General features: G+C 42.7%; 6 protein-coding genes, 1 long non-coding RNA gene and 6 other non-coding genes across 19 annotated transcripts; 12 read left to right on the top strand and 1 right to left on the bottom strand.

The window, feature by feature from the left end:
• The first annotated feature begins 1,216 nt into the window (after positions 1–1,216).
• On the top strand, positions 1,217–3,364 carry apoeb (apolipoprotein Eb). The gene is made up of 5 exons (XM_030394354.1): positions 1,217–1,282; positions 1,490–1,561; positions 1,669–1,822; positions 1,972–2,259; positions 2,352–3,364. The coding sequence occupies exons 2-5, from the start codon at positions 1,519–1,521 to the stop codon at positions 2,695–2,697; spliced, it is 831 nt and encodes a 276-aa protein (XP_030250214.1). The 5' UTR covers positions 1,217–1,282; positions 1,490–1,518; the 3' UTR covers positions 2,698–3,364.
• A 6,427-nt stretch (positions 3,365–9,791) lies between these two features.
• apoc1 (apolipoprotein C-I) lies at positions 9,792–11,175 on the top strand. Its single transcript, XM_030394355.1, has 4 exons — positions 9,792–9,948; positions 10,417–10,484; positions 10,606–10,741; positions 10,819–11,175. Exons 2-4 carry the CDS (start codon positions 10,430–10,432, stop codon positions 10,877–10,879), a joined length of 252 nt encoding a protein of 83 aa, XP_030250215.1. The 5' UTR covers positions 9,792–9,948; positions 10,417–10,429; the 3' UTR covers positions 10,880–11,175.
• A 1,071-nt stretch (positions 11,176–12,246) lies between these two features.
• LOC115566675 (uncharacterized) lies at positions 12,247–13,650 on the top strand. Its single transcript, XR_003981066.1, has 4 exons — positions 12,247–12,335; positions 12,895–12,962; positions 13,065–13,200; positions 13,276–13,650. It is a non-coding gene; the product is annotated as an uncharacterized LOC115566675 (long non-coding RNA).
• Positions 13,651–20,090: 6,440 nt separating this feature from the next.
• Positions 20,091–21,809, top strand: apoa2 (apolipoprotein A-II). Of its 2 annotated transcripts, none has more exons than XM_030394660.1 (4): positions 20,091–20,195; positions 20,407–20,451; positions 20,934–21,165; positions 21,369–21,809. In XM_030394660.1, exons 2-4 carry the CDS (start codon positions 20,409–20,411, stop codon positions 21,523–21,525), a joined length of 432 nt encoding a protein of 143 aa, XP_030250520.1. In that variant the 5' UTR covers positions 20,091–20,195; positions 20,407–20,408; the 3' UTR covers positions 21,526–21,809. The 2 variants fall into 2 exon arrangements, with proteins under 2 accessions (XP_030250520.1, XP_030250519.1); XM_030394659.1 differs by lacking the exon at positions 20,091–20,195 and adding an exon at positions 20,223–20,244.
• Positions 21,810–24,798: 2,989 nt separating this feature from the next.
• apoc2 (apolipoprotein C-II) lies at positions 24,799–26,029 on the top strand. Its single transcript, XM_030394661.1, has 4 exons — positions 24,799–24,901; positions 25,111–25,173; positions 25,261–25,417; positions 25,509–26,029. Exons 2-4 carry the CDS (start codon positions 25,125–25,127, stop codon positions 25,594–25,596), a joined length of 294 nt encoding a protein of 97 aa, XP_030250521.1. The 5' UTR covers positions 24,799–24,901; positions 25,111–25,124; the 3' UTR covers positions 25,597–26,029.
• Positions 26,030–29,867: 3,838 nt separating this feature from the next.
• LOC115567805 (trypsinogen-like protein 3) lies at positions 29,868–34,699 on the top strand (the record flags this gene model as incomplete). The annotated part of the gene is made up of 5 exons (XM_030394647.1): positions 29,868–29,967; positions 30,063–30,204; positions 31,584–31,846; positions 34,237–34,376; positions 34,480–34,699. Coding segments are annotated over 5 exons (834 nt in total), but the record flags the coding sequence as incomplete, so codon positions are not given.
• Positions 34,700–52,130: 17,431 nt separating this feature from the next.
• On the bottom strand, positions 52,131–107,407 carry bcam (basal cell adhesion molecule (Lutheran blood group)). 6 transcript variants are annotated; one of them, XM_030393878.1, is made up of 17 exons: positions 107,114–107,407; positions 71,139–71,266; positions 70,711–70,927; positions 68,022–68,095; positions 67,808–67,904; positions 67,528–67,710; positions 66,508–66,629; positions 66,244–66,385; positions 65,607–65,722; positions 63,670–63,811; positions 62,582–62,706; positions 61,627–61,768; positions 60,122–60,154; positions 59,472–59,504; positions 57,690–57,831; positions 56,323–56,422; positions 52,131–54,266 (listed from the first exon to the last, which is right to left on the bottom strand). In XM_030393878.1, the coding sequence occupies exons 1-17, from the start codon at positions 107,175–107,177 to the stop codon at positions 54,264–54,266; spliced, it is 1,863 nt and encodes a 620-aa protein (XP_030249738.1). In that variant the 5' UTR covers positions 107,178–107,407; the 3' UTR covers positions 52,131–54,263. The 6 variants fall into 6 exon arrangements, 5 of the variants coding, with proteins under 5 accessions (XP_030249738.1, XP_030249741.1, XP_030249740.1 ...); XM_030393881.1 differs by lacking the exon at positions 107,114–107,407 and adding an exon at positions 102,440–102,464; XM_030393880.1 differs by lacking the exon at positions 59,472–59,504.
• A 9,596-nt stretch (positions 107,408–117,003) lies between these two features.
• Positions 117,004–117,075, top strand: trnaw-cca (transfer RNA tryptophan (anticodon CCA)). Its single transcript has one exon. It is a non-coding gene; the product is annotated as a tRNA-Trp (tRNA).
• Positions 117,076–117,469: 394 nt separating this feature from the next.
• Positions 117,470–117,541, top strand: trnaw-cca (transfer RNA tryptophan (anticodon CCA)). Its single transcript has one exon. It is a non-coding gene; the product is annotated as a tRNA-Trp (tRNA).
• A 234-nt stretch (positions 117,542–117,775) lies between these two features.
• On the top strand, positions 117,776–117,847 carry trnaw-cca (transfer RNA tryptophan (anticodon CCA)). Its single transcript has one exon. It is a non-coding gene; the product is annotated as a tRNA-Trp (tRNA).
• A 702-nt stretch (positions 117,848–118,549) lies between these two features.
• Positions 118,550–118,621, top strand: trnaw-cca (transfer RNA tryptophan (anticodon CCA)). Its single transcript has one exon. It is a non-coding gene; the product is annotated as a tRNA-Trp (tRNA).
• Positions 118,622–118,930: 309 nt separating this feature from the next.
• On the top strand, positions 118,931–119,002 carry trnaw-cca (transfer RNA tryptophan (anticodon CCA)). Its single transcript has one exon. It is a non-coding gene; the product is annotated as a tRNA-Trp (tRNA).
• Positions 119,003–119,768: 766 nt separating this feature from the next.
• trnaw-cca (transfer RNA tryptophan (anticodon CCA)) lies at positions 119,769–119,840 on the top strand. The gene has a single exon. It is a non-coding gene; the product is annotated as a tRNA-Trp (tRNA).
• The last annotated feature ends 2,269 nt before the right edge of the window (positions 119,841–122,109 follow it).

A 122,109-nucleotide genomic window follows, 5' to 3' on the forward strand; every position in this document is an offset into this window, starting at 1 on the left:
GATGCAGCTCAAAATACCAACTAACAGTTAAATTATATCATTGGTACACATGGCTGTGATTACTTTATATCTCTCTGTATATATAAGTTTATCAAGTTCTATACAAACTCTAAATCTGCCAAATAATTCAGCATTCAGATAAATGTGAAAAGTACAATATTTCACAACAAAGATGTAGCGGGGTAAGGGAAGTGGTGGACTGTACCTAAGTACAAATATTATTTTAATACTGTACTTACGTAGATACCAAAGGTTGTCATGGTTTAGGGGTTTTCCTCTTTATTCTACTTTAGAAATCTACTCAATTACATTCCAGAGGGAGCAAAAAGCAGCAATGAAATGTATCTAAGTACCTTCACTTAAGTACAATTTTGAGTAGCTTGGACAACATTTATTTGATAGTTAAGTTGTGGTGATGGTGACAGTTTGCCTGGAGAGAGAAATTATTTTACTTCAAAGATGTAGTGGAGTATAGGAAGATGTTGTTCTACATGTTTATTTGCCAACTCAGGTTACTTTGTAGATTACATGCTGCACCAGAGCCATTCTTTTGCCTGTTTTGGAGCAAATTTCAATTCAATGTAATCTAATCAATGTATAGGCCATCAGATGAAAAGAAAACACAGCGAGACCCACAGTAATCGCACATGTAAGAATGTGTATAATTTCCTTTTACTCACGTTTAAGCACGTTTATTATAAGAAAATTACTTTTGCTGCTTAATTACATTTAATATCAGACACTTAAAACCTTTTACTCAGGTCTAATTTGAATGAGTCTAAGTCATATTTGTACTTTTTTTACATATTGACTTTTGCTATAGTATGACATTTAAGTACTTGATTACTTATTTTTCAGCCATACTTACTTTTTACTTTACAGATTTTTGGAAACAAACCATGATCAGCTTGTAAAAATATGAAGCTTTGTTATAATCTAATGCTTTCCCGAGTGTATATTAAGAAGCTCTCAGAAGTCAACTGTGTACAATCTGTGTGAAATCTGTAAAAACAGGCATTCTGGATTTTCGGATGTTGAAACTTTCCCCTAGTTTTTATTCTCATCACAGAGAAATTGCTCAACCGACAGAACAAACCTGTGGGAACTTCGGACACAGAGAAACAATCATCATCACCACCACGTGGACCCACGGGTAATCACCCCCCCCTCCTCCTCCTCCTCCTCCTTCTCCTCCCTTCTCCTCCCTCCTCCCTCCTCATCCTGACTGTATAAAAGCCCTCAGTCACCGTGCAGGCAGTACGGAGGAAGCTCAACCTCTCAGGTGAGTAGAAGAGCCACGCACAGAGACCTCTTGTCTTGTAGAAACTACTTTCTACAAACAACTTGATCTGCTATTTATTTAGATTGTTTACAATGTTTTTACTCACCTCAACCAATTCCTGAGATAAACTGTAGTTTTCAGAAAAATCTTGTGGGAAAATTCTGTTGCATTACAATGTTTGCTCACCTTTTTCCCTCTTTCCTTCAGGTGTAATCTGTCTGTCCTGTCTATCAATCATGAAGGCTGTAGCTCTGATCCTTGCCCTGGCGGTCATCACTGGTAAGAAAATTGCTAGTCTAGGATTAAATATGCTACCATCTGCGTTGTTTTTAAAATGTTTAGTTCTTTGTTTACATATTCAATCTTCCCCTGTTTGCCTTCAACAGGCTGCAATGCCCGTGTTGTTCGCCAGGCTGATGCCACCCCAGACCCCTGGGTGGAATCCGTGGATCGTTTCTGGCAGTACATCGCCGACCTGAACCAGCAAGCCGATGGAGTTGTGGAGAACATCAAGTCCTCTCAGCTCAGCAGGGAGCTAGAGTAAGTGATTTTTCTTTTTAAAGGAGGCAATTACCAGTCCTTTCAAACCGTTCCAGTGCTCGCTCCCCTGTTTTCAAGATCTCCAGTGTCTCAGCTTCACACTCTCATGTCTGCGCTATGCTCACAATCCTTACATCTTCTCCTCGCAGCACTCTGATCAGCGACACCATGGCTGAGCTGGGGACATACAGAGAAAACATCCAGACCAAGCTCATGCCCTACACCGAGACCTCCACCGGCCAGCTTACACAGGACCTGCAGCTTCTGGCCAACAAGCTCCAGAAGGACATGCTTGATGCCAAGGAGCGCAGCACTGAGTACCTCAGTGAGCTCAAGACCATGATGGAGCAGAACGGTGAGGACGTCCGCGGCCGCATCAGCACCTACACCCACAAGCTGAAGAAGCGCCTGAACAAGGACACCGAGGAGATCCGCAAGTAAGTGGAGTACAGGCTTTCACACTTCCAATTCATCTTATTTAAAACGTCTTGGTGTGAAATCTAAATGTCTTTTTCTTCCCCACCCCAAGCACTGTGGCCACCTATGTCGGCGAGCTCCAGTCACGCACCTCCCAGAACTTTGAGGCCGCGAGAGAGCAGGTTGAGCCCTACGTCCAGCAGGCCAGTGAGACCGCCAACCAGAAGCTGAGCGACATCTCCACCCTGCTGAGGAGCCAGGCCGAGGGCTTGGGCCAGCAGCTGGAGACCCAGGCTGAGGGAATCAAGACCCAGCTGGAGGCCACCGCCCAGGAGCTTCGCACCTCCCTGGAGGGCAAGATTGACGAGCTGACCGAGCTGCTTACCCCCTACGCCACCCAGATCCGTGAGAAGGTCGAGGGCATCGTGGACAAGGTCAAGGAGGCCACCGTCGCCTAAAAAGAAAGACTGAGGGTTTTTGGAGGGTTTTAGATGTTTGTGTAAACCACTGATTTCTTGATACCCTGGCAGAAAGGGGAAAGTTAAAGGTTACGGATATCTTCATCTGGGTGCTCTGCTGTTCGGGGTAAGGGGGTTGATGAGATGAAGAGAACAGACTGTCTGTAGAGTCGTCCTTTCTTCTCTCATCAACTCGCTTCACTCGACACAAGTACAAGCGATAACAACCTTTCACACACAAGCAGGAGACAATTATTTGCAATATGCTTTGCTTTTATACGTTGAATTAACTGTGCTAGCTGCCTATCCCCCCCCCAAACAGGTTTTTGTCTCCAACTTTCATGCATTTTGTTTGGTTGTAATAATAACTGCAGAGTTTGGATTCCAGGCCAAAATACACCAAACACAAGTGTCTTCCATTTCAATATATGCACTGAATTTTTCTACTGAACCACTAAAAGTGCCCTTCTGTATTGTCTGCATATCTTGTTGTACACAGAAAAGTGGAATGTAAAAAATGCAATAACGACAATCAGTCTTCAGTCTGACTAAATGGTGTCCCTTGTGTTTCACGTGTCATACGCCCTCCATGCGGCCCGCTGTAAATGCACGTCCTGCGGCTACAGTGTGCTGAACAGTGCTGAGTGAATAAAGAACCTAGAAAAGATGTTCTGTTTCCGCTGTTTTCTTTCTCTGATCTATTAAAGAGGAATCTATTATTCAAAATAGGCTCCAGCAATTGCCAACAAGTGGCGACCTGGCAGGCTGTCATGTTTACAGCAGTTTGAAAATGTGTTTACAGACAAACCGTGATGTAAAATATAATGCATCTTAATCTGAATCTGCTGAAGAGAATATAAAGTTGCTCATAGCAGCTTGCTCTCCAAGAGCTTTTACTTATAATGTACTATTTTGACAATAGTGTGGGTCGCTTTATTTTGAATTATAATTCTTTCTACCAATGATGAAGCATTTAAAGTGGGCCGGCTGTGGCTCAGGGGTAGAGTGTGCATCTTGTTATCGGAAGGTCACTGGTTTGATTCCCCTGGTATCCATGTTGAAGGGTCATGGGCAAGGTACTGAACCCCAAACCTCTCCTAATGCACTGGTCGGCAGCCACCAGTGTAAGAATGTATGTATGAATTACTTTAAGTTGATTTGGACAAAAGCGTCTGCGAAATGCCCTAAAATATGTAGACGACCCCTCAGGTTTAAACTGCAACTCTCTCCGGCGACGTGTGCAACTGAAAGTGTGAAAAATATGAAAACAGGGGAACGCTGACACTCCCAGTAACAGCCACATTGCTCGATCAACAGAACGATCATCATCATCATCATCATCATCATGTGAAGGCAGTTGCTCACCAGCAGCATCATTGGACTGTTAAAAAAAACTCCTCAGTCACTGTTCAGGGAGCTCATCCTCTCAGGTGAGTGGAAGGCCCATTGCAAAATCCCTTTGTGTTTTCTGTCTGTCGATCATAAAGGCTGGGGCTCTGGTCTTTGCTTTGGCTGTCATCACTGGTAAGCACACCGCCTGTTCAGGATTTAACCTCACCATAATAACATTCATTTTTAATAGTGTTTGTGTGTTTATCCAAGATTTCCTCATGTGCCCTCAACAGGCTCTAGTACCAGAGCTGTGCCCCGAGTGGAAGCCACGAGGTCTGGGTGGCAGTCGTGGATCAGGCCCATGGGTACTTCTCTAAACTTGACCGAAAAGCTGATGGGCTTCTTCCTCAGTGTGTCCCTCAGATCAGCAGGGAGCTAGAGTGAGTTAGTCATACTTTACCTGTAATTACAGTGCCTGCTCCTACATCCCTTTGCTAAACATACACTTTCTAATAACGGTAATATTTTCTGCTTGCAGTGCTCTGATGACCGACACCATCCGGACCAAGCTGATGCCCTACAATGGGATTTCCACTGGCAACTTCACTCAGCTTGTGATCAAGAAATACATGCAAGGCCAGCAGCTGGATGCCAAGGCCAAGGAAATCAGGACCCAGCTGCAGGCCGCCAACCAGGAGCTGCTAGACCTGCTCTTCTCCTTAGCTGCCAAGATCCGTGAGGTCGAGGAGTCCTCTGCTACGGTTCATGAAGGGTTTAAGATGGTTGCAGGTCTGATGTTTGTAGCAGCGGGGAATGTGTAAACCCTTGATTTCGTAAAACCCTGGCAGAGAGGGGGAAGGGGGTTAAGAGTAACAGATGATATCTTAATTTGGGTGCCCAACTGTTCTGGGTAAGCAGGTTGATGAGATGAGGGAAGGGGGGTGAGGTGCGTCTTTAGCGGAACAATAAGCAGATGAACAATCAGCAGATAAACATCTGTTTAGGTTTGTCTGTCGCCCTTTCTTCTCTCATCAACTCACTTAACTCGGCAGATAAGCGCCTTACATACACAAACAGGAGACAATTATTTGCAGTGTGTTTTACTTTTCTATGTGGAAATAAATGATGCAAGCGCTTATCTCCCCCCCCCGAACAAGTTTTTTTCCTGAGTTTCCTGCATTTTGCTCGGGATTTCAGGTCTTTCATTTCAGTAAATGCACAGATTTTTTCTACTGAACCAATAAAGTGCCCTTCTGTACTGTCTGCATTACTTGTTGTCCGTTTAGCAGTTTAAATATGTTTTAGTCTTACAGGCTTTCACAAAACGTCACATAAAGCCCCCTACCGCCTCCACACTGAATATACACCCCCCCTTATGTTCTTGCATAAGGCTACAGGGGCCGATTACATAAGGGGAATTTACCCGGAGCCATCTGCCCCTCTGGACACTTTTTCAACCACCACCACTGACACATGAACAAAGTGTCCCACCTCTCCTTCTTTGCAGAATTGTGTTTTTTAAAGTACTGCTGAACCAGAGGTAATTAATCTCGTGTTTATTATTTGCTCTCCCTCCCTCTGCCTACCTCTACTCCACCCCAGTCCTCTCTCTTTCTCCATTTGCTCTCCTCACACAACCGCCATCCCTCACAGTCCCCGTGGCCAACCGTTTTCTTCTAGTCCGGACTTGTTAAGATGTGTTCCCAGATTCCTTTCTCCTGATCCCAGCGGGCTTTTGGGAACGTGCTGTGCCCCTGATTGAATTCTCTTTCGCTGTGACACTAACGTTTCTACCTTTATCTTGGCCCAGCTCCTGCATCAGCGCATCTGTAAATATGGATTTGCTCAGACATGCCAATGAGAAAACATTCATACGTGCAAAGATACTGTTTGCAGACGGTGTGCGCACATGCAAATAAAGAGGGGTTTTTTTTTGTTTGCGTTTCATCCGCAGGCTTCCTGTTTATCTCTTCACTGCAGGCTGTTAAACAAATGAAAAAATGCCCTCCAGAAATCTTCAGAAAACTTCCAGTATGTGTCTTTCTAAACTGACTTTTTCCTGACATGTCTTACAAACAGCAACCTCATTGTTGGGGATTCAGATGCAGAGGGTAAAAGTCCAAATTTAGGATTTTCAGCTCGCTCCACATCTGGGCCGGCCTGAGGGTAAAAAGATGGTTCCGATTGTCCTAAATTCAGATCACTCACTCTTCCAATAATAATAAAAAAAGAAGTTGAAATTGTTATGCTTATTAAACTCAGCAGGATTTCCCTTTGAAGTGCAGAGCAGAGGCCAGTAGAGGACACCATTTGTCCCTTGTTCATCTCCTCGCCTCTCCTCTGACCCCTCCACTTGAATCCACGCTTGCACGAAGATGCAGCTGTGTTTTCTTTTTTGGACGGATAAAGTAAACCACGTCCGGCTCATAAAGAAACACGAGGTCCGCGAGTTTAAAAGAACCGAAAGCACATTTCCAGGGATTCATTTTAATCAGGGAGGTGATCGCTGCTCCAGAGTCACTCGCGAGTAAAATAAATTGACAGCTCAAGAATTTGTGCAATGTGATTTTCTGGTCACCCTCAATGCTTATAGAAAGTCAGGTAAAGTTACATAGTCCACTAAGCATTTCTGGAGCTTTACGACTAAAACAGTGTTGCTGTGTTGTCCGAAACAACTGAAGTAGATGGGGACTTGTTTGAAAATGTTTTAAAAGTGTACTTCAGTTGTTGAGGAGAGTGCTGCGGCAACTCTGTTTTGCTGTGAAGCTCCGGAAGTGTTTTTTGGACCTGAAAACTTCTCGAACTTTCCGTAGGCTTGAGGGTGATAAGATGCATGATCACTCATTTTTCTGTGAATTTGTCCTTTAACAGTGACTTTGAATAGGGGTGCCATGGTCAACTCGGGGTGTTTGACGTGCACTTCACGCCCATAACACCCATGGTTTGAATCAGACCTTTGTTACAAGTCAGATCCCTCCCTTTGTGCCCACAATTCCTTGCTGTATCGGAAATAACAACAATGATCTAAAAAAACTGTTGTTTTGAGCTGCACATACACATATGTAGAGTAATATACAGATAACTGTACATCCATTTCTCTTCATAAGTTATTTTATGTTCATCAAAGCGTTTTCTTCTTTCTTCAAATCAACCTCCTTGTGTCAAAACAAAACATGTTTACTCGTTCTATCTGTGTAAAAGGGCATTGCATGTAAAGTGAAAGAGTGACTAACACCATTACTAGGTGTTTGTCCCCTATGATATCACTCACTGTCAGGAACCAGTGCTTATTTAGAAACCTCCCCCCTCTTAACAGACAAGTGAAACTCCTACGATAAACTGTTCATTAGGAAACAGTCATGGATGGCAAAAACAGGAAAACCACAAGCATCCTGCCACTTCAGCACTTCTGCTCCGTCTGCTCCTATAGGGCGTCTGCACTCTGAGCACTGCCCAGCAACAATAATAAAATAAAAAGAGTCCCTGCACACTAGCAGGTGCTAGCTAGAAAATGACTGCTAGTTACCCCGTCCAAAAACACCCCTGCGGAGATTTTACCTCCTAATGCAACCCCCCTCTCCTCTCTCCATCCTCTCAGAGCTGGCACACAACATCAGTCACTGCAGGAGCCCTTGGCCAAACACAAAAACAGCTTTTTTGTGAGCTTGTTATTGCAAATTGGGAGCACGCAAGGCATGCACTTTCACGCCCTATGCCTCCTGCAATCATTCAAGAGGAGCTTATATGCACGCAAGCACGAGCTCATACATAAACCCACTGGCCACTTCATGACAAAGGAGATGGAGATTTAGTCTTCCAGAGGTAATCTGTGAGTGTTGAGGCATGCAAAGGCTCATTTAACTCAATTGCAGGCTATTCATCACGGCGATAGCACCTTATAGGCCAAGTCGTCGGCAACAAATGGGCATTTGGCTCTCCGCAGCAGACCGTTCGGTGTGAAAACAGATATTCTAAGCAGCGATGAAGCCTTCAAACAGTCAGACACAGACTTCCTGGCTCTAACTCAGGTCACAGTCGTAATGAGGGGTTACTGCAGTTCAACCACTGTACTGTTTTTCTGTTGCATGCTAACTGTAAAGGCTCCGTCTGACTCACTTCCCTGTCAAGAAAAAAGGAAGGTCTGTATTACAGATGAGGCAATGACATGGAAAAATACACCAAAAAACAGAATAGGAAATTGCAGAATAGCAGTCTGCTCGAGAGTGCACTGCCATCAGTTACTTCTGCCCCCGTAAACCAAACACACAAGGCAACATTAAGATGATACTATTTAGTCAGCAAAAGAAAATGTATTAATACACTTTATGGAAATGTAACAAAGAGACTGGAAAGTACATGCACATTTAGTCACATTTAGTAAACTTTTAAGCGTCTTTTATTTTAGTATTTCAGGTTAGTGCTAATAGATATTTTGAAATATCTACATACAAAGACATACAGCCTGTTAATTCATCAATCATAGTGATAATATATATAAATACAATAACACATAACTTTTGTTTTCAAAGATTATGGATCAACCTTATTGTCTTAACTGACATCAGTGCACTGGGAGAGTAATTTTTTATTTTTTTTTGTGACAAAAAATTTGCACCATTAGCACCTTTTTCTATATTATGTACTCAGACCATATTATCGATACCTATCTGCAATAGGCCGATATCAGCCAATTATATACCAGATATATCAGTTGAGGTCTAATTTAGTTGTTTATGAAAACTTTAAATGCAGGATGTTATTTGTATTGAAAAGCTTTTACAGTTCGTCTTTGCTACTTTAACTCAAAGTAAGGAAGTAGATCATTTCTAACAACACTGCCAAGCATCCAATATACAATAATAATAATAAGTCAAAACACTCATGGACACTAATTTATAAATATCAGCATCGAATTGGAGAAAAAAAATATATATATCGTTTTTCAGGAGATTTTCTTGATGCTAAGAATCTGCATCACGCTCACAGACAGTGAACGGTCTGACGTGACCCTGTAGCAGTCCAGCTACTTGATCTTAAAATCTTGATAACTTATCACCAATAACTGTCAGGCTGTTGGACACGGAGTCAGCGCTCAGCCAACACTTTAGGTCCAAAGGAGCTTCCATGTAGCTCAGGTCTCTGCAGCTATCAGTGCTGAACTCTGTTCCTGTACATTACATCCCACCTTATCAGCTGACATCACTGTTGCTTAAGGATAAACTCCGAGCCTCTCAACGACTCCATATGACTGTAATACTAACATATATTATGTAATTACATCATTAGAACTCCTACACTTATATAACAGGAGTATGTTTTAGTATTTTGTTCAGGACTGCAACTAATGATTACTTTCAATACAGATTAATCTGCTGGTTAATTTTTTTTTTTTTTTTGGATACATGACATTTGTTTGCAAATGACAAGTGCCTTAAAAATAATCAGTTAATTGACAAAGTTCTTCAGCTGTATCTGTATATTCAGTGGAAAAAAATCCATTTTGAAACTAAGTAAAAAACAGTTTACTACAAGTTGTAATCGGAAACAAAATCTGCAAATTGAACAAATGAAAACTGTCTAAAAAAGACTGTCTTTATGTGCCCGATGATGACTTTTATCCACATTCACTTCATCAGCATGCAATCAGGCAGGTAACACTCAGCATTTCTTGTTGAGGGGAGGCTGCTTGTATCAGTGACTTCTTCATCACAATCAACATCTTTTGATGCAATCAGGTCGGTGCTGCTGCTGGTGAATAAAGGGGGCAGTGACACCAGCCAGGTCACCACGTGTGCATGTTGACTTAAAGCCTGGTGGTCTGCAACACACTCCAAGAGACCGAGCAGACTTATAAAGAGGAACAAGCACCGGAGCTCCAACACACTTGATTTTTTCTCTCTCCTGTCAGACGAAAAACAGGTACGTTTTACATTTCATTTGCAGTTTAAAAAAAATAAAAATGTTTTAACTGCGGCAGCATTGAGTGGCAAGGAATTACTTAAGGAATGTTTTTATGTTTCTAAAATTGACTTTTTCATGTGCGTGACATTTACTCATGAAAAAAACTTCACTTTGTTACATAAATGAGATGAATGAAGTTTTTGACACATGCCCCTCAGGGCTTCTGTAATTAACCTTGGTGCACTGACGATGTGAGCACGAGGTGACTTCTAATTTCATATTGGTATCTGCTCTTCAAAAGTAGTGAAGATGTTTAAAAAACATGCAAAATTGTTTGAAATTAAGTTTTTGAGCTGTCTGAGTGAGACCGGAGGTGAAGGGAGCTGTCCAGTCACGGTGGTGCTGATGTACACAGGGCGCCAAAAACATTTAATGCTCATTGAGCAATGACATGAAACTAAACACCTATCTTTATTTATTCTGCAGAGACAAAGCCAAGATGAGACTGTTTCTTGCAGTTGCCGTGCTGATGCTGGCCTTCATCGCATACACAGGTGGGTGTCGTGTGGGAGTGACGCCCTCAAAGCTACCTTTTTGTTTATCTTCTTCCCCTTCTCCTCCTCCTCGTTCCGTGTTGTGTAACTTCCGTGTTGTGTCCGTTGCTCTCACCTGCAGAGGCTCAGGAGGAAACCACTGAACAGACGTTCGCAAAGTTTGGCGAGCAAATGACTGAGATGGGCAAAGATCTGGCTGAGAAGGCCAAGACTACATTTGAGAACATTAACAACAGCGAGTTTGCAGTCACCTCAAGGTATATACAATTTATGGAGCAATCGCTGATGATCACGCGCACTGCTTGGATATATCTAACACACCTCTTCTCCTCAGGAACTGGTTTACGCAGCAGCTTGAGAAGCTAAAGAACAGGGTTCAGGAAATCTCCCAGTAGACATGCAAAACCTGCCCTCCACCACCTCCACCTCCACCTCCACCTCTGACCTCTGACCTCCTCATCCTCATTATAATTCACATGACACATCGCTCTGCTGTTTTTTATGTAATCTGTGCATTAAAGACATCAACAAATAAAAATGTTTTTATTTAAACGCTATGTTAGCATCAGTTTCTTTCAGTTTACATTTCTCAATGTAAAGGAAAGAACAACATCTTAGTGTACTGAATTGAAATGGAAGAGTCTGTTATAGATGTTTGATGTCAATAAATTAAAAGTTCTGTTCAATGACAGTATGGCATCCATATGTTACATAAAACACTGCAATTCATTTTCTTCCGAACTATTTCTAAATCTATAGTTTAGTTCAAAAATCATGTTTACATTGATAAAGAGCAAGAAAAAGAAACAACTGATGGGTTGAGATGATTTAAGGGTCAGATTTCTTCTGTTTTGTCAAATACATATACTTTCTGTTTTTAATTCCTCAGGTACGTAAACTTTTAGATAGATAGATAGATAGATAGATAGATAGATAGATAGATAGATAGATAGATAGATAGATAGTATTGCAAAATATACCCCATTTACCAAGCAAATATCTTATATATTATAACTTATATATTCATTTATTTGTCTTCTATAAACTTGTACTACTACCATCATTTATATCATTAATTAATGGATTCTCCAGCACCCACTGACCCCTCACTATACATATCTACGTATTCACATATGTTTAATTGGGTGTAATGAATCACACACCTAAGTCCTTTAATTCCTACATGTTGATTCAAGACGATAGAAACACTCTATATAATAGAATTCACTGGAACATTTACATGTAATTAAAACACTTAAAATTGCTGTTGAAGACAGAATCCTTTATAAGTGTAAATAAAAATAATATGTATCTCCCCGAAATGTTGTGAAGTACAAAGCTGCATGAAAATAAAGTAACATACAAGTATTTTACATTTCTACTTAGTTACATTCCACCACTGCTCATGACATCATCACCGGGCTCGGCACTGTTAAACATCTGGTCTTTGTTTAAAGACACATTGCTGATACGAAACTGAGCCGTTCACACTCTCCTCTCAGATACTTTTATCTAGACTCGCCTCATCAGCATGCTGCAGTATTATCACACACACTCCTGCAGCTTAATGCAATCAGGCATGTAACACACAGCATTTCTTGTTGAGGGGAGGCTGCTTGTATCAGTGGCTTCCTTTTCACAATCAATATCATTTAATGCAATCCGGTCGGTGCTTCTGCTGGTGAATAAAGGGGTCAGTGACACCAGCCAGGTCACCACGTGTGCATGTTGACTCAAAGCCTGGTGGTCTGCAACACCCTCCTTGAATCCGAGCAGGCTTATAAAGAGGAACAAGCACCGGAGCTCAAACAGACTTGATTTTTTTTTTCTCTTCTGTCAGACGGAAAACAGGTACGTTTAACATTTTATTAGCCGCTTTTTTTTATTAACTACAGAAGCCCTGAGGGGCAAGTGAGGGATACTTTTTTCTGGTGCTCCATTTTTTAAGTTCTAAAATTATTTTTTTCATTTGTATATGACATTTTTTTCTTGTGAAAACATTTATTTTTTCACTTTGTGACAAACATGAAAAAAACAAAACTAGAAGTTAGAAAACAGAGCACAAGAAAAAAATACAATTCTCTCGTGCCACTCGGGGCTTCCGCAATTAACTCTGGTTCACAGACGATGAAATTCAGAGCTAAATTACAGAAAAATGGCATCAAACTATCCTCAAGTGATGCACTTAGCCACAAATGTTGCAATAAGCTGAGGTGGCTTATTTTTTCATATTGGTATCTGCTCCTTAAAGTAGTGAACATGTTCAAAAAATATACAAAATAGTTGGAAAATCAGTTTTTCTATCCGTCTGAGTGGAATGGATGCAAAGGGAGCTGTCAAAAACAACATTTAATGCTCTTTGAACCATGTCACGAAACTAAACTACCACCTATATTTATGTATTCTGCAGAGACAAAGCCAAGATGAGACTGTTCCTTGCAGTTGCCGTGCTGATGCTGGCCTTCATTGCATACACAGGTAGGTGTCATGTGTGACTGACGCCCTCAAAGCTTCCTTTTTCTTCTTCTTCTTCTTCTTCTTCTTCTTCTAATGTCCTGTGTCTGTTGCTCTCACCTGCAGAGGCTCAGGAGGAAACCATGGAGCAGAAGTTCACACAGTTTGGTGAGCGAGTGACTCAGGTGGGCCAAGACCTGGCTGAGAAGGCCAAGACTGCCTTTGATAGCATCCACAACAGCGAGGCCATGACCAAGACAAGGTAAGCGCGCACAAAAGTGTATTGAGATGATCACGCGCACACCCTGAATGTTTCTAACACACCTCTTCTCCTCAGGGACTGGTTTGCTGAGCAGTTAGAGGCGCTCAAGGCCAAGGTTCAGGAAATTTCCCAGTAGACATGCACAACCTGCCTTCCACCTACTCCACCTCTTACCTTCACGTCCACCTCTGACCTCCTCATCCTCCTGATACTTCACATGGCACATCGCTATACCGACCAGACAAAATGGATCCATCACCTCGCTGTGGAGATGTTTTTATGTAATCTGTGCATTAAAGACGTCAAAAAATAAAAAAAAATTTATTTAAACACTATGTTAGCATCAGTATTTCTCAATGTGAAGGAAAAGAACAACGTGTGCTGAATTAAAATGGAAGAGTCTGTTGAAGATGTTTGATGTCAATAAATGAACAGTTCTGGTCAATGACATTATGGCCTCCATATGTTCTTTCAAACACTGCGATTCATTTCCTTCCAAACTGTTTCCAAATCTATAGTTGAGTCAAAAAAAAAAAACATGTTTAAATGAATTATAAGCCAGAAAAACAAAAAAACGGTTAAGTTGAGATTATTTCAGGGTCGGATTTCTTCTGTTTTGTCACAGTAAATATATATAATCATAATTTTAAAGGGAACTTTTAGATAGAAAGTGGGATAAACTCAGGCCTTTGACATTTTTTTTTGTTTTTTTGTTGCATTTTCTTATATTAAACACCTATTTACATGAATAACATATTTACAAGGCACCTTTCAAGCAATCAGGATCAGAATCAGGCTAATTGCCAAGCATGGTTGTCACGTACAAAGAATTTCCCTTGGTACTTTGGTGCATTGCGATCACAATCACAATAAGAGAATTGAAAAAGAAAGAAGTCCTGCAAGGCATAAATCTTAAAAACTTTGAAATAAATTCAGAGTTTAAACGTTTAAAAACCTGAGCCACCAGATGAGGTACAAAGATGATCAATAAACACAACCTCCAAGCATTGCGGTCTATTCAAGTCTCCTCATAAGTGTTATATTAAACCCAGGTGTTTCAATGTTTCGTCGCTCTAAAAACCTAATCATGAAATGACATTCGTGAGATTTTTCCTCTATTTAAAAAAGCAGAACTTCCGAGGAGAGTGAGCTATTCAATCTATTGTCTCGTAGACACTAACTAAATCTGTGAATGGATGCAAAATGTGAAGTTCTGCTGATTTTGGTATCATCTGGAAACACATTCAATCAAATAAAACATCACTATGAGTTATGCGACAACACAAGTTTGCAGTTCAGTTCAATCATCATCAGTTTAATCAGTTTATTCAATATCCAACTGCAACCAAACTATTTTAAAGTACTTTGACCAAATCATTAGCTTACACTCAGCTCGGTATCAATATCCTGCAGCAGCTGAAGGATTATTATCTGATTGTTTATTCGTGTTAATAGTTGGTACCAAAGGGCAAGTGCCAACATGGCTGATTTTCTGGTCTTTCACAACTCCCGGGCTAAAGTCACTGTTTATGCTGGGTTAATAATCTACCGGTTGTCCCAGTTCAGGGAGATCTGTTTCTGTGAAGAGACCACAGTGTCGAAGGTCAGCAGCTGGTTAACAGGGGTCACACAGTGCCGATCTTAAACTAATCACTTTCACTTCCATTTGTTTAAGATGTTGAGTCAACACCTTCTCCTTCATTAGTTATTGAGCACATCCTTTACCCCCTTTAAACGAATTTGAGAATGCATTCAGTTCACCCCAATATAAATAATTAAGTCATTATCTACTCGCCCCCATGTTGATGAAAAGTAGGGTGAAGTTGAAGGTGAAATCTTTGGTTTCATGGGGCTGAGTTCTTTTTATTTTGGCAGCATCAGGAAGTAGATTCTTCCTCCGAATCGAACACATTAAGTGTCGAAGACATTTCATGAAGGCAAAAGGAAATCTTCAAAAATGGTCCAGAAAACATTTCTGGAGCTTCACAGCAAAACGGTGATGCAGCGATTGCCTAAAAAAAAAAAATTCATATGTAGCTCATTTAACGTTATCCAAGTCGCCAGAAGCCCTGAGATCAATTTGATCTGAAAAGATGTAAGTTACAGATTTTTTAAGACAAAATCTCCACTGTAGCTGCTAAGCTAAAAGCGTTAGCGACACCCTGTCTGAAGTAGGTACAAATAACATCTTTTCAAAAAGTTTTGGATCTCACTGCTTTCAGACACTTTTATGTTATATTGTTCCTATAAGTTTTAAAACAAGCCCCTTATGTAATTCAGTGGTTAGACGAAAGCTACAACGCTGTTTTGCTGTGAAGCTCCAGAAATGCTTTGAGGACCACAAAACTTCACCCGACTCTCCATCAACATAAAGCTGACTGGATAATGTGAATCTTCATTTTTTTCATTTTTCCTTAAAGACACATCTGCGCTTAAACTGTTGGATTTGGAGGAAAATCTTGTTTTTGATGTTAAAGCAACATTATGTAGAGAATTGGCATTTGGTGTTATCTGGCGCCCCCCACAGTTTCTGAGTGCAGCAGCAACGTCCTACATACAGATCCCAGGTCTGTATTAGTGATGTATTGAAAACGTATATCAAGTAAACATGTATGTAAGGCTGTGATCCCGCCCTGTCACTAAAGTTACATAAACACCACACACCCTGTTACATGACGCTGTACCATCAACATGACTCTGAAGCTGTTTAAGGTAAAAGAGTCATATAATGTTGCGTTAAGTAAAAGTACCAATGCCACATTGTGAAAATACCCCACTAGAAGTATTCTCAACAAAATATACTTAAAAGTACTCGTTTACATGTCCCCCGTCAATCCTTTACTATCTTAATGGATGTTTGGATTAATATTTCTGCTCGTTAATGTGACTGTTTAATTTAACTGTGATGGATGTTTAAGGTTGGGCTTATTTTAACTACGTTATACACTGTTGTGTGGTTTAATCCACAGCCATGCATCATATTCCATAGGATCATCATACAGTAAGTTTGTAGTTGAACCACAAAACTCTTCATGACCAAAGAATTTCCCCAACGCTTAAATAATATCACATTTTACAATCATCAAACTCGGAGATGTTTGGTGTTCAGAAGATAGAAGGGGTGTGAAACTGTTGCATCTGAAACGTAACTAGTGACTAAATCTGTCCAACAAATGTAGTGGAGCACAAAGAACAATATTCACCTCTGAGAAGTAGTGAGTGGAGGTGTAAAGTAGCATACAATGGAAATGCTTAAGGAAAGTACAAGCCTCTTGAATTTGTACCGAAGTACTCTTCTTGAGTAAATGTACTTAGTTACGTACACAGTTACATTTCACCACCAAAATGAATTTGAATTAATTTAAAAAGTGGGTTTAAATATGCCTTTAAAATAAATGATATATTCCGCCTATCATAGATTCGTATTAATACAGTGTCAAATATATCCAGCTTTTTTTGATGCACTGTTGGAGGCTGCAGTCCTGTCAGACACGCACACACGCACACACATACACAACTTTAACTCTGCAGCACAGTACAGATGTTTAAAATCAGACACAGCATTGAGAAACGAGGACAGATCTTGATCCCGTCTGTTTAGACAGCTGTGAGATCAGGTTTGAAAGTGCGAAGTCGCCACAAGCTCTCATTTCAAAATTAGCGCTGAGCTGTTCCTGTTCAGAACAGGCAGCAGAGCCTGAGCACTGGAAACAGATTAAATTGATTTTGTGGTGGACTCTGCCCACAGAAAAGCTTTGCCGGACTGAAAAATGTTTATCTTTCTTGCAGCCGCCCCCGATCTTTACTGAATCCCATATCTCTGCTACCAGAACAGAGACTTTGACTAGCCTATATACATATCAGCCCCCGCTGAATGGGTTGAGATATCTGATCCAAAGGGCGCTTTGACAGTTACTGAACTCAGCTAATGTTGATCTTGAAAAGATATCAAGGGTTCAGGTTCTGCAGATCTGAAGCACAATGTATCTTAACTTGGTCACCAGCATTAAAATTGTAATCCAGCTGAAATTTACCGGGGGGGGGGGGGGGGGGGGGTGAAAAACTAGTCACACCAGTATCTGTGATAACCAGCAGCTCTCATGTGACGCAAAGAAAGATCAGAACATCGAGCCAGGAGTACGTCAGATGATAAGGGCCACTGTTACAACAATTTAGAATTATGACTATTTTTTTTAGAGTGGCCCTAATCCTCCTCCGCATTAGACAGTCCTGTCTTTCAGATCTTCAAAAAGTTAATGTATCTGTGCACTTACGTTGCGTGCACTACGTTTTTTCTTATTCGTGAGAGTGTCATAGCTTCCAGGCTGCAACTTTCTACTTACATTTCATTCAATCGATTCATCTGCTGAACATGTTCGCGGCGAATCAATTTATTTTCTTGTCTATTACTCTAGTAGATCTAAATAATACTGTGAAAAGTGCTCATCACAATTTCCCAGAAATCTTTAAGTTTCTTACTTTGGCCAAAAATAACAAAAGTCCAAAACCCAAATACTCAATACAATTCTTTACATTCAAAAAGCTGCTACCTGCTCTAACGCTGACTGAAATGGACGATGGAATAGTTTTTCTCCGATTGACAAGTCGGTTAATCGGCTCATCATTGCAGCGCCGCGAAACCGTAACAGATGCAGTCGCACAGAAAGCAGACCCTCACTTTGTTTGTTTGTCTTGTTGTTTTGCTATCTCTGACAGTTTTGTCAATAAAAGAAAAAAGAAAAAGAAAAAAAGAACACGTTGAATGATCACCCGATCTAGATCAATGTACACAGCTCCTGCGGTCACCCAATACAAATAAAATGGCTCAATAACACTTGTTTCATTCAACTTCTGTTGACTGGAGCCAGAGGAAAAAGGTAAAAAACACCCTCTGTCACTTCTTTGCCTCTTGTTTGTTGTGATGTTAATGAACTTGTGGTCAAATTTTGTTTTGAAATCGGTGATTTTATTTGATATGATGATTTTATAGCCAAAGGGGGACAGAGGTTGTGAGCAGAAAGGATTCTGTAGCATTACGTGCTGAGGATACCTTAAGTGGTAGTTTAATTTCATCCCCTGATCGTATTTAACATTACAAAAACAAACATTATGACACATAAGCTGCTGATGGTGTTTCTCTCCTCTGTGGTTGTGGCAGATGTACACGAAAGAGCTTGTTTTCAGTCTCATCCTACTGATGCAAGGTACGGCTTTATAAAAAGATTAGTTCTACATCTTAAATCTCAGTTCCTGGATTTCTGAGCCTGCTTCCAGTTCTGTTTTTGCTCTTCTTGTCTGACAAACATCCTCCTTTGCAGCATGTGGCCCACTTTTGGCCCAGACATCGGCACCGGCACTTTCTGAAGCTCCAGGAATACTGCAGAGGCTGACGGAGAAAGCCCGGTAGTTCCTGCTCACCATCATTCAGTTGTCTTGTAAATGATTGCCAGTTATCAGAATTGCTAAAATATTGTGTGTGCTTGTTGATGTGTGCATGTTTCATGTACCTTGGTACTTATTTGTGTACTTTTGCATCTCACAGGGAAGCCAAAGCTAAAGTCCAGGGTTTAGGGGATGCAGTACTGGGCTTCGTTGGTACTTACTATGAGGACCACATCCAACCTGTAACCAGCAGCTATGCAGACTGGGCCTCAGATGTCAAAAACTCCGTGTTCGAGAAGATCCAGGCGACCATCAGCAACTATATGCCATCGAACGCAAACTAGCCCGTCTGACGCGAAAGATGAAGTGCCAATAAATTCATATTTTTCCCACATGACATTTGAATAATTTCAATCACTTATCGCTGCACCGATCATGTCTTGAAGTTTCACAAGGCTTTGCTGGTTATGTCAAATCCAAAAAGAATCAAAGTTGAAAATAAAACTCATGTGGCTCCAATTTCCCTCTGTAGTGTGTTGCTGTATGGTCCCAGTCTGTGCTGCAAGAAGGGAGGTCAAGATCATAAGATGGAATATCTAAAAGCAGCAGTGAATACAATGATTTGATAACAAGTACAACCTGACTGATGCTTGTAATTATTGGGGGGGCAATGCCAAAACTTGTTATAAAAGATATGCAATGGAAGACGGATATTCTACAGTTTAACGATAACGTTTATCGTCATTTACATCTGTGCACTGAAACACTTCAAATTCACAGACACTCACAAACACATAATCTGTGATTTCCTTTTGCTCTAGATGTTTCCAGAAAAAGATACTGAACGAGCCACATTAAGTTCAGTTAAGTTCGATGAAAGCACAGGAACAATAAATAAATAAAAGAGGGAACAATTTAAACTCTTTCTGGAATGATTCCCCCCCGGCCTACTGTCTGTCTCATGGGCATCAGGGTGAAAGGTGAAGGCAGAAATCTCAGCATGCATCGGTCTGGCCTCAGCACAGTGCGTCTAGACAGGTCCAGGTTTATCGACCTGCTGACCATTTGACTCTGATCCAAGCAGACGTTGTGAAGTGTTTCTGACTCAAAGAAATTATGATTAACAAAGAGTTAATCTGTTAAACTGCATGTTAACAACACATGAGCTGCTTTAAACGTTTTTTTTCCCCTCCCACATGGGACAATTATGACACACGGTACATGCACTATGAATTTTGCCCACCACTTACGCAGTATCAGGAGGGCTCCGAGTGCATCGTCGTAGGACTGCAGATAAAACTTTACATTTGAGGAACATTGCACAACTACTCGGCCACATTTCAACATACAGTATTTAAGGTGAATATCATGCACGCTGGACTTTGTTAAGGTGAACATGTGTGTGTGTGCGTGCATGTGTGTGCGTGTGTGTGTGTGTGTGTGTGTGTGTGTGTGCGTGTGTGTGTGTGTAGGTGTGTGTATGCTCATCAGATGACGTTTGTTTGCAGTCCCCCCCTATATCATCCGGGCCAGATGTGAGCTCCGAGTTACAGACAACTCGCCCTCAGAGAAGACTGTCACTTCTTGGATCTGTACATCCAACTCATCAGCAGGTAATCCCTCTTCTGAAGCTTCTCCTGAGCAGATCTATTTTCATGAAAAGTTAAGCTATTTGATTTTTTTTGCATTCTGTGTCTGCAGCTTTATCGACTTCACAAACTCTGCTAATGTTAAAATGTCAGCTTTGGAAAATAATTAGAATTTACCGAACTGAGAGTTCAGTTTTACTTATTTTCTTCCTTTTTTTTTTCACCTTTGTTACAGAGATGCATGCGAAGTATGCCCTGGCACTGATCCTCGCTCTGCAGGGTAAGGCAGCACACCGGTGCAATCTGAGCGACTGCTGTGCATGGATTGGATTTTGAACTAGAACTTATCTGCAGACAGAGAGCTGTTCGAAGCAACTGACTTTAAATGCAATTTGCTTTTCATCTTCAAGACTATGCATTCAGTGTAGAAGAAGTTGATTCAATAATTCATTTGCATTCACATGTGCTGCTGTGATTTTTTAGACACCGTTGCATGGTTGTTTTTTTTTATTTTTACACTGCTTTATCTGTGGTTGACATGCAAGATAAAGACTAATCTTTAAATAACACTGTTGCGGTAGACAGTATTTTAGTGAACACTGGTCAAAGAAATCTGATTACGGAGACAATTACTGCATACAAGATATGCAAAGCATCTTTTTAAAAGTCCTTAAAGGCACATTCACACACAAACCCATCTGTTTTTTATTGTTATAACACCGGTTCTGACATAACAATCCTACCATTCTGATTTCATTCCAGTCTCCGTGAGCCTGTGTGAGATTCCTGATCCACCTCAGGAGCTTGTTGACAAATACAATGAGTACAAAGGTACCTTCTACAAGAGGCTGCTGAACCTTCTCAGCCAGGCGCAGACCGCCTCTGGTCCCATGGTGGAGCAGGCCAGCCAAGATGGCCGTGGACAGGCCGTCAGAGAATACGCCGAGACTCTGCAGGCCAAGCCCGAGTTCCAAGCCTTCGTCAAGGTTGCCACGTGAGTGAAGACCCCTTCAACTGGTTTACAGCCTAATGATGAGAAATGTGTCATCTGTGAATATGCTGTGAAATTGAACTGATATTTATCAATACATCACAGTTTTCTATTACAAATATCACAAACAGAAAAACATAGGTAGCTGATAAATCTTTTAACCACTGATACATCCTGAAATAATCTGTCTCCTCTGGTTTGTGCAGTGCCCTGGGTGAGGAGGCATCTCCCCTGGTTGACAAGGCCCGCTTAAAATTGCTGGGCGCATACCAAGCTTACCTCCGCCCCTACGTTGGCGAGTGGTTGGCTGACACCATCACCGAGGCCAAGGTATACCTGGACAAAGTCATGCCCGCCGAGTAAAGACGACCAACTGGAGCGAAACCACCTGTCAGCATCCTGTAATAGATGATAGCTCTTAGAAAGTACACCAGTTTAAAAGCAATGCACAATGCAAACACAATCCTTTTGCCTCTATTCACCTACATCCTCGCCGAATCGCGCAGAGTTAACAGCAGGGCAAACACGTCAACACCACCTATGCAAATTGTGCATGTACAGTATTTTTTGTTTGATACACTAACCAAAGTGTGACTGTGTATGTATATGAGTGAGTGCGTTCATTAATAAAAATGAACTGGAAACTATTTGAGGTATGCTTCTTCCTTCGGAGATGGGTGGGTTTACTGTCACAGCTGATATCATGAAGCTTACGTTTTCTGGCACAAGTCATCCTGTCACATTATTTTTATGAGCAGAACAAAAAAGCCGATCAAGACTCCACTAATCACTGAGTTATTTAATTATATTTAGAAATCTTAATTAAGTTAAAAACTGCTGGAACTCCCCGGGTAAAAACAGACACAAGGCATTCATTTGTGTCATATTTTTGGTAGTAGATAATAAATAAAGATTTCTATCATAAATAAATAATGTATCAGCACATTTTGTCATTTTAGCTTCAATCTCAGGCTCAGCTTGGTCCAACTTTGTTCCCTGATGGCACACGGTGGTGGCATTATCGTGTCATTATGACTTAAATGTTGATTGCACAATGTAATGGCTATGGACCGGCGACACCATCTGTGTTTGGATCGGTTTCCTATAAACTGCACTTTCACTGTGCAGTGCTGCTCTGTCTGCCACGAGGCACCAAATCTCAGGGGAAAACAAAGCCGACCGGTGATCCAGTCTGGCTGCTTCCTGCTTTCACGTCTCCATTGTAGACTGAATTAATCAAGTTGTCTGTTTCCACTTTAAGTCAAATGATGTGTGTATTAAAGGGACTTAATGTAACAATGTACTTATATCAATCACCGTCTTACTGGCCGTATGTGAGCAGATTGTAAAGTGACACACTTCCAGCAGAGAAGTTCCACACAGCCCCCTTTAATATCAACATTTAGTTCGAATAACAGAGAAAAAAAGAGTTGTTGTTGTTCAGAAAGCTGTCGCTGTCAATGTTTAACTCTTATATGTGATGTTTGTGTGTTTTGATTAATATTATGGGCACATTTTTGTGTACGGGATATTTTGGGAGAATTATCTCAACCTATAAAAAGACACTTTAAAACACATTCACGTTGAAAATCACCACATTTTGAATGAGACCTGATTTTCACTGGACAGGGAGGATATGAGACATTGTAATCTGAAGAGTAACTAAAGCAGAGATGATAAATACAAGCAAAGTAGAGGTATAAAGTCCCATAAAATGGAAATACTCAAGTAGAGAAAGGATCACTTTGATTTAGTGTTCACTGGGCCAAGAATTAGTTAATCTTAAATTATGGCATTTTGAAGTGATGGGTGTAGCTAAGTACTGCACTTCAGTAAAACTTTGAGGTGCTTGTACTTTACTTGAGTATTTTCATTTTCACCCTCTTTGTACTTTGTATGCATTTGGACACAAATATTACTAAAGTTACTTTGCAGATTACATGTTGCATCAGAGCCAAAGTAGTGGATTTTAAAATTTATTTATTTTTGACAATTGGGATTACATTTTTTTTATTTTTAAGTAAAAACGTATGATTATCAGATCCCATAATTGGTCAGGCCGATAACGCCAACACCAAGTCAACACCAAGTGTACAGTTTACACATACAGTACATGTAAATGCATGTTTATATACTTTTATTTATACTTTTGACATTTATTACCAGACTAATATCTGTATGGGCGACTCACACTTTCACCAAAGTAATATTCTAACGCAATAACTTCACGTTCACTCAAGTATTATTTGTGGGTACTTTTTGTGCAAAAGCAGGAAGATGTGCTGGTTCCTGCCTTATTCGAGACTTTTCAAACCTTTTAGCATTTTGATGAACTGTACACACATTATCTCCACTGTGTGATCACAGTGTTCCAGACGTGACACAAAGGCAACAGAGAAGGCGACTGATAGAATGTCATGTCATTGTTTAAGTGAGCAGCGACAGCTCAGTGCCATCTGTAGCGGAGACGAGTCGTCACAGCACCAAAATCAGCTGGATTCAATCAAACGTTTGAATCCTACTGCCGCCCGCAGCTGTCCTCAAACCGACCTGAGCTCTCGGGTCACCAGCGACATGACATGTGAAGGCTGGATCACATGATTGGCTGGGATGTTTGCTCAGGACTCGATCAACACGGAGCCGTTGCAGAGAAAATGGCTTCTAACAGTGAAAACGCATGAGATCAAAATGTCAGTGTCACTGTTTTTGAATACACACAATGAGGCACACAGTGGAGTTAATTGACTTCTTCTAATGAGGTTAAATGATAATGGTTTAGTGATTCTATCTCATTTTATTTTGCACTGCTCTTATGTAGATTTCAGTTTTTTTTTGTTGCTTTTCTCCTTTTTACTTGTATTTTTTAAATTTGTATTTAGGTGTATATCAATTTAATATATATGTGTGTGTGTGTGTGTGTGTGTGTGTGTGTGTGTGGCATATAAAGTGACAAAACACACAAAATAAACAAGTTAATAAAAAACTAAAGACTTTTAAATTCAGTCTGCACTTTTTATTTCTCCATTTGTGATTAAAACCCAGGACAGGAGCAGGGCGGAGGTTCTACTTCAACTCCAAAAAACAACCGAAAATAACCTCACATAAACTTCATAAGAAAGAGCTGGAAGTCTTGTTTACTGCGCCTCAATAAATCTAATCCTGCTGGACGAAAATATTTCATAACCCAAACCAGCCGGATGACGTGTTCAACTCTAGATAAGTCACTCCAGACTTATGACCAGACTTAGGACTATTGTAAGGTGACACGAACGCATCACCACCATTATGCAAGTCACCTCCTTACGGAGGTTGTCACCAGGGCAAGGTGTAAGAGTGCGCTGCACTAATGAACTGCAAACCTAATCAATTTGAAATAATTGATTTTGGTGTACTCAAAGTTAGCGTCACACGAATAGTGGAAAATATCAATGCGAGGCTGAAATCAAATCAGACTTAATCCCTCAGTGGCTGTTGATTACATTTAAAAGCCTCTTTTGATGCTTTATTCACATCCTCCTATTTACAGAGATAATGTGTTTTTTTTTTTTTATTATCAAAACACACTGTCACACATACTCACACAAACAGGCATCAGGCGACAGCACTGGTTTATCTACCACACAGTGCACTTTGGCTCTGGGAGCGACAAGTCAACACATCGCTCCTATATAAACAGGTCGGGCCAGTGGAGCCTCTTACTCTGATTTCTTCACCTCAGTCATTTCTGGAGAGGAATATAGTAAGTACTGACACTTTTTACTCCAAAGATTAAAAGATGTTGTGTTAGACGTGAGAACATTTGAAAGATTTTGAGACAAAAGCTTTGTGTTCAACAGAATAGGAGGCAAGTTTCAAGTGAGAATTTCATGCTTTAATAGTAGAAATGTGTGACAATGTCTCACCCTGGTGGATACAGCGATGAAAGACTTAAATTCTCTCTCCTGTCAGACAAGAGTGACACCATGAATAAGCTGCTGGTCATTACTGTGCTGGTTGGGCTCCTCGCTCTCAGTAAGTAAATGTTTTAGATCACTCGGCTTGATTCAGAAAATGACACATTTTTCGAGCATTTGAACCCTCTGACCTGTTTTCGTGCAGGCGCTGACAGCTTCCGCATGCCGAGGCAGGTTGAGGAGGAGGAGGGGACCATCTCCAAGATCACAGGTACCATCAGGTCCTACTACGACAGCGCCGTCAACACTGCTACTGAATACATAGAAAGCATCAAGGGCCTGAAGCTGGAGGAGAAGGCAAAGTAAGACATTTTAGATGATTTATTGAAGCAGTCAAAGAATAACTGTGTGGATTCATTTCTAAAATTGTCTCTCTGCGTGTGTCGTCCACAGGAATCTTTACGCTGATACCACCGAAGTAGCGAGCACCTACGCTGGCATTATGCAGGACCAGCTTTATCACATCTTTTCCTCCCAGTAATATAGAAAACAACTGATTTCCAATTAGCTCAAAATAAGAACTTTCACCCTGCACATCTGACATTCTGAACTTATCTCAGGTCAGTAAAGCCTCAAAACCTTAAACAGCACCAGAAATATCGGACCCTGGTGCTATATGTGGTAATTTTTTTACGGCCTGTGCAGTGGTGGTAAATGATAACCCCCCAATGGGAACTATAATCCTGTCAACACAGAGGAACTGGACAGAGCAAAGAAGGAAGCACACAGCACCTCATCATGTACCATCAAATGTGTCCATGGGTCTTGGAATTGCAAAAGCCATGAAAATTAACAATCTGTCGCCACCTACTGGTGTTTTCATCCCATCATAGCTGACTCCAACAGTCAGCCCACCTCTGAATAATTTTGAATGTTTGTGTCATATCTTGAAATAAAGTATTTATACAAAAAAAGAAGATGTCTGTGGTTCATAAATGAGGGTTTATTCTACTGTTTGATTAAGTTAATTGTGCACATTCCTTCCGTCTCTTTGTGCAAAGACCTGTGTTCCACTTTGATGCTGCTGATGCAAAGGATTGCACATCGGCGTCTGGCTGGATCTGCGATGAGGCACCAGACTCTTTATCAGCCGAGGCAGCGCCACAACAGAGGCTTCTGTTGCAATTAATAATGGATTAAAAGAAACAACATGTAAAAATGTGAGCGCAGACAGTGAGAGAGAGAGAGAGAGAGAGAGAGAGCGACAGAGATGAATAAACAGCAAAGGCTGTGATGTTTGTTTTGTGGTGTTCTGACAAGCAGTGATGCAAGGCTGTTGTGATATTTAATTAATGCATAAATCTACAACATGTGGCTGCTGCTGAGGCTACAAGCAACACACACAGACGAGATAAAATTTGCTTTCAAGTCTCATTTTGTTCAGTTGCTACAATAGATCCATCTCCAGCAGACAGACACAGGACAGACTTCACATTTGTATTTCCAGGATGATGATAATCTAAAACTTCTGCTGCTACGAGTGCTGAACAACCGTGGTGTAACTTATGCAGACGGATAATTTAGATAGAATGTCACATGCAGATCCTTGTGTTTGAAGTCAGTCAGTGTTTGTATCCAGACTCAGGTGAATTTGACCCTCAGCTGACAGCCGTGATCAGACCTTTGCTTTGACACCGATTATTTGTGGGGCATCCACAACCGATGCAAACTCTCTACATCACACCGCAGGGAGGAGGATGCTTCAGCAGTCACAACTTATTGTGGCTTTGATCGGCTTTGATTGGGGTGCATTCACATCTTTTCTTCAGAGCTGTCACATTTCCACACATACAGTAGAAGCGACGGCACTGTAAAGTTATGTTGCATTTATGTGCTCCTGTTAAGGTCCCGTTCCCAGTCGGGGAAGTTTTTCTTCCACCTTGTTCAGCTTGTGCAGTGTGGCATCAACACTGGAAACGATTACTTTGTGCTCCAGGCTCGTTACTGACACCAACACATTCTCCTAAAGCCACTAAAATATTACTTGACCCTACTTACCTGACTTGTTATCAGGTTTAATACTAATCACTAACTCTTCCATCTAATTTAGGTCATTCCACTCGAACAGTTACCTAATACCATATTACAAATTACAAGTGAGCAACAAATTCACACAAAAAAACACATCTCTTACAACCAACTAAACATTTAGTCATAGTTCTTTTCCACAAATGTGACGATTTCAAATGGATTTTCCAACTTGTTGTTCAGAAGTGAGAGGGCGTTCGCGTGATTTTACCAAGATGGGAACTTGTTTGAGTATGACTGCACACATTCAATGGTTCTGGTGAAGTGTGAGAAAGGCAATGAAACTTACTTGAGTCACATCAATTTGCCAAAAAATTGAGCAATCTAAATCTAGTTTGACTTCCTTTTGACGTGCCTTTGTCATGTTTTCTCGTTGATGGCATCATTATGAGTTACAAACGACGTTCAGTCAGTTCTGTTACAACTGTGACAAACGTTTGAAAGTCTGCCATCGCTCCCTGTGAATTTATTTCTCCTGAGAGAGACAATACTGATAGCAGACTGATTAAAATTGCTGCTCTGTCTGTCTTCCCATATTAAACAGATGTTTCATGAGTGGCATATTTTCATTTCAGGGGAAAAGAACCCAAAACAATTAAATCATAAGCAGCACAATGTTAACCTCAACTCAGGGAAACCAGAGATCTGTTAGTTTGCGAGCAAAAGAATCCTCAGCATCTGCAGATTCTACAGCACCTAGTGTAAATACGAACTTCCATTATACAAGTACCTGCGTTACGTACGTAACTTACACTACCCCACCAATGACTTCTTGTTCACACTGGACCTAAACAGCGGTCTCCCGAATGAAAGTCCTGTGCTTGTTTAACTTGACCGTCCTTTCCCCACCCCTACGTTTTTTTCTCTTCATGCTACTTTGCCTCACTTCCTCCTCTGTGGCCGTAATGATTACTACAGCTGCTAGAGGTTGCTGCATTACAACATACATAAAATATGAGTCTTTATAAGCTGCTCAGTTTTCACCGTCTATCGTTGTTTTTCGGATGAGGCTCCTCCTCATTTACATGCAATCAACGAAGTGTTGATATGTATCCACAGTTTGCAGAAATGTACAATGCCAACATTGTGTTGTGGTGACCGGGCCGGAACATCACTGGCTCCAGACTCCCAGCCGTTCAAGACCAAGGACAGTTTTTTACTACCTCTTAACTCGTTAACCTAAATATTCAACATTGCATATCTGCTTCCCTGCTCACTTATTGTACCAGGACTGATACCAATCTGCAATATTTCTGTTCAATTTTTACAACCAAATCCTGCATTTCATATATTCACATTGTGCTACATTTGTTTAGCTTGTATCTATTTACTTGATCTTCTTTTATTACTTCTTCTATTACTGTTATCACGACCGGTGCTCTCACTGAGCTCACCCGTATTCTCGTCCAACACATATGACTGACCCCGTGTTGACCTACATATGACTAATTACCTTGACGCAAACTCAACTGTCTACTCCTTTTTTTTCATTTTTTCTTTTAACAAACTCTTCTTATCGTCCATCTCTGCAGTTTACTACTCTAGCAGTCAAGGGTGATTCATTAATTAGTCTTAAGTGTCGTTAAGATGTTTTCCCGCCTGTTGTGAAAAAAAAGGACCTCGATTAACTTCAATTAGTCCAAAATAGAGACCTGATACTGTACAGATGTTCCTGATATGCAATAACAGTTTTTATATTTTATGTCGTCTTGTATTTGTGAATATCAATGATGTTTTTGCACTTGAATGTAGCTTTTTTGTTGTTTTCATTAGCTTTGCCTTTATTGTAATTATATTATATGTGGTAAGTTGAACCAAACCATTGATTATTATTGATAGTTTTGTGTCTTTATTGATTTGGTTGTTTGTTTGATCAAACTTTGTTTTTATACTTCTTCTACTTTTTGTAACTGCGTAAAATAACAAAAATAGACCAAATTAACCTTTCGGAGGAAAATGTCCACAAAACATGTGATCATGCGAGGGATGAATCCGTCCACCTGCCCGAGTAACATAATTTGTACTGCAATCAGCGAGTCTTGCCGCGAAAATTGGAGCTCAATTTTGTAAATGTAAAAGTCAGAATTCATTATTTCTAATCGTTTCCATGGAGACTCAAAGGGAAAGAGAGTATTATCATCAAACAGTTTGGTTTCCCAGAAGGGCACTCTGAGTTGTGCAATCCTTGATATTACAAGACAAGCCTTTTAAAATTGCATCACGGTAAAATATTAACTTTATAAACAGCAGTGGGTTTAATATCTCCACTCTTATCTCCTTTATTATTACTTCTCGCAGTGTTAGCAAAGCTTTGTTCATTTATCTATGTAGCCATTGTTCATTTTAGAGGGCACTTAGCACAAATCCACCATAAAAAAATGGTTTTAATATCGCCCACTGAGCCAAAAGAAACTGTGCACAGCAGATTTTTGCTCTATGAAAAAAACACATCAACTTTCCCGAAAACACAAAAAACTGCAGATTGAATGTATTATGTCTGAACAAATCTCTCTGTGCTGTAAATGAAGGACAACTTTGTCTCTGAGAGAGGACTCAGGTGTTGCTGTAAACAAGGTGTCTCTCTTAAACCGGATGTTCTGTTAATTGGCGATGTTGAAAATGTCTCTGATAAGGTTATTACAAAGGTTACTGCTCGACTGGAAATTATGCTGGGTAGTAATAAAGCACTTCCTCCCACGGGCCTCTTAAAAAGCCTGACTTATCACAACAGCCATCACACACCATCAAATCTGCAGAAGAACACAACAGAAACAGCGACACAACATGAATCTTCTCCTTCTGGTTATTGCTTTGGGGCTCGCAGGTAGATATTTACAATTACTGTTGTGTCTTGAATAAAATAAATGAATGCAGGAATAGACATTCAGATTCTCTGTGGTCGTGTTGGCGTTGCTGCAGGAGCATCACCCCTGGGGGACTACAAGGTGTGCCGGCCTCACTCCAGACCCTGGCAGGTGCTTCTGCATGGTGGAGGAGTGGCCTGCAGCGGAGCTCTCATTAACGAATGGTGGATAGTGACCTCCTTTGCATGTGCACCCAGGTAACCGCGTCCGACTGTGGCTGCTGATGTCGAATGAAAGGCATCAATCTTAATGTCTTGTTCCATGTCAGTCATTCAAAACAAGACATTTAAAGTAAAAATTATGCATTTGTTTTTGTTGTGCAGTATTTTCGATCCAATAGCAGCATGACCATTTATTTTACACCCAAATATGTCCCCAAATATCAGCAGTAAAATCGCATGTAAGCTTGGACAACCTGGCGGAGCTGCTTGATGTAGTTGACTTTGCCAGAACTTGACCATGCATTATTCAAGTCGAGCAACTTTCCATACTTTAATTCAAGGGCTGCAGCCTTTGCATGACCTTCAGTCTCCAGCTCCTCCAGTGTCTCGCACATTTTTTTCCTAACGTAATCAAAAAACTTGAAGGTTTTTTATTTTTTTGTTGCCCCCACAAAAGTGATTCATGAATAAGTCGAACATCTTTGTCAGCTGTTTTTTTTTAAATTTTTTTTTACATTTTGTAGAAATGCAAATGCCCCGATGTTATGTCTAATATCTTATCAATATGATTGGAAGAGTCAATCAAGGGGTGTAGAGGTTTGTCTTTAACTGCATAATAATGCTCCAGTTAGGTAAGAAAGTTTGCTGCAAGTTTGTCTTTTGTTTCTCCACAAACTTTGAACTGGACTCTGTAAAACGGCATGAAGTGGCATAGAGCTCTCTAGGGTGCCCTTTGTCATGTTCATGCCATTTATCAGGGTTTTGTCCACTGGAGGGGCATCCTAGAGACCACTTTATCTTGTTTTCTCCACTGGAAGGACAACCTGGAGGGCACTTTATCTCGCTTTCTCCAATGGAGAGGCACCCTAGGGGAGGCTTTATTATGCTTTCTCCACTGAAAGGGCACCTAGAGGGCGCTTTATCACATTTTCTTTAATGGAGGGCCATCCTGGAGGAGGTTTTATTATGTTTTCTCCACTGGAGGGGCACCCTAGAGGGCACTTTATCATGTTCTATCTTCCATAGGGGCATCCAAGAGGCCACTTTTGCCTCCGACATGGGCTAAACAAAAGTTTACTTTGTTTGACCATCATCATCTTTTGTCCATAGGGGCCGCTGGAATCAACAAAAAATAAAAGCTCTGTGTAGTCTCTTTTGTTAAACCACATTCATTAACTGTTGTTACTGTTATCACGACTGGTGCTCTCACCGAGCTGACCCGTTTTCTCGTCCAACATATATAACTGACCCCGTGTTGACCTACAAATGACTAATTTCCTTGACGAAAACTCAACTGTATACTTGCTGTTCGTGTCGGATTAGGGCTCACTGTTCCTCGGTCATAGGCATGCTTCTGCCTGAGGCCTGAAAGGTGCTCAATAAATCAGAGTCCTTCTTTCCCCTTCTCCTTGCAGACCCTACAGCACCATTGCATCTCTTGGGGAGCACGACATTACTGTGGAGGAGGGCACAGAGCAGCACATCGATGTTGCCGATGTAATCATTCACGGCCCGTACCACTCATCCCGCTCACCCATCCACAGCCTCACCATGGTCCGTCTGGCCTCACCCGCCCGCTTCAACCAGTTCGTCCAGCCCATCCCTCTGGCCAGTCGCTGTGCACAGCCTGGAGAGAGCTGCTCCGTCAGCGGCTGGGGATCCACCATCCCAAATCACTGTAAGTGGACTCAAAGGTGCAACTGTGGCTTTGACACCTTGTTAACTTGTGAGGACATCAGAAATTAGTTTAATCGCAGCAAAGTCAGTGTTCCATAATAAAAAATGTTCTTTGAGTAAAAGCACCAAAGTGTCACCATCAAAACATACAAAAACTGTAAGTACTGATAATGCAGGAAAAAAAACCCTTCAGAGTAAAATATATATATTATATTATCGAATTATAAATAGTGATGCATTATGCGTAAGGATCATTTTAATGTTGCAGCTGGCAAAGGTGGAGCTGATTCAAATTGTTATTAATGGGCAGCTTACAGCACTTTATGATAATACATCACAATTTCTTTGTTATCTATTTATATTTTCATTCATGATCTGAATCTGCAAGGTAATGCAATGCATAACATTTTCAAGTGAGAGTTACAACTACCTAAAAGCTGTACTCAGGCCTCGCTGTGGAGAGCTTCATACAAACCTTTTTCTTCAAGCGAAAATGTTCCTGTCAAAATTGGAGACAGTTAATTTTGTGGGTCATCTATTCAGTTCCATTGTATTAGGTACGGATTCTAAGGAGAGATGATTCATTTAAATCCTTTATTAAAATGTGCTCTGAGCAGCAAATTAAATTCCATTAATCTTAGGTAATTTGGGTGAAGTCACTCTTTTGCATAGCCTGGAGCGAGAGAGAGGCTGCAGTGTATATGAAGTGGGGAAAAGTGAGTGTCCGCGAAGTGTGAAGTCCCACAACACAACAGTGCCCTTAATAATTATCATACATCACGACATATACATATTAATAGATCATGCATGTCCTTACTCACATGCTAATAGAACACGTTAGAATGATGTAAATACCTGCACTGCTGCACTTGTTGTGGATAACAACAAACCAATGAGAGAAGCATCCTGGAGCTGCCAGCCAACCGTAAAAATTATAACCCTCACCCTTTCTCCCTGCAACGTGTGTAACCGCAGCAAGTTGTTGCACCAGACTAATATCCATTTTGTATTCTAGCCCTTGAGGCATAGTATTGTTGGCAGAAACTTAAAATCTCACTTCCAGTTCTTGCTGAGGACTAGAAAAGCCGCGTTGACCAGGTCTCCTCACTTATCCAGACTCGTTCGACCTTCAGCTTGAACCTTACTCTGAACCACTGCACTTCATTGGGTGCTCAAGAAAAAACCTGCCAAGGTGGAAGCAGATCAGATGAACAGTTCTCCAGATATGCGAATAACATACGGACAGACGGAGAGAGATTCCATGCTTTATATTAAGGTCATTTTGCAAGTCAAGAAAGTCAGTTTGCTGTAAAGATTAAGTAGCATTTATTTTTGACAGAAACCACAACAAAAATCACCGACATGGCCGTCAACTTGGCACAAAGGAAAGCACTACAGGAACTGCCATATTGACAGCTGCAGTTATGTGAAAGAAGATAGCTGGGGCCATTAAGTAGCTAGCGTGTGAGAACAGAGTCATGCTGCACCAAGCCTGGCTAATAAAAACAATTTAGTGACCCATAATTTTGGAATCCTTGTGAACGTTGCTCTATGGCACCAATAGTGGTAATAATAAACTACACAACTCACCTCTAGACTTAAGACTTCCAATTCATTTGTTCCTGTCGCAAAAAAAAAATACTACCATGAATAGACAGGATTATAAAAACTGGAAAACTCCTATCAGTCCAGTGTGTCAAATTACAAGAAAACCCCCATTTTATTGTTTTACAGCACAAACAAGTGCCACTTATTATCAAGAACTACACAATTAAGTGGAGCAAAAACCTTTGTTCACATTCAAGTGAAATAATGCAGTGCTATTGGCCTCTTTAAAACGAATGCTCATGGAGTGACAGCAGGGAACGCGAAGCACCACTCACTCTGCAGCGGGTACCAATTATCGAACATTCAGGCTTAATTAAGAGAAAGAAATCTAAACTGTACTAGTGTTACTTCTTCAGCGTTTCTCAGGGGGATGCTGGATTCCGGTCAGCAGGTGGGTATGTACTTGTGCTAAAAAGCTAATTAATATTCTGGTCATCGCAGCTGCAACAAGGCATGAAAGTTCTGTTTTAATAATGGCTATAAATGGCTTTCTTTAATCAGAGGAGGTTCTAATTGGCTGTCAAAATGCCCGGTCGGTGATCAACACTAATTAAAAAGATGTAGGCCTTGAAAACAGTACTTACCCAAGGTTTAGACTTTCACGCTCCAGTGCAAGGAGTGGTAATGGGAAGTAATCCATAGACCTGCTAAGGGAAAGAATGACAATGAGTGGCAGATTAATGAGTGATGGTACAGAATATGGCACAGCCACTAAACGGTAGTAACATCACAGATGTTTGACTGAATCAGAGTGATTACCCACCTCCTCCCTCTTCAAAACAGATGAGCCTGATCAGCACCTGAAGTGTATAACTGTGCCCATTGTGGATGACCAGACCTGCATGAACACATTCCCTATGTACCTGTTCTGGAGCCCGTACATGATCTGCGCTGGTCAAGCAAACAGCACAGATAACTGCCTGGTGAGCATGGACACAACACAAACGACCTGTGTATTGGACTGCTGTATGTCTCGCCCCTGACATCTAACCTCTCATCCGTCTCTCCTTCCTCATCCCTCTACAGCATGACCGTGGCAGCGTGATGGTGTGCGATGGACAGCTGCAGGGTGTGCAGTGGTTCGCGCATGGCTGCAGCGACCCAGCTGATCCCAGCGTGCACTCTAAGCTGTGCCTGTACAATAACTGGATCAAGAGTGTGATGGACACCTACAGACCCCCTCTTGATACAACTCCGACAGCGACGACAATGTGAGGCTGGGGATTTATGAATTTAACATTGTATTCATAATTATGTACTATGTTTTCATGAGTGTATAACTACCTGAAAATAAAAGTTGTTTTGTTTTGTTACCTGAGAATGAGCCATCTGTATGGGGGAATGGGTCCTCTTCCAGTGTGTCCGCCATGTTGTGGCGCCATGTTTCAGAACAGACAAACTGAACACTGACCCTAGAGAGGACCTTTTGTTTTTAGTGGCCAGAGTGGTTTCACTTAAATACCTTTATACTAAGATACAGCACATTCAGTTGTTTGAAATGCACAACCTCACCGCTAGATGCCACATGGGTCATTTAGAGAAGGCAAACTAAAAATATCAAGAAATTAAAATACTATATCTTCTATTTCCTTACTAAAGTGAAAAATACAATCATACACCTTCTGAATTAAAGTTTCTCTCTCTTACTGAAAGAAGTCAAGCTTGGGGTTATTTCCGCGACAGGGCTAACTTCTGCTAAAATGCACCTCATGCAAACTTCACATAAACTAAACAAAACTCACAGAGGCAGACTTGGAAATAAGACAGAGCCATGAGCTAATTAGCCAGTGACAGCTAGCGACAGCCAGGAAAGCTAGCAAAGAGAAGCAGATGTTGAAACTTTGGTGATATGCTGCCCCCTATGTTTTTGGAGTTACCCATGAATTCTGGCCATAATCTGCAAATTACACCTTTATGGAAGACGCAGCACTGTTGCAATTCTTCAAAGTGATAGCTACTCTAGGTGAGATTAATTGACTCGTGAACGTTACGCAGCAGTCTCAAACAGTAAGCTAAAAAAATTCAGCAAAAAAAAATAGTTATAAACAAATACAAAAATAAAATGTAATGTGTTTTGAGAGATCATGCTTTATTCATGACAGCCAGTCAGCAACCCATAACACTGTGATCGCACCTTTTTACTAATTTGCCTGAAACCATTAGACTAATAGCTGCTGCTAATTAGCTCATATGTTTTTCACAACACGTCGTACAATTCACAACGGCTGCCGTGCATGCGACAGTGATGATGAATTGGACATCGATAGAGAATGTATGTTATGTTGTAGACGCTCACTCCTTAAAGGCTTGCATTCATCAGGTGGCCAGAAACAATTTGATAAGGTAATTCTAGGGTCAGTGTTATGGTTGTGGCTTGTGCAGCTCTAAAGTTGCAAAAAAATCTAAAATTATGCAGGTTTGATGATTTGAAAACGATCAACATAGAAAATAACTGGAAAATGAAACACATTTTCATATTCTACAAGGGTAGATTACAATTTACAGATGTTGGAAATGACAATTCAAAAAGTAACACCTCATTTGAAATCAAATGGCTCTGGTGATGAGATGTACAACCTGACAAAGGGGTGAGCAGCATTAATGTGAAGCACCACTAGATGGGGGTAAAGCCCAATAATAAAGGAACACATTGTGCCATAGAGAGAGGAGAGAGAGAGAGAGAGACAAACATCATGACAGCGCGGACAGGTGGCGTGAATCTTAGATTCCTTGCAAGGCTTTGTGTGAACTCTGATCTGGCATCTGAGCGCTGCCGTGACACCGAAATTTTCGCAAAAATATGTTATAGCAATAAAAGCATGGATCTAATGTGACATTACCAAGACGCAGCGAGTACAAAGGAACCGGAGAACACATGGGACACACACAAACACACACATTGCATACATACACAAAATCAAATACACACATGTGCACACACACTAACATGAAAAGTGACTGACAGCTGTGTCCATAATCACCCAGGCAGCTGAACATAGGGGCCACTCCGCCATCTGTTCTCAGCATTTCTCTCCCGTTCCTCACCCCGTCTTCCCCCCCTCTTCTTCCACCTCAGCGGGAGACAGAAGGCAAACTGAGGGGCTGACTTTGGTAACCAGGATGTCACTTTAGAAAGCAGTGTGATATTAATTGGTGTGGTTTTAAGAGCTGCTACTTGTGTTTGTTTTCCTCTCCCAGTTTGGATAGTCATTGATTATAATTCTGGAGGATTTGACTGACACCAATTTAATCTTAAAGCAACCGTGTCAGTAATTTCTAGTGTTTGTCATAGACACAATGGATATTTCACTTGTTCTCTCAGGCAGGTTATAAAATAGAAGAAGTCAGAGATCCTGTGGGATTTCTCTCCAAATACCTTCTTGGTCTCTTTGTATACTGTATCCCAAAGAGTCTGTAGTTTGTCACGGCTAGTTATTTGGTCTAGCTTCCATCACAGAGGGCTTGGTTCCTCGTTTTGCAAGGCTGCTTTGGAGATCTAAAGCATCCCCCTAATAAATACCAACTAAACTCTCGGGGTAATTGAAATGGGTTATCTCATGTGCTTCTGCAAACAACACAGCCCATTTCTTTTCTGTAATTTCTAGTTGGAATCCAAACTCTCATTTCCCCTGCAAATATAGTGAGTCAAAGCCATTCAGTGAGGTTAAACAGTGATATGTAGTACAGTTGGAGGGAGGCGCCTGAGATATAACAGATAACAGGACTATAGGCTAGAGGCTCTGTGGGGATGTAGACACTGTGGTGTTTTGTGTGAAATGCTAATGTCAGCACGCTAACAAGCTCACAGTGACAACAATGTTTGGCAGGTTTAATGATTACCATCTTAGTTTAGCATGTTAGCATGAGTGCAAATTAAAGTATTACACTTTAATCAGATGATGGCACTAGAAGAAAAGTTAGGGGATCCTTGGAGTTATCAGGTCATCCTGAGAGGACAATGATTCCACAGCACCTTTTGCTGCAAAATGTAAGGAATATCTGTCTGCTACCAATTCTCGCCCAGCGAGGTTCAGATGATGGTTCGGAGCAAGTGCACATTGCTGGTCTAGAACAAAAAACTCCTTCATAAAGGGGCTGGAGGCAGGACCAAGGACCATCTAAAACTGTGTATGACTGCCATTTTGTAAAACCAGAGGTGAGGTAGCGTGTTCTGATTAATCCATGGGGCAAATAAACATATTTTCACTTACTGAAGCAACAATGGTCCGAGGACCGGTCATGTTCGGATCCCAATGTAGGCTTGCAAAGCCAAGAGCAACAGCTGTAAAGAGTCGACGTAGCCCGCTATAGTTGTTCCTAGCAATGCTGGTAAATTGGAGATGTATACAGTGACTGACGGATGTGACTTTACAGTGGCTCTCATGTCTGTGGAAAAGCAAATTAGCTCTTAAAATGCCCACAGATTAAACCAACTTCCAACCAGAAATAGCACAAGCTGAGAATGAGCACTTTGTTCTCTCTCTGGTTGAAAGGGGGATACTTCTGTCCTCAAGAACCACTCACCTGATCGACTTTGCGCTTGGTGGGTGTATTGCTGATGACCCAAGGAAGAACAGTGTCGAGTGTGAAGTGGGTTGGATGAGCGGTTTTTCAGAAAGCGGCAAGCAGCAAAATAGGAGGTCATGCAGTCAGCCTGTTTTGCATTGGCATGTTTTGAACGCGTGGATTCATCCTCTTAGATCCACAAATGTTTGCACCAAATGTAAGGTGCGATCCATTGCATAGTTGTGTACAGCCCAGTCCAAACCAGCTGTCTGTCTGGTAATGTTTTTTCTTTGAGTCTCTTTGTGTGGCCAGATGTGGATACTAACAAAGAAGTGATTTTGTTTGTCTTGTCTGTCAAAATCTGTGTCCTTCACAGACGCTAGCATTATAACACAGATCTCTACAAGTGTTCTGTTGAGATCAAAATGAAGGGTTTAGTTCGAAGATGGGTGTCAACCAAGCAAGAATGCCGAACTAGGGAAGCAGGAGGTTGGAAAGGGACCTTTGCAGAAACACCTCTTCTCAGCTCCCACTCAGAATGTAATGGACCGACACAATGAAAAGTTATAAAGATAAGATGCCCTTGGTGGTCGAAGGAATGTTTATGCCCTGGAATAAATTCTAGACAGAAGTCTGACTCCCACTGAGTTACTCTTCCTTCTCTCCATTTCTGTTGCTTCTACCCTTCAGACAAACATGCAGATAGACGTGTTGTGGAATCCGCTCTCTCAGCCCAGTTAGCTATAATACACTTACGTTTATTAATGGTTAACCATCGCTCCTTTGCCTGCCTAACCTACTCCCTGCTTCTAACGTACTGTAAATTATTTTCCAATTTCTAAACGTCCTCCCTTCCTCCTCCCCTCTCTTCTGGCTTTCATAACTCAGGCATGCATGCACGTCCCACATTGAAAACAAATATCATCCTAAATAGCCCCAACGATGTGGCATAAACTGATTAATGAGGGAATTAAAATGAACGATGATCCATAGGGAGAAATCTCTCTTCCTGGGGTGTTGCAGTGCTTATCAGCGGTTGGTACAAAATCTGTAGAGTAAACGCGAGGCATCTCCCTCCCTTCTCCCATCGCCCTCCACCGCACTGTTTCCCTGGCAAACTGTCGCCATCACTCATCGCCGACTTACATTCCTAGCATTCCCCCGTGGCACCTGGCTCATGAGAGAGGAAAAGTGACAAACGCACACTCAGAAAGCCCATCCACAAACAGAGAAAGTGCACACCACACTCCGCACACACTCATACTCACACGTTTCCCTCCGTATTTTTTTCGTCCTAACCACTGACAGGTCTTTTCACAAAGATGTAAATTAATATGGGAGGCTGACTTACATTAGAGCCAGGCTGTGTGTGTGTGTGTGCGTGTGTGTCTGTTTGGGAATATACTATATGTGTGCGTATGCCTCTGTTCACTAGGCTAATGGCTCATTGAGAATAGCACAGGCCAAGTCAATCATACCAGATCTCTCCCCGTCGTCCCATTGAGACCTGTGGCTCATCAGGGGAGATAATTAGCCTGAAGAGCTTTAATGATACTAGCTTAATAGCTACAAGAGCACACTGAGAGGCAGCAGTGTGCACATGTGTGTATGTGTGCATGTATGTGTGGGATGCGCTGTGTGCAGAGGTGTGGGATGCGACTCCGCGAGGCAGCGAGTGAGTGAATAAGAGATTAAAATCATGTTTCGTTAATACGTGTGTTTATGACAGTGTGTGTGCATGGTTGGTGATAATGTGGAAGCTGATGGGATAATGAATACTGTGGCTAACAGCCTCCAACCCACAGACGCACACGCACAATTACACACATACACAGATATGCACACGTACACACACCATCGCTATCTTAGTTTTGCCCTGCTTTTCTCCCACTCCCTCCATCATAGTTAGCAGTGCAGTGAGTTCCCTCACACTCGCCGAATAATCCAACCCTGACGCGCACAAACACACACACACCTCCGAGACTGTGTTTGTGTGTAGAGATCGAGGTGGGGGAGGCATTATGCATTCATATCGAAAATTGCCTTGCATTTAAATGAGAATATGCACTTTGGACGCAAGCTGTTTACTAAATGCAGTCCCAAAGTGCATCACAGTGCCGTGAGTGCATGCATAAAAGGGGGTGGACACAATAATGGGAACAATGAATGCTACACTCAATGAATCAGGACAAAAAAAGAGCTACACTGAGTCATCTTTATGAAATGTTGTGCTGCCGTCCTGCCCTGGTTGTTATATGGTGATGAGGACCATGTCTTCTCTTCAGATACCTCCTCAATCTTCCAAATCAAATGCGCCTTGCTGGAGATCGGAAAAAAAATCAGCTCTGCGGCCTGTTCAGCGGTGAAACGTGCACTCGTGGCTTCAGCTCAGACAGAACTGAGGGTTCTGTCACCTGCAGCACCTTTAGACACTCTGAATGTTAGTGTTAGTAAGCAGGGCCTTGATGGTTGTGTCTGAAACTGTCTGAACTTTGATCTTTGAAAGTTGTGTATGGGGTTGTGGAAAGGGGACGATGTGTGTGTGTCTGTGTGTGTGTGTGTGTGTGTGCATGGGTGTGTCGGTGTGTGTTTTTTGCAGTCTGTAACTGACTCTGTGACTACCCGAAGACAATCTTTGTACCCAAGTAGTGTACAGCTTCCATGGATATATGAATAAAGGCAATATTTCCCTTTTTCTAATGTTGGGGTCATGCTGGGGAAAAGTCATAAAAACAACATTTAACATTAACATTTTCTCTGCTGTTAAACACCATTTAGGGTAAGTTTTGACCCAAAGACAACAGGAGGGTTACATTTTCACTAGAAAGGAAGTAAGGAGGGATAAAAAAGCAAAAAAACAAAACAAAAAACAGTTTCTTCCAAACTGCAGTGTACCTGACCAGAACGATCTGATCATCATGTTGGTTTTGTATAACTAATCACACTCCTGGACAATCAATGTGCTAACCAATCACAATTTGGTCATGTCATAGCTTTGCAGCACTTTGGGAATATACGCACATGGAAGAAGTTCTTAATTCGTACACGTGGTTAACGTTGTGAGAGGCTCTATTTGAACTCAAACCATGATATTCAAGTAGTTGTGTTGCCTAAACCAAACGAAACTAAGACAGAAAATAAAATGGTGAATAGAAGTTCTACTGACATTAATTATGATGTTGCAGGAACAACACCAACACGGCGATATCAGATAAACCACCAACTCCTCATTACTAAAGGTGCTTCAAATTATTTGGAGTATAGTTTTGTTGCTGTTTTTAATCAAATATTATTGAACTGTATCGTAATATAATATATTGTTTTTGTTTGCTGCGTTAAAAGCGGTACTGTTAAGGCTCATTCATTGTTTCTGGTGGGCTCAGGTTGCTCTATTGCACTGCCAGATTGGGAAATAAGAAACATTTCTTTTATAGCTTTAGGTAGCAGTTTACTTTTTGTCAGTTCACGCCTTGATTTTAGGAACTGAAGCGGGAATAAAGGCATGAAAGTGTAGGTGCTTTTGTGCCACAAAGAGCCCCTCGCAGAGAGGGGATAGAGAGAACACATACTCTCAAAATCAAAACCAAGCCCCCCCCTTAGCCACACACATAAGAGCACAGACACACTCGTGTGCATTTCAGTAATGGTTTTCTGAAAAAAGGGGCCACAGCTACAAAGAGGTAAACCCCACAGGGAATCCATTTGCCTTTCCTTGCAATCATCATACACTTCTCTAAAAAACACCATGGACCAGTGCCGTTGCCATGGATACATGCCGCTCCATCTCTCTCTCGTTCGCTGTCATTTTTTCCTGTGTATCTTTCTTTCTCTGGAAGGGCCTGTGTTCCCCATGGATTTGCTTGCACTCCCCGCTACATACCTGAACATGTTTTTGCCTGCGTGTAAGTATGTCTTAAAGTGTTTGAAACAAATGTGTGTGTCTGTGTGTGAGGAATGCAAGTAAGTAGGTTTCACCCGGGGCCACACTTTACTTCAGGGAGAGGGGGAAAATTACACCCAGTGATCACACACAAATATACACAGTGAGAATGCTGTTTACAGCTGACTCGCTGCAGTGAACGGGCAATACGGAATGAGTCCTGTATGTTTTCTCAGCACACACTCACACACACACACACACACACAAGCAGAGAGAGATGTCCCATTGCTAACACCAGGTAAGCCTGATAAACCCCCCTAAGCTAAGCCGGGACTTATTGATAGGTCTGTCACACCGGGGAGAGAAGTCGACTCATGTATCAGCACAGACATAGAAACTCCCCGCCTGCAGGAAAATGTCATCCAGAAAAATGTGAAAATGCCACAGACAGTGTTACTTTACTGAGAGTTAACAAAAGGCATGTTGGCTGAACGGCTGGCTGACCAGAGTTTTTTTTTCATCCGAGTGGTCCTGCTGTAGCCGAGTTTTCCTGCTTCTTGCCGGAGAAGCATAAATAATACATCATTTGGCCAGATTCTCTCTCTGAACCTTTAGAAGTATAAAACTTTTTGGGGTTTTAAACTCACAGTTCCTAATTTTTGTAGTTTGAAGAAAACATCTTTGATGGAATATCTGTCTGTGATACTTCTTAAGATAAGTCATGGTTGTTTGTTTTTACCATAAAGAAAAAACATTTTAAACCAGGATAAGGGTTTGTATTGAATTCATTCTTTACCCCCTCACAATATCACAATTTGAGAAATAAGATGTGGGAGTGATTTTATTGCTTTACCAAAGCTCGTACAAAATAGATTCAATGGGAGCTCATAAAGTTGATGCAGTATAACACAGCGATATTGAGTTAAATTCTATATCCTCCATTGTGTAAATGTGGCAGTAGCTCTAATTCGTGTTAAAAAAAATGCTCTGATGGTGTAACATTTGATTGTACGCACAAGTTGTGTGTAAACTCAACACTGCCTTGTGATGATTAGTGTTAAAGTTAAATAATTGAGAGTGTTGCAAACAAACTTTTCCAACTTTTCCACTTTTTCTGATTAACAAACATGGAAGTCCTGAACAGAGCGATGGACATTTTTCTTCTTGTTGCTGTCTGAATATTCTGTCGCTGCTGAGACAAACAAATTTCCCCGCCTGCGGGACATTAAAGGATTTCTGATTCTGATTCTGAAATCACCATATGAAGCATTTCCAAGAACTTTACATGCTGATAATGTGACTGTTAAACATACACACTGGACAGGACGGCTCTTTCTGTGGATTTTCTTTCTCTAATAATAACCATGTAATGATAACCTTGTCTGTGCAGCTATGTTCTCTGTCACCCCTATCAACCAACTTCTTCTGCTGCCACAAGGGTTGGAAATGACCTGTTTTCCTTTGCGCCCTGAGGCAAAAACAGCAAATCTAAAGTATTTCATGAGCTGGGCATAGATTCAGTCAATATTGCGCTACATATTTCACCGAGCAAAACTGACTGATTTATAAGGGCATTGTCATGGATATGTATTTTTACACCGAGCTCAATCCCAGCTGGACAAACGTCCCCTTGATGTGACCCTTGACCGCGTTCTTACTGTAGTATAACAGCTCACCTTTGAAACATAAAACCTAACCTCTGTTCTGACCCGGCGTGACAAAGGTTGAGTTCACAAACGCATGTCTTGGCAAAACTATTCTACACCACGAAGCACAAACACAGACATAACACACACACACATTGAGGGCGGGGAAGGCATGGGGAACACGTGCAATTAGTGAGGAATGTTAGCCCCTCTTACTCCACCCATTGCTGCCCCTTACCCTGCAGCATGTGGCGCAGAAAAGAAGCACACCCTCACAGAACTTTTCATACAGTACAGGTCATGACCAGGGAAGGAGAAATATTTCTTGCAATTCTCCGAAAACTAGTAAATCAGGGCAGATTTGTGCAGCTGTACAGGGGTCAAAGTTTTAGCCATTAACTACAGGACGGAAAGATATATATTGCACATTTCTGTGTAGTGCGTGTATGGACATAGCCGGGTGGTAAGAGACATACACAGTCAGGCAGTGCAAGCAAGAGGGAGGAGAGTCTTGGGGTTTGGGAAGTAAATTATTTACACTAACATACACTTACAGGAGTTGAGCATCTGCAAAACATCTCACACAAAAAGCCCATCCTACACTCTGCTCCTTTACACACACATACCTTTTTTTCCCTCTCCTCCTGTGTGTGTGAGGTTATGCAGAGCTACGTCCTCTGATCCAGCATCAAATAAAGTGGAGGGGTCTGATAAGCTGATAAGGACGCAGCTAAGAGAAAGACCAGGGCGCCTTACTCACTCACACACACACACGCAAAGAGGCGATGGCGGAGAAGGAAAACCTTGACACAGGTAGACACACACAGGCACAGCAGTTGTCAGCAACTAAACGCTGTGTCGTGTTTTCTATTACTGGACAGAGCAAGCTTGATAAGACCCCTCGGGCCCTGTAATAAACCAGGCTCTCTCATCACTAGATAGCTTGTAGGTTTTTCCATTAAGGCAAAGAAGGTAGGGAAGGTCACACGAGTGAATGAGGGGAATAAAATAGAAATTGAAGACAAAGGGTGAGATTGAAAATGGGAACGAGAGTATAAATGTGGGATAAAAGACCTCCTGTGTGTGTGTGTGTCGCCCATGTTGAACAAAACAAGCAATACACACAAGAGATCTTGTTTATCCCGACAGCAGGATAGACAAGGGTGAATGTGTGAGCGACAGAAAAAAGGAGGACAGGATTGGATATAATAGCAAAGCTCCATTAGTAAGTCAGTGGAGCATAAGATAGTAATTATGAGGTGTACTCTTGGGATGCCCTAAGTCGCTCTCGCTGTCACTGCCTGTGCTGTTTCAACAAGAGGGGGAAGCAAACACATTTCACAGTGTGTGTGCGTATGCATAAATGTTTGTGTGGTGGGAATTAAAAGAGGGTGAAGAGACTTGAGGACAGTGAGGGAGTGATACAAGGTAGCATACTGATGGATGATGTAACCACTGTTTTTCTTGGCCTGTGTTTGGCCCAAGGCAGGTATGTGTGTGTGTGTATATGTGTTTTAAGGTATGTTTTCTACAGCGAGAGTTGGGCAACAAGGTCAAGTGCAAAGAATGCACAACCATTTTATTAAACATGCTCCGAGGTATTTATGCCATGTCAAGAGTCTTGTTTTAAAACACACACTCAAGTTTACACTTCTTCCCTGGGTTGTGACTGACTGGTTTGTGGGGACATGACTGGTTTGTGGGGACGTGACTGGTTTGTGCGGGACATGACAGATTTTTTGGGGGACATGCCTGGTTTGTGGGGACGTGACTGATATGTGGGGACATGACTGGTTTGTGGGGACATGACTGGTTTGTGGGGACGTGACTGTTTTTTTAGGGGGACATGCCTGGTCTGTGGGGACGTGACTGGTTTGTGCGGGACATGACAGATTTTTTGGGGGACATGCCTAGTTTGTGGGGACATGACTGATTTGTGGGGACATGACTGGTTTGTGGGGACGTGACTGGTTTGTGGGGACGTGACTGGTTTGTGGGGGACATGACTGGTTTTTGGGGGACGTGACTGGTTTGTTGAGACATGACTAATTTGTGGGGACATGACTGGTTTGTGGGGACATGACTGGTTTGTGGGGGACATGACTGGTTTGTGGGGGACATGACTGGTTTGAGGGGAAATGACTGGTTTGTGGGGGACATGACTGGTTTGTGGGGGACATGACTGGTTTGCGGGGACATGCCTGGTTTTTGGGGGACATGACTGGTTTGTGGGGACATGACTGGTTTGTGGGGGACATTTTGCCAGGTCTTCACAACTTCAATGGACTGATTGTGCTGCAAGAAAAAAAAAAAGTAAAATGTAATGTATAGAAAAATGAAATACGTTAACAAGCAAAATCTGACAAAATGTGCTGAAATGGTACATTTGGATATTCTGCCTAAAGATGTCAGCTACACTTTATTAGCATCAATCCTTATAGAAGGAATGTTCATGTGCTGTGCTTTGACCCAGTGAGAGCTACACTGATGCTAACACCTTTGCAGAAATCTCACAAATGTTAACTTTTCTGTTGGTACCAAGATCTTTCATATAGACCATGTAACTTCAGAGTTAGACTCTGTTGAGACCAGTTCTTAACAGGTTCAGGATAATGTAAAGGGGCAAAGGAATCCATTATGTCAACGATGGTCCTCACAAGTACTACAAGATAAACGTGTGGATGTGTGCGCATAACTTTATTATGTGTGAGTGCCGATGAGAGGATACGGCGTCTCTGAGCGTAAATCATCACCAGAAGCATAAGTGTGTGAGTATGTGTGTGTTTTATCCTCCAGGCAGCTGCTGTGCTGTAATGTTAGCCAATGAGGGAGGAGCTTGTTGCATGTACAGAAGTTCTCCGAGGAGCAGCATTCAACAGCTGCTTTCAGCTCCTCCAGGCCCTTCTCCCTCTCTCCACTTCTCTTTTTAACGCTTACTTTCTTCTCTGATCCTCTCTCTCTCTCTCTCTCACTCTCTCTCTCTACTGGGCCCCAGCAGATCTTTTTTGCCTTTGGCTGTAAATTCAGCATTCATAGTGGGTGACTATGTGCAAACACAAACACAGCTTTAATGTGCAGTATTGTATCATCCTGCAGTATTGAATAGGGTTTTACTATATCGTTAATCTGATTGATGGTCTTCTTTTCATCATGTTTTGTTTATTGCTTGGTCCCAAGAGTCTTTTTAACTTTTAACATGCAGCCCACCCCATATAAATTAAAGTCAATTGATTATTTATAATCAATAGACCCCTGTAATGAATTGGGACATAAAGCCTTACAGGATTTACAAGACTTTCAGCCCTGCTTTAACTGTAAAGAGACACATTTTTAATGTTTCTTTTATATGACCACAATGACTAACAATTTGAATATTGCATGTTTTTTCAAACAAAGAGGTAGATTTACTGTTAATTAAACTATTGATAATAGTTATTTCACTGCTAACAAATTATGGAATGCTTTTACAAACCCTTTATTGAGGCACCTGATTCATAAATACAGTGTAGATCATCTATGATTATTATTTGGACGAACATTAGTAAGTTGCAACAAATTTTTATAAACTTAGACAACTGCTTTAAATCGTTTGTGAAGCATTTCATTGTTTGTTAACAGATAAAATGTATTTAATTAACTAAAAGTCTAACTAAAAGTCTGGTTATTTACTTATGTTTATATTTATGTCACTTTTTATAATAGCAGAATCAGACTCAGATGGTAGTTTTTGGATTCCTTGCTAATGCTGTCAAATGTGATCATGATACATGAGCACCGACCAGATACATCAGATTAAGTCGTGTTTTTGTTGAGTGTTTAACTGTTATTAAATTAAAACTAAAGATTTAAGAACAGAATAAACATGTGTATCAACTTAAATGCTACAAAAAGAAATGAGAATGTTTGTAGGTACTTTTTTTTATCGTAGTCTGAGGAACCCATTGTAAAAGGAGAGTAAATTGTTTTTTTTCCCCAGCTACAGTGAGCTGCACTGTATTCTGGTATATTGCAGCTATTGTGTCTGGGGGAACTGAAATTGTTTCCTCTTCTAATGGTGGATCCTGCTGTGTGATCGTGTAACACTGGTCGCAACAGTTAATGGATCAAATCCAGGTTTTCCCTGATTTGTTAGACCACTATAGGTTTTGTTCTTTTCCTTTTCTGCTAATAATCACTACAGCAGCTAGCATTTGGCACCTAACAACAAACATAATTACATAGGCCGTGATAAGCAATTTTCATTTTGGACCCATATGGTCCTCTTCCTGATGAGGACAGGCCCCTTTGTAATGGCTCACTTTAATCCTGGAGTTGACCTCAGCCTGTCATGGTAAGTATAAGTGACCTTTGACCCTTGAGGATTGACCACATCATTCCATAGATGAACTCCGAGGGAGTGGGTGCACATGAACACGTCTCTCAGTCTCACAATCTCTCAATCTCCCATCACATTTACGCCTCCACACATCAATGCCACATATTTACTGCTTTTTTTTCTTTTTTTTTTCTAAACTCTTTAACTAATAAACCCTGCTGGAAATATGATCTCCCTCTGTGGTATTTGCCTCTCATTCCCTCAGACACAACAAAAAGTAAAACTAACCAATTAAAATTAAAGCACACCAAGCTGTGCCTTAATAACCAAACATCCCACAGGTAGTCTGGCTACGAATGACACACACTCACACACTCAATGAAAGCCCGGGCAGCAGGAGATCGGCCGCCACTCGGCTTAATAGCACACTCGCTGATACAATCAATGAAACAAATCTTCCATGCTGCGAGATAGATATCAGAAATACAGCAAATAAATGTAGGCTCACAAGGGTAGGTGTAACACACACACACACTGAGAACACAGGTACCAAATCTCTGCTCTGTCTCTCATAATCACACCCAAACAGTAAACACATTCTCTCCTCACAGGATATTAAACCTCAGGACTGAGGGAGATAAACATATTTATCACACCAGCACCCTTTCTCTCTTTATCTCTGTTCACTTCTCAGCTACACACCTTCACTCCCTTCATCATGACTTCCTCCCTTCTATCACCCTATTTATGTCTTTAGAGCTGATTGTTTAAATCCCAGAGTCAATGCAGATTTTTGACATCTTAACAAGGCATCTTCTGTTTCATCCTTCGCCACCAATCACTACTTTCATTTCCTCTCATCCTGACAGTGACCCCTCCTACGCTACATCTCCTCCACCTCCTCCAACTCCACCTCTACATCTTGCCTTCACATCCGGTTACTCCATTTAGCTTTTTCACTTTTTCTTCTCTGCCTTTCTGAGACTCTCTATTAATTATCCCCTTCCTCCCCTTCCTCCCTTGACACGACCGGTCCTCTATTATCTCCACATCCATGCTGATCTTCTTCTAGCGTCATTGCTCTTGGGGTCATGTGCGCACTGCATGTGTGTGCTGATTATGTGGGATGATGGAGCACATATTGTCAGCAGTGCTGTCACCAGAGCCTTGTTTAACCTGGATCCATCTCAGCAGCGCCGCTTACAGAAATGTGTGTCTGTTTCTGTGTATGAGCAGAATCGGAGCCATGTGCGACTGAATAGCCATCAGATCCGGGTCGAGCAAGCGGAGGGGACAAACAGTGGCTGTCATCCCTCAATAGTCTGACACTAAATGGCTAAATCAGTTTAAAGCTACTGTAACTAAACCCAGTGGAAGCGGCATGAAAACTCACAGGGGGTTGAGGGGAGGAGGAGGAGGAAGGAAGGGAAGGACACTGTGAGGAATGACAGTAATCCCCTCTCATTGTTAGCAGCACTGAAAAGCACTGATCCTCTCATTCTTTTGTAAAACAAAAAATGGGAGGATCAAACACACAAAACAGCAAGATACGCAAACACACACTTACTCAGTGTACTCTTGATCCGCACACTTAAAGCTTGTTTTCACTGCAGCCTACTTATGATTGCATTTCATACGTTCTCTCGTCATTATTAAGACATCACAGAGAGTATACGCATAAAGTGAGGCTTTGCTATTATTAAAAGAGGAAATAACAACATTTCCCAATGAAACTTACAGGCAATAAAAGACACCCTTTCTCAGTTCAGTACACTCTGGGGGTACAGCCTTACTCATATAGTGGCTAATGTTAGCAAACTTTGCAAGGCTGTATACAGTATATTAGCCTAACATGATTTTCGGTTAGGTGTTCTTAGCTAGCTCATTAATCCCCTGGCTGACCCATATACTCGAGAATCACCTTGTTTTTGCTCAGCTTTGTGTAATGGAACCCTGTAGCTTGAGTCCTTTATTAAGAAGTCCTGGGCTAAGGGGCTAAGCTAGTCATGGGGTAGGGACTAAACTAGGCTAAGGGGCTAAGCTAGCAGTTAATGGACTACCTCCAAAATGGCTCACTGCTTATTAAACTACACTGTTTTGTTTTCAACTTCTACACTTAAAGTAAGGAAAGAAATGTAAGTCATTACATCCTAACCGTTGCTGTTAAGTAAACACTGAACAGCAACTTAGTTACTTAAGTTATAACATTTTTGAAGAAACTTGCAGAAAACCACTCACAGAAAAATAGTTGGTCACCAGGTTGGCAGGTGGTCATTATGGAGGTACTGAAAACTGAGGTAAATGTTCACACTTAATCATCAGTAAAATAATGTTGATTCTCAGTTACCACATGTTTCGGTTCATTTATGTTTATTATGTAAATAATATGTGAAGGGCAGCATGGTGGCACAGGACTTAGCGCGGCTGCCTCACAGCAAGAAGGTTGTGGCTCATCAAAACACATACATTAGGTTAATTCTCCAGTCAGTGCCAGTCAGTTTTTCTTTTTCTTCTAAATGTTTGCATCTGGCAAGCAGTTTGATAACATTTCCGTGATACTGCTCTGTTTCAGAAGCTCAGCAAATGCATGGGTCTGAAATAAAGTTAGATGCAATTGGACTCCAGCTATTTCTGTTGCAATATCAATTAATGTACAAAGTGACTGAGTATGAACATTCCTTTGAATGAATATCAATTAAGTGTAAACTCATCGCATAAAGTCTTAGTGACTTGATTATTTGTTAACGAGGAGGAACGGGAATACATGATACATGTCGATACATGCCGCATTCATTCCTGCTAGAACTCATCATGAGTCACTGTGTTACTTACTGTAAGTTTTATTTATACACTCATCCTATTGTATCATTAGTATTAATAAAAGTGTTACTTTTAAATGAAGTGTTACTGATACATTAAATTAGCATTTTTAATTTTGGCCACTATAACATCCATTCATATTCTGTAATCTCTCTTTAAATTAGGTACTTTTAATCAAAAATGTCCAAACATTGGATACTTTGACACTGATGCTTTACATCGTAGGATTACGGGACTCTAAGAGGTGGCAAAATACAGACTGACCAGTATGGTATTTAACAGTGTCAATGGTGCTGAAAGATTTGTTTTGAGATTCAGCCCTTTGTAATACTTGTGTACCTAACATTTTTTCTCCAGTAAGAGCATCAGAAACAGCGGATGTCCTAACGTTTCATTGCAGGTTTTATAGTCCAACCCCACCCCCCTCCTACTCCCCTGAAGATGCTGATACATGTATCCTCACCTTCATCAAATCAGCAAGGGGAGGGCACTGACACTGTTTTTTTAACCATAAATTCCTCTGATCTGCCAATACACTCTGAGTGCGTGCTTCCGTCTCTGCTGCTTTGTATTCGGAGCACAGATCGATCTCTCCGGGTCGCATTGATGCAGGACTTTTAATTTCCTAATGGAGAGCCAATAGAGCAGGGGGGTGTGCCTCAGGAGAGTGGCGCTGATAGGTCTGTAACCAGAGAGCTTGTGTATATGCATGGCATTGGGCAAAACTGTCATGAAGTGGTGCAAGGTTGTAGCACACTGAAGCATAATGTTGTAATATGGAGAATAAAACAGCCTACTTTAGTTTTTTGGGAGACTTCATTCATCCCGTCCCTTGATTAGTTTGTTTTTGATGAATGATTTCTTCAAATAGCCAATTATGATTATAGCTGATGAGTGTCCTACTAACTGTTACTGATCTATGCACAAAGCCGCACATCACTTTGCAGATGATTGATGGCTTAATTTAAACTCATTTCTGGAAATGAAAGCGACTGAAGAGAACACTGCATCATGAAGCTGGCAACGAGCCGAGCCCCTTAAGCAGTTATCAATGCAAAACATGCGCTTCCTCGATTTTTCTGTTCTGTCACAACAAATCAGCAGATCAATCAACGCAAGGGGCTATTTGCATAATGCCGGTTATATCAAAGAGATTAAACTTTGGTGGAAGCGAGGAATCAATTTAGATGTCATCTTCCAGGAAGAGTAAGAAAGAAAACATACACGGATGAATTACATCAAAAGCAATTTGATTTTCTGATCGGCCTTCGCTTTTGGTGTGGAAGTGTGAAGATTTTAGAGATGATGCTTGACGGTGCGCGAGGGTGCCTCAGCTGCCTTATCATATGGCCAGACACACTTTCATGCTCCCATACAGTGTTGTGAATCTAAAAAAGCATCTGCACTTTATTTCATAACAAAATTAGTCCCATCTGTGATACTAAAATATATTTTAAAAAAATCACTGTTCCACGGAAAATTGAGAATAAAAACACAGAGAATAAAGGGGTGTGATTGGTTTTCTTGGGTTTTTTTTTTTCATTATAAATTCTACACAGCCGGAACAAAAATAAAAAGATACATTAACACACCACAGAGGTCACAACAGCGTACCACAAAATATACAGTATACAGTACAGAGAGAGAGAAGTAAAGCACTGAGAATGTCTCATAAAAAAAGAATCCTAAATGAAAGAACAAACAAACATTTCTCTCGTCTCTCAGAGCAAGTGGAAAAGCATGGGAAAAATGAAATCTCAGTAGTTCCAAAATGAAGAATCCCCTTTCTAAAAAAAAAAGAAAACAACTTTTATACCACAATATTTTTTATAGAAAACATTAGAATAAAAAGAACGATGCTCCATGTTCACATATCTATCTTCATCTGCCATCACAGGTTTGCTAACAGTCAAAATGGCAAGATCAGTAGACGGACATTTAAAAAATAAAAATTAGCCTTGTGGGGCAGAGATAGTGGTTTGAGGTGACCTTTTTTTAAAAAAAAAAAGCAAAATAAAATCAAGGCCATCGGTTCCAGTGTACAACAAAGTAAAAGGGCACGTCAACCCGCTATCAAACCTCTCTGGCCTGCCGACAGTGTAGGGGAGAAACAGAAAATGCCAGTATTGCGTACCTAAACACGGAAACATTCCTGCTGTGACACATTTCATTTGGTAAAAAACAAAAAGGTACATCGCATACTCCAGCAACCACCCCGATCCCCTCCCACACCTCCCCCTTCCCTTCCCACGCCTGTATCAAACTAGAGTGAACCTTGTGCCAGTGATTTCTCCTAAGGTGAATGTGTGACTAGAGCGCTTGTAGCCCCTGAATGCCCCATTTCGTGGTCGTGTGAGAACACAGCGTGCCGATTGACCATCTCACATTAAAGGCTGATGATATTTGGGCTCTCTAAGAGGAACCGCCGCTACTGTTTTTCGTGAGAATGGTTTCATCCAAGAGCTGAGGCATGACAGGATGAGAAAGACTCAAAGAAATGGTGACAGTCACGACGTTCCCAGACCAGCAGCTTAGTAACCACAGGCTCTTCGAACTCCACGTCAAGCACAGCACATCTCCTGCTTGATAGACAGGGTAATCAGTATTTAAATTTACAGCAAAACACAGGAGAACAAAGGGAAACAAGCGAACAATTGATGTACTAACATAATATACAAGTATGCTGGAAATGGCAAGAACAAATTTGTACAACCTAATAGCTTGCTTGTTTTGCTGCTTTTAGCTGGATTAAAAAAAAAGGCAAGCAATTTAAGAGGAAGAAGTGGCGTTATTAAATGCCCGGGCTGCTTCTAAAGAAAGCTAATTAGGGACATTGGAAAAGAAATTATGTGAACATTCACAGGTGGTAAAAAAAAAAAAAAAAAAAAAAAAAAAAAAATGCAATTAAACAAGTAGCACTAAGACAAACACAAAGCATCTACTGTTACAGCCAAATAGTGTGCTTCAGGATTATGTTGTGAGCGTAAATCATCACTTGTTATTACTGAGGTGAATAAAACTGAATGGCAGCCAGTGGTTATTTTTCCCAATAAATCCAGCAGAGAATTTTAAGTGCAAGACTCCCAAGTTGGAAGAGACGTTCAGTGTTACACTTGCATGGCAGACACGCGCTCCAAGGAAAAACAGCACAGTGGCTTTAATGGCATTTTGTGTTTCATTTGGGGTAGATAAGAAAAAGATTCTGCCACTGTGTTTGGAGAGTGTCGGCCACGCTTCACTGTGCGGCTCTACTCTGCTGAGGAGACGACTGGAAAAGATGTGATTGGCGCAGAAGGTGTTAGAATCAGAATAATGTCATCCAGTGGTGTCACATTTATGTTTTTAAACCTGTGGTAGCATGAATGGATGGAGTCTAATCTTTAAGGTCAACTCTGTCTTTAATTTAGGAAAAAAAAAGGAAAAAATCCATCCAAAAGGTCTACTCCAGGTTATAAAACAAGCCAGTGTCAAACATAGTGAACCTCCCAACGTCTCCCCCCCAAAAAACAGTTTGTTTCCATGTTCCACCTCTTGTTGTCCCCATCAGTCGAGTGTAGTAAATAAAAATTAACCCTGTTGTGTTCATAACTGCTCTCCTCCTTCCCTTCATCCCTCTGTCGGTTACTTTCATTGCCTTGCATCATCACTGTCAGAGAGAAAGATAGAAAAACACACAAAGGAGAATATAAATGACCATTGTGCCATCATTATGGATGAACACATGCTTAGAATGAGGAGACATGTTCTATTTATGATTATATTTTTCTTTTGAAGGAGTAAAATGTACAATCAACAAGCTAAAATTGTGGACAGACTGTGAATAAGAGTTTTGACATTCTGGTATGTGTTGTGTTGCAGAGACATCAACTCACACTACCCAAGCTCCCAGTCTGAGCTGCTAACTGCACTGCTAATTAAGCTAAATTGCCAACGGCAGCTACAGTTATTAGCAAACCATCAGTCAAATTCATACTCAAAACAACAAAGAGGGCAGGATATAACCAGAATGACTGCTAACTGCTGCTCACTGTGCAATAGCTGCCTTTAACTATTTAGCTCAGTTAGCAGTGCAGTTAGCGGTCTGGGCTGTGAGTTCAGAACACCAGTGGAATGTTATTGCTTGCAATGCTTGTGCTTTTAGACCGAGGCTGGCTGGGGCTAGCTGGTTAACATGCAAGCTCCAGCAAATATCTCTGCAACACAGTACATAGTTGGTAATATTGTCAAAACTGTTAATTCTTCCCATCCTGTTGATCACTTTTTTTTCATCCAGAAATCTTACACCTGTAAACAACAAAAATATAGATATTCATTATTGAAACGTTCCTCAGAGCATCTGAAAACATCATATTGTTTAACTTCATTAATAAATAATCACTCTTTGTATTCACTCATAGCTTAATAAACCATTTACCAAGTAGTATTTAACTATGGTTAGCCATGGGAGTTAAGTAGCATTAACATTATGTATTGTAATTAATATTGTATGATTGTATACAATGTGTTTTCCTCCTTTAAAGCATGCACTCCTCTGGGCTCCTATGAGGCTATGAAATGCATCTGTTTTTGTCCCGAGATATAAATGACTATACTAAACACTATATCACTGCCATGTGTTATGTGGCTGGCATTATAAGCTGTACGTATTATAAACTTGTGTTACTTTATATAATTCTGCTGGAAAATGTTAAAGTCAAGATTTAATTTCAGAATAAAATTAAGTCTGTGGCTGGGCTGCAGCCTCTCAGAAAACAACAGCTTACAGGGAGATATTTCTTTTAATGACATCTCAGGAAGGGAACATCACTTGATAGCATATGGAGAGGCCGACTTTTACATCTACTCGTTATATCCATTTCAAAAGCAGAGCAGAAAAATGTGTCTGCAATCTCCCTCCTTGCATTCCTGAAATGTCACCCAGTCTGCTTGTCAGTAGTTCCAGAAATCACATAAAACAAGACTCGCTTAAAATGGCTTTTTACATTCGCATCAAATGTGCCACTACCGTAAATTTCATGATGAAATGTTTGGCATTGGTGATGACATTTTCAGATGACTCTGTGTAGCTGTCACACTCCGTCATTTGGGCTGCGGGGACAGCTTTCTCAAACCTGATCTCTTTGAACTAAAACTGATTTTAGACGCTCAATCAGCGTGACTGATGCGTCTGAAGATATTTTCTGCTGACTGTAAAGCTCATGTTTATGTCAGATGTATTTGTTATGAGGGATCTTTGTAGGCACCGTTATGTCTATGTGACCATTCTCAGCCTCGTGGAGTTACAATAAATCCAAGAAGGATTGCTGAATGTATTGCTGGCTTCTGCACGTCCAAATAATCGACATTTAACAGCCGAGTTGAACTGATTTCCCCAACGGTCTTTGGGTAATCCCCATTTATTTTTTTGTCCTCTTTGATACAAGTCTGCATCTCAGAGGCCTGACGACAAACTGAATGAAAGAAGCAACTACGTGGGAACTATTTTTTACGTCAGAAGCTCATTCAGCTCAGGAATGGCATCAACCACTGCCCTGTCTTTACTAGGTGAAGTGCTCTTGACTTGTCTTTTCATGCCATTAGTCTGCAGCATCATGAGTCACATTTTCATGGGAAATTGGCGCACAGTTAGTCAAGGACAAAAACATTCTCTCTTTGAGTGAAAGCAGCATCAGTTTCCTCAATGTCTGCATCCAATTTCTCACCTGTTCTGTGGACGGTCTCTTGTTGAGGAGACCGGCCTCTTCGTTGGCCTTGTCTGTTTTCATCTCCACAACAATGTCGTTGTTCACCTCTCCAGTGGCCCTGCAGAAAGAGCAGAAGGGGAAAAAAAACATGTAAGGAAAGGGAATGCATGATATTGGGATATACGATATTATCATTATGATCGCCAAGTGAACTGGACTTGTGATGGACTCAGAAGAGACCGCAAATTTGTAGTGTTGCCCTGTTTAGTTAACATCCATTACGTCAAAGAAGACATGTGGCTGCAGTCAAATCCATTGCCTCACCATTTTCTCCCACTATAAACTTTCATTTTCCAAATTTGCGAGCTAGGGTTCTTAGAAAATGAGTCCTCCATCTTGCCCCCACTGCCACAATAGTTACGTGAGCATTTTTTTTTTCAAAACAAAAGCCAGAAGATGTTATAACAGCCGTTTGATATGCAATATTATACAAATGATCACATGTGGTGGCAAATGTCGTGATATCGGATAATATCTATTATATTACGTAGATGAATGCCAGACTTTAGAGACCATTTATTTTGAAAAACTGTTTACTTTTTTTCCAAATGAATGAATGGATGGAGAATACTGTAACTCCATGTTATACGATAAAACTGCTTTTGAGTAATAAGGCAACAAACTCCAATGTAATGTAGAGGGAGGTCAGGAAACAGTTGAACAAAATAAAGCACAAAAAAACTATAACATTGAAACTCAGATTTTGAGTTTATCATCATAAATGGATCAAATCATTTACAATCCACAAACATATTTGATCTTGAGATTTGACAGAACTCGTGTAAATTCATGCCATAAGTACAAGTACAATCATGCTGGTACAACTGACTCAAAAAACTAAATCTTCTATAAAAGATGGAGAAAATCCAGCACGTTAGCTTGGCATAGTTTACGGGAGTAGAGCAATCACCAATATTGGCAGAAAGTTAAAGAAAGCAGCTCTGTTATAATCTTACCGTGATATTCGCAGAAATTCTTTATTTCTCATCCAAGAGTGTCTTAATTTCTTGGAGAGCACACACCTCCACCCACCCAACTTTCAGCTCTGTTGGATTTATTTATACATGTATTTATTGGATCACAGATGCTTTTGTTTCAAGTGTAACAGAATCTCTCTTAATTAAATGTGTCTATTTTGTGAAAGCTGGTACATGCTTAACTTCTAAACCATCGCTGTTTTCTTTTTAGAGCCACTTTGTGGAGTTTGTTTAACATCTTTTTGAAATAAGGACATGCTTATTAAAAGCACCACAGTGTTTTTTAAAAAATGTAAATGTTATTGAGTCACATGTAGCCCCTCTTTCCCTTCCTCCCCCTCTACTCACACTTCCTTCTTGTCCTTCTTGCTGCAGGGCAGCTTGCTCTTCTTGTTCAGGAAGTAGATGGCAGCCACCAGCAGCAGGAGCAGCAGAACGCACACCACCACGGCTATCACCACCCCACTGGAGCCTCCCTGCTGCTTGTCGGCTACAGCGCCGCAATGGAGGGACACATGGAGGGAGGGATGGTGGGATGGAAGGTTGGTGGGATGGAAGGTGGGAGGGAGACGTGGGGTGGGGGAGTGAAGTATGATCACAGTAGAGGAGGTGGGAGGAAGGTGAGGGGAGTGGGGAGTTTTTGATTTTTGAAGGCGCATCACGAGGGGTGTAGGGGGGTTTGAGGTGTTTTGATTTGTGGGTTAGAAGAGAGGGAGGTGGGGGGGTGAAGATAATTTCATTTAGGGGAATCAGGTAGGAGAGGGGAGGATAGTGGGAGAGAGGAAGGATGGGGACGGGTGGGTCCAGATGAAGACAATGGATGGATGGATGGATAGGTGGGTGGAGAGGGGAAGGAGCGGGGAGTGGGATGTGGGGTTAGCCTAACTTTTGAATGCAATGACTGAAAAGTGATGGGACCCAAAAACGGGGCCTGTATACTCACAGGTAATACTAGACAGCTGACCAACACTGAACATACTCACCCATCCACCTCCACTTGTATTACTACACTTGTGAGGACATACTAGGCACTACAATAATCTACATTAACTATAACATTACTATACATTTAAGTGTTTTGATGACTACTATGAATCCTTCTTTCTGATGTCCCTTAAAGGAATAGTTCAACATTTTGGATCATCAGTGTACTTGTTTGGTTTCTTGCCGACAATTAGATGATAAACATAAATATAAATATGTGGCGAGGAGCAGTTAGCTTAGCTTGGCATAGGGACTTGAATCAGGTGGCAACAGCTAGCCTCTCTCTGTCCAAAGGTAAAGAAACCTCTGACCCTCACAACCTTGTTGAATCATGTTTGCGTAACAGTTTGAAAGGGGATTATGTGGTGGACTATTTCTTGGCAGGGTGCAGTGACTTCCTGCAAATGTCAAACTATTCCTTTAAAACTGTACCTCAGGCACTGTTCTGGGGAAACAGCATTTCTATATAAACACACAAGGTGTATTTATCTGTGACAGCACTCGTGCTTCTGTTGGGGGCTCCCCTGACCTCAACATGAGTCAAATTAGCTGTATAAAACTAAACGAAATTATGCAAATTTGAACATAACTGTGATAAGTGGCTGTGGTATAGGTACACTTTTATGTTCTGGGGTGTTCTGATATACAGAATAATGGACTAGGGTGTTCTGATATACAGAATAATGGACTAGAGGGAGCAAAGTTTATTGCCTCCACGCTGTCCATTATTCTCTTGTATCAAAACACCTGACAAATGTCGAACAAAAATGTTTTTGTTGGTTATGAAACAGAATTTAGGTCAACCGATTGGAGTGGCATGGATTATTGTAGTTTTACTAAATCATTTGGACAGTAAGATTCATTGATTGATTGAGAAAATAATATGTTGATTAATCGAAAGACTTTCAGTTGTGACGGATAGTTCCTAAAAAAAAAAGTTCCTAACAAGAATACAAAATCTATCTTCCTTTTTTAAATGATGTCCTCTCAACTACAATAATACAAGTACAGATACACAAACACATTAGCTCTTGTAAACACAAACACATTAACCTGTGTGTGCACACAGACATCAATACACGTACAGTGACTTACAGCTCTAGACGAAACGCCATACACAAGTCAAGAGGGGTTAGCGATACAGACCTGACTTAAGCACAGGGTTTCCAGAGAGCAGCACTTTGAGAGAAAGAGAGTTTCTCAGTCCCGCAGCATAGCAAAGCAACAAACCACAGCACAAACATCACCAAGAGCATACCGCACACAGAAGCTAAGGTTAGAAGGTCCTACACACAGCACCCCGGCGAGTGGAAAACGACGAAGAGGAAGAAGCGAGAAACAAGAAAAGCAAGTCGGAAAGAAGAGGTGACCAAAAAGGAGACACAGTGAAGAAACACGGAAAGGAAAGGAAGGGATAGAATAGAATAGAATCCTTTATTGTCCCCAAGGGGCCACAAAAAAGTTGTAGTAGCATCCACAAAATATAGGACAGACATCATACAAATGTGACAAGAGAAGAAGAATAACAATATACAATATCCACAGTGTTCGGTAGCAAGAGGGCAAATATACAAGATTACAGTACAGCAGAGGGAGTTGTGTGTGTGTGTGTGTGTGTGTGTGTGTGTGTGTGTGAGTGTTGTGTGTGTTGTGTGTGTGTGTGTTGAGATGGAGGGGCCGGGGCGAGAGGAGATGGGTGGAGGGGTGGGGGGGATCTCTAAATTACAGGGTCTGTACAACAAAGAGTCCTGAGAGAAGAAGGGAGGAGAGGAGGAGGAGAAGGGAGAAGGTTCTACCTCTGTCGGCTGAATTTTCATTTGCTGGAATTGCTGCAAGAGAGGAAGCCAAAAAAAGAAGCAAGGTTTTAGTTGGCGGACTGTGGCGTCGATTCAGCCTTAATGTGTAAAGTGTTTGCAAGGAAGCGTGTGTGGCAACTTCCTACGTAAGCAGGAAGTCACAGTTGCATCACAAGCCGCAGCATAACTTTTAAAGGTTAACAGTTTCATGAGGCAGTGTTCTAAAAAGTACCAAAAGGTCATATACTTGAATAAAAAGTACATACACTTTGCTAAAAATCACTTTAGTGTAACTGAGAGTCACCCATACAAATGGTACTAGAGTCATAGTCTAAAAGTATCTGATGATCTCAATGTACTGAAGTATAAGTAAAAGTCTGATCTGATTTCCAATAAAAAATAAAAATCAGAAAATACATTTCTTTGGCTCTGATGCAGCATGTAATCTGCAAAGTAACTAGTGACTAAAGTTATCAAATAAATGTAGTGAATTAAATGCACAGTATTTGCCTCCAATATGTAGTGGACCGTAAGTATAAAGTAGCAGAAAATCAAAGTACTCAATAAATAAATACCTCAAAAATTGTACTTCTGTACATTACTTGAGTAAATGTACTTAGTTATATTCCAATACTGGGCAAATTATATACTGAACTTTACTGCCAACAGCGAGAAGTGCCGAGTTGAATATATATCTACTGAGGCCTGCATTGAGAAATACGTGTGTTTCAGAGTTAGCAGTATTAGGTTTAGCAGTTAGCAGTTAGTAAGCAGTTAATCAGTGAAGAGATATCAGGTTATTAGCTAACCTAGCTAATGCATAATCTAGTCTTTTTTTCAGTTTTGGTAATTTGAGATATGAGCTGATTTAGAAATTGCTCGTACAGTTGTCAAAAACAAGCATTTTGTAGCGTAGGTTTGCCGACTTGGCTACACCTGAAAGTTACTGGGTGTATAATAGTAGCAGCTAATCTCTACGTAGGAACTAGTTTGTCTATGTGAAGATGGACGACGTGTCTCCACTTGAGGGCTGCCATCTTGTGCCGGTGATGTCATTTAGAGCCAAAGTCTGCCGGTCACGGTCAAGAGCCCACTGAGATGTTTTGGCTCTACTTTTTCACTTTTGTCCGAGCTTTCATGTCGTCCCTCTTTACATATGCTCACTGTATGAAACCTGTTTGAATTCACTGAAGGGTAAATCTTCACATCATCAACACTTTATGTTATAACTAGGCTGAGTTTGATCTTAAGAGCTGGCGCAGCCGCTCTAGTTCTCCTGTCGATGGAACTCTGAAATCAAACTTCCATGAACAGATTTGGCAAAAACAGCTTCACCCGTTTCCAGCACAACCTGCTGCATCAAACGACATTTTTAAGGTTCCTTACAAAAACACACCTCTCTATCACATCTAAACATCAAAAGACTGCAGCGAAGAAAAACATGAAGGATAAGGAGGACGGGAGATAAAGACCCATCGTTGTTGCCCTCCTCTCGTGACACTGACCTCTTTTGATGGCTACAGCGAGGGTCTTGCTATCTGTTCCGTGCTCGTTGGAGACCTCGCAGGTCACTCCGTCCTTCATGACCTCGGCTGTAGCTTGCAGGGTCACAGTGGCGACCACCTTGTTAGCTTCCACTGATACAGACTGGCAGGAGCGATGGAGGGAGGACGACAAAGAGACAAAACATGAATTTTGACATATTTCTTGCCTATATTTGTGGCGTTTTTTTTTAATGAATAACTGCACTCATTCACTCATTGTCTTAATGAGTGTGGGTCCTTTTCATTTTGCGCCATGTAGTGATGCCTCATTTCACATTTCCTCGCATGATTCTCATTTACACACCAAGATTTCCCTCTTACAGTCGTCTTTTATGTAAGTTTAAATATCTCTCATCTTTGATCCTACATATCACTATTAGCTTATGAAATCATCCAGTTTTTCAGAAGGTTCATTAAAGTTTTAGCTCATTTTCTCACTTCACTACTTTTTTCATGCAATATTTCAATTATGAGGCTGCATTCCCCTTGTAAGTTTCTCTAGAGCTTCTTCATATGGGATTTTCTTTTCAACTGTATCAGATCAATATTAAATATTAAAATAAGATTTTACTTGCCACAGCGCTGCAAGCTATCTTCTCCCTCTTTTTTCTATTGCTTTTGAAGTTTAACATCAGCCCACTAAGATGAAGCTCTTAAGACGCCTCAAACTTCAAATATAGACCCAAATGAAAATGCTAATAGCGATAGTTCTGTTTGAACACATCTTCACCTGTTTTTTTTAAATAGTTTATACAGGATCCTTCCATCCTTTACAGGAAAGTAGCAATTACATCTGTATATATATCTTGATTCCTGTAAATTGCACACTAGGACAGGAAACCGTTCAGGTTAATTGTATGCTGCATTTTTTTTTTTTTTATCTCCACCTGCCTTTGCTGTGTTTACACATTCATACCTCTTTTCCTGAGGGCTTCCAGGTGACCTGAGGGGCGGGAGAGCCGAAGGCAGAGCACTTCAGAGTCACCATGTCTCCTTCCTTCCCCACCTCTCCAGCGACAGGGGTCTCGATCATCGGCTTTCCTGGAACGGGAGCCAGAAAGCCAGTGAATAGGGGGAAGTGTTGTTATAAACAAAACAGCAAAAGCTGAAACATTTGTATAAAAAAAATAAAAAAACTGTAAATCATTTTGGGCATGTTCAGTTCAGTTTAAGGTCAATAATTATCATCATCAAAGTCATCCTGTGATATAAAAACATAAAACACATTGATTTAAGTTTGTTGTACGTAAATTAAAATTGATTCCACTTTTCATTTCAAGCCAGCCAATTCAAATGTTCCTAAGTTGGAAAATAAATAAAAATAGTCCTTTAGAGTCTCGTGTGTATGATTAAGTGGCATCTAGCGGTGAGGTCGCAGGATGCAACCAACTGACGACCCCTCTCTCCAACCTCCCCAACAGTGGCTGCTAAAAGTGCTAAAATCATGAAAAGGCCCTCTCTGGAGCCGGTGTTTGATTTGTCCATTCCGGGCTACTGCAGAAATATGGCCACTAGGTCCTCTTGAAGCCCACACACTGGACCTCTAAGCTGTAATAAATTAAACATTGTTGAGATGTGGTTAATTCTACTGAACTCTGTTATAGAGTTGTACAGTGCACAGTCAGATCCCATACTTGAACTAAATCTAAGAGCACAGCAGGAAGCCACACCTCGTTTCAGTTGCAACCATGAGATAAAAGACCTCCTTCCTCTGGCTAAAACAATACCCTGCACACACCTAACGCTGACCATTGTTCCCTATTCCCTGTGTTACTGCCACGGGACCAGATTATATTGATTGCGCAGCAGAAACTCATATGTGTATGAGTGTGTGACTGGTTGAATCATGTGCATGAAAATATGAAAAAGATGCTGATGTGATTGAGATTAACTTAACTTAACTTAGGTGTTGTTAAAACATAGTTTGATGAATGTGTGAATGTGTCTGTGCGTTTGTGCATTTGTGTATCCCAGCTATTGTGCGCGTCTCTGTGAGTGTGTTACCTTTGACAGTGAGGTTGACACTAGCCTGGGCAGTCAGTCCTGGCACAGACGGTACGGCTCCAACACACATGTACTCTCCAGCCTTATCGTAGGAGACATCTTGTATTGACAGCGTGCCGTCCTGGGAGAGCACCTCAGAGCCCTAGAGGAACACACACACGCAGAGAAATAAACCCGACTGGACTCACGCTATCAGTACTCAGTTCTTTCTCTTTATTCTCTCTGTGAGAATGTGAGGGGAGAACGGCATCGTGAATATATATTTTGAAGGCGCGCAGCTACGCTGGGAAAGCAGAGGAGGAACCTTCACACACGCTGTTCGAAAGCGCAGTGATAACAGATCAAAGTCAGTCCTCCATGATGAACCTGTCTCATGCAATTCCTCTCAACTTCTTCTCATAGGAATCCTTCTTATGAAGAACAAACACGTTCTCTACCTGGAAAAACCAGCAGTCAGTGAGTTTCTATCACACCCAGGAGACACAACAATAGATACACAGGCTACAACAACAGGCCTGACAGTGGAGGAACACTGTGTACATCACAAGTGAGGAGAAGAGAAGAATACCAACAACACCACTGCTACCACACCAGTGTCGAGATATAGAGAGTTAACAAATCATCTTTTCTGTGGTATGTTTACCTGAAATATTTTGTGCATTTATGTGGTTTACCACAGAGAAGAAACACAGAAAAGGAGTGCTTTTAGTCCCTTTTATCTGTTTTCCCTTCAACTTGCTAAACACACTGCACACTGACATCAAATCGTTTCTAATTTTCTGTTACCCTAATAATCTGTTGCTGTTCGACCATGCCCACTTTTTTAGTCAGAAGAAGTGATAATGAACGCACTGAACTTGCACCTCTCTCGCACAAGTCCAAATTATTATTATTTTTTTTCCACAATATGTTTATTGTCATTTTTCTTAGAACAAGCCAACAATAAACATAACAGTAATATTGGCAATGCAATTTAATTTAGGACTACACATACTCACATTCCCCAGACACACACATTCTCGCACACCTGCACACCCTCATCTCCTTGCACCTATCTAAAGTAAAATAGAAATAAAATAAAATAAATATTTTCCATCATCATTTACGATTTTCTTTCAAGTAGGGCCCCCCCTTCCATCTTTAATTATATTCATATATGGTTCCCAAAGCTTAGCAAAGTCTTTCCGTTTGCCCTTAGCAATGTAAGTTAGTCTTTCCAGACCAACACACGCGATAGTTCCTTTATCCACATCCGTAGTGATGGTGCTTCCATGCTCTTCCAACACAGCGCGATTGCCCTCCTGGCCTGGAGAAGTCCAAAGTCCAATAGTTTGGTCTGTTTCAAGGTCTGTTTAAAGTTCTTCGGATATATTCCAAGCAAACAGAGCCCGGCATTTAAAAGTCCAAATTATTTTAAGCCGACTGAACAATTCTTAGAACTGACAATAAATTCTGTAAGAGGTCATTATTCTACGAAACAAGACTGACAGTATACAGTGTGTATTTGCTGTTGCTTTTGGAACACCAGTGTCCGCTCCCCAGTTGCTGCGATTGGACACAACACAATGCAGCTTGTGTAGAAGAACCACAACTGTCTTTCAAGGGAGCGCTGCCTCCGATCCAAAGGCTCCAGTGTCGTACAGCAGCTGCAACCTAACCAGCGCTGTGTGTCACATTAAGACATTTTGTCTCATCTAATTAGGAAAAGTGGTGCTGTTAAAGACCAGAATCACAAAAATGACCAAATATGGAGCGATTCATTTGTATGCGACATCGAGCAAGCGCTGTTATCATGTAAGAATGATGAGGCCTGCATTAAAAAAAAAAACAACTGTTATCTAGGAATGCTCATGAAGAACTCTGGGGAAAGTACTTTTTCATGAAAAGAGGGAGGGAGGGAGGGAGGGAGGGAAGATTGAAAAAGAGATGAAGCGCACCTTTTTCCATTGGACAGTGTGCATAGCAGAGGCCTTGGTCTTGCACTGCCACTCCACCTTGTCTCCGAGCATGACGACTTGAGGTTCGGCAGGAATCACGCTCACGGGGTCGATGTCTGATGGAGAGAAAATGTAAAGTGACAGGGAGAGAGAGAGGAGGACACATGAAACCTGGAGATGCCCGTGCAATCTGAGGAGTTGAAGGGCTACTTCTCATTGCCTAAACAACCATGTAATAAGGCTGTTAAAACAGCTGTACGAAGCAGAATATTTAATTTTCTTTCGTAAGTACAAGGCGTATGCACTTACTCTGAAGTTAAGCCTATTTAGAAGTCCAAGTTAAGCCTATTCCATGCTATTTCTAGACTATCTCCGCTTAATGTGTGCGATAAGATCAAATTAGGGAGCGCGGTTGGGATAACATTAACGTAACAGATAAACTGTGAAAAACTGAATTGGGTATCGGCCTTCTGAGAGGATTCCATTAAAGCTCATTCCGTTCTAACCCTTTTTTAATCCTGTGATTTACTGATGAAAAGAACGGCACGCTGCGAAGGTGAAACCGCACAAACAGGAGGTGAATTGTTCTTTATGCGCGCTCTTTGGTGCAGTGTGTGTGTGTCTTTGGCTCACTCACAGTTGACGATGAGGGAGATAGTTCCACTCAGATCAGCATCCAGGTTATCGAAATCTGTGGCCGTGCACTTGTACACACCGGCGTCCGAGCGCTTGACGGACTTCAGGACCAGCATACCACCCTGACCGCTGACGGCTTTATCCTGAAGGGGGAAGCACGCGCATGTTGTGGATTTTTTAATACATAGTTGGGACACATGGGAGCATAAGCAGAAAAACGACAAAGAATGTTGCTCGCTTATATCCGCATCAAACACACACGTACATCTTTAGTGAAGTCGAACTCGGGTTGAGGGTTCCCATCGGTCTCACACTTCATGGTGACGGTGTCGCCCTCTTTGACGGGATCGGTGTTGGCAAGGGTAAAGGTCGCTTTCTCAGAGGGATCTGGATGGACAAGAACAGGCATTGGACAGGTGAAAATTCCTCCTTTGGATACATTTACACTTCTAGGCCGCATGTCATCAATCAGGGATGTGCGACACATTCCAGGAGTGATGTTTTACTTCCCCAGTACCTCCTCCTTCTTCCTGAGCTGAATGGTAAAACTCTACTGTGTTTGCATTTAACTGTAAGTCTAGCAGAAGGACAGATATGCCACCAATGAAATGGGTTCAGGACAATAAGACTACGAGCTGATTGTTGACAGTGTTTCATTTGACATATGTGTTTTTTCTTGAAATGAAAGAATTATTAAAAGAATAAAAAAGTAAAAGAAGATGGAAGACAGGGAGACACTTTCAGATAATGTGGAACTAAATTGGTTTATTTTCCAGGATAAAGACTTTTTCAAGAGGCTGCCAGCTCCATCAATTTCAGCATCCAAAACTGGTTGAAACTAAAAACATTAAACAACTATTGGATGGATGCCATGAAATTTCGTACAAACTTTAATGGTCCCCAGAGGAAAAATCTCGACTTGCTGACTTTATCCCTTCATGACATGTTTGGCTTTTATTAAGTGAGCTATCCAACACTATCGGTTTTATAACTTGATAACCAAGCAGTTAGCTTGCAATGCTAAAAAACGGTGTAGAGAACCTGAAGCGATGAAGCTATCTAATCACTGGAAATTTGACATTTTAGGAAATGCACTTATTTTGTTTCTTGCCCAGAGCTGGGTGAAAAGATCAATACCACTCCCATGTCATCCAGGAAATACAGCAACAATAGCTTAGTTTAGTGTGAATTACCAGAAAAACAAGAGGAAGCAGCTTGCTTGGCTCTGTCTGAAGGGAGCAAAATTCACCTAAAGCTCATACTCTCATCCCTTCCTGACACTCACAGTTGAGGTTGATGTTGATGGCGTTGGATTTCTTCTGTTTGTTCTGGTCTCCTGGCATGCTGTACTCCACGGTGCACTGGAACTCAGAGTCCTTGTCTGCCTTGGTGGGCTTCATGAACAGGGTGCTCTTGACAGTGTAGAGACCAGAGGCCTCCTTCACCAGTGAGGGGACCATGTGGGTGTCTGGAAGAAAGAAATCGCAACGATTATCCTCTGCTTTGTACAGTGAAAGATACTGGACTGAATTCTTTCTGTTCATGAAATTCTGCCGCACACACACCCTCTTTCTTGTCCTTGATCTCAGGGAGGGGCTGGCCATCTTTGAACCAGATAATTCTTGGCTGGGGGTGTCCGTTCTTTGTCACACAGGTCCCAATCTGGTGGGATGAACAAAAAAGGAAGCCGACTGAATTTTTTATGCCTTAAAAAAATGTGAAAATATGCACTAACTCGAAGGATGCACACACAATTTAAGACTCTGCACACACACACACCTCAGAGCTCTCGGACGCTCCCACAGAAATGGCCTGACTCGATGGCCTCGTGAGTTCTGGCTTCTCGGGAGCAACTGAAGCAGGAGAAAAGGACGAGAGAAATCATTATTCTGTCATTATGATTCACTGCAAGGAAAACCTTTCACACAGATACAAGCACACACAGACACACAAAACCAAACACACTCCCACTTCCTAAGATGCAGTCCAAACCACAAAACCCCCCTGACCTTCTTAATGAAGTCGAGCAGTAAATATCCTGCTTCACATTATTCCACCGTGACCTGGTTCACATGAGCTGATAAGGGTCAAATAACCCAAAAAAACAAAAAAAAACAAACACTCCCGCTCTCTCTGACTCACACACACGCAGCACCACAGGTGTGAGCGTTCCCTGTTGTATCTCTGCTTTATTCCATAGCTCACTTGTTCGCATGCAAGGTCATCTTATCTCCGCCTGCAGCTGTCGAACTGCTTATAAAAATAAACAGTAGATGGGTATTCTTCTCTCTGTCTCGCTCGATCAGCTCCTTGTTTGTAGTGGGTTTTTTTTCATCGCTCTCAAAACTGAAGCATTTTTATAGCCGTTCCCTTCTCACGTACAGGCAGCCACATGTTAAGCACACACAGTAATTTAGATGTTAACATTCAAAAGCTGGTGTCTTCACCCACTAAAAAATGAAATCAGAAGCCTCTTACATTCAAAAATAATTCATATTTTAAGCCTCAAATAAGTAACTAAATATTAAATGTAATTTTTAACCTCAAAAGTTAGCTGCACAAAATAGAGAGGTCATAATAACCGCAAACTGCTGCTCACTAAACTCTTTGCTTTAGCCATCTTCGCCTGTAGCTACTGTAGCTGTCGTTAGCCAATTAGCTCGGGGTAGACGTGGAGCAGAGAGGTAAATGAACATATGAATTCAGAATGTCGGACGGGCTGTGGCTAGCTGGTTAGCATGCAACTGTCAGAAGACCCCTCTGCTACACAGTAGCATATATAGGTGTCTTGGATATGCCGTCACCACTGTTGTTTCCTCACGTTCTTCTGATAATGTTAGTTCATTGCTTAGTGTTTTAAAATACAATTCTGGCAATGTTTTACAAATTGCAAAGAATTAAGATGCACAAGACACCAAGCAGGATTGTTTAATTATTCTCTTCTAGTGTGTTTTTGCGGCACTAGCCGAGGCCTCCCAAGAGAGAGAAACTTGGCTGTGGCTAGCTCAGATAGCCACGGAGCAATGGGCCTTATTAGCTGACTGGTAAAAGAGAAAGCTTCATTTCAGAAGGCATACAGTAGTATTTTTCTGTTTAGCAAGAATAATTACTGTAAAAATGTTTCCTATTTGAGATTTAGAACTGAGCTGGTTAGCATGCTAACTTCAGTAAACATCTCCGCAACACAGTGCATGGACGTCTTTGACATAACGCCAAAACTGTTTCTTCACATTCTGCTGATGATGTTGTTTTCAAATAAAATTGTGGCTGTATTTTACAAATGGCCCCTTTAAAAGTCTTAAGACGGCGCAGGACACACAAGTAAGAAATTTTTTTTATTCTTTTTATTCTGTGTTGTGTTTTTCCTCAGCACACATACTGTTTACCCTCTGCTGTAGGCCTCCAGAGAGACAGATACCAGGCTATCACTGCTGCAGCTCACCCACAGGAGACCTCATAACTCAGTCCTATTAACTGGAGGCAGGACAGACACACTATAATTCATCCATCAATGACTCAAGTGTTCAAATGTTGGGAAAGAATAATTGCTGGTTTGTGAGACAGCCTGTTTTCTTACAACTTCGGGCATTAAGTGCATCTTAAAAGGCTTTTGTCAAATAGCACTGCATGGAGGTTTTGTCTCCCTCTGACTGGCCCCATTCACAATTAATGGCTTTTTTATGAGATTGCTTTAAACTTCAGTGCCCTAAAGTGCATAAATGTTAATGAATAACTTGTAAGCTCTGCATGCAGTAACTAAAGAAAAGGATCGATTTGTCATCCTACCACATTTTTCCCTCTTTAGAGTGATAGATCAGTCCAATCCAAAATGCAAATGAATGATATTCATTTCGGTTAGGCCACTGAATGCTAAAAGTATGATTGATGTCTCCTCAGAGGTTGCTGAGGAAGGGGACAAGGACAGCAGACAGCATCAGGGGTCAGCCCCTGGCGCCTTGGTGATAAATCTGGCCCGGTATTAAGGTGAGATATATGAGACATGACAGGTGTGATTGAACTATTCATCAATTGTGTCAAGAGTGATTAGATTGTGGTTAATTGACCCCCGGGGAACTTATAAGAAGAAAGTGGTAACCGCAGGCATCGGTAAAGTCCAACAAACGATGAAATATCAGTGAGTTTGCTCTATTCTTGACAGATGTAGACAGTTGTGACACATCACGGTGCTATATATCTATAAAGAGGTTTGCATTAAGCTACTGTGAGTGTGCGAGATGCAATCAGCAAAACAAATTACAGGCATTAGGTGCAATTAAGCTACTTCGAAATGAAAGTATGCATGAACTCCCACGCAGATCTCATTAAAGCCGTAAGCATTTAGTGGCAGTGAGACAAAACAAGTCATAAAGTCCTCACATGAATGACTGATGAGAAAGTGAGGTGGAGTGGTCTCTTTAAAACGTTACATGACGTCATATAAAAGGCAAAAGGGTGATGGCCAACTCACGGAAGACTTTGAGCATAGTGGAGGCCTCCCCGACGCCGGAAGGTCCAGCGTTGGCTTGACAGAAGAAGCTGAGCTCGTCAGACGGTTGGACCGAGGTGATGGTCAAAGTGAAGTCCTCTCCGATAGTGGCCCGGCCAGTCAGAGGGGTGCCGTCATCGGTTTTTCCGTCGCCGCCCTCGGAGCGGAAAGCAACGCGCTTCCTGGTTTCCTGCTCCTCCTGGATGGATGGATGAACAGAAAAAGAGTGAAAAAGGACCAAGACAGAGAAATAAGTAATAGACAATTGTGTCTAAAACCAGAACATTTGAAAGTGCATTCCTTTATAATGTGTTCTTAATAACTTGCATTGACAAACTTTCCCCGGCAAAAATATTTTTCCCATCTAAATATGTTTGAAAACACAATAATAATATTTCAAAATTACTTACAATGTACCATTCAACAACAGTGGTGCTCGACAATGTTGAGACAGTGTATTTGCAGGGCAGTTTGGCAGTCTCTCCTTTTAACACCTCCACTTTGGGAGCCACCTCCACTTCCACAGATCCGCTACAGACTGTAGAGAGAAACACACAGAAACAGAAGAATATGATTAAATACTCAAGGATGGGAAGTTAGCTGAACTACTGTTAGTGATAATTCAACATCGCTGTAACACGAGAGAAGCTGCTTAAGGTAACACATGCGGCTGAGTGTCAGACATAGAAATTATTAAAAAGCACAATAACAACAAATGTTTGCAAAACAAGAAGGGCATACAATGGTCATTGATAAGAAATGATCTGTGCTGCAGGTCTATTGGATCTATCCCAACTGCGGTAAATCCAAACACTACAAGCAACTACCAGTATCAGTGTTCCCTTAAAGGTGCAGTAAAAGCTGCTAAGGGACCCCAGGGGGGAGCTTGATGGCCCTCGTCACTGTCACCGTTCTCTATTCAACAGAGACATTAGGATGCACACAGTGTCCCAGATATCAATAGCTGAGTACTCGCTAGGGCACGGGATGAACACCAAACTGGTTCCTGTGGGGAAAGAGAACATTATAGCTCTCTGTATATCTAGCTATGGAGAAACATAGTGACAAAAGAGATTGCATTACAGGGAGGAGAGGCAGGAAAAGAGGGAGGGGAAGGATAGAGGGCTGGAGGAAGGGAAGGAGCTCCATTTCCTCTAATGAAGTCACTGCAGTACATACATTGTCATAAATCCTATGGTACAGTAACACTGAAGACCAGCTGCAAAGGAAAGACGTATAGACCATATATTTCATGTGTACACTGGCAGGCGTGTACGAAACTGCTGCTCGCCAGGCCAAAGATAAAAGTGGTGACTCTTTATCTTGAAGTCCTTGTAATAAGTATTACTTTATCTGCAGTAAGGCCCTTATAAAGATGCTTGTTAAATGATTACATATTAAAACAATAAGTGTTAATCTCACAGCATCATTAACATTTTGTCAGATTATAAAACATTTATAAGCACTTAACAAAACCTGTTCACACTCTTAAACCTTAGAGCTATTTGTTTGTTTTCACTTTAGATCCAGTGTCTTTAAAACAAAAACATAGTTAGCTGTTCACAAGTGTATAATTAACTGTTAATAAAAACACCATAAAGAATGTATTAATCCTCATAAAGCAACAAAAAAGCCTAGTTAAGGTTTAAAATGGGCATAATAGTCAAGTTAAACTTAATTCATGTGTTTGTAGGCTTTTATTAATACCTTAGAAAACGGGGGGGGGGGGGGGCAGCGTATCATCAGTGTCACCACTAATTGCTGCTAGCATTAGTTGCCGTTAGCCAGTTAGCTAGTTAGCTAGGTTAACCGTGAAGCTAGTGCTCCTTTTGGCTGACTGTTCCCCGGACTGGGACGCAACAGGAGAGCGTTGTTGTTTACTATCGGAACAAAGCAGCTAGGGGCTAGCTACTTAGCATGCTAACTTCAGACAATATTTCTGCAACACAGTACAAAGAAGTCCTTCTGTTTAAACTGTTACTTCTTCACATTCTGTTGATCATTTTTGTTCATTCAATATAATTTGAATGAAAATTCTTACATAAGTACCTTTAAGCAAACTGTTGACATGTTTCTTCTGAGTCCATAATAAATGTGTTAATTATGCCACTACTAACACTTACATGTTATGTTAATAAGCATCAAATAAGGTGTTTCAAGGGCCTTATTACCTATAAACTAATGCTTATTACAGGGACACAAATATAAAGCATTATCAGTTAAATTAGTTGATATGCCAGAAAGAAAATTCAAGGCCTCGGAGCCATGTTCACTCTCAGAGGTAGTGCACTTTGGCAGAATTGAAGTATAACTAGATGTAGTACATAATGGATGCACCGGGGGAAACAGCAGCAAACAGCCACTCAACAACATTCCCAAAAATGTTCCTGTGCTGCAAACATTAAGTGAAGCAATCGTTAAAAATAACCAAAGATCTACACTCAAATTACTATTCATATTTTGGCCGTACTGTATATTTTGCTAATGAACAGCACAGGGCCCCACACTCTGTCTGATAACATAAATTAATCATGTCAAACAAATTCTACATTTAAATAATTTATTTGTTGTGCGAAACTGCCAAGAGTGGGGAGGAAGGACTTCTGGGAATCATAGTTGTTTGACAGGCAAGTTTTAATAACAGGGGCAGAGCGATGCAGACAGGGAAGATGAAAGAGTGTTTGCTCGAGAAAATGTGTAAAGAGAGATGAGAGGGGCTGAGGGATGACCGCCTTGTTATCACTCTACTGTGAGGAGGGAAAAAGACGAGCGATGGATGGAAGGGGAAAAAGAAGAAGGGCAGAGAGCACATATAGAGGAGATAATAGGCTGAACTGTCAAATACACACTTTCAGCTCAGTGCCGTGTGTGTGTGTGTGTGTGCGTGCGTGTGTGTTAGCGAGACACATTCCGCCGGGGTCAGATGCTGTGATTCACCGTGACCCGCAAAAGACGAGGAGGTCAGGGGTCAGTCAAGCGTTGACATTTGATGAAAAGATCTCATGTGTCTCTCTTCTGTTGTATTCTTTCACTTCCTCTTGATTTACTCTTTCACTTCCCTCGCCTCTATTTTTATCCCGCCTCTCGATTTCTTCCTCATGCTCTTCCCTGTTCTCTTTCCAGTATCCCTCTCTCTCTCTCTTTCTCTCTCTAAATATTTTCTTCTATTAGCTTGGTAGCTCTTGGGTGTAACAACATTAACTTTACAAACCAAAGCCTTGTGTTTCGAGTTTGTGAGAGGGATGTGGCCCCAAAGAAAATCCTCCTCTGTTGCTGCGCCAACACAAACAGCGAAGCCAGTAGAGCAAACGTACAAGAATGTAGCTAGTAAACGAAGCAGCACTCAGGGTTTAAGAGTCCCGTTAAGTGGTGTATGGGAAAAATACACACTCACATAAATACCACAGTAAATCAAGTGACTTTCTGGCACATGCCGAGGGAACCTAAATCTTAACCCAGTTACACAAGTGACTTGTTTTTATTTATAAAATCACATGAGAACACGAAGCTCCAGTTGAAGGCTGGAGAGTGTTTGAAAGAAATCTAGCTGAGAGACACTGGGTGCAATGACCATGTTAACGCCGACCTTAGCTGTACTTTTACGTTTGGTGCTGATTAGCAAATGTTGCAAAAAGTTGAAGTTGCTGAATCAGCATGTTAGCATTTACAGTTTGAGCATGCTAGCAGGTTGATGGTAGAATTTTGTCCTTCAAGCACCAACGTACAGCCTCACAGTGCCACTTAGCATGTTTGTAGCATGTTGGAAACTGAAATACTGTCTTCGCAAAACGTTTATGTTTTAAGGCCGTTTAGATGTTGCAGCAGTGTGAACTGACCCATCGCAGCTTGACTCAGACTGGCTGATGGTGCATGCATACAATGTAATCAGCACCTGTCTACCTACCTACCTAAAAAGCGAGAAGTCAATATACAGGTTTTCAGAACGTTGCAGACACCTTCAGAGAAATTGCGAGTCTCGCGAATGTGATGTCTGATTAAAGCTCGCCCAAACGTTTACCCAGGAGACCGCCATTCCTGTCCAGTGTGAGACCAAAAATAACCATTGACACATGTAAGGAACTTATTTTTCCCAAACCACCATCCTAAACTTGACCAAGCAGTTTTGGTGCCTAAACTTACCCGACTCTGCAACAACAACCACATGATAACAAAGGTCTGGAATGCCTGTTGTACTTTTTAGTCTTTCTAGGAGTCACTGGCATGCAACCTATTCAGCCGTTCGGTTGGATGACGTCGTCGCATGTCAGGTGAGCTGATGCTGAGTGCTCAAGTCACACTGCTGATCACAGCCACTTCCTGTGGAAACACAGTAACAGCTGTGCGCTGTTCTTGTGTCATATGTCACATTTTTTCCATCATTGACAAGAATCTTGCCAGACATAATATAATATAATAAAAATAGCTGATTAGAGAAGCTACAAGCCCAATTATGTCCTTTGTGGTGTAATAATAGTCACATAATGGTGTTTTTGTGTCTATTTACCCGACATACGCTTGTTTCTTTTCTCTTAACTGCTGTACGGTGAGTAGCTGTGTTACTACATGCATGTAAACAGAGCTACTGAGGCAGTTAAACCAATGATGTGTGCCATCTGTACCACATCTTCCTCTCCCCTCTCCCCGACCCTCATTTAGTTTTATTGTCTCTCTCACTCTCACCCCTTTTTCCTCTCTTTCACACACATCCTTTGGCGCAAAGTGATCAGTCAGCCCGCCACTCTGTGTTTTACACTCGAGGCAGCTGGACAGACAGAGCCGGACAATTAAAGCATAATTAGGCAGTCTCTCTATCCAATCTGAGCCTAGAGCAATGTGTGTGTGTGTGTGTGTGTGTGTGTGTATTCAGAGATGCAGGCTGTTGGCTGCCAGTGTGTGTGTGTGTGTGTGTGTGTGTGTGTGTGTGTGGGTGGATGAGAGAGAGAGAGAGGGAGGGAGAAAGAGAGTGGCTGGGGCTGTCTGAGGGGGTGTCCAGCTTCATGGGGGTCTCGTTAGCTGACGCAGGCCGGATAATCCGATTTAGCCAAAGAGAGGGAAAGTGTGTGTGAGGTGGTGTGTGATGGGGTGCGTGACCGGGTAGAAAAGACAGATGGGGACGAGACGGTCAGACTGTGACCTGCACACACACACACACACACACACACACGCACACACACACACACACACACACGCACACACACACACACACACACTCTCCCTCAATCTTGCTCTCTCTTACAGTATATCTAAAATGCATGTGATATTTATGAGCAACTGAACCGCCCCAAAAAGCTTGCCTTAATTACAGTGTGTGGGAAGAAAAAGAAAAAAAAAGAGCTTCAAGTCTGCAGTCAAAGCAGCGTGGCACAGTGGAGACCCATAGAGTCAGTCCCACATCTCCTGAAAAGTTAATGTGAACCCGTCTTTAATACTCGTCTGTCTCTTTCTGCCTTTTTTCTTCCGCTTGTCTCTCTCCTTCCCTTTCACCCTCTTTTCCCTTTCACACACACACACACACACCGACACACACACACAAACACAAGCCGGAGCCCCTCATTATGGAAAGAACCAGCTGGATCCTCTCGCTCCCTCTCCTGTCCTCTTCTTCCTCTCTTGTTCTCCCCTCCTTCACCTACTGTTGTATTCTGGACATCAAACCAGGAGCCTCTTTTTCTCTCCCTCTCTCTCTACGACTCCCTTCTCATCCCTCATTCTCAAAGAGCATTCTTTAATACCCAGTGCACAAACCCCGCTCGAGCAATCCTCTGCGCATGTGCGCGCCGAGAGAGAGAAAGAGAATGCGAGATTGGCAAAAGACGGGCACAAAGAAAGGAAATAGAGGGCGCATGTGTTGAAACCGAGCCTTGCTTACACGAGCGTCACCCAACTAGAACCCCTTTCTTTCGCTGATAGCGTCTCCTCGTCTCCCTGCTAACCCAAACACCACTCTGCTGCAGTGTAATGGATGATGCTCTATTTAAGTCGACTGTATACACCTGGATGATGGTGCTACGGGTACAAGAGAAGAGTGTGAGATTAAAGTGATGCCGTAAAGATCTGCACCGGTGCCAACACTGCGGCAAAAATAGTGCAGCAAGACTTGATCTACTAGAGGAGCGTGAAGCTGGAAAGGACGAGAAGAGTGAAACATGATACATAATGGCCGAAGAATGTCAGGAGGTATATGTGTACCTGTGTGTTTGTGTTTGTGTGTGTGTGTGTGTGGTCCAAAAACATCCTTGGCCTCTAACAGGATTAGTGTGTTTGAGTGTTGGCAAAGCAAACACCGTTCGTCCCCCCGCTGCAGAAGACACAGCCTCAATGTCACGTAGAACGGAGTCACCTACAGCACGCAGCCATCGAACGACAACACGTAACGACAAATTCAATGTTTTTATTTGTCGCTTCCCACACGTCGGCACCTCTTTCAGCACGCTTAGAATTGGCTCTCAGTCTCTTTGTGGAAGCTTTTTGTGCTTTTGTAAACGCTGCTGACATCTGAAGCTGTGTACACTTAATCATTAAGCGGCTGCTGCAGTGTTGCTATAGAGGCTACGTACATGGGCTAGTCCACAGCTAACATGCACATCAGGGCCACAGCCTTGATGGCAGTAACATGGAAAAGGCAAGAAGTGTGACTGGCTGGCTTGGGCAGCAGCTATAGGTTTTAATGTGTTCCATTTGAACTGAGAAGGCTACTGTAGCGTCAACAGTGGGTGACAGCTGTGAACTATCCTGTTATATTACAATACACACAATACTGTCCAAGAGCAGACAGTCTTCAAGTAGAACACAAGCACCGCAAAGACACATTCACATATTTTGTGATTGTGTGATCACTCTCTGTCATAAACTGATTAAAAGGACATTAACACAGTTGCACTGGGGTGTATAAAAGCACCACACAGCCTGATAATGTACAACACATCCATCTAGTATTACCGCAGTGGTATCAGTGAGAAAAATCAGTGGCTGAGTTATGAATCAATTTTTATGCTGGAGACATCTACAGCAGGGCAGCTGCGCTCCGACACATTACCCACACGCATTAATGTGGCCGGACTCCCACCACAAGTCGTGATGGCCACTATCACCACAGACGCCATGTGACCGACTCACATCATCTCCCTCATGAGCCAGGCAGGGGCGTGGCAGGTTGCCCCTCTGCTCCCACACACTGATAATGGCCTGTTAATGTAGCAGGGTGGATCTCAAATCCCGTGTTTCCTGGCCGCTCAACATTCGCTCAGTCCGCCTGCCCTGCTGGATGGGAACAGTTGGCGCTCAGAGAGTTTCATTATAGCGAAGTAAAACAACTCCAGGGTTAGCTGTGAGGCAGAAAAAACAAAAGGAAGCATGATGCTTCTGTGAATGCTTACTAGAAAAGTTGGAAAATGTGGTTAAAACTACTGGATGTTGTTGCCATTCAGTGATGACACAGTTGTAGCTGTAGAGACATAAAAAGTTACATATTTGAAACTCTGTTGAAGCGAGAGGAGGGGTGAAATTTCAGTCATTTATTCGCTGCTCCCTCTCATAGATTGAATATCTGACAGTATGGGATAAGTGATGGCCTGGGCATATACAGTATAGTCTATATATATATAGTATATATACACAGTAAGATATACCGTGTGTGTGTGTGTGTGTGTGTGTGTGCGTGTGTGTGTGTGCGTGTGTGTGTGCAGTAGGGGCAGGCTGGGTCAGATTGTCAAGTGTCGGGGTGGGTCCATGTAAGGCCTGGACTCCGTCAACGCCTGACTGATGAGACAAGAACAGGTGCAGCGCAAGAGCAGCAGCTGCAGCTAAACACACACACACACACACACACACACACACACACACACACACACACACTGACACAATGAGTGCAACATACAGGGGGCAAAGGGAGACAGAGTGAGCACAGGCACAGTGAGACCTGTAGAGTTGACACACAGGAAGTTTCCAAACTGGCATGAATACAAACGTCAAAAAACATTTTGCAGAAGTAAAACTTTTTTTTAGCAACCTCAAGGAGACAAAATGAATATATGCACGCAGAGTGAAAACTGGACCGAAAAAGAGATACAGTGCAGACACTCACTGTCTGTCTCCATGGATACTCCTGATGGGAAGTGCATCAACACAAATAAGAATGTCTGCTGGTGTCCTGCTATGAGTTGACCTTTTAGACGGAAGCGCAGAGATGTGTCTGATGCCAATTAGAGTCCCGTCGTCTTTAACTGTATTCATAACAGAGAGGAACGGCCAGAAAGAGAGAGGGAGGGGAAGGCACGGACAGACAAAATATAGTACATGTCAAGAAAAAGAGCTATAGATACTTTTTCCACATCCCGTTGTAGAAGACATGAAAAACTGCAACACCTGAGCCCTTCTCCCAGCCACATTATGTGTCACTGCAAACGCTGCTCGCTGTCTAATAAAACAATGTAATATCCTGTCGCGCTGACAGTCTGATCCTGCACAGGACATGTGGTGCTGGTGTCCTGGTGATATTAAAGAAATAAGCTATGAAAATGTAAAAATATCCTGAACAATCCAGAACATGATAGTTTTACTGTTTACATAAAGTTCCAACTGATGATGAAAATGGATTTAGGCAAGGGCCAATATTAGATATTATCGATTATAGATTATCGCAATATTTGCCTCCTTGCTTGATATTTTTCACAATATTAAATAGCCAACAGCTGTGTGATTCCTCATACGAGAGGACTACTCCGACTGTATTTTAACTTTCAATTTAAATGTATTTCGGGACTATTTCTCACCTAGGTGGCCTCTGTAAAGTTTATAGGGAAGGGAACGAGTAACGTAATGGCTGCATCTTCTATTGTGGGCTATTCTGGCGTGTTTGCAATTCAGTCTTTACACGTGAGCTCTAATCTAAAAGTTCTCATTTAATAATAATTTGTCATTTAAAAGTGTTGTGTTGCTACAAAGGGAGAGCTGCAGAAGTGAACAGCAGATCACCCTCTCAGTCGTGATAAGGATTAATCAACATGCAATACAAACGATAAAATCGTGTATCACGATATTTGGCCAGGACAATATCGTGACCACAAACCTTTGTGGTTGACCTTTCTACAGACGTAGGTGGTTGTTCATGCACGGTGCCTGCATGCTCCTTTCGTTTATGATGTTCCATGAGGCGGATATTTCCCCCAAGTAGGGCTGATGAAGTACTTCAAGTGCCTTCATACAAGAGTCCTAGGAGTCCCTCATGAACTGCTTCAAAGACAAATGTGTTTTATTTGCCTCATAAAGTAGCTGATTCAGGAGGGATCAGCCTGTTAGTGCATCCTAACCAAAGAAGAGACTTTTTCCAAGTTTCCAACAACTCTTGATAAACAAACACATCCAAACACTCAGGGTTTGACTGTAACCTACTTCACAAGAATCCCCTAAAAACTTTTTTAAGGGTTCTTCTTTTTTATTTCTTTGCAAAGTAACACACAGCTAGCAGGCCTCTGAAGCTCCAATTACAGAAATCAGAAGATCTGCCTCAGTCTCATAAATCTCATCTGACCGCTCAGGAGCCAGTCAAAAGCTTCTGCGGTTGTATCGAGTCGATAGCGCAGGTCTGTTGTGCTTCAAAGATGAAATCTGGGCCTCTAATTGGAGTCAAGCGCGGTAATATCTTTGGTGCTCCAATTTCATTGCTTGGCGAAACAGGCCGCCCTCGTCTTTTACAGATTGCCCCAGTGTTTCATGAGGGTTATGTGTGATATGTGTTTGTGTTGGGAAAGGGTGAGGACGGGGGGAGGGGGGGCGCTTGATTAAAGGTGAGATAGGCTGATCCCGGATGTTCAGAAGCCTTGTGGCTAAGCCCTCGCACCGCAATTACAGGATATGGAGGGGACCGTCTGTCTTCCTGCCTGGGCTTGTACCGATGTGCCACCAGAGTAGAAGTAAAATTCACACCTGGGACCCTGCGGCAACACAAAAAGCACACTCGAGCACACATTCAGGTTGCAGCTGGTTGGGGAGGTCAAGAGAGGAGACTGCGTTTTATCATTTTATTTATTGGCAACGATGTAAAATCACTGGCGACGTGTTAAATAGATGGAAGAGAGGAGATGTGGCAAAGGAGGGACTGCGAGGGAGAAAATAGATTTTATTATTTGTCAGACAAGAATCTTGTATTAGGTCCATTTATCTCCTCTGTCAGCTTGTAGTATTTTTGAATCTCCTGCTACCGCCTGTGCCCGCTGCTCAAAGCTCCCCTCTAAATGACGTGATTCGCTCTTAAAACACGTTTAACTTCATTTGGATTCACAGGCACAACTTCGGTAAGGAGAGGCAGAGGACGGCGTCAGAGGGCGGCAACAAGGACGCAAGTTTTAAAAGAGGGCCTGATGTTCCCAGGAAACCGACGTTGACGTAATGCAGCTGAGTCAAACATAAGGCTATTAGCAATTAGCCGCAGCATTCATCGCTCTTCTCCGCTGCCATAAAGCCAACAATATTAGCATCTGTGCATCACACTCAATGCTATAAAACGCACAGCCCAAAGTCATCGCAAAGTTCAATCGCTTGGCAAATGAGGTCTGCGAGCCGAGCCAGCGGGGGTGCCGGGATCTCTTTGTGTGCCAGAGTGTCTGCTGTATAGAGATCCGAGGGCAGAGAGGTAACATCACAGTCGCGACAGATAAATCACAGCTTCACTGGTGTGTGTGTTGTGTCATCTCACGGCAGTTTAGGGGGCTCAAGACAAACAGTGTGAAGTGGGCTACAAGGTCGGCCCCTCACACACTCCTTTGTGTGTCGGGAGATTCCCCCTCGCCGGTCCTGTTGTCCAGGGACACGGGGGTGAGATGTCCACCCCATTCAAACCGAGGGGGGGAGTTCAGAGCTTGCGCGGTCAATGAGCGTGTTTGTGCGGGCGCGGGGGTGGGAGGGGCCGTGTTTGTCCTCCCCGAAACACGAGCCAGCGAGTCAGGAAGAAGAAAATGACGACAAGGATGGATGGCAGGAGCGAGGAGAAGAAAAACAACAAGGGAAAAACGGAGACTGGGTGCATGAACGGAATATGAATACGAGGGAGCTGACATTGCAGTCTTCCGGCCCGTTCTGCAGAAGGCGACGGTTGGAAAAAACAAAACAAAGCCAAGTCGTCTTGTAAAGGGATTATAAATAGCGCTATGACTACATGAGTCTTGTGAGTTTTTATTGCTGCGTAAGTACTTCTGCAAAAAGCAGCTTTGATATATTGTCTCACTGATAAACCAAAGGACTGTCTGAGTGTCCTTCCCCATTAGAGTTAGCTGAGCAAAATTGAAATCATCTCTCACACTGAATATCTGGGCCATTTGTAAAGCTAATATCTTTGCGTTGGCACAATCTGGCGCCATATTCTGCGACTCCATTAACGGTGAGTTAGCGCGACAATAGCCAGTGTCTTGCTCCTATTAGGGGGTTCAGTTTTTTCGGGTCTTAATACAAAGCCCAAAAAAAGAAAGAGAGAAAAGGGAGGGGTGAAGCGGTGGGTGACATGTCGGATCAGATAAAAATATCAAGAGGAATTTCATTACTTTTCGAATCAAAGGGCACAAAACAGAGAGGGTCCACCAATTATCCCGCTATGTCTCCTCCTGGCTGCCTTTCATTTTCAGAGGGAACTCAATTTGGTGAAAGAAAGCACGGAGAGGGAAAGAGAGAGAGAGAGAGAGAGAGAGCAAGCGTCTGTGTGTGTCCTGATCAACTGAGAGAGAACCCAATCAGTAGATGTCACTTAAGGGGCAGAGATGAGAAAAGGTGTTAATATTTAATGTTTCGGGGGGGCCCTGAAATCCGGGCCTCACTTTCCCCTCCTCTCCCTATACCCTTCCATCCTCCTCGCCTCAGGCACTCCAATTAACACACCCTGTCCTCCTCGTCCCCCCTCCTCTCCCTAAGTCGTCCTCGCCGTTCCCCCCTTCCTTCAAACACAGCCCCTGGGCGAAAAAAAACCAAGTAAAATCTAGAAGATAGAGGAGGCAGAAACGGAGGGATGGATGAGGGGAAGGGAAAGAAGTGAGGCGGAGAGTTTTACCGGGGATCTGGTTTGCGCAGTGCGATGCAAAAGTTTGGGATGAGAACAAGTTGAGAAGGCTAGAGGGTCTCGAAGGAGAGCGCAGAAGGGTACGGGAGGACACCAATGCAAATGCAGGCACGGGTAGAGTGAGTGCGGCACTGTAAACGTAGACACAGGAGTTGAAATTGGAGCAGAAGGAGAAAAGATGAAGTGAGGGGAGGAGTGGGTCCCCTGCATGTCTTTTCAATTCCCCTCAGCCTCTACCTATTTATCAAGGTAAATGAGTTGCTTTAATGGGCCGGGATGATATGCAATGTTTGGTGGAGGCAATCTGCGTGCATATGTCGCCGCTAATGTCGCGGGCGTCCATAATGGGGCATCATAATGAGGCGCACTTGGGACTGAGAGAGGCATTGTGAATTCGGGGGCAGGGGGCAGCCCTGGAAAGATGATGGATGGATACACAGATGGATGAATGGATGACAAGGGATTGACAACAGATCGGGCAAACCTATTCTACTCTTCACAGAGCTGAAATGATTAATCTATTAGCTGTCAACTAGTAAATTCATCGAAAATTGTTATGATAATCGATCAAATTAAAAAGAAGGGATGAATTCTCTGATTCCAGCTTCTTATATGTGAATATTTTCTGTTTTCTTTTAATTCTCTCTGACTCTGGTTAACTGAAAATCTTTGGGTTGTGGCCAAACAAGACGTTCAAGGGTGTGATCTCGGGCTTTGGTGTTATTAATGACATTTGCGCCGGACATTCAAACAGTCTTATGACACGCACTTGATAAAGCTCTACACATTAAACGCACAGAACGTGTCGTCGCTCGAGCGAAACAATGAAAACAAGTGACGTAGTTCGATCATGGGACAGAAAATCATGATCATGGAGAAAATCCATCTGAAGTGACTCAGGCAGAAACGTTCACGGACACGCTGGCGTATTAAAGTTTCATTCGCGTCACGACTTAAGTCACGACTTACTTGCTCGCTCTGACTTACATTTCCCCCTTAAGTCAGAGCGATGGGCGACCAGACGAAACACACCGCAACCTTGAGTAAGATGACGGATCTCTTCAGGTTTTAATATTGAACATGAAACGCTGTTGTTGTTGAAGTAAACATCTCAACAACACATATAACAAAGATGTAGTTGTTTTAAATATTTCAATGCAGACATGTTCACTATAGATGTATCGAGTGTATGTCCTCCAGTGCTTTCTCATCAGGCTGTGGTCGGGGCACGTGACGCTCTTCACCATTAAATACCCCTTTTCATAGCGCAGCGGTGCTTCAAGGAATTTGAAAGAATCCATGTTGTCCTTCAATTTTCAGTGCGTGAAGGGTTATCAGTGTACAAAGATAGGGAGAAAAAAAAAAAAAAAAACATCAGCTTGTTTTTCAAGAACGGACGACCTCGGGATTCGCCGTCCTTCGCTTCTGTTTTTTTTTATCGAGCTCACATGGCCCCAGGTTGTTTTGTGGCAACAAAACAGCGGAGAGCAGGGTCGCTGCTGCTTGTGTCAATGGGTTATGTTCGGCAGAGGTCACTTAGGACGAGACATCCAGTAATCGTGCCTTAAGAAAATAAGAAATACTTGACACTTAACGCCAAATTGCCGACATGAGACTTACTCCTCTCATTTTTTTGTTTGTTTGTTTTTAAATGAAAACTTATTGACACCTCCACGTGTTTGGCAGTCAGGGCACATTGTCAGAGAGAGAGAGGGCGAGGAGAAGGGCTAACTCAGAGTATAAATAAGGGGGAGAGACATTAAGATTACAGCTAATCTCGCTAAAAGGGTTTGGACAAAGTGCTGCCGCCTCGGCCGTCTCTCTCCCTTCCCCTCCGCCTCTGTCCCTGAATCAATTTATTCTGCAAGTCATTTCCTAGCATACGGCCCAGATAAATACTCAGTGTAAGGTAGCTCTCATGCCCATTTACTGTAATAAACATCCCACTGGAGTGTGTCCATTACACTGCTTGTGTGTGTGTGTACTTGTGTCTTTAAGAATACAATAGCTCACAGTGTGTTTGATTAAGATAGAAAAAAAACAAAAAAAAAGCCCCAGACACTTTTGTTCCAGAGGGGAAGTAAGATTTAAGATAAGCTGTTAGGTGAGGAAAAGGTGAAAGCGAGCCAACATGACTCTCTGCGGGTCTCAAATGTCCGCTCCGGACCCTAAACACACACACACACGCGTACACACACGTACACACACATAGTAAAGGCTGAAACATGCTGTCCTGCCAACCCATGTGTATTTCAATACCGATGAGTCAAGCGATGAATGTCTCATGTTCTATTTACAGTAGCCTATTTACAGTATGATCAGTGTTAGATTTACAAAACTCAGTTAAACACAAGCACAAACACACCTGCCTGCCCTTCATATCTCAACAGCTCAATTTCCTCAAACCCCCATCCGTTTTTTTTTTCCCTCTTCCCCAGGCGTAGCAGCAATCTCACAGTGAATTGTAGCACCCAGGTGTTTTGTTGGCCTGACAAAGGGGCCTGTTTCCTGGGTGGATGGGTTGTACACACACTGCACAAGCTGAGGCAAACAAAGGGAGGGAAGAGAGGGACTGTGGGTAAATAACACCGAGTTGCTACTGTAGCCTGCTTCCCGATCTTGCACCTTGAAAGGCTGACATTATTAACTAGTAAGCAACTCACAAAAGACTGTCCCCCACAAAAAACCCTCCACACAAAGAGTTTATGTCCTCACCCCACGGTCCGTTTGTTTGTTTGTTGGTTTATCAAGCAGGTTCACACGAAAACTATACTTCATGGATTTCAACGAAGTTGGATGGAGGAGAGGTTTAGAATAGACCCCATTAACTTTTGGTGCAAATCCCAATAAATGGACATATCCAAGACTTTTTACTTGAACATTGTGAGATATGCCATTTTTCAACATTTCCGTCCATCTCTCAGGGAATAAGGCATATTTAGGTGGTTGGTATCTATTAATGAGTACACTTTCATACACATCAAAATATAAATCCAGATCCAGCAGATTTAAGGGAGAAATATGTACAAATTTAAGTTTGAAAGATTAAAAAATTAGCTTAAATGATCAACAAAATGTGAGAAAAACAACAGTTTTGCCTTACTATTGTGATTCTGAGATATCCACTGAAGTTAGCATGCTAAACAGCTAGCCCTGGCCTGTTTTTTCTCATAATACCACTCCAAGCTCCAAGTCCTGACCACTAGCTGCACGGCTAACTCAGCTATCTGTAGCTACAGTTAGCAGCAGTTAGCATTTACCCTTGTTCAGTGCTGCCCACTATGAGTTTGGAGTATGAATTCGAGAGGTGGTCACTTCTTAATTATTTCACCTTTAAATATGTTGGTTTAAACTGATTGAATTAAAGGGGACTCACTCAAAGAGGTATTCACTCTGCTGAGTGCCAAATTAGTTTTAAAGTTAAATATATTGACATCAATACAGGTAAAGGTGTATTTATGTTTGTTTTGTCAAATGACATGGCTTGATTTGACTTGTTTGTCGAGTTGTCAGGTAGTATTTGTGACCTGCAGTGACTTCAGCTGTATTAAAAGACTCTTTCCTGGATCCTCTTGCTGGCGTGATAACGGCTTTGTTGTTTAATAACTTTTCAAAGGTGAACATTTATCAGTTTCAGTGTAGACGTGGGTCTTCGCAAAAGGACCAGATTTAGCCTGCTCCGGGTGCACACAGTCTGACTTTTATCTGACACATTTATTAAAATGGCGTCGCAGCTTCTATATATTTTCACATCCTCCCACTTAAGCCAAATCACTCCGTCTGCGTGATGTGTCCTCTTTTACTCCCGCTCTCTTTCGTTCTCTGTAGGAGTGCTGAGTAGCACTCTGCCCATCTCATTTAGAGACGGCCCTCCCTTCACTCCTAATTAGCCTTCATTTTGGCAGTGGAGGGAGAAAAGCCAGAGAGAGGAACACCGTTTCCACTACTTCAGCTGACAGCAGTTCCCTCTTGAAGCCCTCTTCTAATACCCACATGGGACCGTACAAGAGGGCTGGAATAGGGAGAAAATGGTGGAACAAATGGATATCCACTCTCCCTATTAGCCTCCATTATCCGAAAGCATCATTTCATAACTAGCGACTAACAAGGCTTCTGTGTATGCGCCCATGTCCCTGTTGTATGTTGCCAATGTGTGCCTCTGCCCTGCTAGGACGGATACACAAATCGGGTGTGGACAGCTCAGAAACCAGAGAGAATTGCCCTTCTTTGTGGCCGAGCTGAAATACGAGAGCGCTCGCTGAATAAAGGGGGTCTTATAAGGGGGAGAGGGCGCTCCTTAGGGGGCCAGTCAGCCGGGCGTGACAAGCCCGTACCGCTGTAATGAGATAACAGGCCACTGGAGTACGCTTTGATTTGTTCCTCCTTTCTTTCCTTTCTCTACATCCCCTTATCCCCTCGCAGTTTCTTATCCATCCATTGCTCCATTTTTGAAGGAAATAAAAAAACCCAAAACAGGCCATCGTGCTCAGCAGGCTGGTAAAGCCCGTGTGTGAGGGATAGATAGAGGGATAGAGAGGAAGGGGCAAACACATTGGCAGTGAGATAGGGCAAAGGAGAAAGAAAAGGGCACAAGAGTGTGGAAATGAAAGCCTGAAAAGGAGTGTGTCTTTGTGTGTGTGTGTGTTAACAGGAGCTTGGAAATCTTGAAGGCCACAGTGGAAAAAAAAAAAAGGACACTTAAAGAGACGGAGGACAGGGGAGTAATCAAGAGATAGATAGCGAGACAGGGTGGATACAGTACGGGTCACTGCCTCCAGACAGGCCGGGAGTAAAGCCCACCTCCACTCCTCCTCCATCATAAAAAACTTACCCTTGCACCTGCCCTCCTCCTCCTCCTCCTCCTCCTCCTCCTCCCCCCCCCCACCACCGTCTTTCCCTCCCTCTAAACCCCCTCTTGTCTTGGCCAAACAGTCTCGTACAGTGTTGACAGTGAAAACCCTGGCTCAAAGGTGAACTCATTCATTGTGCGCCCGCCTGGCAAACAACAAAAAAGCCTCACTCAAGTGTTTTGGGTTTTTTTTTTCTCCCCCTGCAACTTGTGTTAATTCATAGCCACCAGTGACCTCCACATGTCGGCCTCCGGCTTATCATCCTCGCTTCGTACTTCGCCAATGATTCATTCATTTGAGAAAAAAAAAGAAAGGAGACATTCGCGCCCTGTTTCCCCTCTCGATTCAGTGTTTTCTTATCTAATATGGGTTAGATTTATGGTCGCGATAGCGCCGCGGCCAAAGCCATGATTTCATCTGAACGACGTGAGCTGTCTGCCTGCCTCGGCTATCAACACTCGCTGTCCCAAAACAGCGTATAAGCCGGAGATTTAGAACGGTCTGTCTAGCCCTAAATCTGAAGTCTCCTGCCTGGCATACCTCACACACAGCAGACTGTTACACACACACACACACACACACACACACACACAAACACACACACACACACACTTGATACCTTTTGATGCCCCACCTCCCCACCCTCAGTTCCTTCTCTCTCTCTCTCCCCCCCCCCCCCCCCCCCCCCCCTCACCTACCACTCTCCCCCACTTTCTGTCTTTTTGCCTATTATGGCGGATTAACTTATAATGCTTGGATGAACTTCAGTAAGTGGGGGGTACAAAGTCACACATCAATACACACACAATCGCTGGCTGGCTGGCTGGCTGGCAGATACGGTCACAAGCTCGCTGGCACAGACACACGGAGCCTTCTGGAGTACAGTGAGACACGCACACACACAAACACACACACACACACACACACAGATAGATGGATAAACGCATAAACACGTTTACATACAGGAAACCCCGACTCCCATGCTGAAACGGAGCGAAAAGGTGCCAAATCCAAAACCCAAAGCCGCCATTAATCCCCCTGATCCCCCCGAGATAGAATAATTCAGAGTTAATTACTATTCTCCCGCATTCCCCCTTCTTTCTCTCGTCTTGATTTCTAAATCCACTAAACTCCCCTCGTTCCCTCCATCAGGCGCCCATTTGAATATACTGTCTACCGCAGATCCTTCTTTGTCTGCTCACCCACGTTTTTATTTGTTTTTTTCTTTCTCCCCCTGCTGCTCCTCTTGTGCCTTGGCAGACTCTTCCACTCTATGTCTTGACAGAGTAAAATGAGAAGCAAATATGGTTATGAGCTCCTCTCCCCCCCCTCCACCTCTCAGTTTTTCTCTCTATGACACACACACACACCCACACACACGCACACACAGGTCTTGGCAGCAGCTGACACACAGTCTGGCATTGAGGTTGTGTCTTTCTGGTCGGAGTTTGGAACCACAGCGAGTTTAATTAGAGTGGAGAGAGACCACATGGCTGGCTGAGAGGCTGGAGAGGCCCATTACCAAGTCACACTGAAGACTGAAGTTGTAAGAATACACAAACCTGTGTGCACACGTTACTAGCCGCAACAGATATTTATAGATATGGATACAGTCGCTACATGCTCATTTGTATGCAGACAGCTTCCTCAAATATCTCTCTGTCACTTACTGATCTCGACAGTGTTTCACGCAGACGACTCATTATTAAAAGAAATAATAAAACGCCCTTATGGTACAGTTAAAAGCATCCTACATCATTTCCCATGTCACCCTGCATTAGCTTCCCTTTCATTTTACACGAGGGAAGGAAAAAGAAGGCGGCGTTCTCACAATGTAGTTTCTATTTTCTGCACCAACACTTCAAGACGGGGCCCGGCAGATAAGCTGGAGACGAGGAGATAGCGCGGGGGGCTAGCTGTTGTCCAAACATGGGTAGGGCAAGGAGACTGAGGAAAGCCAGTGTGCACACACACACACACGTACATATTCAGCATATTTTGAATATCATTCGGCATATGGACGGAGCAGGCACACATTTCAGAAGTTGCATGCACATCACGCATTATGCACACATATTTTAATGTAAACCCAGAGGGGAATATGAGCTCGCGGTGGAGTTCGCCCACTTCCCGCCTTTGTCAACCTTCCAGCATTCCTTGCTAATCTGCACCATAATGGCACACCTGTCTTTTCCCATTCTCTATTACCTTCACGAATACAGCGGCGGTTTGAAGGGGGGGGGGGCATGTTAAACATATTCATGAACAAACAGCTGATCCGTCCTCTCTTTTAATTCAGTCTTTCTTTATGCGTCCCTCCATCTATCTTTAACCTCCCCTGCTCTCTAGATCCACAGGGAACGGTCTATTTTTTTTTTTTTTTAACAAGTGGAGCCGCGGTTTGTCTATGCTTGAGGGGGCGCTGTATGTTACCAGGGTAACAGACATAGAGGTTATTGTCGCAGGCATTATTGGTAAAAGTGGGAAGGACCGGAGCGAGAGGGTTTTGTATTTTTTCAGGGGCAGGTCAGAGATTGGAACAGTGCAGGCCGGGGGGTGAATATCTTAAGCAGTGGGCAGGCGGGGTAGATAGGTAGGTCACATTATTATTGATTGCCTGACATTATGTGGACAGCGGGGGGAGTCCGCAGAGACAGACGAATAAATTGTGGCTTGACATCAAAGTCAGGCTGCTGACATTGAGCCTGCAGGGGACAGAAGCTGCCCCGAGGCTGGATTAGAGGTGGATAGATTCACGAAGGCACGCACAGACGCAGACACAGAAATAAACAGACAATGAGAACATTGTCCACAAGTTACCTGATAAAGTGAAGGTTGTCAAGAGAGAGAGCTCCAAAAACGACAGGAGGAAACTGGAGGAAATGTCAACCGTGAATAATTGCAATTCCATGCTCATTTTTTTATTTTTTTTTTTTTATGGAGCCACTCCACATAAATTGGACGTTTTTCCTGACGAAGACACCAAAAAAGTGTCGAACTCATTTACACATCAAGGCTCACCAGAGACCTTCCGAAGGTGCATTATTCCAATCCTCATAAAATTCCAATCTGCTACAGAGCACATTTTTCATATTCATTAATGCTTCATTAAATTATTATTCATAGCTCGGATGATGATGTGATTAGAAAAGAAATGGGAGACAACAGATGAAATAATTAAGGAAATGAAGCCCAGATTTAAATATTCAACATTCATTCTGACTGACTCCGGCAACACTCGCCTCGTGACTCTGCAGGGCAAAGCGGAAAATATAACTGACGGCAGAACGAAGTCATCTGACACGATAACCTCATGATGGTCAAACATGATAGACGTATTATCCTGTTAAGGCCACGCCTGGTGCAGGCCTTTCATCTGTGGGCATCAGGCCCGACACAGAGGGCACCATCCGTCATTGTTTGCTAGGTGACTGACTGCCCCGTCTAGATGGCTATCAGCTAAGCTAACCGGTGCCTGGTGATAATATCTGGAATGTGTGAAACCTGAGATAGACAAAACAACACGTGCCTCAACCTGCACAGACCTGCGACTTCAGGAGATGGGGAGATAGAGGCACTGAGGAAAATGTGCGAAAGGGGAGGTGGTGGTGGTTGTAGGGAGTCGGTACAAGTTAGGGCTGGAGGGGTTTTGCTGGAAGAGACAGCGAAGTCAAAAACAAACAGGCAAAAACGGCGGGAGGTTGTCATGGATGGAAAAAGAGACGAAGACGAGTGGTGGGGGGTGAGAGGAAGAGGGAGGTGGGGGAGAAGGGAAAAGGTGAGACAGTGCGATGAATGAAAAATGTCTCCTTCCCGACCAAACTTCTGAACCCTCAACCCTTTGCGTCCAATTTGGTGCCACAGCTTCCTCTGCTCAGCCTGTGCCCACGTCCGGCTTTTTGGGAAATACCATCAAACCTTCCTCTCCTTTTGAGTGTACACACCCAAGGTCATTCGCCAACGTGCGGTGCTGCTCGCCTCCCACGAGATCTCCACCACCAGATGGGCCCCTGACCCCTGTAGGTTGTGCTTCCTATTGCATCCACACACACACCATCATTCACCCTAATTTAAATACAGAACATTCACTTCTGCAAGGTCTGTTTGCCACTGACATTTCATCAATATTGTGACCCCTCCATTTTAGGTTACTGGCGCCTACCACTTTTACTGCAATCTGAAAACCAAGGTCTGGTTAATGAGGCAAGCATGTGGCATTAAGGTGTCAATTGTAAAAAAAGGAATAAATAGTGGTCAGAATTTGAAGAAGAAGAAGCTGAGCAGCCCTATTAGCTGTACGAAGACTGCTTGCACTCCAACCTATCAGTAAGGAAAATAAGTGTAGAAATACATCCTTTCTTTACATTTTGTGAGTTTGTTTTGTTTACTTGGTACACTAAGTAGCAAAGTCACCGTTGCCATATATCTCCTAGCTGAAACTACACATGTTATCACACTGTTGCCTCTTACAAAGTGGTATTGCTGTGTGAGTCAGGGCTGTCTGGTTGATTAGCATGCTAACATCAGTTTGGCATTATGTCAACTGCTGGTAGTTCATTTTTTGATTGTTTAAATGAGAAACTCTGGCTATATTTTACAAATTCCTCACAGCATAGGGAAGAGCATCAATTCATAAACAGGTCCGAGGGTACATTAGTGGATTTATTTATTTTAGTCATTAAAGGACTTTTTAGTCTTTTAAAAGAAAAGTCACTGGTAACAATTTTGAACTTCGATCAAGTTTTAAGAAAAAATGCATTATCATTATCAACATTATCTACCTCCAGCTTTCCAAATGAGAAACTGTGCTGCTTTCATTGGTTTAAAAAATATTCCAAACTGAATCTCTCTCTTTTTTCTTTTTTTGTTTACCAAGCACTGACTCATTGATAAAAGAAACTGCGCCTCCAGGCCTCCATGCTCATGCAAACACACAAAAACCAGATGAACAGTCAAGATACCATATCCAGGAAAACAATAGATGTATGATGTCAGAATCACTGAGAGACGAAAACAATTGATGGCAAGAAGATGGAGTCTGACAGGCAGAGATTACGGGGATGACAGGCGCAGACAGGAATAGACGGGGCAGAGAGCAAAATGTGGCAAAACTGGCATGAAGACGCTATGCTAATCGCTAGCATACCGAGATCAAAGCAAAAATGAGGCATAACAAAAGAGTGTGTCAGGATGTCCTTGTATCACTTTAATCATGCCGTAATGCATACCAGAGAGGCAGCCTGTATGGAGAGTGATTTGTTCTCCTCTTTATTAATAAAGTGGACTTTCCTGGAAGGGGAGAACCAGTAACATCAACTCAGTCCGAGCCTGCATTCCTGGAATGTGTTTGATCATTTTTCGCTGTTAAACATATGGTTATCCTTTGTATAGTCATACAGAAAAAGTAAAAATATAGTTGAGCATCTCAACCAAGCGTTAACCTGAAGGAAAAAAAAAGAAAACTGGTTTCTGTCCAAGTAGATGTGTCTTGCTGTTGGCGTTTATGGGAACAGATGGTCCAGGTAGGCGTTGTAAGTGCTGGTTGTTTAGGATAATAAGAGGAAATACAACATCATATGGTGGGAAGCCAAGCAGGATGACTCCGAGTGTGTCTGTGTATCTTTCATGCTTGTGTGTTTTTAAGAGGAGGCTTCTGGACGTTCGTAGGGGTGTCGAAGCTTCACTATCAACACCTCTATGACTCTGGCACCATCTTATCCGACTCCTCCTTATCCAAGCATCTGGTAATAATGTAGAGACGTCTGAACACATGAAGGCAGAGTTGGGTGGAGAGAGGTGAGGAGATAAAAGGTGGGGTTAGATAGAGGGTAGTGGGGCTGGTGACTATTCTGAGGAAGATAAAAAGAACTGGCTACCAGCGTTTCCTCTGAAAGTAACGTAATAAAGAGAATTATTAAAAAAAGAATATTCCAGCTCAATTTAATGAAAGTCGCTGGAGAGGACGAAGAAAATGAAAGAGGGAAAATGAAATGAAACGCATCCCACATATCACTGGACATCTGTGGTCACGTGTCTGTATTCATCCCCTGTGCTTTTCATTTGGAGAGTGGGGGATGGAGAGATGAAGGGAACAAGATCGGGATAAAAGCAGACACGACGCTATTGAACTCGTTCAATTAGATGAACTCAAAAGGTGGCGGCGGCGGCGGCGCAGCCGGACCTCCCATCAGCATCATTCATTCATTATTCATAACACTGTGTCTAAACAATCACAGGCCTGTTCATGAACAGATGACTTAGATTTTACATTTACAGAATCTTTTTTTTTTCATTGTTATGATGTGAGTATAGTCTGTATGTCGCTACATACCATCGGAGAAACAATGGGCTTTGTAACACTGTGGTCAGAATTACACATTCAGCGGGCGAGTTGGAGGCCCCTGGGCGAATTTTGACATTTATAGTGTGGGGAAAGGTGGGGGTTTGCAGAGGCAAACAAAAGCTTGTCCTTACAGGTATAAGGCAGAAAGGGGTAGAGTGAGGGAAGAAGAGAGAGGACAGGAAGGGGGGGGGGGGGGGGGGGGGGGGCTCTGTCAAATCCAGGACAAGGTGAGAGGAACTAAAGAAGTGTGAGCTGAGGAATGTTGAAGAGAAGTAAACTAAGTTGACGGCCAGGAGATGTGGAGGCTGTCTATCATCAGCAGAGCTCCAGAATTTTCCATGACTTCAACTCTCCATCTCCAGGCAAGAAAGGAAGCTGGAGGGCAGAGAAGCCAACCCTGTATCTCCATAATGAGCAGGCTGAGGTGGCAGGCGAGGCAGGGAGACACATGGAGGCAACACTTGGAGGTAACACACAGGCGACGACAGATGGGATTGAAAGACCCAGTAGATCGGGGACAATGTGTTCCTTAGATTAAAGAGGTATTATATACATTTAGCAAACTAGAGCCCAGATGCTCACCACCCTCTGTTGTCGTAGAACACACCAACTGGTTGTTGCTTCATTCACAACATTTTGCAAATAAGCAGCCACACGTGGGAACTATGCCACAAAATGTGCACAAAGCAAAATTTGATATAAAAATGCGGCCATCTTATCAGCACATATGTGGGGCTACAGCAGGGAACCGCCACAGCTGAGATAAGATTGAGAGTTGGGTCAGTGGACAATGGCATCCTTAACCCACCCTGCCACACACAGAGAGGGTCCAAATGTCAAATGCAGGAAGATTTTCCATTTGGTGAGGGGTTCTGTATTTCAGGTAGTGTGTCCCCTCAGGGCTGCTGTAAGGCAGGAGTTTTTGACATGTCGGAGAGAGAAAATAGAAAGAAGCTGTCGGTCATTGCACTAACGTTGCGTCTCCATGTCCCATTTATTAGTTTCTTATGAAACCTGCACAGTTAGGCTGGAGATATTCTTGCTGTTGAACCACACGATCATGTAGACACCCGGCTGAGTGGTGAATGTAGTTCCTGGATATAAAAAGATGGCGTACGCTAGCCACTGACTTGCTCACTGACCCCTAACCCTGTCACGTTGCCGTACTGGCTTTACAGTGATCCTACCATTCATGTGCATATTGCCTACGTGGTGTTCATTTCTGAGGACGTACACAACCAACACTCTCAGCCCTCATGCGTGAGAATATCTCTGGCCTTCCGCGAACCTAACACGCTTACATTGTAGTCAGCGTTGTTTCTTTGTTGTTATTTGTGTTATAGTTTTCTTAGCTTAGCTTCCTCAGGCTAGCTAGCCAGCTAACTTTGTTTCAAGCCCCAGATTTTGAACACAACTGAATTGTGGACATGAAGTGCAGAGACAAAGACTCTTCTAAACCCAGTTCGGGTATGAATGTATGTTGGACACTCACCCAGCAGGGATGTGAGGGTTCCTGCCTCCTTCACTAGTGATGGGAGCCAGAGATTTCTCAGCTTTGTGAGACAGTTGGAGGCTGCGGCCTGAGCGACAGTGGTAGCAACTACGGTTGTGAGCCGGTGAGGATTCTCCTGACTTTTCTATAATCGGACAGCCTTCCAGATACAGTCAAAAACAGGAACTTTGCCAACGACCTTGCGCTCAAACAACGATATGATTGTTGAACGCAATGTTTAACTCTGGACATCATCATAGACATCGTCCGACCCCAGTCCAAGGTTTGCACAACTGGCCAAAACTGTAGATGTTTTTTCTGATAAGAACAGATGTGAGGCGTGAGGAATCAAAACTTAAGCACAAAACAAAACTTGCTGAACTCACCGATGGCTGAACCTGCCCTTAACATGAAGTCCATGAAAAACAAATCTGAACAGGAGGTCTGACACACAGCTACTGGCATTACTTAACATGATTTCTGCAATCCAAACTCCTCTTCCCACCCACAGGCATAATAACCGTATGAGGGAAAAAAACGATAACAGCCTCTGTATTTTTCTGATAATTTGTTCCATTTTGGATTGTACTACAGGCAAAGCAGCTGCTGCAAACAAACAGAGACACTGCAGTGTGTCAGTGTTACCAGCTAATATGCTTTATGGGCAGACCTGTGGACCGAGCCTGGCTCAAGCTGATATGGAGGCTTGTTTCCACGCTCCAGAGCCAACCAGCCAATCATTTGGATATTGTCTCATGTTTGTACTGGAGGATTTGGCTGCCCTCTGTGAGTCAACTGACTGATAATCCACTGCAGGGGCTCTGACCACATAGTCGAGCGGGAACAGACGGACACAAACAAGAAAAAAAAGAGGCGGCAGAGAGATATATAAGCAGTGGGATATGTGGTATGAGAAATCGAATGAGTTGCAGACAGAATTTGGAGAGAGAGGTGGAAGTAAGAAGCGAGAGAAGAAACCAAGAATGCAAGAGGAAGTGGAAGAAGGCGAAAGTGTCAAAAGACAGGGAAGGGCGAAGAGGCACTGAAAGAAAGAAATGAGGACACAGACTGCAAGGAGAGGGTGTGATAAGTGTGCAAATGCAACACGATCTCAATTCCATGACCGTCCAGCTGTCTCTCCTCTTTCTTAGTCACTGTTGCCATTTCCTTTGTCCTTATAAAAAAAAATGCCAACCCTGTCCGATGGGAGTAGGCAAAGAAAGAAGAGGGGGAAAAAAAGAGAAAAAGAGGTGCAGCGTTGGTGGGAGAAGGAGAAAGTGTCCGATGAAGGACAGGAGGCCTTGTTCAGATACTTGGACACAGCCGAAGCGCGGGAGGAGAGAACAGGTGGGTAGCTGCAGGAACACAAGTATGCCATTGTTTGGCTGGTACCAATGCAACCATAAGGTCCACTTCTCCTCAAACTGCTCCTAGCATGTAGCATCTCTCACAGGTTTTACCCCGGAAACTAGCATTAGCTCGGGGTTACTACCGCATACTGAGCTTTGACTTTGTTTGCCCTGTCATGCCGATGGTGGGCACAGCTTAGATGCTCCCCTGAACCGTTACACCAACTGCCCCCCGAAACCAGCGCCAAACGGATGCACACAAGCAGATGGGGCCGAGGTGGGGAGTGTGTGTGGGTGAGGGGCTACTAAAAAGGGTGTAGGCAGTGGATGGTGGATTTTTTGGCTGGCTTTAACCTGCGTACTTCCCTGCCAAAGGAGAGCAGGCTCTAATTTTGACAGCCTGGATCATATACCACCAGCTGGTGAACCAGAGGCCACAACCATGGCAGCACAATATGACACAGTGCTAACAGGGAAAGAAACCGCCACCAATTTATGACAGAGATGGAGGGGAATGATAGCAATCAGAGAAAGGAAGGGGATAGTAAAGCTATTTGTGACATGAAAGTACATGAAATAAATGCCTGACTTCCTCATTTGTGATCAAAAATATCATCATTTTCACACGAGGACCCTCTAATCTTCAAAACAAAGGATGAAGGAGGGATAAAGAAAGGAGGTGATTCTGGCCATGTGAGGCCCCCCGAGAGTAGTGGTGGGCTCTCCTTCAAGTGCACCGCTGCCCTGTCACCAGCTGGTACTGCCATCGATGTGGCACTGGACTTGGACACACACACACACACACACTAACACCTATTTATATCCTCCGTTAAGTCCGGATTCCAGTTCATGTCGAGGCTGCAGTAATGTTCACATGCTCCTAACAGCCCCCCAAGTGACGGGTGCCCACACACACAGCTGGGTCTTGTCCCACACCCACAACTAACCCTTAGCTTTTGTCACACACACACACACACACACACACACTGCAGTGTTGGTTCGTTTAATGGGGTATACATTCCAGACACACACTCAAATACCCAGACACCCCCTTCCCAACTAGCACATAGATGCACACCCACATCGTCATGCTCAAGCACCTGCATGCATACATGTACTCACCATGCGTGCACAGTCACACACATAACTTAAACCTCGACGAGCACCACCCTTCGTCGCCCTTTCACTGTGCCTCAATGTGCCGCCCTCCTCCACTCCCTTCACTCCACACCTCCTCTCCATTCCCCTCTCCTCCTTTTCCTTTCCCCCGTCTCTCTCCCTCTTCTCTGTGTAATCAGCCCAGTATTAATACCTGCATTCCAACATGCCTAGGAATGTCTCAACAATGTAGCCTTGTTCAGGTGCAGAGACAGAAAGACCTCACTGAAAAATACATTTAAGAAAAGGTGCTGCAGTGAGAAGTCCCGGGGCTACAGCCGCGTTTGAACCGCGGCACTACACGATCTGAGCCGAACGCAGCTGAGTGGGATACACTTGGCTCCAACGCTGCTGCTAACAGTTGAGGCCAATCCATTAAAGCTCACACGCACACAGAGTGTCTTCCACTTGTGTCTTTCACACATAGAGTCTCTGAGGCCCGGATGCACCAGATAGATTGTTGTACAGCTGAGCTATGCTGCTTTATCAGTGACTGATAATAATTATAGTTAGATAGATTTTTCGCGACGTTAAACGATTTATCAATTAGTTACCAACTATCAAATTAATCAACATATATTGTGATTTCATTTACAATCGATTTTTCATGTTCCTGTCTCGTTATTACGAGATTTTTCCTGTTTTACTTCGGAATTTTGCTTTTCCGTTACCCCTTTTGCGGAATTTCCCGCCCCTTTCCAGTGTTCACTTGTGTCCTGTTTGTTATCAGCTTACGTGTGAATATAGTCTGCGTGATCCCTGATGTCTTTTTCAGTCTGTCCTGTGTAATCCACCTGTGTTTCACCTCATCCTGTAGGATTCCCTAAACCACTCCCAGTGTCTCCCCGTAGTCCTCGCTAGATTTGACGAAGTGTAACACAATTAATCTGTTTGAGTCATTTTTAAGGGAAGTAACGGTCAAAAATAAATCATTCATGTGAATATTTTCTGGTTTCGTTGCTCCTCGCTGATAGTAAACTCAATACCTTTGGGTTGTGGACAAACAAAACATTTGAGGAGGCCATCTTGGGCTTTGTAAACATTGATCAACCACCAGATTCCTAAAAGTAATCCATTATTCATTGAAAATTAAAACAATTAGTTGCAGCCTCAGTCCAAAATAGCTATTGAAAGCAAACCGCAAACAAAAACAATGAGTCCCTTTTTGGATTTACTTGTTTATCGTGCGGCTTCGAACAAAAAACCTCATTGTTTTCATTTTTTGATATCTTTCAATGCGGCAAAATATTCTCTTTAATATAATGATATTGATTTCCAGCCCTAAGTAGAAGCGAGGCCTGATGAAAAGCAGTGACATACTGAATGCTCCATCATCCTCCCATCCTCCCACCTTCCCTCCCTCCGCCTGTCCCCCTTTGTCAGGCCTTATTATTGAACATGTGTCCTCTCTGCCCCTTCCATTAACCAAACCCCACCCTCACACACTGCCTTCGATGCACACACGCACACACACACACACACACACACAAACTGCTAATTGACATGGGGAGTCGGTACATCTTTCATCATTCTCCATGGAGACAAATCTTAAAGTGTGTGTGTGTGTGTGTGTGTGTGTATGTGTGTGTGTGTGTGTGGGGAGAGGGATCAAAGGCGGCTGTCCGAGCTGCCTGTCCTGGACCTCTCAGCCTCTCTCACTACTTCATGAGGCAGCCAGGAAAAAGGGCCGTACAGTATGTTCGGCCGACTGCTGCTTGATAATCATTCAGTTCGAATAATCGTTAACTAAATTAGCCCTACCTCCGAAAAACATGCCCACCAGGGCAGAACGCAAGAAGCTCTCGAGGCAAAACACTAGGGTTATAATTACTTTAGCCCTTAATAACAAGAGGCTAAATCAGTTATGCACTCTGTAAGTCTGACATTAACCCCGCAATAACTATCCATCACGCGTGTTGTTGTGCAGATCGCACGGACGTGTAATTGGGAATCATTTAGCCTGATGGAGTCATAACCCAATTGAATGCTATTGATTTTGGATTGAATATTCACATGAAACTGGAGCAAGTGTCTTCTTTTTTTTGTCTTGCTCGACTGAATCAAGATGAAGCTATGAAACTTGACTCGCTTGCTTGCATTACAGGAATATGGACGGGTCAACACAGGAAGTCCGTCTTCGAAAACAAGCCTGAAAAACCTCACGCCTGATTCCGAACTGCAAGAAGAAAACCGCCGCTACACCGCTCTGATGCAAATTTATAAATATTGTTACACTAGCGGGAAGTGACTGCAAGTCTTTTGGCTTTGATTATTGTCATTAGCTGACCTGTCACTCAACAAAACAATAAGGATTATGTTCTCCTACTGCTAAGAACCGCCAGGGATTTCAGACACCCAGCTTCTAGTGGCCCCTTCTGTTCGCTGCTATTGTGACGATTAGGCAACACACGGTCAGGAGGGATGTATGTGTTTTGCGTCGGACCCCAGCAGGGACGAGAGACAGATGATGGATGGAGGGCGAGACAAAGTTAGAGGAGGGAGGGAGGCAGATGTAGAGGAGAAGAAAAAACAAAACGGAGCGATGAGAGTGATGATTCACAGAGCTGGGCATAAAGTAGGGTGTGGTAGAGAACCGACGAGAGAATCCCAGGGAGAAATAACTAACAGAGAAAGAGAGATTCGCACTGAAGTTACGAACAGGATGTGACTGGAGGAGAATATTAACAGCCTGAGCGTGGTAACTTCACTCCCTTTCTCTTCGCTTTCAAAGTCAAGTTCACACAGTCAAAGGCGGGCGAGGGGAACTTTAGTGCTGCGGTCGTTGTTTTCTGAGGGGCTCAGGTAAGTGAAACCTCGATAAAACAAAGACGAGTTGTGTCCCGAGGCCAGTTGCCCGACATGGGAGCCCTGAAAACTGACACCGGATCTGTTCGCTGATGACACTCGGGCCCGGCTCTCAGGTAACGTAGGGAACCCCCTTTTTTCTGCAGACATGAAGTCATAGCGAACATCCAACACAAACACCTATGATTCTCACACACAAACCCCTCCTCCGCCGGGATTAATGTTCCCTCTCCTGTCTCCCAGGTCCCCCCGGCCCAGTTGAGGCAATAAGATCTCATTGTCAAACAGTGACCGGCCTCACCGGAGAGGTTAACCACCGCTGCTTAACCATTAACTAGATTAAAGTCAGGGGAGAGAGGGGGGGGCGCAGGAATGTTACTCTGACAGATGGAAACGGGAGATTGGACATGAAAAGTGGTTTAGAAAAAGAGAGAAAAGTAATCATCGTCGTTTCGGCCTTAACCATTGTGGCTCTGGTATGAGTAAATATGCTCACACACATGTACGTATGTAAACACGGGGCATTCTGTGGCCCGGTGAACTCTAAGTCACCCTCATCGCATGGTTATCGTTACAGGATTCAGATAAGGGAGGAAAAGAATCCCATGAGGTCTCCGGCAGTCATATTACTGAAACCACTCCTTAGGAAGCAAGAACTATTGGGTCAAAGGTGCCTACAGATGTCTGTCCGCAAGCTTAGTGGCGCCGTGAAGTGTTTATGATCATGTACAGTAATGTAGCAGACGCGTTCTCTGAGACCACTCGGAGAAAAAGCAAAAAACGAAAGGACGAGCTTGTTAAGTTACAGTTCTGACTCTCTCCTTCCCCCCCACACTGTGCCGAGCCAGTGGTGTGGAAGGACATGAGGTGGTAATGGAACCCAAGTGTGTATGTGTGTGCGTGAAGAAGGGGGGGAGGGGGGTTGACAGGGCTTTTTTGGAGGGGTGCATTCAACAACTGCTGCTGAGGCAACTGTTGATGTCTGAAAGGCAACAGCTTGCGGGGCTCCCAGAGGACGCTCTGCCAGCCAACAGTCAGATGGAGGGTTTAGGGTTGGAGGGGCGCAGGGGTTAGGATTTCTCCTCCGCTGCCAGGAAAATGATCTCCTTGGCCGCCGATCCAGGCTTTTCCGCGACATTCCCCATTCCTAATTGGTATTCCTCAATTCCTGACGTCCTCCGCCTGTCTGATCCTCCCCGCCGCCGCTGTCTCTGCCTTTATCGCCTTTGTTCAATTCATCCCTTCTACAAGGCCGTGCGACTGATCAAAACAACTGGACGCGAGATGAATATCATAAAAAAAAAACAAAGAAACAAAGCCATTTTACGTGGCAGAACATGCAGGCCAACATGTTTTCATCGCTGTTTTATGTCACAGATTTGTTCGGCGTGCGGCTAAACCGGGCCAATCCCGCCACTTTGTGTACACCTACAACAAACGCAGTGACAGAAACTGGGTCTTGTGCGCGTCTCAGTACAGCACTCTGCTGCTAAATGGATTGGCAGCACTTAACCTCATCTCCTGAAAGAGCTTTGTGAATTTTCAATTTTGCTCCAACCCTGAATCGCCCCGCCTCCCCACTAACCACCACCATTGCATACACAGATGAGGAGACAAGGACACACGTAAAGAGACATGGAGGCCTGTTTTCAAGGCTGCATTTGAAATTACCCATCGCCATCATCTTCCTCCTCTGAGATAAGACCAACGAGACTGCTCCGTGGCAACACTGCAGTCAGCCGTAATCATCTCTCATCCCGTCCCTTGATCTTCCTCTCTGTCCGTCTCTTCCTCTCTGCTTCCTTCCTTCCTTCCCTCCTGGCAACCCCCACTAATGGCAAGACGGCATCCTCAAAGCTAGCCGGCCGAAAAGCTCTCTTCCTCCTCTTAATATTACTGACAGTGCATGTTTTGAAACCACTTTAAACCGAGATTCAAACAAGGATGGAGGCAGAGACGGACACCATACTGGAATGCGTTCCAAAGTGACGGGGGGAGGACGGCCATTCTCGTTCTTAAATCAGCAATAGTGGCCATAAATCTGCTGGAGAATGCCTCTAGGGATGGGCATCAGAAAGCAAATAGAGTCTTCTCCCACTAAAACACAGCGGGAAATTCTCCCTGATGCTATGCAAGGGTTACCACCACGGGCGACTCACAAAAAGGAACAGCGGTCAAAGACAAACACGGTAAATCACAGCAAGCCAACACAAGCAGACATAAAAAAAAAAAATAGAGAAGGTAGGGAAACGAAAGATGTGGGAACGGAGACAACACTAATCTCACGAAACACACCTTTTGTTTATGTATGAGTACCTGTGGATGAGTGTGTGTGTAATCACAGCTTTCGGGTGCAGCTCTTTTGAAGATGCGAGGATGAAAAAGCGGGTGAGGAGGGGAGGGGGAGGATAAACTTTTCCGTCTTCCGCTGTGAACCACATCATTCTCGCTAACTGACTTCAAACCAGGATTAACCACGCGTGTGCAGCCTACCATCTGCGGATGCCCGATTGCCGGTGCTGACTGCCAGCTCACCGGCCAGAAAGAAAAAAAACAAAAAAAGTTGGTGTGCTATCAAACTGCTGTAATTAACTTTAATGTGTTGATCGCTGCAAATAATAAACACTAGCGTGTATCCGGCTCAGATGTCCTTCTCAGAGCTCATTGATTACTAAATGGGGCTTCCTCAACGCAAGTCAATGCTTTATTCTAACTGACTAATGTTTAACCGGTGGCCCCCCCGAAGCCCGGTCACTCCACAAGAATGCGGCCTGGCTGTGAACACACTCCAGCTTTGCACCTATGACGGTGACACTGAAGCCGCATTGTGGCCGCTTGTTTGTACGTGGATTACTGCCCATGACTCGCGCTGAGAGGGGGGTTTTAAAGGCAATAAAGGAGGCCCTTCTCAACCAAATCTGAGGTGGTGACAAACAAACACAAACATTGCATCGCGAGCTCCAACCTGTCCGGAGGAATGCCACTCATTCCACCCGAGTGCTCTCCTCCGTCACTGTCTCAGAAAAAAAACACTCAGAGGGGGAATGAATCACCTCAATAACTGCAGCCCCCACAATTCCAAAGACCCCCCCCCCCCCCCCCCCAGAGGCCTGAACGACAAGGGGGCAAACATGGACTTGTTCTCCCAAAGCAGCCGCTATCAATCTGTCACTCACGGCTATACGAGGCTGAGGTTTCCAGTGTTGCGTAACACCGGGGGCTACCACATAGGGTGCATAATGTGTGCATCCGCGGTGGCTGAATGTATGCTGCCTGGGAGTACTTTCTCAAGTATGCACACATGTATACGCTTGCAAAAGACTAACACAGAGTGCCCCAAGACAGTCGTAAAAAAAAAAAAAAAAAAAAGGAGGGTCCCTTGACTTTTATCTCCTCAAGGCTAAATGGCTCTTTTTCCGGCCTAATACCATAATAATTACACACGGCCGCAGGGGGTGCACTTTTGATGCCGCGCTGGCGGGGGGGACAGAAATTAAAAGTGAGGAAATGACTGTGGGAATTAAGGCGGCGATAGACAAAGAGGCTGACGCTGCGTGTTAGACTTTAACACCTTGAAGTCAGCTGATGCTTGTCACTGCGATTCTCTCCACTTGGCCGTGACCACTTTGGAGTCTCTACAGTTTAGCTCAAACTCATCTGAGCATTTGACTCTGCTTTTTATCTCCTCACCTTAATGTCACTTTGTTCTTTTTATCCCTGAAAAACTTGGAAAAATCCAAGTTTAAGAGAGGAGCTGAGGCAGTGCTTGAGTTGTTTCTAAAAAAAAAAAAAAAAAACACCGTCTTTTTACTTTTGTAACCTCGTCACTACCCCGTGAGGTTAGAGCGCTGTGATGTATTTTTCTTGAAAATCCACTTAGAAATGTTTCTTTCTAACTTTGGGAGAGACTCTTCTATCGCAAACTTTAAAACACCCAAAACTGAGTTACACAGCATGTTGACGGAAAGGCAATGGCATCTCAGGAGCGTACAAGCAGGAGCCATTTACCAACAAGTCTGGGTGAGTGGGTCAAAGGGTCAGCTCGGATCCAGGGCACAGGCATGTCGAGCACTTTGGGGCACCCCGGGCCGCCATGCAACACACACCCATGTGTCACAGCTACGTACATAATCGCCGGGCGTACATGCTTAGAGCTATGCGGCCACATTTAAAGGAGATGATGACACACATCTGGGTGCTACGTGTCTCCCCCAGCCCCCCCCCTCGGTTCTATTTAGTACTCTCCCATGCTCGGGAATGACATAGTTGGAAGCTGAGAGTGTGTGACCAGCGATTGTGGGAATGTGGGTCTGTGTGACAGAATCCCAAAGAGACCCAGCAAGAGCCGCTATTATTAGACAAAACTATGCAGAAGAGAGAGAACGAAAAGGAAGACGGAGAGATGGATTTAGATTTTTCCTAAGAAGAGTTGGACTTTTGAAGCACCGAATTGAAATAAAGACTTTTTTTTCCTTACGCATTGGTGAGGGAACAGGGTGAGCTCAGCACCCCGAGCTGAGCCTTTAAATCAATGCGCCACAGCTGTACAGAGTGATGTGTGATCTGCACTGCATCCATCAAATTACAAGGCACTTCTTGGGTAGGCACCTGTTTAAAGGCTCCACGAAGGGCAGCCAGACACCAAAGCGCAACAACTGTCTCTGAGGCCAGAGAGGAGAAGGGGAGGGAGGGAGGGAGGGAGGGAGGAGGGGGAGGTCATAAAAAGAGCTCTGGGGAAGGAAGAGGACAGAGTAGCCAAAGCAAGGAAATTCGGAGATGGACACTGATGTATAAAAAGCTGCTTTCGTGTGAAATGAAAAGAAACTGCTACACACTGAAGGGCTGTAAAATCCATAAGGGGGGGGAGGAGTAAAAAAAATGATGCAGTGAAGCCAGAAGAGATACAGAGCAGAGGAGAGGGGAGTTGCCCGGCAGCCCCGCCCTGCAGCTCATCCTGCTTCCAGGCCAGGAATTAGAAAATAACTTTTCCACAGAACACACAGAAAGCATTCGAGCAAGAAATCTCGATCCTTGATTCAGCCATGTTAACAACCCAAAGGCAAGGGAAAAACACACAAACATCAACATCAAAGCAGTTATCTATTACACATTTTACATGGATGTTAACTGGAGTATTGCACTGACAGTATAAAACACCATACAGTCCAGTGGAGGCATCATCTCACTGGGAGCGCTTTAGCTTCCTCCGGGACAGTTAAGAGGGAGATAAATCTCCATGTGTAAATGTATGAGTTCAATATTAGACTTGTGGAGCACCGCAGCAGCTCCTTAAATGAATATGCTTGGTGGATGGTTAAGGGGCAGGAGGCAAAAAAAAAAAAAAAAAAAAAAAAAACACACACATAAAAAAAAAGAAAAGTTTTCATAAGAGAAGATCATATAAGGCCAAAGTCGAGCTGGATTTAAATTGGCTTAGTCTCTCTGGCAGCACCCAGGGGCGCTGAGGGCGAGGCGCACTGCCAAGCAGAGGAGACGCAAATCCCGCAGATCAGACATCAAAGCGCTGGAGAGCAGCAGCAGCAGCAGGAGACGGGCAACAAGCTCTTCAAAATAAAAGCCTCAAAAGTGATGTCCTAAACATGATGAGAGCTTTTTTTTTTTCCTCACTCTAGATTTAAAGTTAAATCTACACTTTGCCTTCATATGATTACAAACACTTTCAAAACCAAAACAAATCTGAGTTTTATTTTGACAGTTCAACATGATTTGTTAGATAGAAGCGGTGCCCGGAGAGAGGGAGAGAGGGAGATAACGTCGTGCACCAGTCCTGTGCGCCAAAGAAGTACACTCAAGTGCGGAGCTGAGAGACTTTACCGCTGAACTACAGAGAAAACATTCCGTCAGTGTAGATAACACGTAGATTAACCTGTCTGCTGCTGCTCATTGTCTGTCGTCACCGTTGAAAAAACATGTTCGAGACTATTTCGGGATGAATTCCGTTTATTTTTTTCCTCTCCACCTGCTACCGGCTTGTTTCGGCTCGTGCGCAACCGGTTACGTGTTGCTCAACAAAATGGAATAAAAAACAAAAGCAGATTTAAAAAAACAAAAAAAAACCCACAAAGCTTGCGAAGTGTACGACTGAGCAGAACAAACTTGAGGAGTCGCCTCACGCTGCGACATGCACGGACAGGTTTCGTCCCGTGAACGCAGTGGACCTCTTCAACTCCTGCCAAAGAGGAAAGTCGAAATCTGCAGCCTGGAGCCACGGAAAACTAACCAGCGCCGCGTCCGAGGCTTTATAAAGTTACTGAGAGCGGGTGTTATTTAAAAGGAAAAAAAAAAAAAAAAGGTGAACGGGGAAAGTATCAAAGAGAGACTTACCTTGAAATGCCAACAGCAGCAAGGTGCATAAGAGCGACGCGCGTCCAAATGTTATCCCGTCCATGGCAGCTTCTCCTCGGAACTTTTCACGAATGGAGAGTATTCACTTTTGTGTTTTTGGGGTTGTGGAGTGTGGAGATCTGGCAGCAGCAAGACTTCTTTCTTCTTTCAATGCTCCAAGGCTTTTCTGGACCCCTCTCTCTCTCTCGCTCTCTCTCTCGCTCTCTCTCTCTCCCACACACACACACACACACACACTCAGAAATCTGATGCTGGTGGTAGTCTTCTTGGTTGATATATTTGCACAAAAGGTGACCACCCCCCTCCTCCCTCCCAATACAACCCCCTCCCACCCTCTTTCTCTCCCTCCCTCTCTCTCTCTCTCCCTCCACCTCACTTCCAGTGAAAAGACCTGCTTGACTAATCGCGTAGGTCTGCTGGGCCCTGCAGGATTTTCTTTTTAACAGAGTTAAAAGTGATTTTATCATGAGGCTGTCTGACTCATAGCAACTCCACGAACGTACCCTTTAGACAGAATAACTCAAGTTTTGAGCCTAAAGGAGGAGATAGAAAAAACAGGAGGGAGAGAATTCTGAAAGAACACATTAAAGTACAGTATTTTTTCTTCTTCTTCTTCTCCATATTATACCAGCATACAGTTATTTATGGACTTATATATGGAATATGATCATCATAGCACATTTTACAGCTTTTTAATTTCATTTGTTGTATCACTTCAAGTAAGTCGGACATTGAAAAAATCTTGTAGAGAAAGCGGAAGTCACACGTCTCTTCACCCGGCTCTCTATTAAACTGAAAAGATATCACCCAATAAATAAAATTAGGTAATTTTCGCCTCCTTGCGGGTGCCACGTTGGGCGGAGTCCTCTAAATATTTCTGAAGATTCAAAGCAAAAAACAACTAGAGCAAATTGGGTTCCATACAGCTCATCCGGCGCAATCCAAGTCTCTGGAAGCCCAGAGATTCCAAAACGATTTGAAAAAGACGTTATTCGCGCCCTTTCAAAAGCTGTAATCTTCGCTGTAGCTAACAGCTAAAAGCATTAGCCCACACCATGCCACAGGTGGGGGGCACAAACCCCACTGTGCGTAGACGTCGTAAATAATGACTTTCCAAATCGATTTGCGATCTTGGGGCTTTCGGACACTTGGGTTACACCAGACGAGCATTTTCTGTTGTTTTTAGTAACGTTTAAAATAAGTCCTGTCTACTTAAGTTATTTAGGAGAATGCTAACAACGCAAGGTTTTGTTTTGCAAATCCATCTAGGAAGGAGCATTCTGGAATCCATCTGTCTGTAACTGTCGGTCACAGGCGAACTTCAACCAATCAGATCAACAGTAGGAGAGCTCTACTAGCTGTGCCAGTTGCTATTTCAAAATCTCGCTGAAGACGGTCGGTAGAAGAGCGAAAACATCTCTTCCATCAAGTACCGTTTTTTACATACCGTCAGTACCATTGTTTACTCTTTTTTAAATGAAGAAATGTTGTCCTGTGATAATAGAATTTGATACTACAGCATCATCCACTTTCTAACTTTTCTGGGGCCACCATAGTTTACAAGATAACAGTCTCCTCTCGCCATCGTCACATCTGTATCACGCTCGTAGCCTCAGCTTCAGAAGTGTTTAGTGGAAATCAAAACTTCGCCCGACTTTCCATCGGCATGAGGCTGAGCAGATTAATAGTAGTAAGTTAATTTAAATTTTTGGGTGAACCTGTCCTTTAATTCAACAGGCTTTAGAACAGTTAACTGTTCATTAAGGTTGAAATTGGAAAAGACACTTTTTCAACCCTAGACACGGGAAATGATTTCCCCCCCTGTAGCTTGAGGCTAGTAAATTAATGTCGAAGGTTACTAATCATCATTCAGAGATCTCGATCTAAACTAATTGGTTGGAAAAACCCATCTCTCATTAGCCACTTTGTTTCATAGACAAATTTCCTGCCCTGGTTAGACCTTAAACATGCATCTCCCCAACCTGCTTATATCTCAAATAATGATTTTCATTTTCAAAGCACCTAGGGGCCATTTCTTTAGAGTGGGCAAAGCTGTCTGTCACTGTCAGACATACCATTCATTCCTAGACATGTAATCCCTCCACAATCAGTTTGGGTATGGCACAGGCTGTATATACAGTTATCATGAGTGGCTAAGTGGCTTATTCTCAATGCTATAATACCAGTCTGAGTTGCTTGTAGTGGGTATTGTGTGACCTGTGGAGCTGATTCAGGCCAAATCCTTTAAGCCAAGAAGTTGGAAAGCATAAACAGATGTCAGTCAGTCCGCGATTAGACGGCCTAATGTCACCGTCCAAGTGCACGAAGCGAACATGTGTCTCCTTGTAGTTGACGGTAAAGCAGCTCTCAATAATCGGCACGCCCTGCAGGTAATAATAGACCCTCGCAGAGCATTCAAAGAGCACGCATTCCAGACATAGTTGGCCCAAAACAGCTGGTTAATATTTTCTGAGCCCTGTTTCAAAGAAATGAGGTGATACTTGCAACCTGCTCTGCCGTGGAGCACACGGCGCAGTCTCCCTTATGGATGGGATCTGATAGTTGAGCTGCCTGGAACTCACACACAGCTGTTGTAGACATAAAGAAGACACTGGAAGGAGTTTCTAGAGGCTACTGAGACTTCGACAACACTGAGGCAGCTAGTTTACCACCTTACTGTTTGGTTCTCGGAATCTCTTTCTGTCTTCTCTATTCCCGGCTGTGTCAGCAGGAGGGGGAAAAAAAGCCTTCTCACATCAATACGGCCACATGTCCCTGATATCGACCCGGTCATAATCATCGCTCCGTGCTGCAGAGACATAAGATCCACTAACAAGTCCTCTCTCCTGTGGTGAAGGACTTACCGCAGGGGTAACCCTCACACTGCCTTACATAAGCCCTATATCATGCCGCATAGCTGTGGCTAATGCTGATTTAGCCGAGCCCAGGGTATTCTTACGTAAGGCCTTTAGTCATACAGTAGCTGCAGCTTTGATTTACTGTATTGGTTCATTACCTAATGGAGCTGCAGGAGTGGGGAGGAGAGGAGAGGAGAGGGTGAGGATGAGGACGAGGATGAGAATAAGGATGGAACAGGAAGGACACAGAAGAGGATTGTAAAAGTAATAGGAACGGAGAAATGAAAGGAATATAAGAAGCGATGGGGAGGAAAGGGATTATTCCATAGAGGCTGGAAAGGGGTGAAGACTAAAAAAGAAAAAAAAGTGAGGATGAATCCTTCCAGCCATTTTCTCTACAGAAACTCCCCAAGTATTTGCTGAGGTCAGTCTCGGTGACAAGCGGCTGCTCATTGTGTAAGAGTTCAGCTTGTCTAGGCACACAGGGTTGAGCGAAGGTGGAGCAAAGTTGGGTTTGAGCATCACAAGGAGGTAGCTCCGTCCCCGATGTGTAAAAGCAGTGGCAGACGAGAGTAGTTTTAAAATGACAGGGTTGTCATCGGCTTTAGACGGACTTTGTTTTGTGCGCTCTGGCATTATCCACCGTGTGCCGATCACCGGTGAGATGCTATTATTTTGGAACCGTGTTCCCCCGTGATTGGCATATAGATGACATGTTTTCAATTGTACGCTATCTTTGTGTAAACAGAAGTAATCATACCGTTGTGATCGCCAAATAACACCAACAAACTGCACTTATCATAGCTGTTCACCTTTGTATATTGCCAATGTGCTGTTTCGTTTCATAATACCTGTTGAAAGAGTTTAAATTCATTAAACCCATTTTATGCAGCTCACAGGGGTCCAGGGTCATCAGTTATAAAAAGAAATGTCCTTAGTTCCACACAATCCCTCCCATCCGGTGAAAATATGACTTGCCTTCACACAATAAAAGCACTTATGCCTCTATTGCCCTCAACGGTGGCACATTAAACACCTATTTCCCTTTCCACAGAAAACAATGCAACACATTTATAATCATCACCAGTGCTTTTTTCTCTCCGCACTGAATTTCAGGTCGCACTTTATGCTAGCTACTGTTACGCTGAAGGTTATCAGCAGCGTCACATCACTGTGTTTGGTGTCCCCCCTTAGGAATTGTACCTCCTCTCCAAAGATGACATCAGATTTTTGCCACTGCCTTCGATTCACAAAAGATTGTGGGCATAAAAACCCTTGCTTACCTGCCATGCACCTTAAATTGATGGCACCTGCCTTGCAATGTCTCCTTTTATAATGTCAGCACAAATGACCGTTGAGTCAGGAATAGCCTTGGACAAAGAGAGAGAAAATGAAACGTTTTGGAAGACAAGATCACAGTGATGGTCGAGGAGACTGAAGCCAGGCAACACCTATTATTGGTGGGTTAAACAGTGGGTTGACAAACATGTAGCTTGGGAGTGTGTCACTGCTGCACATTGTTCATTAAGATCAAGCAATGTTTACAGGAAAATCACTCATGTCAATAGACTTTGTTTGTGGATAAGATCATTTCATCGTCAAGGTAAGGTGCCTGCTCAAGATCTTAAGAAACTATTTTAGGTCCATTTTAGAAAACGAGGCTCCAGGTTGCTATCCAGGTGCCACTTGCCAGCTCCCCGCAAGGACCTTGGTACATCCAGAGGACAAGTGTGATTTATTCCCCCACATCCAAATGTCTGAAAGACTGCCAACAAGCTGCTTTTAAAAGAGCAACAGAGCAAACGTTCTACTTAAAGAAGCCCCTGGACCACGTTCCTTGAATCAGTTAATTAATTCTCTCTACTATGCAAAGTTCATGAACATATAAGAGGGCTGGAATGTCAACTGATAAACCAGGAGCATCACCTTGGGGTTAATCTCTTTCTTTGTTACCACAGCAGCCTGGTAGAATGTCTCATTGGAGATGCGACACCAACCTGCCTGTTGATCCCACTTTACATCTTACAGTCTCCACTCTCAATCACACTCAGACACTTAAACTCCTTCACTTAAGACAGCAACTGGCTCTCAATCTAAAGAGGGCCCTTCGCAAAAGGTGCTTATTCACTTCACAACTGTTTCACAGTAGACTGTGAATCACTTCTTTGTTTCCGTATGGCAGAACTGCATCACCAGCGAGACGCAATGCTGAGATCACCAGGATACTCCTTAGTCCTGGGATGCAATCTCAGCTAGAGATGCTTTTCATTAATAACAGAATTGGTGTTCAGGCAGATCCCAATGACCACAGAGAGTGACCTTGACTTTGTATGGACACAGCTCATACTCCGGTTATATAAAGACCACATGGCTCATGTCAACAGCCCTGTCACCCGACATTCCATATTCCCACAGTCCCCCCTCGCTCGAGAAACCCAGTGGGACGCAGTCATGAGCCTTCTCCAAGTCCAAAAAATGCATGAAGACTGGATGGTTGAACTCCCATGAACTCTCAGTATCCTTAATTCAAAGCTGACCCACTGTTCCATAACAAGGATTGAATCTGTATTGTTCCACCTTAATGTGAAATTTTGGAAATTGCCTGGAAGCACTTTTCTAGCACCATGGGGACAAGCTTTCCTAAAGAAGTTGAGCCATGTAATAGCCTGATAATTGATGCCTAGATCTGGCATTTTGGTGAAAGATGACTCTTCAAGACCAACCAAAACTTTCCATGGTTTTGCTTCTACAACCAGAGAAGCTGCAGTCTAAAAACAATATCTTGTGTTTCACCGAGGAGAACCAAGTCTGATTCTGTATAAAAACAGCAGGAAGCACACAAACCTTGTAGCCTGGCATTCACCAACTTGTTGGTTGAAACTGAAAAAAAGCTTGTGGCTTGTGGTTCAGTTGCTGCATGCTAACGGTTATTTTGCAGACACAAAATAAAGCTGAGGCTGGTGAGAATGTAATTTGTTTTGCAGGTATTTGGTCAGAGATTACACAAATATTTGACAGCGCTAAATTGCAACCTGGTAATGGGTTTTAATAAAAAGGTAAGTGTATTGTTTTCTGACTCATGATTTGCAGTTTTAAGAAAAGAGGATCCAAATCGATCAAATAGTTTTAGTTCTTTGCAATCTTCTTCCTTGTCAGAACCTGATGCCCCCATCACCAACAATGCAACTAACCTGCAAACCTCCAGCAGAGATGAGAAGCAGGCCACTGAGGTCTGATAAAGGTTGTTTCTCACTCCAAAGCCCCAGATTGTTTTTCATTTTCAAACTTCTATGACGTCTTCCTTGCTTCTCTTGCAGCAAAAAACGCTTTGAACCTATAAGCAGACTTTGATGTGTAAAATCCGTTCCATTTTAAGTGATCACCAAAGTTATTACAGTTCATCCCGAGGGAGACATTACTGTCTGTACTAGAATTTCATGGCAATCTTTTTAACAGCCGTTGAGACCTTTCACTTAAAACCACAAAAATGTCTCACTGGTGCTAGAGGGAAAGTCAGGGGATCACCAAAAATCATTACGACACATCGTCTGAGAATATCTCCAATGTTTACTCTAATCCATCAGTAAATGCTGTCAAGTGTCATGAGTGAAAAACTTTGATCTGCTGGTGCTTTCATGAGGGAAAGACTGGAGATCATTTAGACTCATCATCTGGGCACCATGAATGTGTAAAAATAATCTTTTCAATGCATTTTACAACCTCATGGTCAGGCATCTCTATAGTCGTGAGGATTCATCCTCTGGGAACCATGAACATCTTCATAAAATATCTATGAAAGCCAGTGAACCATTTCTCAAGTGACCTGACTGAGAGCTAGACGTCACAATCCATGTCTGTTAAAGACCTTTCATGGCATTTCAAACTACTCCATGATTGCAAAAATTTGCATAAAGGTCATAACAGGCAAGCAAACCCTTAGCAAATCTGCTAGCACTGATACTTGTCAGCTTTTTTAGACTTCAAATGAAATAAAATCATGTAGTTAGGTGACACTCGTTGCAGGTCCTAATGGGCAAATCGTCACACCTTGCAAAATATAAATCGGACAGCCCACTTTATAGTCCCTTGTTTTCTCTGATTTACCACCCCCACCCCATGTCAGAAATTAGGCTACCTGACAGGAAGAATATTTGACGCGTCAGCCTAAAGCAAGGGGATAAAGAGAAACAGAGACGAGGAGACACTACAAAGGGAACGGAGATGTGTAATGAAAGAATAATGAAGAGAGCAGATTAGAAGTGGAGGAGGAGGGGAGCACTTTAATTCCAAAGTCAGGGGATGGGTAACATATTGCCGCAGGGAATAATAGCAAAGTATTGGCAGAGAAAGGGGAAAAAAAAAAACGAGTGGGAGAGAAAGAAAGTGAAGGTAGCTGTAATCTCGTATGAATTCTCATGTCTGGTCTCGGCATCACAGGGAAGAATGAATGAAAGATGTGCCGGGGCTCCATCCATCACTTCCCCCCATGATTCTTTGATCTATCCCTTTGTTTCACTCTCTTGGTCTCCCTCTCTATATGCACCCTCTATCTCTGTCCAATCTAATCTCTCCATATATCTTTATTACCCCCCCATCCCTTCCACTACCCTCGAGCTCTCATTCTGTCTTCTTTCTTGGCCTCTTTCCTCCTGGCCGAGTTGCAGACGATCACACAGCTGTTTTCCAGGCATTGATACATTGCAGAGGGTTAGTCACAGTGCAGGAATCGTGCAGTGACAAAGCTTTTCTCTGGAAATTCAACACCGCTGCATAATAGTTGACAAGTTGCATTTACATGCTCTGATGACCAATAGACCACACAACAACAGAGTCATTACGATGAACTAATTATGATTCATCCTAACATCATTTACTCTTCTCTATCCCCTTGTTTTTTACCTGCCTCAGATGCATTGGTGGATAACTCTATTACTTGAACATGGGTGTAGGTTCTCCTTGTGACATCACTACTACATGTGAAAAGTTAAAGTATAACTTTGAACTGAAGTACAGGAGTGTTTGCTTTTTAAAAATATTAAGGATTCAATTTTCTTTTAGTGTCACTGTTTTAATCTCAATCCACTGACTCTGCATGATGTTACAAACAGTTTTGTGTTTTTTCTGATGGGATTAACATGTATGTTTCTGAAAGTACTTGAGTCAGCAAAGGAAATCATCTTATATAGCATAGAGCACATGGCACGTAGTATTTTTGCTGGCTGACCAGTATGCGTCAGCAGTGGATTCATTCAGGACCCAGTACAACTTGGTGGGCAAATCCACAAAAACCCATAAGACATCATTTGATTGAGCCAACCATAGCATAAAAACAACGACTACAAGCCCGGACAACTTTATTGAAAATGTTTTAATGGAGTTAAACACCTACCACATACCTCGACATGCCTTCTCAGGTTGGACAGTGTATTTTTGTAGGCAGTGATAGTGTTTGTGCTCGGTAATGAGAGCAAACTTTTAAAAGCATATGCTCTGGCAGGTGAAAATTCTTCACCCGACTCGTTGTTAATACATTAACAACTGTAACGTTCGTATTTGAACTGTTCGAAAATGAAAAATGCAGCTAAGACTGGGAACTTGACAGGAGGCGGTTTATCCTATTTTAGAAAAGAAAACATTAATCTGCTGACTTCACAGGTATACTTTAAAGCAAAGAGCAACAGGACCCTTCATAGAAATGTCCCACTGAGCAAAGATAAGCCAGACAGCAAGTTTTTATACTGTCTCTTTTTAGACATATTTTCAAGTGACACTCTTACAAGCTTCAAAATGGAAGTTTATATGCCGTCATTTCAGATATCTCTTTAATAACTATGACAGACATCCAAAGGGCAGCTTCTTGGGGTTCAGAATAAAAGTTATTATGACATCTTCCTTGTACTCACTTTCAGACGTCCCCGCTGCACTCCATGGTTGCTGAGGGCTCCACCTCACTACATAGAAGGCTGAGCGAATCCAAAATTCGGTACGACACCAGCGGCTGCTGTTGTAAAGATCTTTGATAGTGCGTGCCAGCTGCAGATAGATTGCTGAAGTAATATATTTATATGTGATGTTATATATGATAAATGGGATTGGACCAGAGTATGGAGGACCAAACCTGACATAAGTATAAATAAATAAATAAATAAATAAATGCGAATAAAACGCTGAAATGCAATACGGTGTTAGTCAGCTGCTGCATTCTGTTGATTAAAGGCGAAGTTCAGCAGTCAATATTGAAAATAAATGTGATTCTGCTCTAAAATATGTTAAGATGACTCACAGCTCATAACACATACCCACATTGTGCTCGTCATTCCGGCACCCACGATGTTTAAGTAGGTGTCATTTTTGTTCTTCTTTTTTTTTTTTTCTTTAAATACTGAATCTCATTTTGTAACTAAGCTATTCAATTTAAAAAATGACTTTTTGGAGATATGAGAAGTGATTCTTGTACATCACTTTTTTTCTTCCTCGACAACCTTCCTTTCGAACGCTCAGCCCGCTGTTCTCACCTCTTTTACACCTCCTGTCCACTTCCTCTCCCCCCTCTCCTCCCACATCCTTTCAACTGTTTTTCACCTTGCCACCGGTTTGCCCTTTATTTATTTACCCTAACCCATTTATTTATTTATTCATTTATTTATGCATTTATTTATTTATACATTTATTTATTTATTTCAGCATTTATTTATGTATTTATTTATTTATTTATTTATGCATTTATGCATTTAATTATTTATTTATACTTATGTCAGGTTTGGTCCTCCATACCAGAGCACAGGAATTTATAATAACTATATAATAATAGCAGTCTCTCTGCGGATAGTCTCGTTTCATTTGCTGTTACAGGTCATTTATAATCATCAGAGGAATCACAAGACTGTCTCATAAACACTTAAGTGTTCCTCACAGTCACTTTAACTTGAGTGTCGTCGTGTCTGCATTACCTATTGGTCATATTGAATGCATTGTCAAGTCCTCACCACCTGTTTGGTGGGTTGTTTTACAGACTCTGTCGCGCAATGGTAGCGTGTCTGACTCCAGATCAGAAGGTTGCGTGTTCAAATCACGTCAGAGTCACGACTGAGTACTTCTCTTCAATGAGTAGGAAGGCAATTGAAACAATATAACGATCTGTCTATGTATGGCTTACTTCAATTAACTACCACTTCTTAATGCCTGTTTGGGGGACTGTGTTACAGACTTTGTGGTGCAATGGTACCAGATCAGAAGGTTGCGTGACAAAATCATGTCCTGGTCATTTTCGAACTAAAGTCCTGATTTCTGGCAGAATTGTCCAACTGTCTTTCTATGAGTTTGCGTTTGAAGACAGACTCTGTGGTTCTGACTCAAGATTAGAGCGGTGCATGTTCATGTTATTTCTATCAATTTATCACCAAGAATGTTGTCAAATTGACTATTGCAGACTAACTCTGGAGTGCATTGGTAAGTGGATTAATTAATTATTAGCCAGGACTCTGTGGCGCAACGGTAGCGCGTCTGACTCCAGATCAGAAGGCTGCGTGTTCAAATCACGTCAGAGTCAAGACCGTGTATTCCCCTTCAATGAGTAGGAAGGCAATTGAAAGAAGGCTGTGTCCCAATTCAGGGGCAGCATCCTTCGGAGTGCGTATTTGAAGTGCAATTATGTCACTAAGCCGCGCAAAGGCTCCCCACAAATGCCTCCTTCTTTTGCCTGTTCCTGGAGGACACACCGCTACTATCCTTCGCCGCTACTAATCATCAAGAATGTTTGGTTTGTCAGTTCACAATTACCAAGGACTCTGTGGCACAACGGTAGTGCGTCTGACTCCAGATCAGAAGGTTGCGTGTTCAAATCACGTCAGGGTCATTTTCTGGACAATTGTTCAACTGTTAAGTCACCTTCTGTGAATTAGCTTTCAAAGACAGACTCTGTGGTGCAATGATAGTGTGTCTGACTCTAGATCAGAAGGCTGCATACTCAAGTCATGTGTTTGGTGTAAAAGAAATGAAAAACCTTACTCACCTCTGGCTGGTTGTTTCCATCAGTCTTATCAAAGGAATGTTTGGTCTGTTAGCTCATTTGTGAGCAAGTTGTCTGCCAAAAAATGACTTTGTGGTGCAATGGTAGCGTATCTGACTCCAGATCGGAAGGTTGCATGTACAAATCATGTCAGGGTCAAAATCCAAGATTTCTATTGAATATGTAGGAAGGCAATTAAGATAAGTATCAGCCACTTGTGTCTTCTTGCAATTTATCACCACAGGTGTATAATTTGTTAGCTAATGACTGGACGAGGTGGCCGTCTGAGGGAACTTTGTGGTGCAGTGGTACCATGTCAGACTCCAGATCAGAAGGTTGCATGGTAACGTCCTGGTAAATTTCTAACTAACATCTTAATTTCTAGCAGAATTGTCCAACTGTTCAGCCCTTCTATGAGTTGGCTTTTGAAGACAGGCTCTGTGGCAAAATTTGCATCTGACCCTGACCCAGATCAGAACGGTGCGTGTTCAAGTCACCAAGAATGTTTGGTTTGTTAGCTGATAAGTTGTTGAGTTGACTTTTGCCAAAGACTCTGTGGCGCAACGGTAGCGCGTCTGACTCCAGATCAGAAGGTTGCGTGTTCAAATCACGTCAGGGTCATTTTTGGACCAACAGTCTAGTTTGTTGGGTGATCATCCACCTGTCCAGTCTTTCTGTGAGTTATCTCTCAAAGACAGACTCTGTGGTGCAATGGTAGCGTGTCTGAATGCACATCAGACGGATGCATATTCATGTCAGGGTTACATCTTTGCGTAGAAATTAACACAATAATGGCATCTGAGTTTTGTGTGAGATAAATGAAAAACCTTTTCTTACCTCCGCCTAGTTGAGGGTGGTTGTTTACATCAATTTTCCACAAGAAGGTTTAGTCTGTTAGCTCATAAATGGACACGATGAGTGCCAAGAAAAGACTCTGTGGCGCAATGGTAGCGCGTCTGACTCCAGATCAGAAGGTTGCGTGTTCAAATCACGTCAGGGTCATTTTCTGATAAACAGTGTACTCGCTAGGACAATTGTTCAACTGTTCAGTCACCTTGTTTGAATTAGCTTTCAAAGACAGACTTTGTGGTGCAATGATAGTGTGTCTGACTGTAGATCAGAAGGCTGCATACTCAAGTCATGTTGGGGTCAATTATCTAGTCAGTAACACAATAATGGTAGTAGAGTTTGGTGTAAAAGAAATGAAAAACCTTACTCACCTCTGGCTGGTTGTTTACATCAACTTCATTAGAAGAATGTTTGGTCTGTTAGCTCATTAGTGGACAGGTTGTCTGCCAAAAAATGACTTTATGGTGCAATGGCAGCGTATCTGACTCCAGATTGGAAGGTTGCATATTCAAATCATGTCAGGGTCAAAATCCAAGATTTCTATTTAATATGTAAGAAGGCAATTAAGATAAGTATCAACCACTCGTGCCTTCTTGCAATTTATCACCACAATGAGTAGACGAGGTGGCCATTTGAGGAAACTTTGTGGTGCAGTGGTACCATGTCAGACTCCAGATCAGAAGGTTGCATGGCGAAATAACATCCTGGTAAATTTCCAACTAACATCTTAATTTCTAGCAAAATTGCCCAACTGTTCAGCCCTTCTATGAGTCGGCTTTTGAAGACAGACTCTGTGGCAAAATCTGCGTCTGACCCTAACCCAAATCAGAACGGTGCATTTTCAAGTAATTTCTATCAATTAATCACCAAGAATGTTTGGTTTGTTAGCCGATAAGTTGTTGAGTTGACTTTTGCCAAAGACTCTGTGGCGCAACGGTAGCGCGTCTGACTCCAGATCAGAAGGTTGCGTGTTCAAATCACGTCAGGGTCATTTTCGGACCAACAGTCTAGTTTCTTGGGTGATCATCCACCTGTCCAGTCCTTCTGTGAGTTATCTCTCTAAGACAGACTCTGTGGTGCAATGGTAGCGTGTCTGAATGCAGATCAGAAGGTTGCGTGTTCAAATTATGTCAGGGTCATATTCTAAAAAACAGTCTACTTGCTAGGACAATCGTCCAACAGTTCAGTCACTGTCCAGTTAGCTCTCAAAGACAGACTGTGATGAATTGGTAGCATGTTTGACTCTGGATCAGAAGGCTGCATACAGGGTTGAATCTCTAGTAAGAAAGTAACAATAATGGTGGCAGACAGTGGAGTGAAAGAAATGGAAAAACTTTACTCACCTCTGCCTAGTTGAGGATGCTTGTTTTCATCAATTTATCACAAGACTATTTTGGTCTGTTAGCTCATAATTGGACAACTTGCCTACCAAAAAAAAAAATCTGTGGTGCAATGGTAGCGCGCCTGACTCCAGATCAGAAGGTTGTGTGTTCAAATCACATCAGGGTCAAGCCCCAACATCTCCTTTATATGTGAGAAGGAAATGCAAAAAACATTTCCTCAACCTTGGTATGTGTGGCTTTGTTTGGTTTGTCAGCTAATAACTGGAAGCAAACTGGCTGTCTGACTCCTGCATGTTCAAATCAAGGCAGGGTCAATGTAGAAATACATCAGGACTCAATGCATTGTGAAGTCCTTTCCACCGTTTGGTGGGTTGTTTTACAAAGTCTGGCACAACAGTCGCATGTCAGAGCCAAGATCAGAAGGTCACATAAGCAAATAATGTCATTATCTAACTAACGATCTCATTTGTAATTAGTCCAGTCTTTGAGGTGAGAATGTTTCTGAAAGATGTAAGTGGATTTAAGAATCACTCATTAAATGGAGCCACCTAAAAAACTAATATTGACACCAGGGTGACTTGAACACATAACCTTCTAATTTGGAGTCAGACATGCTACCATTGGGCCACAGCGTCTGTTACAGAGAACTAACTCGAGTCTAATTATTAGCCAACAAAACAAACACTTGTAGCGATAAATTGAAACAGGCTGCACGTAGTTAAAGATCAGATAGTTCAATCTGAAGAAAGCTTTGCCCCCTGACGTGACTCAAACATGCAACCTTTTGATCTAAAGTCAGATGCACTACCAACGTGCCACAGTCTATGCATTATGCAAGCCCAACAACTCAGCCACAGTCGAGTCTTTGAGGTGAAGAAGTCTCTGGACGGATGTCCTTTGTCTGTGACAGAAGTATGCATGATTAGGTTATACCTGTCACAGACCTAGGTCATCTGTCTGGACATTTTCTTACTCCAAGGACTGGATAGAGGCTGAACTGTTGGACAAATAAATGACATAAAGTGTAGTGCTAAAGTAAATGCATTCCATTACAGTTTACTCCTGCTGAGAAGTATTGGATCCCTCAGTGGGCTCAGTTGTTGGTGTAAATCATGTTCTCCAGGCGGCGTGCATTGGTAGAGCTGGTTATAACAGGATCAAATGAGCTGCTGCTCTTTGTTTATGTCCCCTGAAGAGTTTCAGAAGGACTGCGTCTTTTAATGTGAGTGTCTGTCTATCACAGTGGGTTCTCTCTGACTGGGTGCCAGGCACAATACCACCCACACTGACAGCAACTCTGAGGGAGGGAAATCTGTCATGCTCACTACAGACAGGGGCCAAGATACAGGAAATGGTGCTGAACAATATGGGAGTCACATACCCGCCTCTGTGCCTATCGAGCAGGTCACTGCATCATCAAAGTTCATCCATGTGGTCAACTGCTGGCAGTTTACAAGAACCGGGACATACTCATCCTCAGGAAACAACTGTCATTTATCAACTTCAGTTTTCAAGGTTTTTAAAGGGGAATTCATGCCGTGCATGAAAAGGAGAGAGAGGGGGGATTGTAGTGACAATGACAATCTACAGTAAAATCCTCAAGCTGCTCTGTAGATGGGCAATAATGAAACCACTCCTATAACCTGGGGGACATTTTCTGTTTCACAGCTGTAAGCCCTTCATTCAAAAAAAGAAAAAGCTCATGTTGCCTAATATCTCAAACCAAAAATGTCTGATTCCCTCAAGTCACACACTAATTCAATGTCATAGAGATGTTCCCAAAGCCTCACAGAATATCATTTCCAGCACAGCACAAATGATGCACTTTATTACTCTGTTTGTTTTATTCCAATTTATTCAGTATTATTTGCACTGTGAGGCCCACGAGGAAATCAGTAAGCTAGCTATAATCCACTG

The sequence above is a fragment of the Sparus aurata genome, chromosome 17 (genome assembly GCF_900880675.1).
Source record: "Sparus aurata chromosome 17, fSpaAur1.1, whole genome shotgun sequence".
NCBI classification, from domain to species: Eukaryota; Metazoa; Chordata; class Actinopteri; order Spariformes; family Sparidae; genus Sparus; species Sparus aurata.

Bases quoted from the DNA above. Each gene is read 5' to 3' on its own strand.
- bcam (XM_030393878.1), bottom strand. From the start codon at position 107,177: ATGGACGGGATAACATTTGGACGCGCGTCGCTCTTATGCACCTTGCTG. The intron at 66,630-67,527 runs GTGAGTGTCAGG...TTGTCCATCCAG, and splicing joins CATCAACATCAACCTCAACT to ATCCCTCTGAGAAAGCGACC. The intron at 66,386-66,507 runs GTACGTGTGTGT...TTCCCCCTTCAG, and splicing joins AGTTCGACTTCACTAAAGAT to GATAAAGCCGTCAGCGGTCA.
- apoa2 (XM_030394659.1), top strand. The intron at 20,452-20,933 runs GTAAGGCAGCAC...ATTTCATTCCAG, and splicing joins ACTGATCCTCGCTCTGCAGG to TCTCCGTGAGCCTGTGTGAG. The intron at 21,166-21,368 runs GTGAGTGAAGAC...TGGTTTGTGCAG, and splicing joins GCCTTCGTCAAGGTTGCCAC to TGCCCTGGGTGAGGAGGCAT.
- apoeb (XM_030394354.1), top strand. From the start codon at position 1,519: ATGAAGGCTGTAGCTCTGATCCTTGCCCTGGCGGTCATCACTG. The intron at 1,823-1,971 runs GTAAGTGATTTT...TTCTCCTCGCAG, and splicing joins CAGCTCAGCAGGGAGCTAGA to CACTCTGATCAGCGACACCA. The intron at 2,260-2,351 runs GTAAGTGGAGTA...CCCCACCCCAAG, and splicing joins GACACCGAGGAGATCCGCAA to CACTGTGGCCACCTATGTCG.
- apoc1 (XM_030394355.1), top strand. From the start codon at position 10,430: ATGAGACTGTTTCTTGCAGTTGCCGTGCTGATGCTGGCCTTCATCGCA. The intron at 10,485-10,605 runs GTGGGTGTCGTG...TCTCACCTGCAG, and splicing joins GGCCTTCATCGCATACACAG to AGGCTCAGGAGGAAACCACT. The intron at 10,742-10,818 runs GTATATACAATT...TCTTCTCCTCAG, and splicing joins GAGTTTGCAGTCACCTCAAG to GAACTGGTTTACGCAGCAGC.
- apoc2 (XM_030394661.1), top strand. From the start codon at position 25,125: ATGAATAAGCTGCTGGTCATTACTGTGCTGGTTGGGCTCCTCGCTCTC. The intron at 25,174-25,260 runs GTAAGTAAATGT...GTTTTCGTGCAG, and splicing joins GGTTGGGCTCCTCGCTCTCA to GCGCTGACAGCTTCCGCATG. The intron at 25,418-25,508 runs GTAAGACATTTT...TGTCGTCCACAG, and splicing joins AAGCTGGAGGAGAAGGCAAA to GAATCTTTACGCTGATACCA.